The 142722-nt window shown below is 42.2% G+C and overlaps 7 protein-coding genes across 15 annotated transcripts in view; 5 read left to right on the forward strand and 2 right to left on the reverse strand.

Moving 5' to 3' along the window:
- NRROS (negative regulator of reactive oxygen species) overlaps positions 1-1529 on the forward strand; it is a 7992-nt gene extending 6463 nt beyond the window's left edge. For both annotated transcript variants that reach the window (XM_081007293.1, XM_081007294.1), the window contains exon 3: positions 1-1529. This exon is cut by the window's left edge and continues 769 nt beyond it. In XM_081007293.1, the coding sequence (XP_080863419.1) occupies positions 1-1184 (1184 nt within the window). In that variant the 3' untranslated portion in view covers positions 1185-1529.
- A 7620-nt stretch (positions 1530-9149) lies between these two features.
- Positions 9150-11357, reverse strand: CEP19 (centrosomal protein 19). Of its 2 annotated transcripts, none has more exons than XM_081007350.1 (2): positions 11171-11357; positions 9150-10021 (listed from the first exon to the last, which is right to left on the reverse strand). In XM_081007350.1, the coding sequence occupies exons 1-2, from the start codon at positions 11229-11231 to the stop codon at positions 9663-9665; spliced, it is 420 nt and encodes a 139-aa protein (XP_080863476.1). In that variant the 5' UTR covers positions 11232-11357; the 3' UTR covers positions 9150-9662. The 2 variants fall into 2 exon arrangements, with proteins under 2 accessions (XP_080863476.1, XP_080863475.1); XM_081007349.1 differs by having other exon boundaries at positions 10679-11267.
- PIGX (phosphatidylinositol glycan anchor biosynthesis class X) lies at positions 11338-20574 on the forward strand. 5 transcript variants are annotated; one of them, XM_081007334.1, is made up of 7 exons: positions 11338-11468; positions 13888-13987; positions 14871-14928; positions 15679-15820; positions 17006-17219; positions 17457-17557; positions 18381-20574. In XM_081007334.1, exons 2-7 carry the CDS (start codon positions 13900-13902, stop codon positions 18537-18539), a joined length of 762 nt encoding a protein of 253 aa, XP_080863460.1. In that variant the 5' UTR covers positions 11338-11468; positions 13888-13899; the 3' UTR covers positions 18540-20574. The 5 variants fall into 5 exon arrangements, with proteins under 5 accessions (XP_080863460.1, XP_080863461.1, XP_080863459.1 ...); XM_081007335.1 differs by lacking the exon at positions 11338-11468 and adding an exon at positions 11531-11563; XM_081007333.1 differs by lacking the exon at positions 11338-11468 and adding an exon at positions 11559-11616.
- Positions 20575-30427: 9853 nt separating this feature from the next.
- On the forward strand, positions 30428-71500 carry PAK2 (p21 (RAC1) activated kinase 2). Of its 2 annotated transcripts, XM_081007308.1 has the most exons (16): positions 30428-30644; positions 31177-31271; positions 53117-53327; positions 54714-54814; positions 55207-55357; positions 57017-57048; positions 58031-58129; positions 58704-58833; positions 60047-60110; positions 60914-60962; positions 62170-62282; positions 63340-63457; positions 64522-64621; positions 66477-66673; positions 66855-66992; positions 67798-71500. In XM_081007308.1, exons 3-16 carry the CDS (start codon positions 53141-53143, stop codon positions 67882-67884), a joined length of 1566 nt encoding a protein of 521 aa, XP_080863434.1. In that variant the 5' UTR covers positions 30428-30644; positions 31177-31271; positions 53117-53140; the 3' UTR covers positions 67885-71500. The 2 variants fall into 2 exon arrangements, with proteins under 2 accessions (XP_080863434.1, XP_080863433.1); XM_081007307.1 differs by lacking the exon at positions 31177-31271.
- Positions 71501-72110: 610 nt separating this feature from the next.
- Positions 72111-83213, forward strand: LOC308478073 (aquaporin-12-like). Its single transcript, XM_081007358.1, has 3 exons — positions 72111-75287; positions 78255-78371; positions 79737-83213. The coding sequence occupies exons 1-3, from the start codon at positions 74681-74683 to the stop codon at positions 79925-79927; spliced, it is 915 nt and encodes a 304-aa protein (XP_080863484.1). The 5' UTR covers positions 72111-74680; the 3' UTR covers positions 79928-83213.
- LOC308478046 (galactose-3-O-sulfotransferase 2-like) lies at positions 82129-100534 on the reverse strand. Of its 2 annotated transcripts, XM_081007301.1 has the most exons (4): positions 100243-100534; positions 90138-90248; positions 87184-88099; positions 82129-84593 (listed from the first exon to the last, which is right to left on the reverse strand). In XM_081007301.1, exons 1-4 carry the CDS (start codon positions 100269-100271, stop codon positions 83754-83756), a joined length of 1896 nt encoding a protein of 631 aa, XP_080863427.1. In that variant the 5' UTR covers positions 100272-100534; the 3' UTR covers positions 82129-83753. The 2 variants fall into 2 exon arrangements, with proteins under 2 accessions (XP_080863427.1, XP_080863428.1); XM_081007302.1 differs by lacking the exon at positions 90138-90248.
- Positions 100535-139951: 39417 nt separating this feature from the next.
- The window catches only part of TF (transferrin), a 25398-nt gene continuing 22627 nt past the window's right edge, over positions 139952-142722 (forward strand). The window contains exons 1-2 of the mRNA XM_081007282.1: positions 139952-140110; positions 142672-142722. The exon at positions 142672-142722 is cut by the window's right edge and continues 119 nt beyond it. Of these exons, the coding sequence (XP_080863408.1) occupies positions 140068-140110; positions 142672-142722 (94 nt within the window). The 5' untranslated portion in view covers positions 139952-140067. The remainder of the gene's footprint in view (positions 140111-142671) is intronic.

Below are 142722 nucleotides of genomic sequence, written 5' to 3' on the forward strand. Positions count from 1 at the left end.
ACTCAGAGGGCACAGTGCAGCTGTTATTCCTGGATGGCAACATCACCAACATCACCACCCTTGACCTCTGGGCCGAAAACCATCATAGCAACCTCTCTTCCCTGCAGTTCCTAGACATGAGTTGGAACCAGCTCTGGTACCTTCCAGAAAGGTTTTTTGAAGGCATGTCTTCCCTTGCTCATCTGAACCTCAACCACAACTGCTTAGAGAGATTACAGATACAGGAGAGTGACCTGGTAAGCACTCTCGTTGACTTGGATCTCAGCTACAACCAACTTCAGGATCTGCAGATGAACTTGGACCATAGAAGCAGCTTAGCCAACCTCAGAACATTGAGTCTGAGCACCAACAGACTGCGTGGCTTGCCTGCTAAAATCTTTACTCACACAACAAAGATCACTACACTTGACCTCAGTAAAAACCCTATAAAGCTTTGTGCATCACATGCTGCTGGAAGTCCCAGTTGCATAGATATCAGTAATGCTGGCTCCATAAGGAATCTTTTCCTGTCTGGCTGTGACCTAGAAATACTGGACACCCACATCTTTCAGGGGACTTCTATAGCACACTTAGACCTTTCTGACAATCCCAGGTCACTACTTGATGGCTTAGGACCTCTGAAAGATGTTGCACAATCACTGCAGGTGCTCTATCTTAGGAACACTGGACTTTCTGCTGCAAGGACAAATATGGACTTCTCTGCTTTTCAGAAGCTGGTAAACCTAGATCTATCTGAAAATTCTCTGGCTAGCTTCCCTGAATCTTTAGCAGGCCTGGAACTGCAAATTCTGGATCTAAGGAGAAATCGTTTCCATGCCCTACCTCAGCACGCCATGCGGAAGCTTGGAAAGAGCTTACATGAGATCTACCTCAGCCAGAATCCCTATGACTGCTGCCAGATGGGTTGGTGGGATGCCCTGCATGACCGTGACACTGTACGCATTCTAGACTGGAATCAAGTCACTTGCAACTTTTCCTCTAAGTTCATCCGTGTAGCCAATTTGCCTGAATCAGTCATCCAGAATTGCAAGTGGCTAACGACAGATATGACTCTGCTGCATCTGGTCCTTGTTCTTCCTACCTGTTTGGCTCTGCTAGTTGCCTTTGTTATCATCTTTCTGACTTTCAGGCAACGAATTCTTCAAATGGTGAAGAGCAGGTACAGAAGGTCCAGCCCTTATTGACTCTGGGATGGTGTGAAGAAAACAGCCACTCGGACCCTCCAGAATGGGCATAGGTAGGACTGGGAAATCCTATTGGGTGATAATGCATCCATGAATGGGGCTCCAGGAAGCCACAGTGTGCGGCAATGCTTTATATGGAGTTGCCCAATGTGTGTAATAAAATGTCCTCGTATGTAGTTGGCAGGGATGGCATAGCACACAGTTCTGTGCAGAGACAAATGCAAGATAGTAATCCTGTTTAATGTTCACAATAGGAAGAAAAAGGCCTTTATAAACATGAAAGACAAGTGAAAGGCACTGATGCTGGGAACCAACCATAATGTTTGAATAAATGCAGCTCCCAAACAGGTGTAACTTCTTGGCCAAGCACTAACTATTTTTTTTTCCTTTCAGGAGGAACACTTCCCCTTCCCCCACCCCCATTTGTGGGCTTTAACCACATGCCAGTTGAAATACTCATATGACAGACCTAATGTTGGAGGGAACACTGATGGGCATTCCAAGGCCATCTCAGCAGTGTTGGCTACAGCACAGCTTCTCAACATGTGGAGGAGGTGCAATTCGTAAAACGAGATGGTGCAGTATAAGGAAGCCATAACTTCGCTGCAGATGTGAATGGCATGTAGAAGACTATATGAAATGATTACCAACCTGGCACTTCTTACTCCAACTGACCCCCAGGTGTTGTGTTGGAGTAGAGATGCAGATGGCAATGCAAGCATCTTGCTGCCTACATGCTCCAAGACAGCTGTTTGATCATTAGCTGAAATTGCTATGGTTGCACACACAAGGAAGGGCAAGGGGAGAACAGATCAAAATCTGGACCCCTTCGTCCCCTTACCATGCTGTGCTCCAATGCAGTGGTCCATCCCCTTTGACTGATCTCTCAAGCCAGAAGTGAGCTACAAAGTGCAGTGGGGTAAGAGCTTATTTTGTTTTGTGTAGACACACCCATTTGATATGTGAGTGGGGCAAGCACATTTCAGCATAGACACGGTGACCCTGTATGTCTGGCTTGGCCCTCAGTGCATTATGTCAGGGTGGTTATGATAGCATTGTCAATAGCAAAAATGCATCAGTTCACAAAGAGATTGGCAACATCTGAAGATCTTTCAGAATTTCTTTTTTTTTTAAAGGTTTCTAGTTCATTCCCCACTTGCTGTGTAAAATGTGTGGCCTGCTAAAGTTGTTAGGAGACCTTTGACAAACTGTACTAATGTGTGTTCTCGAAGCTACCAGCATGAGTTTGACCAAATTGCAGGAAGCAATGGAAGACAGGAGTGCCTGGTGTGCTCTGGTCCATGGGGTCACGAAGAGTCGGACACGACTAAACGACTAAACAACTAATGTGTGGTCTGAGATTCCCAGGATTCTTTAGGGGAAGCCATGACTGTTTAAATGGTGTAAGTGTGATTTAAATTCAAGGTGTAGACGTGATCCTAATGACAGCAGTAAAAACAATGTAATGGAAGTGGGTGCCACAGGGCAAGAGCAGGGCTGCTGTACCAGAGGAAACTGGCATTCTCTTAGTAAGCAGCTTGTTTTTGGTATGTATGTGGATCAGCGCTAGCTGTTTGAGGCGTCCCTGTGGTAGAGGTTTACAGGCAGGAAAACCACATGCTGCGAAAACCTCGGGCTATGTTCTGAATCTGATGCCTGCACACCCTGCAGATGTGTGGGTGCATCTTGGTCGACTTTTCGTTCTGAAATGTAGGGTCAGGTTTCAGTTACCAATAAGTAATGCACAGTTCAAATGAAAGAAGAGGACAGTTTCGGATGCTTGCGTTTCACTTGGCCTCATGTCAATCACGAGGTAGCGCAACCTAAATATTATGTGCAGAGCTGTCCTCTTCACATACCTCATGAAGAAGAATATTGTTTCCTGTGAAAAGTCTTGCATAATTAGCACACTCTTCAAGGCAGCACTACTAGGCTACTGTGACTGAGACTTATTTGTTTTACGTGCAGGATAAATAAATAATAAATTCTAAGGCAGGAGTGGCTAAATATTTTTGGCCTGAGAGACACATTCAGCCTTGACCAATAGTGGTCATATGCCAGTGATGGATGTAGTCACCCCACACAATTGCATGAATACTCTTGCACATACACATGCGTAACCATATAGGACACAGACACACAAAGTCTGACAAGCAGTCCCCCACCAAACATCTAGAGAGAGAGATTTAATTGTCTTTGTCCAGCACAGCACCATGCCAACTTTATTCTCTTCTCATTTTTCTGCTACTACAAAAATGGATGGGGTCTTGGGAGTGCCAGGAAAAGAATTCTTTGTGGGAGCCAAGTCAGACTCCTGGATATAGAAACATTATGGTTGTAATGTTTAACTGTTGGATTGGTTAGGTTAATTAAAACTTTTAATAAAGGTGCCTTGAAAAGGAGATAGACTGTAATTGCTGGCATCTGTTCCTCCAAATGTTTTCATCGTTGCTGTCTCCAAACTGAGTATGGTGGTACAAGATGCCCTGTTATTTTTGATGTGCTGGGAGATGCCAGAAATGACTGTGCCTCTTTTCCTGTATTAGGCAGATGTCTTAGCTTCCTCTGTAGTATGATCAGTGAAGATTAGCTGGTTCTGCTTTTGTTAGAGGGAAAAAAATTACTCAGTTCAGGATGTGGTTAGCAGAATCGGCATCGGGTGTTGCCCAACAGAAAATTGGTAGGTGGTTAGGGAGAAAAAGGAATTAACTTCGCGTTTTATCTGATCAAAGTACACCGATGGAGAAACCACATCAGTTACAAGGAAAGCTAAAAGAAGTTCTGTGAAGGCAGGAGCTGAATCATCTGAAGGCCTGGGCTCATGTCCCAAGCTTGTGGCTCAGACTGAAACCCTGATCTGGGGTGAGGGGGCTAGTGAGTGGGATGGCCCAGGTTTTTGACAAGGAGCTGGTCTAGATTGGCTAGCCTTTGAGTCCTTTTGAACTTTTTGAGCCTAGAGGTCAGCACACTGAAAGCTTTCATGTGTGAATGAGGCACCACCAGTCAACCACCCTGGGTAAAATTTTCTGCTAACCTCAAACACAGCACTTTTCAGCGAAGTTGCTCCACATGTTTGACTTCAAGGCTGTGTACACACTATACCTTTAAAGTACACTCAAAACACGTTCGTTCTTTCTCAAAGAATTCTGTGCACTGTAGTTTTCCCCTCACAGAGTTACTTAACAGCCTTAACATGCCTTTATATTACTACCTCCAGTTTCCTACAGTCCTCTAGATCGCGGGGGCAGGACTGGATCCAACTGGCAGGTCCCACCCTTGTCTCCCCCACCTGCCAATCACTTGATGCTGCAGCGGTGTCAGGCGAGCTGTTCTTGCATGGCACTGTGCACAGAAGCCTTGATGATCAGCTGATAACCCATACATTTAAAGCACATGACTTTCCCCAAAAGAATTCTTGGAACTGTAGTTTACTTCTCACAGAGCTACAGTTCCCAGCACCCATAATGAACTATAGTTCCCCACATAGTTTGGGAGGGGGAGTTGTGCACTTTAAATGCTTGGTACGTATGCAACCCAGATATGGAGTCTAGGTTTTCAACATGTGCCTACAGTGTGGGCCACATCAGTGCATTGCCCTGCTTTGTGCAACAACAGTATTCAGCCAGCTGAGCTTACCCTCGTGTATTTGGCTAGCCTCCAGCTGCCTTTACCTCAATGCTTCTTTACATGCTCTTTCAGTGGCTTTTCCCTTCTGCCGCACGATGTTGCCGCACTTTCTTTCTGCCACAAGTTTGCTTGCTGGTGTTTTATGTGGTCCATTTCTAGAATCTTTGTGAGAGGAGGAGAGGCATGAAACAGAGACTGGAGTGCCTCAAGGAAAAGCAGTACACAATCAATCAATCAATAAATGTATGTTTAAAATACCATTAAAGAATGTGGCTCAACTGGCAAATCCCCCTCTATTTCATCTGTTTCACAGACAGATTGATTTATCCCAAATGATTTGTGGCTGCTTTTGATCAGCCTAGTTTTCCCTGCCCCAAACGCTTTCATCGATGAGGATTCCACAAAATCCTTAGATAGTTCTGTAATGTGATATAGAGATGCCTATCAGACCCAATTCCTAAAATAATTATTTTCCCACACTTATGCCCGTGTCCCACCCTCTAGCCACTAGTGCAATGCACACCAAATGATGAGAATGCATATGGAAATATAGCCAATAATGTGGGCTGTAGAAGTGAGTAGGTTGAATGCCAGCCCAAGCTTTCCTTCTGTGTTCTCAGTCAGCTCTGATCTCCCTCCTTTCCCTTTCCTTCATCCCAGCCTTTGCCTGCTGGCTTAGGACCAAACTAGATGCCTTGTTAATTGTGTGAATGCATTAATTGGCAGCAATGGAAGCCTCCCTTGAAATGCAAAGATAGTTTTGTCAGGATAACTGCAGATAGAGTTAAACTCCACCCCACCACCCCCAGTTTGCTTCTCCCAGCCATTCTCTCTTGACGTTTGTTACCTGCATCCTATTCCTAGGCCTCTTGGATGGTCTTATAAGCATCCCTTATTTGGACCACTTGCTTCCTTAATCCCTCCTTCCATTCCACTCCGCATCCTCTTATCTCCAGTTTCTGCTTCATTGCTGCCCTCGTGTGAGTTTCTTGCTCCTCTAAACTGATGGAGAATTTGTTTGTAATTTCATGAAAAATTGTCAAATTCCTACTTTTCAACAAATATGCAAAGCAAAACACAACTATCTTATGAAATTCACACTTCTCCAAATTTTGTGATGCAGTTCTCCAACCAAATATGGAAAAAATGCATATATTGTGTGGTGTAGTGGTTAAGAGTGATAAGACTCGTAATCTGGGGAACCGGGTTCGCATCTCCGCTCCTCCACATGCAGCTGCTGGGTGACCTTGGGCTAGTCACACTTCTTTGAAGTCTCTCAGCCCCACTCACCTCACAGAGTGTTTGTTTGTTTGTTTTAATTAATATTTATTAAAGTTTCAGAAAGAATAAAATCACATTAATAAACACAAAAATTTTAACAAAAACAGAGAAAAATACCCCATACAAAATACAAAGTACAGAATAGAAAAAAGTAAAAAAAAGAAAAAAGGAAGAAAAGAAAAAACAGTTAAAAATAGTTCCATCCTTTCATAACCTCTTTTAAATTTACTTGTTTCCCGGACTTCCTCATACCTCCCTCTTTTGTATTCCAATTCAGTTTGTAAACCCAGCAATTTCTTACCCTCCTTTTTAATTCCAGTCCTAAATCTTGATATATTATGCCATTAGATTTTTACCTATGTGAACCTATTTTTCCATTTCTCTTAGTCTTTTTGGTCCTAATCCTTAATCTTGATACATTTATAGCTTTAAAACCTGTTCAGCTAGAAGCCACTTAACTTCAATCCAACATCACTCTAACATTCATTGATTTTGCAGTATTTCTGTAAATAGTCTTTAAATTTCTTCCAATCTTCTTCCACCGACTCTTCTCCCTGGTCACGGATTCTGCCAGTCATTTCCGCCAATTCCATATAGCCCATCATTTTCATCTGCCATTCCTCCAGTGTGGGTAGCTCTTGTGTCTTCCAATACTTTGCGATAAGTATTCTTGCTGCTGTTGTAGCGTACATAAAGAAAGTTCCTCACAGAGTGTTTGTTGTGGGGGAGGAAGGGAAAGGAGAATGTTAGCCGCTTTGAGACTCCTTCGGGTTGTGATAAAGCGGGATATCAAATCCAAACGCTTCTTCTTCTTCTTCTTATTATTATTATTAGGGGGAAATGTACCTAAAAATCTATTTATGAGTCAAAATAACATATATAATTGCATTATATAAGGGGTAATTGCTTCCAAACATGTGTGTATTAGGAGAAACGTGCACTAAAATGCCGGTAAGTGTTCATGAGATTTTATTAAAGGAAGAAATCGCAAACTGCTGTGGAAATGTAGAGAAATGAATTTAAGTTTGGAAAAATGAGAAACCTAAGACTACTGAAACTGGCAGATTCATAGGTCCCTACTCTAAACAACGGGATTGTGCTGCAAATATTTTTGGGCAAATGAGTCTATGGATTGCAGCTTACTGAGAAACTGGTACTCTTTATGCATGCAATTTTTGGCAGCATCCACATATGACCATCATCATATGGTCAGCTGGCACATCTTTTACTTTTAATTTCCCCTTACTGCAGAAAAGTCAATTTTTTAATATAAAAAGTAACCTATTATACATCTACAATCACTGTAGGTATAGAAGCTTGTTAACACATTTTGTGTTCGTGGTGATCATTTTCTGAGCAGGCTATATCCTCACACCCTACTTCCATTTATTCCTCATCTGAGTGCAGCCTAGCAATTCTGTGGCTGGCCGACCAAGTGGGAACATATCTGACCATTGCTGCATGCTGATTGGATGGTGTTCCAAAATTTAAACATCTGGGTTTGGAAAAACTATCTCAATGCAGTACATGCAAGGGATGACCTTGAAGACTGTAACTGCAATACATACATTGGGATAATAATAATAATAATAATAATCTTTCACAATACTGTATCTCTTTGTCTTTCTTCTGATTGGGCTATTAGACATTTTAAATATAACTTAAACTTTGGCATCATAAAATAGGAAGGCAGCTGACATTCCAGATGTACTCTTTTTATAATTAAAAAGGAGGTCCAGCATCTAGTGTTCATTTCTTTTATCATGTTGTAGTTAGAATGTAATTGACTTCACAAAGAAACTTTCTATCACAAGTATATGTCTTACTGAAAAAGGCCTCCTGTCAAGTAAATTAAAAAAAAAAAAAAATCCAATTAATCAGTTTTAATACTTTTCCAAACACTAGAGACTGTACAGTGTCCAAGGAGCAATACAACTTATTCCTAAGCTGCTCTGTGCCTGGAGAGATACTTTTAAATGTTCTGAGGTTCCTGCAAAGTGAAGAAATTTGCCAAAAGTGAGTAGTTAAGTAATAAAACATTGCCCTCTGGAGACCAAATTTTATATATGTTTGAAATTTATAGTTTGCATACATGTGTCTTGGGGTACATTTCTGAATTTGAATGTGTGTGTGTTTGTGTGTATAAATATATATTTTGTGGTGTCTTCATGTATTCTCTGAGCCCAACTCACATACACACACCCTTTCCCAAACTGGGTTAAAATTCTACAGAATGGGACCCACAACAGGGTCAATAAACAAGAGAACTGCATTGGTGAAGCATCAGAAGTGCCTTTTCAGTTTCACATTGTTTTAGCTGGACTCCCAGCTATGGAGGTGAAACTGAGAAGGGAAAACTAGTGCACATTTATTACACTATTCAGTAGCTCACCTGCAGGGCCCTTAGAAAAAAAAATACAGTGGCTAACACATTCTTTAGGCAGACTCAATAACCTTTTCTAAAAAGTAGTCTATTGTTGCCATGATTTCATACACCTGTCATTCTTGTTATCAGACATCATTTAATTCTGTCAACATTACCGACTCTTTCAGTTTTTCAAAATTACTTTATTGGACAGTTGTTTCTTCAGGTCTGACTACATAAAAATGGAAACAGAAAGCATATAATTTTAATATCACAATAAAGCATCCATTATTAGCACCACATAAAAGACTAACTGAAACAGAACAATCCTAAGTTAGTGTCTGTTTGATTCTGTGGCAAAGGAATAATCACTTCCTTCGCTCCAATCAAGGTAGAAAGGGGGAGAGCAGTTTTTCCCCTGCCTCCTCCCCTATTACTTTTATATGCTAGCAGTGCTTTCTGATAGTGTAGTAAGGACTCCCTCTTTGCTAGCACAATGCTGCTTAATGTTTCTAATGGCCTCTCAGCTGGCTTTAGGACTGCTCGTTAATTTGACTTCTAAATCATTCTTTATCACACCCCCAAAACCCCATGTTAACAATAACTTAAGAGCATTAGTTTCAACACAGCCCTGCATACTTAAAAATAAATGGTTTCACTGTGATTCCCCAAAAGCAATTCTTTAAAAACAAAAACAAAAAAACAACGGTATCACTTCAGTGTGAAACAGTAATATTAAACTATCAAATATTGTAGCTCATATTCTGATGCATTAAAAAAAAAATAGAGAGGTAACTGAAAGTTTGGAAGTTCAACGGACAAACTGGCACCTCTGGTAATTAAACAACATTGCAAAACAATAAATAAGACATCAATTACTTGCAGAGTTAATTTTTTTGCAAAGTTAATGCTGCAGTGTGAAGTACTGAAGTAGATCCATTGTTTTATTTACAATGGCAAAGAACTAGCATACAGTCTATATAAAGCTCTTTTGAGTCTGGTTGTATCTTTTTCATCAAGCACCCCCGAACACTTTTTCATTAACATGTTTACATTTTTTAAAAAAATGTAAGTCTTGATCTAATTTCACAGTATAAAATGTAGCAGCTGACTGATTATTCAAGTTTGGTTGCTAAAATATAAAGGGGCATGAGATATATATTCCCAATATGAGAAGACTCATCAATCCACGGCATGATTATGGATCAAAACTCATCATCTGATTCATCATCCCACTCACAGGCTTCAAGCTCTTCTTGTGGGAACTTCACCTCTACGTTGTAGACAAAATCAGGGTCATCTTTCTTTTTCCTGTTCTTTTCAAACAATGCATCCATAATTTCTTTCCTTTTGGCTAGCTCCTTGTCATCTAGTTTGTTCAGGTCCTCTTCTGGGTCAATTGTTTCTTCCTGCTGAATTTGCTCCAGACCCTGAGTCAGATTTTGTCCCCCCAACTGGCATCTCAGCAAATTGTGTAATTTTTGTAGCTGTTTCATTGAGACACCTTCTAAATAAGTCTTGTGCCGAGGATTATTCTTTAGCTGTTCTGCTGCCCTGCTGCAATCTGCACCAATGAAAAGACAAAAAGTCCAGGTAACAAAAATTCATAATTTTGTTTATTTGTAAATATGCATTTTAAAATGTTTTTCCTAAAGCTAATCCGGAAATATATGTCTCTGAGGACTATTTCTCACCTCTTTCACGCCTATTTGTGAGGAACAGAGGGAGATGCGGACTATATATATATCACACCTGCTGCCTTCTGTAGAGTGAAAAGCCAAATTCCACTATAAAACGCACAAAAGCTTAAAAACTAAATGGCTGAAGCAGTACCTTTCTCAAACGCAATCCTGAATGTGGTCACGTGCATTCAATGATAACTAAACAATGTGTAGTTTACAGATTGTTGCCAGTATTCCCACCTGTGCTTAAGGAATTATTCCTTTCCCCCTGCATACTGGATTGTCCACCATCTCCAATGCTGAGCTGCTAGATCAGGCTTCATCAACCTGGTGCCCTCCAGAAGTTTTGGACTACAATTCCCATCAGCCTTACCTAACAGCCACTCATTGGAGCTGATGGGAAGTGTAGTTCAAAACATCTGGAGGGCACCAGTTTGGTGAAGGTTGTGCTAGACAAACTCCTGTGGTGGCAGCAGTATCTGAACTTGCCTATTTGGGGAAGGAACCAGCGATAGGTTAGAAAAATAAGCATGCTATACCTGAGAACTTGGAGAAATTCCGGATAGGCATGATGCGCTTGCGTATATTATTCCTGAGCTGATCTTCATAGATTAAAACAATAGAGGGAGGGTTTAATTTGATGCCACACTTCTTTGCCACGTAAGACATCCTGCTGTAGGCTCAGTCAGAAGACACCACATTCATTCATGCCCAGTGAGCCAACTTTTTATTTTGATAAGCTATTGAGACACGTTAGCGGTGTTTAAAAGGACCAAGAAGTTTAAAACCACTTATGAAACAGGATCCCACTTCAGATATTAAAAGCTGCCAGTGGCTTTACAACGGCATGCTTGAGTGGCACTGTGCACTTAATAGCGAAACTCGTATTTCGCCACCTAGGAGAGCATCCCTCTCAGACCCCATTCAGCGCCTCAGCTTTTAAAAACAGCTTGTTTCCAAAGGCGAGCAGGGCGACTAAGGCAGGCGAAGGAGAAACCGAGTCCCGGCCTGTGCCCGGCCTGCGTACGCACCGCGGCTCCTCCCTTCTTCCGAGGCCCCAAGGCCCTCACTGCTTCCTACTTTCCTCTGCATCGGCTGCAGCCGCAGCGCGGCGCACGCGCGCCAGCATCCAACTCGTCACCATGCCAACGGCTCGGCGCCGCCGCCGCCGCTCTATCAGGCCCCCTTCGGCATTGCCGTCCCTGAACGTGCCTGCGAAGGGACGTCTTCGCAGAGGTTCCGCGGAGCTTCTGTTTGCTTTTCCTCGCTTCCTTTCCTTCTTCCTATGGTCCTGAGAAAGGTGGAGGCGGAGGCCCTGGCTAGGTGGAGGTCAGTCCAACTATGCTCTCCAAGTCAGGCGCCCATGAGGACGCTCTGGAAGAGGGGGAGGACCTTGGTTGTGGGCGGAAGAGGAAGTCCATGAAGTAAGGGGGCGCCGTTGAGCTGCCGGGGATTTAGACCCCGCGGCCCTCTCGAGGTGCGGGAAGAGCTGGCCCTCCCGCCCTCGTATCTTCAGCCCGGGAGGCAGCATATTCCGAGGGGATACTCTTGACTGGGTGCTTGCGGGAAGCGGGCGGGGGAGCTCAGTGGCCCTGCGAACCGCCAGCCTTCGGGTCGTGGGAATGGTCGCCTAGCAGCGTCGCCTAGTGACATTTAGACCAAGCGAAAGGGCTGCTTCCTGGGGCACCGCTAGATCTTCTCCTCTCCGGGGGAGCCTGGGGTGGTTTCTGCTTCAGAAAGTTGCACTCGCCGTCACTAGTTTTCGGATTGCTTCCCCTCTCTCCCTTGGTGTCCCCAAATGCTTCAGATAGGTATTCCTCGGAAGGTTGAATGTTGCTGCCTCGTGCGAGTTTGCAAAATAATTTAATTTGCTTAAAAGAGTCCAAACTGTTGACAGAAGCGTCTTTAATACGACAAGTAGAAGGGTCGTCTTCTTTTTTTATATGGTTCCTACTTTATGTGGAGAAAAAAAAGATTATTTCACAGGGGCTTATTTCCTTGTAAGTCTGTTGACGGCTCGGGCAGGCTTCTTGGCTGTGAAGCTCAAAGCTCCCAAGAGAACATAGTTGGCAAAAACAGAAGCACTCTTGTATGGATGATATAAATATATAGTGGGCATGAGATTGGAAACACATTACTTTTATTATTTATTTAACAGAATTTATATACTGATTAATCATCCAAAACCCCTAAGTGGTTACAATCAAGTGGTATATAAATTTTGTGAAATAAATGATAAATGATAAAAATATTCATAAAAGTATTGATAAAATTGAACGTTAAGAGCAAATATAAGTAAAACCAGCAGTTGTTAACAATGTACATAATTAAATAAAGTATGGGTAAGCTTGCCTAAAAAACAAAATCTAGCAGGTGCCAAAAACAATACAGTGAAGGTGCCTGCCTAATATCAGTGGGGAGGGAGTTCCATAGAATAAGTGCTGCCACACTGGAGTATTGGTTTCTTGCAAGTGGCACTTATAAAAGTGCCAGTTCATACATAATAATACATACAAAGTAACATACATATGATTTGTTTGTCCACATTAAGGCTTTATAAATCCATATACATGGTAGAATACTGTCAGCATGGACAGTATCTCTGTCAAGGCATCTTCAAAGAACATTCACAACGGTGGATGGAAAAGGCTGTAGGGTGGAGTAGTTATGTCCCTGGTTTTCTTCCAAAGAGGGAAAGAAAGGGGAATACACAGATCTCCCCACAGGCTGTACACTTGTGATCTCTGATTCTGTGACAAGATGGCTTAGGTGCCACAGTGCCATCAACTTCATATGCCTGTGACATGAATAGAGTGTTGACATGAATAGAGTGTTGATTCTCCTTGGTTATCTTCCCACAGTGCCGATTTCCACTTCCAAGCAGGAGTCATTTCCCCACCCACCTGCCACATTATCTTTTCTTGTCTGAGGATATGGATGGGAGTGCATTGCTCACCATGAACCCTTACTACACAATAATTTTTTAACTAGAACAATGCAGTCTAAGCTAGATAAGTTAAATACAGACATCTAACTTTCCAGGCTTGGTTGCAGAGGTTGTGTTTTTTTTAATAATTATGATCAGAGTATTCACATGACTGAGTTAAGTGATTCTAAGTTACACTTTTGTTAATTTTGTTACAGACACTGGGTTTCAGAGACATATGAGCAGGGATAACATTGATTTAAACATGCCCTTCAGATAGCTAATTGTAGGGCCCATCTGGACATGGCAGTGTATATCTTATATTCCTTCATTGTTGTAAAGCTTTACATTATCTCAGGCTTTCAGTGTAATTGGGGCACAAATATTCATAGTTTGAGCCAAAGCATGCTGTGATACAATCCTGAGAAGGTCTGGAAAAATGCACATACCCTAAAAGCAATAATGTTTCACTTTGCTTATTATTTTCTTTCTTGGGAATTTCCATTTAAAGACTTATCTTAGAGCAGGGGTAGTCAACCTTTTTATACCTACCACCTACTAATGCATCTTTCTTGATGGTAAAATTTCCTTACCGCCCACCAGTGCTTGATGGAAGGAGGATTCAGCTTGTGCCGTAGAACCCCCTACTGCCCACCTAGAATCCAGAAATGCCCACTAGTGGGCAGTAGGGACCAAGTTGACAACCCCTGTCTTAGAGTGAATTAATTGTTACTGTTACTTCCACACAGTTTTGTCACAAATCAAGTTCTACGCCATGGACAAAAGCTCCTATTCTTTAATGTGATTTGTTTTTCCTTGCAGTTTTATTCTGAGATGTTTCAGCAGGAAAAGAATGTGCTTCTTCAGATGAATATCCACTCATTTTGGATCATTTTTTGTGTGTGCATACCAAAATGCTTGTGTAAGTTGAAATCCATTTTAGTTTCCCGAAGCTAGTTGGTGAACAAACATTGTACATTATTCTTTTTCTTGGATTCCATATGTGTTGCAGAGTGCTTAACTGTCCTTTATTGATACTGTGTTTGCATTTTTAATATATGTATGCAAATCCACTTCATTGCCTTATTGACTATATTCTAACACATTCAATAAGCTTATGTTATGTCTTTTTCCTTTATGTAAAATCATTTTACATTGTTGAGCAGTCCACTGAGTCCACAGGAGTAACTCAGGACCATTGTGAGTGGTTAGATGGCAATATTTAAACTGCCTAATTAGAAACAAGTGTTTTGATATCTACGCCTAGCACATCCCTTCTGCTGCATTTGAATGTCTTCCTCCACCCTGAGGAGAAATCAGCAGTCATTGATTTATGCATTGCTTCTCTATCCAGGGAAACACAATGATGATTTCTGATTGTTGCTAGCTTCTTTCCCTCTCTCTGACATAGAAGGAACACTGTCAGAAACAGTGGCGTATTCTGGTTGTTGGAAGGCTCAGTTTTTCGTGGTGGGAGGCTCACTGCAAACATAGATCTTTTGTTTTTCTTTAGCTGTAAGCTGTGCCTTCTAGAATTGGTGGTAGGGAGGTGGAAGGGCTAGTGTGGTTGCCACTGGGTTATTTAGGCTATTAGTCAGCAACTAATTGCAAAACTGGATTAAAAGTCTGTTGTCTGCCATGGCTTCAAAAGAGAATAATCTTTTTATTGATCAAAATTACTTCAGTTCCTCTGTCCTGTAGAAGGCGTTCCTAAAGAACAGAAGAACAAACTCTGACTGTGTTGAAATGGTGTTTTAGATTGCTTTAAAATATATCAGTTTCTCATGTATTTTCTGTTTTTATAGATGCACAGAACATGTGTCCTGAGGTCAGGCAACAGCTTTTGAAAGATGGCTTTCACAGGTGGGTTTATGACCAACAAATATTGGTTAGTGGTTCTGTTATTAGTGTCTTAATAAGACCTGAATTCTTTTGCATCTGCTTTACCATGGCAGTATGTACGTAGTCAAGTGAACTGATATGTTAAACTAAATGTACTAGTGGCATGTTTATGGATGCTGTGGGATGCTGGTACTGTATTGAACAATTGTTAATAAAAGTTGCAGTCTATCTTAAGTCACATGGATTCATAGACAACTCGGACCAATACCTAGTTGTATTGAATCTTAGTCCAATTAAAGCAATGTAGAGCCAATTGGATTGAGACTTCTCAGCTTCAACTGTCCATTAATACAAAGATGAAGAAGTTATATGCTGTGAGTTTCTTCTGAGTTTCAGTGGGGGTTATTACCATTTATTTATTGCCACATACCAGAAAATGGTCTCAGAGCAGAAATATGGAAAAAGACACACAGCTATAATTAAAACACTAGTTAGTTAGTTAGTTAGTTAGTTGCTTTAACTTGCCCAGGGCAACACAAAGCAACTTACAACCAACAATTAAAACACATAAAATTGAATGTTAGTGATAAATCTCTCAGAAACATTCTCAGTTTCCCCAGACCCAAGTATGTGGGGCCCTGTAGCCATAGGAAAAAAACCTGCAGATTAAAAAATATAGTAACACAGTCTTTTAAAAGTACTTTATATACAAGTGAGATTGGTATGTTTTGATGGCATTCTGTTGTAAAAGCTTCTTGTTTTAAATGTTAGAAATCTGCTGATTCGGGTAAATATCAGTACAGCTGACGAAAGCCTCAGAAGCTGCATGGTGGCAACTAAGGTACACTTACCAAAAGGACTATATGTGGATCCCTATGAATTGACATCTTTACAAAAGCACAATCTCACTGAGGTAAGGTTTTCAGGATGACTTTTGTGGGCAGGGAAAGCTAATAGGGCCCGAAATAGCTAGATGTGCATAAAGTTAGGCTTCTAATGGCATACAAGCACCTGTCCCTTCTTGGAAGCCAACAGTTATGAGCCTAACTGCTCTATCTGTGGCAGAGCAATACTATACATACCTCCTCTTAAGTTAGCCCCACTGAACTCAGTGGGACTTGCTCCCAGATAAGTGTGTATAGGATTGTCAGGGATGATGGGAGTTGTAGTGCAACAACTTCTAGAGGGCACCAGGTTGGCTACTTATGGCATAAAGGCTTGATAATCAAAGACAGACCAAATCATACTGGCCTTACATAGCTTTTTTGATCCTTGTAACTGTTATTGTAAGTGCTAGCTGTAATGTTACATTCCTGTGTTCATGTTTTAAAGGTACAAGTAGGCACTCGATTAAGAAACCATTGGAGATGAGATTTTATCACATAAGGGGCTAGACAAAAGTCTATTTTGGGTATTTGCCAAAAACAATATAGTGTCTTCCCTGTTTCTTTCTGAAGTTGTCTTTATTACTCACGTTGTTTTTAACTTCCATTTTACTTTACTGACACCCCTGACAATTTTTGCTTGCATTGTTAACTTGTTGTTAAGAACATTATTTCGCAATACAAGCATCCCCCCTTCACTTACACACAGTCGACTCACGTGCAACTGCATATATGTGCAGTGCCAGGAAACGAACAGACAGACAGACAGACAGACAGACAGACAAACAAACTCTCACCTGAAATGGTGGGAGAGAGTTGGAAAGTGCTTGTGGCTCACAAGGAGACCTTTCCCAGAGCCCAAAGAGGACGACAGTGAGCCAGAAAAAAGTCCAGAAAAAAGCCTCCAAAGGCCCAAAAATGGCATACGGGAGCTCCCCCTTCTGCCTCTCTACCCCACTCAACAGCTGTTGGGCAGGAAGCTATAGATACTGCATTGGGCTCCCCAGTTACAAACATTTCACAGAATGTAACTCCCAAATAAGTGGGGAGTCACCTGTACTGCATTACTAACAGACAAGTACTGTACATGAATAAGTCACTGCTACCAGTCTTGGGGCTTCTCTGCAAGATAGCTGTGGTGCTACTGCCTATAATGGAATTATAGTCTGAAATAATGCCCTGCTTTTAATTATGTTGTTATACTTTTTCTACAGGCATTGATGATGGCAGATAACATAGATTTGGAAGCTCCCGAGTACTTAGCTGCTGACGTTTCTGTCCTCGTTTATATGAGACCTGACCCTGAATGCTTTTCCTGTTTTAGAGCATTATTACCTCTGCACTGCCGGTATCATCAGCCGGCAGAGAATGATGGGAAAATCTCTACTGTACTGAAGAGTCCAGATGTATTGATGCATTGCCAAAAATGTAAGCGAGACTGACTTTTCTTCTTTGGGGAATGAGAATGGGAACAATTGGAAGAAGAATAAAAGCAGGACAATATAGAATCATTAAAAATTTGCGGATAAAACGTTATATTTTTGTAGAAGCATTAAGGACATGTGTGAAGATAGATACAGAATTGAGAGACATACTTCATAAAAAATATGAGTGATCTCTTTCCTGAATATTAAGTTTATGTTCTGTTTCTCCCCTCTCTTTTAGTCTTCCTTTCACTGGAATGTTTGAAAGAAACTGAAATAGAAGCTCCATGTTCTCAGAAGAATATACACACATGCCATTGGGATAGCATGAAGTTCAAAGATGTGTGTTCATACTTCTTACATCTCTTAGTTTTTCTAGAAATAGATCTGTCTGTAACAATTTTGATTCATCTGTTTTAATTTTTTGTCACTGCTTGGTCCTGGTAAATAGGCTCCACTGGGATTTTAATAGCCTAAATGTTCATAGGATTGTAGCTCCTGTTTCCAGATGAGAAGGCTGTTTGGCTGGAAATGCTAATCTTCAATTTTTTCACCACATTGCTTATGGAAAAATGATTGAGGGCTACAATCCTTTCCCTGCACATGGGATGAAACTCCACTGGACTTCCTGGAACTTGATCCTGAATAGTCATGTGTAGGATTGCGCTGTAAAGTTGGTTGGTGCAAGGCAACTTTTAAGATGCTGAAACAGACTGCTAGGCTAAGAAGCTGCTTGCTTGCAAGTCGCCTGACCAGAAAGCAGCCAGTATAGGCTGTAGGTAGATAAGGGTGGGACTGATAAGAAGATGGGAACTTCCACACTGTTCCTGGTGGCTAATAATCCTCATAGGGAATCATGGGAAGGGGAAAGAGGCAGAGATTTTATTTTGTGGAAATGAGTGGTAGGTTGGATTATCTATTCTTCCCTATGATGTGAGCAGTTCTTCTCTGGTCTGACAAGTAAGACCAAGAAGGTTATGTTCCCTGCTTCTGAAGGAAGCAGGGAGCAGCTGCCCCAGGCTCTGAAAGGTATGGGACGGCTGGATTGCAATACATTTTTAATTAAAGAATATAGGAAGAGAAATGATTACAGTTAAATTGTGAATATACATTTTGAATGAAGGTGGCCCTATTTGACTTCTAATGTGCAAATCTTCTTTTGTAGGTAACCGAAGAACTGAAACTGCAGATACCAGTTGGGCTCAAACACCATCTTATGTTGGTATGCACAGTGACTCTTGCTACCACAATATTGTGTTCCAGTCTTATCCTTTCAGCTTTATTCAAGCATGGATGCTTCTCCTTTGTTCAGAGCTCACAGTAAAACCGAACAAGGTTATTGAATCATCATGGAAAAACTGTCTAAACACACCAGACAAACCAGAGACAGGAACAGAAGAAAAGGCTTAGAATTGGCCCAGCATCACAGACTGGGAGCAGGCCAAGTGCCTCTTACTTGACTGTGCGGTATCACATGCTTGGCTGCATTGCTTTTGATCTGTTCTAGTCTCCTCCCCCCCCCCAACTTTGTACATGTTTCCTGAATAGGCTGATCTAGTACCAGATAAATATGTGCCTTCAAAATTGCCATGTAATCAAATTTTGAAATAGTGAAACCTGCCTAACTTAACAATTCTGATATCACCAATAAAGGGGGGTGGTGGATAATTTTTTGAACCCTAAAAAACCCAAACACAGGTTCTTTTTTCATGTGTAGTCAATCATAGATATCAGACAAATAGAAACAATTATAAGTGGCAATAATACTTTGGAAGGAAGTTTATAAACTGTTCATTTTTAAACCATGAACTGGATAAATATGTCTCAGAAGATAACAGAACAGGTGGAATTATTCCAAGTTCTGAGAAAACACTGGATGTAAATCATTAGCGTTGAAAATACAAGGAAATACAGGGAGGAAATTGCTTCATTAATGGAAAAACTGAGCAGCTCCAAAGATTCTTAACTCTTCTATTGTCAACAAACTTCACGCATCAAGTGGCTACTAGTATGCAAAATAGGTTCAAAGGGAAAGATGTGCCACTTTCCCTATTTGTGGACAGCATAAAATATTTACCAATTCATAAATTAAATAAAAGAAAATACCAGTACCTCTTTTTTAAATGTACAACTGCAGCTTATGGCTGAATTTATGCCATTTGGTTGTTTCTTACCTGTACTGGTCTTGTCTCTGAATTATCAAGAATTTTCTTTGGATCTCCACTAAAACGATATCAAAGACTTGTTTTGTGGCATCTTTCGCTAGCTGATGAGATGCTTTTAACACTGGTCTTTTGTTCTCCCCGTACAAAGTGCTGAATGATGATCGCTGAGGCAATACTTCAGCTACTACCTCAGGTTCTCTGTGAAGATTGCTCTGCATCTGTTTGGGGGAAGGGAGCCACTGCAGAAAACAATTGCAGATGGGTTATTTTTGTTTCTCCACTTTCCATATATGAGCAGCTGTAGCACATAATGGGAGGACAGCTGTGAGCTTCAGTTGTTTATCTTATCCTTGTTTCCTTTTAGTTTAATGTCAATTTGACAGTTTTATACTGCATACTATGGATCCAAAGCTGGTCTTCTTGATCATGTCATCAACAAGTTTCATGTTTAAATGTTTCCCCTTTTGGTAAGATTACATGCATTTGATGCATAAGACTTTGAACTGCAAGTCTGGATTTGTTCATTAGGTATAATGGAATAGAAATAGTTCCATGAAAAAAATTATATTGATAAAATCAAAATGGAAGCATGCCTAACAAAATTGTATAGAAAAAGCATGAGGATAGCTCTCCATGAAGTCATAGATTTATTCAAAAGATCCTTTTCAAAAGTGCTGCACAATTATATTTCCCAGTACAGGTCCTTCAGTACCTTGCTAGTTGAATCTGTGAATTTGCAGCCGGAAAAGCATATGAATGTGCATCAACATTACATCACAAGTACATTTTCCAACACAGAATAGCTTGTGTTCTGGAAAAATGGCAGAATTTGTGTGTTGAGTTTGTCCAGAGAATACATGTAAAGTGTACAAGCAAGTTGCTTGGCTTATTCAATGTGTACATTATTTTAACAGGATGAAACTTACTGGAAATTAGTTTATTTTCTACGCTTACTGGAATGTGCCTGGACATCTAGGAATGATATCTAAGGGTTTGCAGATAGCTTTGTCTTTTGGTAGTGATTCTAGTTTTGTTTAACGGAAAAACAACTGTTGTATGGAACTGGAGGTGAAGTAAGAGGCCCAAGCCTCAGGATATGTAAATAGCATGAAAGGTCAATAGAAGGATTCCAGCTGTCAGCATCAATTTCTATAGGAGCTGGAAGGCAGACATAAAGCTGTTGCTTGCACTCTTTGCTCTGGCTCCCATTCAGTTATTGTGCATCTCTCTCCTCCACCCACTCAAACATAATTGCAGTACTCAAGTGATAACATTAAAAGGGCTGTTTGGAAGAAGGTGATTTAAATTATGTATATATCTCTGGCTAACCACGAAAAACATAAATCTATTGGCAGATAATTACATAAACACCTGGAAAGAAATTCAAAAGGAACTAGATATTTGGAATAGGATAAAACTCTCTTGGTCAGGTAGAATGGCAGCAATTAAGATGTGTATACTGCCGAAACTTCTATTTTTATTTCAAAATGTCCCGGTGATTAAAGGAAATTCTATATTCAAAAACAGGCAAAAAATTCTCTCCAAATTTATATGGCAAGGTAAAAGACCGAGAATTAGATTTAAATTGTTAACGGACAGAAAAGATAGAGGAGGATTTGCGGTCCCAAATTTGAGATTGTATTATGAAGCCTTGTGCCTTTGTTGGCTCAGAGAATGGATTGTCTTAAAAAACACAGATCTGTTGGATTTAGAAGGCTTCGATTTAAGAATCGGTTGGCACGCCTATCTCTGGCAGAATAAGGAAAAGGTGCATAAAGGCTCCTCAAATCATATCATCAGAGGATCCTTGTTAGAGGTGTGGGAAAAGAATAGGAAATTGTTGGGAAAAAATACCCCTTGGTGGTTATCGCCCATTGATATCTTAACCATAAAAAAAATGAATATAGAAGGTGAGAGATGGACCTATGAAGACCTCCTGGAAAGATCTGAAAAAGGATGGAAAATCAGACCCTATGAAGAGCTAAAAGACAAACTAACAGGCTGGCTGCAGTACCATCAAATTAATGCCTTATGGAAAGAAGACAAAAAAACTGGGATGAATAAGAAAAAATCTAGGTTCCAGGTAGAGATTACAGAAAGTAAAACCAAACTTCTATCCAAAATGTATAACCTGTTACTAGAATGGGATACTAAGGATGAGGAGGTCAAGGAAGTTATGATAAAATGGGCAATAGACTTTGGATATAATTTGGATTATGATAATTGGACGAGGCTATGGAATAAAGGTATGAAATTTACTGCCTGCACCACCCTTAGAGAAAATATGGAAAAGATGATGTACCGTTGGTACATCACCCCCGTGAAATTAGAAAAAATGTATAAGACCAGGGATAATAGGTGTTGGAAGTGTAAATCCAAAGAAGGCAGTTTCTATCATATGTGGTGGAAGTGTGAAGAAATAAAAAAAAATTGGGAAGCCATATACAATGAATTGAAAAAGATACTTAAATACACCTTTGTTAAAAAACCCGAAGCCTTCCTCCTAGGTATGATCGGAGACAAGATTAAAAAAGAAGACTACATAATGTTTCAATATGCAACTGTAGCTGCTAGGATTCTACTAGCACAAAATTGGAAAACTCCTAATATCCCGACTGTTAAAGATTGGCAAATTAAACTATTTGAATACTTAGAAATGGCAAAAATGACGCAGAATATCAGACAGCAAAAAGATACAAAGTTTAATGACGATTGGACCAAATTTATGACATATATGGAAACAAATTCTAGAAATCTAAAAATCACAGTAGGTTTAACATAATTCTTGCGATGCATAGATGATATAAAATGAAAACTGCAGAATGGAATTACAATCTTATATAATCCCAAACCGAGATGGAGGGAAGTCAATTCGTGTGTTTCTTTTTTGGTCCATTTAGGTTTTCTGTTGTTTGTTCTTGTTCTTGTTTTCTCTTTTTTTATGTACGGTTGTTTTGTTTTTCTGTTTGCTTATGAAAATTAATAAAAAGAATTAAAAATAAATAAAAATAAATTATGTATCTATTGGTAACTATATTGGGTGGATGGTTAGCTTGCAGGCAGTTTGATGTATCATCAGTGTACGGTCAGTCCAGCTGTGGCTCAGATTTTACAGATACAGTGGTGCCTCTCGAGACGAAATTAATTCATTCCGCGAGTTTTTTCGTCTTGCGGTTTTTTTCGTCTTGCGAAGCACGGTGTCGGAAAAGTTTTGGAAAAGCTTCAAAAATCACCAAAGTCTTTAAAAACCTCAAAAAAGGCTACCACACCGCGTGCTATGAGTTGCTCCTCGAAATCAAGTCGCAACTGTATTAACAGTTTTAAGAAAAAGGAAACAAACTTGCAAGACGTTTCCGTCTTGCGAAGCAAGCCCATAGGGAAAATCGTCTTGCGAAGCAACTCAAAAAACCAAAAACCCTTTCGTTTTGCGAGTTTTCCGTCTTGCGAGGCATTCGTCTTGCAAGGTACCACTGTACCATCTATCACAAGGAGACACTTCTTTTTCAAGAAAGGGCTATGAAATTTCTCTCAAGCACCAGTGTTCTTTTAATTTATAAAAACAAGCATATTTTTATGACCCTTTATTTTTCATATTAAAAATGGAATGGATGTTTCTTTTTTATTAATGAGATTGGGCGGTATGATTCTACTTTGAGGCTGTCTTTTAGTGGTTTTGGGATGGAGACTATTTTGGAGTGGGTCCAGGTTTTGGGGATGGGGCCCCCTTTTATGATGTCGTTGAATAGGCGGGTCATGTAGGGCATCAAGGGTTCTTTGAATTTCTTATAGAATTCTGCTGTGAAGCCGTCTGGGCCTGGGGCTTTGTGTGGTTTCAGGTTTTTGAGGACCGCATCTATTTCCTCTGGGGTGATAGGGCTGTCCATGAATTCCTGTTCCTCATCAGTTAGGATAGGCATGGTCAGTCCTGCTAGAAATGTTCTGATTTCCTTCTCTGGTGGGTTATGGGAGGTGTATAGGTTGGAGTAGAATTCTGCAAATTCTGAGGTTATTTCTTCGGGGGAGAATGTTATGTTGCCGTCTTTTTTGGTGATGCAGTGTATTCTTGTTTTGAGTGCTTTTTTCCTACATCTATTTGCTAGTGATCTGGAGTTTTTCCCTCCATATTCGTAGAAACGTTGTTTAGAGTATAGAATGTTGATCATTGTTTTGTTAATTTCTAGGGAGTCTAGTTCTCTCCTTTTTTGTTCTATAAGTTTGAGGAGTTTTTTAGATCCTGTTTGTTTGTAGCGTGATGAGAGGGCTGCAATGGCTTGTTCTATTTTGCTAATTTTTGAGGAGGTTTGTTTTTTAAGGAATGTTTTCTCTATTATGCAAGCTCCTCTGGTGACCGCTTTCATTGCGTCCCATAGGAGGGGGGTTGTTATATTGTTTACATTGTTTTATTTGAAGTAGTTTTGGAGGGTTTTTGTGAGACTCTCTCTAATTTGTTTGTTTGTAGTTAGGATGGGACTGAAGGACCATGATGGGGTGGTTTGTGTTCCTTCTCCTATTTTAACAATGACTTCTACTGGGGCGTGGTCTGCGATTTTAATGTTACCTATGTTTGTTGATTCTACTGAGGGGATCAGACCCTGTGTGAGTAGAATGCTGTCCAGTCTGGACACTGTATCATGGCGTCCCGATTGGAATGTATGGCTGATGTCTCCCGGGTTTTGCTCACCCCAAATGTCATAGAGACCCCTGTTTTTTAGCATTTTTAGTAACTTGTAAGAGTTCCTGGTTGTTGGGGGTTTCCTTCGGAGGAAGGTTGCCCATGGGGTTGTGGGGTGGATATCTTTCAGGGATATACCTTTCATATTTAGATTGAGGTCCCCTCCTAGGATTGCTTCCCCTTCAGAGAAGGAGAGGAATTTGTTTAGTGTCTTCTGGAAGAATTCTAATTGTTTCGTGTTTGGGGCATATATGGAGCCGATTGCCAGTTTGATTTTGCCATCTAGTGTCCCTTTAGCGAAAATGAATCTGCCTTTTTTGTCCTTGAGGACTGTTGTGGCAGTGAAGTTCAGGTCTCTACTGAGTATTATGGCTACCCCACGAGCTTTCCTTGAGCCTTGTGCGACCCACTGTTGACTGAAGCGGGGGTCGCTCAGGAGTTTGCTGCCTTTGGGTGGGTTGTGTATTTCTTGTAGGAAGGTGATGTGTGGTTTCATGGTGTTTATGTATGAGGTGATGCGTTTTCTTTTGATGGGGTTTCCCAGCCCCCTCACGTTTAATGTAATTGCTTTTAGGTTAGCCATCTTGCTTATCTATTATGTGGGGCGATTCCCTGCCAACCCGTTCGGGTTGTCTCTCTCTTCATGTTGTTTAAAGAACCAGTGGGGTTGCGCTGACCTAGGGTGTGGTGGGTGGGGGGCTAATGGGATTAGAGTAAGATTTGGGTTAAAGAGTAAGGGGGTAAGTTGTAGAGAGTTTCCTATATGTAGTCATATAGGTGTTTGTTTGGGGTATTTTAGGCCATCTGGCATTTAGCCAGTTGGTCCTAGGTCTCAGCTGGTGTGGAAGGCCGTGTTCAAGGACAGGCCATCCCCCCTGTTGTTTGCAATAGGGGGTGATCAGTGAGACAGTGTGAAGTGACTTTGTAACGTCGCTGTCAGGTATAAGGTTCATAAGCAATGTTGCCAATGTTATGAGCAACATTGTTGGTGTGTTGGGGTGGGGATGTGGGTGCTGGTATGCTCTGGTGCCACCATAGTGCTGGTTGGGTATCAGATTTTAGCCTGATTGTGGGTTGTGTTATTAAGGTTGGAGGAGTTGTTTTTCCCTAGTATGGAGTATGGGGGTGTTGAAGGTGTGGGTGATGGGGAATGTGGTTGAGGTCGTCTGGACTGGTGTTGGGGTGGGGATTCCTGCGGGGGTGCGGGGCTGGGGGGATGTTGATGGTGTTAACTAAATCTATGTTTGGGGGGGGGAGAGAGGGGGAAAGGGGGGGGGAAATCACCAGTCCTTCAGTTTGTGGTTTTTTCCTGGTTGCTTCATTCAGCTGGGGTTGTTGTTGTTGTAGGGTTGTCCATCTGCGATGAATTGGTTTGGTTAATCTTGGTCTGGTTTCTTGTGTCGTATGGCCGGCGGGACGGTTCTGAGCATGATGCTTGCCTGTATTGGTTTGCGTTGTTGTGCCGCTTCTGTTGTTTCTTTTTCTTCTGTACCGTTGTCCAGTTGTTTGCTGTTGTTTCCTTGTGGTTGGGGCTGTCACTTGGTGGGTTTGTCGGTTGCCATTCCGGTGGGAGGTCGAGTTCAAGGTTCTTTAGTAGTTGCAGGGCCTCAGGTATGTTGGTAGCCATGTGTTGTGTTGTGTTGTATTGGTTGTTACAATGAGGCGGAAGGGGAAGCCCCATCGGTATTTGATCCCTGCTTGTTGGAGACGCTGGGTGCATGGGCGCAGGCTTTTCCTCCAGTTTAGGGTATCCTGAGATAGGTCTGTAAGGCCAGAATGTGGGTTTCTCCATATCGAAGGTTGGTTGAGTTTTTGAGGTGGTTCCATACCTCTTCCTTCTTTTTGTAGCGTGTGAAGCATACAATGATGTCTCTTGGGGGGGCGCTGGGTTTTGGCATAGGTTTTAGGGCTCTGTGAGCCCTCTCCAAGTCATCTGCCTCAAGTTTCAGGCTTGGGATTGTGTTTTTTAGCCAGCGTATAATTAGGTCTGCTGGGCTTTTCTCCTCTGTTTTTTCAGGAAAGTTGCGGAAGCGGATGTTACAACGTCTATTGCGGTCTTCAAGGTCGGCTTGCTTAATTTTCATCTCTCTGTGTTCTGCTTCCATTTGGTTTACCAGTTCGTCCAGTTTCTTGTTCACACGTGCGTTCTCCTCCCGATATTGCTCTATTATTCTTTCTTGCATTTGGTTCTTGTTCTCTAGAGCTTCCACTTTGGAGGTTAGATTGTTGATTAGTACCTGCATGGGAGCCATTGTGGCCTTCAGTGTTTCTTCTAATCGTGCTTCTAATCTTGCTTCCATTTCCCTCAGATCTCGTTTCGTTATTGGGTGGTCATCATCTTGAAGGGGAGTTACCATCTTAGCATTGTTTGCCATCTCCCTGGTTGGTGTCATCTTGGTCTCCCTGATGGTTTTGGTTTGAGGTTGGCTTGGCGTCCTCTTGGGGTAGGGCGTGTGGTGGTTAGGAGTTGTGGCAGTGGTGATTCCTGGGTATTGTTGGGTTGCTGAGCTGATCAGGCTTTGTTGGCTGGTGGCTTTTACAGAGCGTTTGGATTAGGTGGTCATTTGTGTCACTTCTAGCCTGTGTTTTAAGAACTTCTCTAGGGCTTCTGTAGATGCCTCAGCGGTGCCGCCGAGGCGGGGGGGGGGGGCAGGTAAGCAGAGATGGGTAGACTAATGGACAGACAGTTCATATAAAGGGAGGGGGGTTAGCAGGTAGTGATGCAAGAGATTAGAGGGGTGGGGCCAGGGGAAATATGTGTTTAGGAGGGGGTTGTATATGCCCAAAAGGGGTATTGGGGTCCAGTTAAGGTGGAAGTTGGGGTTGGGAGTGCACTCAGAAACAGAGACAGACAAATAGGCTATATGTAAAGGGTGGAGGGAGAAAAAAGGGAAGAAGAAGAAGAAAGAAGAAGAAGGGGGAGGTGGGGGGGAGAGGGGAGATTGGAGTAAAAGAGAAGAGAGAGAGAGAGAGAGACAAAAAGAGAGTTGAAAGAGAGAGGAGAGATAGTACAGTAATATCAGCGGTATTAGATTGCAGCAGTAGTTTTAGCTATAGTATGAGGGGGGCAAATTATGATAGGGTGATATGAATGTGTGTATGTGTTTCCTTTAGGGGAAGGGGGGGATGGAGAGAGGGAGGAGGGAGAGAAAAGGAGAGGAGGAGGGGGAAGGGTGGGAAAAGGAAGGAGAAGAAAAGAGAGGGGGAGAGGGGAGGGAGGGAGGGGGAGCTGCTGCAATGGTATGGGGGAAAGTCTTATTTTAAAAGAGGGGGTGGGGGGAGGGGGGAAAGGGCTCTCCTCTCAAAAACAAACTGACGAACAGGCTAAAAAGGGGGGGTTGATTTTAAAAAATAAAAGGGATAGAAAACAAAATTGGGGATGGAAAATGAAAGGTGGGATAAAAGGAAAAAATGAGGAGGGGTGAAGAGAGAGAGGGGAGAGAAAAATAAAAAAGGGGGGAAGTTGAGGGGGAGAGTATCAATAGCAATAGCAGTGATATGGAGGAAATTTTTGTTTTAAAAGAGAGTGGTGGTCGTAGCTGGGGGTGAAAGATTCCCCCCTCAAGAACAAGCCAACAAATAGAAAACAAAGGGCTTTAAAAAGAGAAAGAGGGGAAAAAAAATTGGATGGTTGTTGTTGTTTTTAAAATAATAATAATAATAATATTTCCCCCTAATTATTGTTATTATTTTTTGTTTGTAAAAAAGTAATTAAAAATGTACGGGTAGAAGATAAAAATGAGAATTAAAGGTAAAAAAAAGGGGGGGTTGTCTTTAGATAGATAGATAGATAGAGCTTTTTATTTTATTTTTTTTAAAATGAGTAAAGTATAGGTAAAAGAGGATAGGTAAAAGAGATTGGAAAGTCTCATGGATGTTTCTTTTTAAATATTTCCACAAAAGGAGGAACTGAGGGGAAAAAATATAATATGCTGCTGCAGAGTCCCACTGGCAGCACTAGCTGGTGCCTTAAGCTGGAAATGCTGAATGGGCAATCAAGCTCTCTGCTTGTTTTTTCTTTCTAGCTGATCATACAAGATAGAGCTTGTCCCATGGGAAATTTCTTGTGCCCTCAAATATTTTTTTCTATGGCAGCCTGGCCTTGGTGTTTATATAAGCAAAGAGACGCTGCAGTGTCAGTATTATGAGTTCTGTTTTTTTAGTGTTACATGTTGTATAGTCACTAGGGAGGGGTGCATGTGCCCACTGCTTTTTCTGATTCCTAGAGGATGATTCATTGTTAACTTTCTTTGGGTTTGGCTTGCAGAAATCAGTACATCTAGTGATAGCGGCCAGAGAAACATGCCAAATGTGGACTGAGCCAGGCTTTTAGGCCTTTATTTTTCCCATCATGACTTTCTCAGTATCGATACAAGAACTGCTAAGTGTTAAGTAAACATGAACATATGCACTTTAGCATATACCATCCTAAGAGTTTTGAATGAAACTGTAAACCCACTTCAATCTGGTTTTTCATCCAGAACTGAAACTGACTTGGTTGTTTTGTGGGGGCAGATTTTAGCTGGTTGCATCCTGTTATGGAACTCCCTCCCAAAGGAGATTGATTTGGCACTGCCTTGACTGTATTCCAGGTACTAGGGGAATTCTTTCCTGTTGATCTGGGTTGGGTTTAATTTGTTTTCCAGTCTGGTTTGAGTCAATCACTTGGTAATTGCTTTGGCATTGTGGGTGCTGCGATTGTTTTTGAAGTGTATCACTGATTTTATCTGGAATTTAATGGTATGTTGGCATTGTTTTAGGCTTTTGTGTTTAATGGTTAATACTTTTCCGTTCAGCAGATGCGAATGACTTTACAGACAGTAAAATGATACATATATGTATTTTAAATAAAAATGGTGATACTGAATGTTCATTTTTGAAGATAAGTCTTTCATGCTATACTGTGTGTATGGGTAAGGAGGGCATGGGAAATGCTTGAATGTTTGGTGATTTCTGGTTCTGATCAGAAGCAAGAGGGCTAGGAGGATGGAAGAAGGCAGGAACTAGGTTTGTGGATATCTGCAGATCCTGTATCATTTTTGCAGAGGCAACAGCTCAAGACCTTTTTTGTGTGTGCAAGCCTTTGGTGCCTAGTAAGAATGAAAGTACTGTACTGGTATAACTAAATTCTGGTGGTTTTTATGTTTTTAAGTACATTACTGCTTTTTAGATAATGATTTTAACTTTGTTCTTAATGTTATGTCTATTATCCATCCTGGGCTCTGTGAGGAAGGGCCAGATGCAAAAACAGTTAATAATAATACTGACAATTCAATGAGAACAAGGAGGGATGGTGTCATCTGTGTAAACACAAGAGGGAGTCTACTGAGTGTTTGTATGTGTTGAGTTTAATAAAGTTGTCCCTGCATCAAAAGCTGCCCTGGAGTTGTGCCAAGGGAGAGAGCCTGAAAGAAAAACAGAGCTGCTCAGCAAGCGCTGTTCATTACAAGTCTGATGTTGAGGTGCTTCCCCTGCCTGCTTCCCTAGTAACATTTTTAGGGAAGTTTACAAAACAAGCTCAAGTTGCAACTTAGGTAATAAACACGAATGCTACTTAATTTAATCTTCTTCTTCTTCTTCCTCCTCCTCCTCCTTCTTCTTCTTTGGCGATCACTCGTAGCTGAGTAAGATTGTCTTCCATAAACACGGTTTTAACAATGAGTCCGTAAGTGACTTCTTCAATTCTGAATCCACACGCGTCCTTCCACAGTGGGGACATTGGTTTCCAGGCGGGAGCTGATCACAGTGTGGATTTGCCAAGTGTGCCTTCCTCCTAGCACATTTCTCCCTCCAGTCTTGAGTTCAAGTGTCTTCAAAGCCCATGACACTTTTGGTAAAGGCTGTTCTCCAACTCGTCCCATATACTGTACTTCCCTTTCCCCAAGAACCGAACAACCAAACGGAAACACTACACTGACCAGTTCCTACTAAAAATTACACCGAATATACTGCAATTCTAACTGAACAATATCCAGCAATGTCCTAAATTTAAAATGGGCAAGAGCAAGTATAAATAAATAAAAATTAAAAATGGTATTTTTTTAAAAAAATACTTTTTTTTTTTTTAAAGAAAACACATTTTAAAAGCAACAGACACCCCGTCTGAGGGAAGAGACATCCGCTACTCTGTTCTCCCCAAAGCGCAAGCTGTCTCCAGGACACCCAAGTCACCAGCAAGCGCATCTCCCCTCCCAGCTTTCTCTTCCTCTGCGCAAAGACTTTCTTCTAGACAGGCGGCCCGGGGGCGAAGCGGAGCCCCGCTGCGTCCCGGTGCATGCTGGGAGTTGTGGTCTCAGCGCCGTTCTTTCCACGCCCGCTCGGCGGCCCCTGCCCACCTTTCGCGCCGCCGCCTGCGCCAGGAGCCGCCTGGCCAGCTCCGCCCCTTCCTCTCCCGGGCTGTGGCCACGCGCGGCGGTTCCGCTTGCTTCTCCTCTGGCCGCCCGGTGGGCCCTCCCCGCCATTGTCGGAGGCCGCGCCCTGCCCTGCAGATCTCGAGCCAGCGAGCCAACGGGGCGGCGGCGAAGGCGACGAGCTCGGCTGGTGCCTGAGGCGTGCGAAGCGGCCTGGAGGCTGCGGGAGCTCTTGGCCGGAGGTGGGCAGGAGCGGAGACCCAGGCGCGGGGGGTGGGGGGAGAGGCGAGTGTGTGTTCGTGCGTGTGACGGAGCGAGCGAGGGTGGTTGGCTGTTCTCATGAGGAAGAGCGAGCGAGCGAGCGAGCTCCGCAGGCCCAGAGGCTGCGCTTCCCGGAGGCTCCCACCACAGCTCTGAGGAGGAAGTGCCCGAGGGGCGGTGGAGAAGCGGCCGCGGGGAGGAAGAAAGGCAAAGGGGTTTGTTTTTTTTACTGCGCGGCGAGCAGGTGGGCGAGGAGGCCGCGGAGGAGCTCCCCATTACCTGGCGGACAAAGGGCGCTCGCCCCAGAGGTCTCCTCTGCACAGGGAACAGCTTCGGTAACGTTGAAAAGGCGCAAACCGGTTCGGGGCGACGCCTTCCTAGAGCTTTCGCGGTTTCAAACGGGCTCGGGAGGAGGATGTTTCTTAATCAGTAAGGGAACTCGGACACTTCTCTCTCCACCCACCCAGAAGCAGGCAGGCAAATTCCTCATGGCCTTTGGTGCTTCCTTCACAGGGGATCTTGAGCTCTTGGCCAGGCCGCTTGGGTGTCCCTGCTTGTGCAGTTGAGAGCAGCTCTTCCGTCTCCCACCGCACCCACTCCAAGCGCAGGTGAGGCACAGGGCTGCTGCTGTTGTCTCCAACTATTCACCTGCCCGCTCCTTACAGCAGGTGTTGGGGTAAAGGTCGAGCAAGAGGGGGCGGGGGCGGTTCCTGCTTCTTCCTTCCCAACTCCTCTCTCCTCAAACCCAGTACAGAGAACCGGAACCAGTTTTACTGCCCAGGGAGAGCCTATGAAGAAGCAGAGAGCTCAGTAGTACCTCCTGTCTCCTCGCTGATTTTCTCTCTTAACTGTCTGGTGAAAAAGCCTTATGTCTGTTCGCTTTCCTGTCTGCTCTCTGCCCTCTTGTCGCTCTCAGCAACACAGGCGTGTGAGTGGTCAATTTGCTGTTTGCACATTTGTCCAACCTCTGGCTCGGATTCTCTGTGATCTTTCTTTGGGTTGTGTAGTAGTAAGGATTGGCACAGCAAGCCCAATCATTCCTACTACCCCATCCAGAGTGTGTGTGATATAGGACAAGCGAGCAGAACATGTGGCTACAGCCTCACGGGGCCCAATCCTCCTTGTTGCTCTGCTGAAAGAAATATGGCTAACAGGGAAGTAGAGGCTTCTAGAGAAGAACATCACCTTCCCAAACTTCCATGCTGTGCTAGGAGGGAAAAGAAGATTGCTGGATCTTACACCTCTTGCTTAGTTCCCCTTGTTCTGTGGGTATTCTAGCATGGTAGGGAGTATTAAGTGATGGGTTGTATTCCTTGTCATTGTACTGTCCAGAGGAAGAGTGCAGGTAAATGAGCAAGAAGGTGAGGTGGCTGTGCTTTGTATGAACAGCTGACTCTGCCAGTTTCTGTCCCTGCACTGTTCCTCTTGCAGTCACAGAGAGAAGTATCATGAAGAAGAAAGAGGATGCATTAGCAGGTTGATATGTCAGGTGACCCCTCCATATTTCTCAGCATCATTCTCTCCACACTGCCCATAGAGAGTGTGTTTGCATTCTGTTACCTCTGCCCGCTTTGTTGCCCTCTTGGTGGCATGATGAGTATTGGACTGAATGCGGGGACAACACAAAGCAATGTTGCTGAGGTTCTTCCCTATTCAAATATCTGCAATATCCCTATTTCTTAAAATAAGATCACTGCTCATAATTTTGCATTGCGTATGCTGAAATTTGTTGTGTTGCTTACAAAGCCTATCACTAGAGAATGGGAGTGTCATATCAGCTCTTGCTCTCAGATTATCAAATGGAAAGGGTATTCTTCTCTGGATTTTGAACACCCTAGCAGTGTGTGTTGGGCAGAACTGACTCAGCCGTTACTGCAGACTGAGGTGGCTGCAACAGAAGCACCCTAGCTGGCATCCCCTTGAGTATCCTGCTGCTGATGCAGAAGCAGCACTGGTATATGCAGATTTTGGTGAGAACTTGCCCAAAATTAGTGCCAGTGCCGGCACTACTTCTCTGCCAGCTGTAGAGGTGGCAGGGTGGGTGGAGAAGTGGCGGCAGCAGCAGGTATAGCTTGAACAGGGCAAGGCAGCACTTCTTTTGTTACATATCTTTAGATGCCAGGCAAAAAAATCCTTTTCTCCCAAGTCCTTTGGCTAAGTGTTTCTCAAATTTGTGCCTCCAGCTGTTGTTGGACTACAATTCCCATAATTCCTAGCTAGGCGAACCAGTGGTCAGGGATGATGGGAGTTGTAGTCCAACTACAGCTGGAGACACAAGTTTGAGAAACACTGGTAATTAAATGATCTATGGCCTTTTAAACTCTGGGGGTATTGTTTTCGTTTGTTACTTTGGTATGTATTTTTGTGTTTTTATATTGCAAACCACTTTGTGATCCTCAGATGAAGAGTGGCATAGAAATTTGGGCAGCAAAGTCAGACAAGAAATTAGTTCCTAAAATGGTATTTGGCCCCCCAAAATTTCTGAATATATGTGAACCATTTGCTATGGTTTGAAAACATATATCCAGCACCATAAATGTTATTAACAACTTCCTGATTGCCCTGACAAATCAGAGCATATTTTTTTCCAAGCCTCATTTTACTACAGTAGAACCTCGTGTTATGTACCATCTCCTTATGAATGCTTTGGGTAATGAGCGCCACTAACCCGGAAGTAGATGCTCCTTGTTGCGAACTTTGCCCCAGGATGCGAGCAGAAGTTGCATGCCGGCGGTGCGGCAGCAGTGGGAGGCCCCGTTAGCGAATGCGTGCCTCATGTTGAGAACGGTTTCGGCTTCAGAACAGACCTCTGGAACGGATTCAGTTTGTAACCGGAGGTACCACTGTACTAGTAAACTTTCTCCATTGAGAAGACAAAGGGACAACCTAACTTACATTGTCCATGTGCTGGTAACCTCTATGTTGGATTACTGCAATGCATTATACATGCTGCTGCCTTTGAAAGGTATTTGGAAACTGCAGCTGATACTGAATTTAGTGGCCAAATTGTTGACTAGCACATATATGTCTAAACATATAGCACCAATTCTGGCATGACTCACTGACTGCCAGATAATTTCCAGGCTCAATTCAAAGTGCTAGTTTTGACCTGTAAAGCCATATGTGCTCACGACCCCACTACCTCAAGGACCATATTTTCCCACATGAAGGGGCCCAGAACCTGTGGTTATTGTCTGAAGCTCTTCTCCATGTGCTTCTTCCATGTGAGCTCTGGATCAGGGGTCAACAACCTGCGGCCGGTGGGGGACATTTAAATGGCCCACAAGCTGCCCCCGAACCGAGCCGCTTGCACAGTGAATCCCCACGCGCTGCAGCGCGGAGTGGGGACTTGCTTCTGCGGCGCTGGAAATCGTGTCTGTGCAGACGTGATCTGGCCCGATCTCTGCAGGAGTGAACCAGCCCAGGGAAGGTAAACCTTGCTGACCCCTGCTCTAGATGGTTGCAACAGAAGAGCGACCCTTTTCAGTGGTGGCTCCCTGCTTCTGAAATGCTTTTCCCAAAGAGAAACACCTGGTGACATCTTTATCTGTTTTTAGGTGCTAAACAAAGTTTTCCTTTTTAAAAATCTGGGCTTTTCTTCCTTAATTTGAAGTGTCTCAGATATTTGTGGCCTCTTTTAGTGGGGTAGGATCTGTAAGACTTTTCTTATTTGTAGAGATGTGTTTATAGGCTTTTATTGGTTGTGTTTGTTATTATCGGTTTATAATTTGGTTTATACCGTTTCTGTAAGTTGTTTTGGGTCACTTTTGTTAGGAACGTAACTAATAAAAATAATAATAATTTTCCTGTCAACACTTGCCTACCATTGGACTTTTGGCCATTTTACTTAATACATTTTATTGTAATGTTTTCTAAGCACAAAAGGGGTTTGCATAAGGTTTTTGCATTTGAGATATATATATATATATATATATATATATATAAACTCAGATTCAGTTAAATTCAACAGCCTACTAGTACAGCCTGCATACTTTGGCCATATTCATCCTGGCTGCTGAAAGCCATGGAAATAAATGAGCATTGGGATCCCTCCAGAATTCCCTCGAGAGAGACAGTTCATGACCTCTCTCAGGAAATTATTCAAGAGTTTTGAGGTAACTGTAGAGGAAACCTTGTTTCTAGCTGCTGCTGATCTTGCTTTCTGCAATATGCAGATGTGTAGGGCTCCATACAGGGTTAGAGAGTTTCTAAAGTCTAAACATATATCATCAATTCTTGCATGACTCACTGACTGCCAGATAATTTCCAGGCTCAATTCAAAGTGCTAGTTTTGACCTGTAAAGCCATATGTGCTCATGACCCCACTACCTCAAGGACTGTATTTTCCCACATGAACTGGCCCAGAACCTGTGGTTATTGTCTGAAGCTCTTCTCCATGTGCTTCTTCCACGTGAGCTCTAGATCAGGGGTCGGCAACCTGCGACCCATAGATCAAAATTGTGTTTGAAAAAAAATCATTCCAGTAGCACCTTAGAGACCAACTAAGTTTGTTATTGGTATGAGCTTTCATGTGCATGCACACTTCTTCAGATACCATGCACATGAAAGCTCACACCAGTAACAAACTTAGTTGGTCTTTAAGGTGCTACTGGAAGGAATTTTTTAATTTTGTTTCAACTATGGCAGACCAACACGGCTACCTATCTGTAACCAAAATTGTGTTGTGATTCAAAGATGAGCACTGGCACCTTGGATTGGGCCCAGAAATTCACAGGCAGCTGTGCTGTTGCTAAAACAGTTAATTGTACATGTTCATCCGTCGTTACACATTAGGAGGTGAACTGTGCCATTCTGAGCCAGCTATACCCTTTGAGTCTTTGACTCGATTGGCTTCTTGCCAATCTTTGAATCTACAAAAGCATAGATCAGTAGGACTTGACCTCACAGCTTTGGAAAAGAATGGAGCCGGTTCAACAAGTGTGGCTGAAGAAAGTCACTCCTGGCCATTGCCAGTACATGCTTATTGGGACAAAAGCACCCCCAGGCTCTTAAGCTGTTTCAATGGGGTGAATACCACTACCTCTAAAATAGGTATAACAACTCCCTTGTGCATTGCAATTACTCTGTAGCATCATTTTTACCTTGTCTAGATTCAGTTTCAGTTTGATTGTTTCACTTACTCACAACTGCTAGACACTAACTAGCTCAGGACTTAAGAAGCCTCTTCCTAGACACATAACTACCGGTAGTTAAATATGTCTTTGGCATACTGATGGCATCTAACTCAAAAGCTCTGGATGGTTTCTTTCTGCAGCTTCATAGAGATGTTGAGCATTATCTGGGGCTAATACTGAGCCTTGTGGAACACTGCAGGTCAGTTCTCATCTTTCTGATATGGTCCAACTTTTCTGAGATGTCCAGCAGAAGTAGTAGAGAGAGATTATCCCTGATTACTCATGCTTTCTCAGTCCCATTACAGAGGAGTCGGTGGCATGCTGTAAGGTGCATCATCACTGGTGGTGGGAGAGCACTGATTAGTCTGTCTTATTGCCATGCTCTAGAATACACCTCAGTGACTATGCATTGTGATGAGAGACCTATAGCCATAGTTAAGTGTTCTTCCAGCAAAACTTGTCCACCATCACTTATTTTCTCTGGGAACCTCAGAATTTCCTATTACACAGCTTGAAAATCTTTATGGATAATATATATTTTTAAAGAAGATCATTAGATACACCATCATCTAGTTTGTTTCCCGTTATCAGTGTTTTAGTCCTCTTCCTTGGCCTTTTTCTTGCTTGCAGTGTATTGGATATTTATTACATTTATAAATAACAGTTGTCAAGGCATTTGATGTTTTAATAATTCCACATTTTTGTCAATTTTAGTACTATCTGTTTTGTATTAATGTGTTTACTCTATTTTATGTCACCTTTGTTTTATTTGCTTGTTTGCTTTTTAATGGTGATGTGATCTTAAAAGAGGTACTAGTATTTACTTGCTATTTTATGTAAGAAAATAATACCCCTGATAAAATAAGTAAATATCCGACTGCTCTTCCTTTTAAGGAACTCAGAACAAGGCATTCACAGTGTTGGCTGTGTTTCATGCACTTGTCAGGCCTAGATCTAAATTCTGGAGATGGAATTGGTTTATGAATAGAGCAAAATACTGTCGCCTAAGACCCATTTTTGTGTTGAAAGCTTTAATGATTAGGTGTCTGATTTATGTAGGAACAGAAGGTGAATCACATTTTTCTTTTTGCAGGCAAAATGTGCTGTGCTGCTCTTAAGTTTTGAGTGAAGTGAGGGGATAGTAAAATAAGGGACTCTTTTATATCCCTGCTGTAAAATGCTCTTGTGAATATTATTAGACCATGCCGTAGTCATAGGGAAAGAGGCTACTTCCTTTAGTAAGCAGGATGGAGAACTCCAAGAGATCTTCACATTGCTTCACTTAACATAATGTTTCATATGGGTTAAAGTGGGTAAGCTCTCCTGCACAGAAAGCGAGATATCCAATGTGTGCCAGTGCAAGCAAGGTCTCCTTCCTTCTGCCCATGCCCCCCCCCATCTATTCCAGAGAGCCCTCAACTCTCGAGGGCAGATTTGGTGCCATGAAAAGGTAGAGGGGAGGAAGGAAAAACAAAATCCACTTTGTGCAATCACAAGTCTGTTGTGCAAACAGACTGCAACAGTTAGATAATTGCCCAAAATGTGTGAATAGAACAGGTAGATGGTATACTCTCCTGTATAACCTTTACAGGATTACCTACTGTTGCTTGCTTGTAATCATTTCCATACTGAATTTGTTTTTATATCTTCTGTGGTCTATGGCCCCATACCTGCTTATTTTATAATTGCCTTGTTGATGCTGTGAAAAAGATTGGTTGGTTATCATGCATTGATTCTTTATGACACTGGTTTCTAATCTTTGAGACTGGATTGTCCGCTGAAGACCCACCTCTTCCCTCCCACCCCCTGAATTATTGTGATAATGGTTTATTTTGTTGTACTGGTTAAGTATGTTGTTGAACAAGATATGCACCAGTGTCTAATTGCCTTAATTTCTTGCTAGTAAATTAGGGATGGAAGTAACTCGAGTTCTTTGGAAGTTTAATTGCATGTCTGTAATTTGTGATTGGGAGACATGATGAAGTAAATTGGTAAAATAATTTTAAAATAATTAATCTGAACTGCCCCTATATCTCAGTGTTACTATATTTATTATTTAATCAGAAACAATGCTGGATTGTTTCCAGGCAACTTACAATCAAGTTTAAAACAAAGGTGTTATTTTTAACCATTTTCTATCAACATTTAACAACAAATCATTACATAATTATCAACAATCTGGAGTGACATTAACATACAGCCTTGACACAGCTGGAAATACCTGGGAGATTCTTATTTTAAGTGATTGTTTCCTAGTCCATGAAATACCTGGGAGATTCTTATTTTAAGTGATTGTTTCCTAGTAATGGGTATTTGACTTATCAAAAGGTATTTGGTTAACTGACTGGTCAAATAATAAAGTATTTGTTTATTACATTTATGCATTTATATCCTACCTTTCCTCCAAGGAACTCAAGGTGGCATACATTATTCTCTCCAACTTCATTTTATCCTCACAACAATGCCGTGAGGTAGATTAGCCTGAGAGACAGTGACATGCTCAAAGTCAGCCAGAGAGCTTCAGAGTTGAGTTTGGATTTGAACCCTGGTCTCCCAGGCCCTAGTCCAACATTCTAACCATTGCACCACACTGACTCTCATTCTTAGTTTTATTACATTTTAAATGGGTCCTTTCCTTGCCCAATTCCAGATGCTCAGTGTGGTATACATTTCTCTCTCCTTGCCCTTCACCTATTTGATCTTTGCATCAATTCTGAGATAGGTTGGACTGAGTGTATGTGACCGGCTTCATTTCACCTAGTAAGCCTCATAGCTAAGGAAGGAATTCAACCTGGGTACCTTTGGTCTTAGTCTGACTATCTACTGCCTAGGCAGGGACCTCTGCAACTGATCCATGCTTGTGTTCCATTTTAGAGATGCCTGCAGTTATAGCAGGTAGCTAGAGGGAGATGCTCTGCTGCATTACTGGGTTTTCCCCACTACTGCAGAGCTGGGGCTAAAGCTGTCTTCACTCCTTCCCTTGTTAACAAATGACAGCATACTTATTCTTTTTAAAGAATAATAAGCTGCCCTCTACTTTGTGACAGTCTTGGAATATTTGACAGTACTTGACCACAATCAGATAGCAGGTGATCAGTTGACAATATTTGACCAATCAGTTGACTGACATGGCAATCTATTATGTGAAATTAAATAGGGCACAATAGTTTAATCATCAGTAGCTAATTTAGTCACAAGTGCTACTTCAAGAATGACTGCTACTGTATGCTTCAGAGGAAGCCACAGGCAAGAAGAAACCTGAAACCAGGAAAATTATTTCACAACTGCCTGCAATAGACACCCTCCTGAAATAGCTACTATTAAGCAGGAAGCATAGACAATTTCTTCCCTTACATCCACTTGTGCTTTTTAACATTAACTCTTTTGCTTCTGTATTAACATCTCTGTGCTTTATTTTTTATTTAAACATACTGTAAAAATCTATGTTAATACCATTCTGCTATGGAAGTAGCAGGGTGTGTGTGTGTTTTAAAGAAGCATCAGCCTTATACCATCCAGCCACTGCTAAAGTGCACCCCCCACAGCATTACCCCACTTTTCTCTCTTTTACAAAGTTCTGTTGTTTCATCACAGCCAGTCCTACCATTAGACAGCGTGAAGCAGCCTTCTTCGGTGACAGTTGCTGGGGTGGGTGGTTTGTAGCAGTGCAGTGCAGGAGAACAGAGCTGTGAGTGTCACCTGGCGTGCTCTGCACCCACTAAGCTAGCCTGCTGCTCTCATTGTGGTGGAGAATGCTGACCTGTCACCAGTGCTGAAGTAAGATTCAGCTACCAGTCCAGTACAGTGCACCCTCTGGATATGGATTTAATTCGTTCCGGGGGTCTGTGTGCACCCCGAAAAATCCGTAACCAGAGGCGCCACTTCTGCGCATGTGTGTGGTGTGATAGAGCACTTTTTCGCATGCATGAGAGGCGAAACCTGGAAAAATACTTCCGGGTTTGCCGCTTTCGCAACCCGAAGATTACGTATCCAGAGAGGTACGTAACCTGAGGGTCCACTGTATATGGGATGTGGGGGAGGGATAGGATCCATATTGTCCTTCAGCTCAGGCAGCAAAATTTATTGGACCGGCCCTAGGTTTCACTCTGGTAACATCATTCTGAAGCACTCCTGAATGTTGGCATAATGTTTGTGTCATTTTACCTGCTGATTAGTAGCATATACAGTTGTACCTCGGGTTAAGTACTTAATTCGTTCTGGAGGTCCGTTCTTAACCTGAAACTGTTCTTAACCTGAAACACCACTAATGGGGCCTCCCGCTAATGGGGCCTCCCGCTGCCGCTGCGCTGCCGGAACATGATTTCTGTTCTCATCCTGAAGCAAAGTTCTTAACCCGAGGTAATATTTCTGGGTTAGTGGAGTCTGTAACCTGAAGTGCATGTAACCTGAAGTGTATATAACCTGAAGTGTATGTAACCCTAGGTACCACTGTATTGCAGGATGCAGTAGCAGTAGCAGAAATGGCATTCAAAGCTACTTTGATAATATATTTGTATCCTGCTCCATCTCAGGGGCCTTGGACAAGTACTGTAGAAGTAATTTTCCCCTTGCTACTGATGACTGAGAGCTTTGTCTAAGTATTTCCATAAAAATATTATGGCATTTTGGTAGCTGTAGCATGGGGGAGAAGTCACCTCTCTTTTTCATTGCCATCTTGGGTTGCTTCTTACTGTGTAATAATAGTGTTTCCCTTTCTAGTTGTATATCAAAACATCAGTCTTATGTTACTGTATACAGGTTAAGTACTAATTATCTAGTGTCTGGAGCCATTGTAACTAGCTCATATTTATCTTAAGCCTTCTAAATATAGTTCCTTTCAGACACGAGCAACAAAATATCTGCAGTTAAATCTCTAGAGTTAAGCAGTAATTTTATAAAGATGAAAGACTTAGAAGCGCATAAAATAAGCATAGATCATAAGTTAAATAATCTCCAGATGATTCATTTACTACTTGGAAACATTGGTAGAATTCTGTTAAGGCACTTGATTGCAATATGATTTTGGAGGTATGCTTAAAATTCCTTTTAATCTATTACTTAAAATACTGAAGAGGTTTAAGTTACAATTGCTTGAATAATAGTGGATGGTGTATTTTGCAAGATGACGGGTTTCTGTTGGCTTTGCATACTTGCATCAACTTCATGTGTTTAATAACAGCAACAACAAAGAGCTGTATTCAAACAACAAAGGACTGACTCAATGGACTTTGGTCCACAGAACAGAGCTTTTTCTTCTTCGCTAGGCTTGGGGACCCTCCAGAACAGATTTTGGGGGCATACAGGGGAAGGGGAGGAAATGGAAGTCCCATTGTGCCAGTGGATACAACCCAAAATAGGCCAAATAAAGAGTTGCTATGATAAATCTTGTCATAGAAGCTTGGACATTACGTTGAGTCAACAGTAAAGATAATTGTGTTAAAATTGACTCCTGTCGGAATCATGGGAACTATTCTGCAGGCTGGAAATAGTGCTCTGTGTATAATATGCTAACAGCTTTTATATTCCATCTTGAGCCACCTAAGTTGGGACGTTTTGGAATACGAAATGGAAGTGCTGTTCTATCTACTGTAATTTGTTCTGGCTTCTGTTGAACAGTTGTGGTGGTCCTAAAGAGAACATATAGGGGATGCTCCCCCCCCCCCCAGCTGGTCTTGCTTTATCCACTATGTAAAGCAAAAGAAATATACAGGCAACTCCCCATTTGCTCAGGGGTTGCCTTCCGGCTCATAGTGTATGTCAGCAGAGTGCGCATTAGCCTGGCCCATTCCACCCCCTTACAGGGCTGAAAATGGCATGTATGTCAGTGGTTGCACATGCCTTGAACACACACAAAATGGGAGTTGCCTGTGCTCTACATTCAATGGAGGTTGCATGGAGGGATCTTCTTGGGTGAGGATAGGACTGTGTGCCTTGAAAATTGACTTTCTTGTGATTATTTGAATTGCTTGTAATTTTCCTGAAATACATACTAATGAAAATATGCTACTTCATATATTACACACAAGTAAACCATGACTTGCTATTGATTGAAGCTCCCTATTGTGTGTATTGTCTTATTACTGCTTCTTGATGTATCTGCTACATGATATGTGTGTATTTGCAGTCACATTTCTGTCACATTCACATTTTACATTTTTTGATCTTTTACATGTGCGTGTAACATTATCGTTGACAGAATACCTTCAATGCATCTAGAAGAAACCAGACTTAAGTTTCCTGAAGTAACACGTCTCTAAATTGCCTAGAGATAGTTAAGATTTTTTGCTGCAAAACCTCTTAGCACCTTATGAACTAACAAGCTTATTGTATCACAAACCTTTATGATATAATGTTTGCAGGGGTATGTATATACAGTGGTACCTCGGGTTACAGCCGCTTTGGGTAACAGATGTTTTGGGTTACAAACTCCGCTAACCAGGAAGTGGTTGCTCCAGGTTAAGAACTTTGCCCCAGGATAAGAACGGAAATTGCGTGGCAGTGGCGCAATGGCAGCAGGAGGCCCCATTAGCAAAAGCGCGCCTCAGGTTAAGAACCAACCTCTGGAACAAATTAAGTTCTTAACCTGAGGTACCACTGTATGTGTACATATGGGTCATGGAGAAAAAATGTAAATAGCAAGTGATAGTACCTGCCAATAATGCTTATTACTATCAATACATGAGAAACAAGTCATTGTCTACAGAAAAGTGTAAGAGGATGCAAATCTGACAGATCATTAGTTTATGATTGTATCATGGCAGTTATCAGTGGGAGAACATTTTGCTCCCAGGATGCTCTATTGCTGACCTAAACATTGCTGTTCTTTAACAGGGAGTATGAGTCACAATGCCTGATTGGGAATGTGTGTTTATTACATGAATCTGTGGTAACCCCCCCCCCCCATTTCTAGACTGTTGAAATATGTGACATGATATTTGTTTACCTTTTGGTGGAAAATATATATTTGCTGGAAGTCCTCTGTTGGAGTGTTACAGTCTCTGACAAACCTATGTATGTCTATTCAATAGTACGAGTCATTGATATCCATGAATTTGTGGGATGCTTCAGGGTTCTGTCCTCTCCCCCATGCTTTTCAACATCTACATGCAGCCACCGGGAGAGATCATTGGGGGTTTGGGCTGAGTGTTCATCAGTATGCGGGTGATACCCAGCTCTACGTCTTTCAAATCAGAACCAGTGAAGGCAGTGAAGGTCCTGTGTGAGTGCCTGGAGGCGGATGGAGAATGGATGGCGGCTAACAGATTGAGGTTAAATTCTGACAAGACCGACAGAAGTACTGTTTTGGGGGGACAGGAGGCGGGCAGGTGTGGAGGATTCCCTGGTCCTGAATGGGGTAACTGTGCCCCTGAAGGACCAGGTGCACAGCCTGGGAGTCATTTTGGACTCACAGCTGTCCATGGAGGCACAGGTCAATTCTTGTGTCCAGGTCAGCTGTTTATCAGCTCCTTCTGGTACGCTGGCTGAGACCCTACCTGCCCGCAGACTGTCTTGCCAGAGTGGTGCATGCTCTAGTTATCTCTTACTTGGACTACTGCAATGCACTCTTTGTGGGGCTACCTTTGAAGGTGACCCAGAAACTACAACTAATCCAGAATGCGGCAGCTAGACTTGTGACTGGGAGCAGCCGTCGTGACCACATAACACCGGTCTTGAAAAGACATACATTGGCTCCCAGTGCGTTTCTGAGCACAATTCAAAGTGTTGGTGCTAACCTTTAAAGCCCTAAACGGCCTTGGTCCTGTATACCTGAAGGAGCATCTCCACCCCCATCGTTCTGCCCGGACACTAAGGTCCAGTGCCGAGGGCCTTCTGGCAGTTCCCTCGCGAGAAGCCAAGTTCAGGGGAACCAGGCAGAGGGCCTTCTTGGTAGTGGCACCCACCCTGTGGAACGCCCTCCCACCAGATGTCAAAGAGAAAAACAACTACCAGACTTTTAGAAGACATCTGAAGGCAGCCCTGATTAGGGAAACTTTGAATGTTTAATAGACTATTGTATTTTAATATTCTGTTGGAAGCCGCCCAGAGTGACTGGGGAAACCCAGCCAGATGGATGGGGTATAAATAAATTATTATTATTATTATTATTATTATTATTATTATTAAATTGTGAGATGTTGCCTAATCAGTGCTGCCATGCTTTGTGCAAAAATTCAGCTCTATTTTGCTTTTGAAATGGCTTGCAGTAATTCACTTCCTGTTTTTAACATGACTATAAAGTACAAAAGAGGATTTCCTCTTACACCATGAACAAGCTTAGTAAAGGACATCTTGAGTAGTGCATTCATAAAGCAAGGGTTCCAATTTGTCAAAAGTCAAGACAAATGCTGTAAGGCTCCTGTTTTAATAAAAGGAGACTGGTGGACCACACACACCTTCATATCTCAAACCTAGCAGCTGAAAGGGAAACACTTTGTCAGTTTGGCTTGTTTCATGCAGGGCTTTTTAAAGGCTTTTTTTTTAATACAAAAACATAGTACTCTTAAAGAAACCAGAGTGTAGACAACCAGGAAGCAGAAGTTGCTATTTCTCCCAGTGCACCATTAGACAGTGAAAGTGGAACATGGAGAGAGATTACTTAACTGTCCTTGCTGAAAAGTAAGGAGTTAGCTCTCCATACAGCTTCAAGTGAAAGAAGTAAATAATGCACTCTTAATGTAGCAGCTGCACAAACCTCCTTAGGGGAGATCTGCTTGCACTTTAAAAGTTCATTAATTTAAGAAACACAATTCTTTTTAATACTGAACCACGTTAAGTGTTCTTGTGCCCATATTTAAGTAGCCAAAACACATGCATGAGAGAGGGAATAGTAGATTCAGCGTCACCCCAAGGTTTTCACGTTCTCAAAAGCTGTAGGGGGAGCATATAAGGTGGTGGGTGGTGGGACTCAAAACAGTCACATAAAAACTTAATGCCATGAAATCTTGTGAGACTGAGGGGGGCTGAAATGGTAACTGGATAGAAGGGGAAATTGAATGGAGTAGTGGCAAGGAAAGGAGAAGACACACAGATATGAAAAAAGTGGAAAGTGCCATCTCATTGTAGGTCACTCACTTTCTGGTTGAGACTGAGAGACTATTATAAAATATTCCCAGAGGCATAGCCCATAGAGTTCAGTGGAGAAACTGAAAGACATGTGTAGCTGGAATTGGTCACATGTGTGCTCACCTCTATAAAAACCTCTAAAATGGAGGAGAAGGGGGTAAGCTGGCCTATGAGAACTGGGCAAACTCTGCAGTTCTCATAGGCCATTATACTTCAGCATTTAATGCTTTTGGTTCAGGTTTTCTTGTCATTTTCCTTGCTCTGTGCATAATTATTGAAGAGGGAAGAGTTAGGGTTACTTTGCTGTTTTGACTGCAAAGGTGCCCTTCTCCATTGTCTCTCGAGATTGATGGATGCCAACAACTTTATTAAGATTTTTGGTACTTCATGAAAACTGGTTTTCTCCATGTTCTTTCAAAAAGGGGGGGGGGAGTAGGTACCCATTACAAACAGAATTTAGTTGGAACCCTGGAATGTATCTGGGATATGGTTAATATTGTTGAGTTCTCTGAACTTGTTTTTGGAGCAGAGATGCACATAGAATAACTCTCTAACTTGGATTCACATGTGCCTTCACTGTGTTCCTAGTGAGAGCATCCCTGTTCTGTATTTTTATGGAACTTGGGACCATTCTGTTTCCATCTGAAATAAGAGCTTGCCTATGAATAATCACTTAAGCAGTGACTAATAGATACTCGAGCAATGACTAATAGAGAAGCTGAAAACTAGAGTTCCTGAAATAGTCTGCCAGTTTTCTTGCATAAGGTAAACGGCAATACAGAACAGCTACTTGCTGCTGTCCTTTAGGTGGGCAGCTAGGGGAGTTTTGTTCCACCAGACCCTTAGTGTTTGTTGACTTGATCTAATTGCAGTTTTGTTTATTTGAACAATTATGGCTTGAATGTTCTTCTTGAGGTGTATTACAGTAATGTTTTACTGTTATAAAAATATGTGGAAGCTCTTTCTTAGAGCCAAAGGGGATGTTAAATAAACGTTTTTATACATTTATACAATAATATTGAATAGGAGGAGCAATCCTCTTTTTGTTGTTGTGTACTACAACTCCCCCCCCCCCCGAATCATAGATCAGATTCTCCTTTGACTCTGTGTAGTTGGATATTCCCCCTTTATGTGTATGCTTTTAAGGGAATGTGGTGAAAAGAATGCCTGTATACTTGACAAGGCCTACATCTTTACAGTGGTACCCCGCAAGACGAACGCCTCGCAAGACGGAAAACCCGCTAGACGAAAGGGTTTTCCGTTTTGGAGGCGCTTCGCAAAACGAATTTCCCTATGGGCTTGCTTCGCAAGACGAAAGCCCATAGGGAAATCTCCGTGGACCTCTTTTAAATGCTAGCGGTGGGGAGCAAAGCCTTTCCCCCCCCTCCGGCCTTCAGAAGAGGTCCAGGAAGGCTGGCGGGGGCCGAAAGGCTTTGCTCCCCACCGCCAGCATTTTAAAAGCAGTCCGGGATAGCAGGGAAGCGCTTCCCGCTATCCCAGACGGCTTTTGAAGGCAGGAGAGGTCCGCGAAGCCTGGGCGCGCTGATCTCAGCGCGCGCAGGCTTCGGCATGCCGGCAACTCTCCGCAAGCAGCGGCAGCGCTGCCGCTGCTCGCGGAGAGGTCCGCGAAGCCTGGGCGCGCTGATCTCAGCGCGCGCAGGCTTCGGCATGCCGACAACTCTCCGCAAACAGCGGCAGCGCTGCCGCTGCTCGCGGAGAGGTCCGCGAAGCCTGGGCGCGCTGATCTCAGCGCGCGCAGGCTTCGGCATGCCGGCAACTCTCCGCAAGCAGCGGCAGCGCTGCCGCTGCTCGCGGAGAGGTCCGCGAAGCCTGGGCGCGCTGATCTCAGCGCGCGCAGGCTTCGGCATGCCGGCAACTCTCCGCAAACAGCGGCAGCGCTGCCGCTGCTCGCGGAGAGGTCCGCGAAGCCTGGGCGCGCTGATCTCAGCGCGCGCAGGCTTCGGCATGCCGGCAACTCTCCGCAAGCAGCGGCAGTGCTGCCGCTGCTTGCGCAGAGGTCCGCGAAGCCTTGGCCGGACAGCTTTTGAAGGCAGGCGGGGGGGGGACAAAGACTTTCGCCCCCCGCCAGCCTTCAGAAGAGGTCCAGGACCTCTTCTGAAGGCTGGCGGGGGGCAAAAGTCTTTGTCCCCCCTGCCTGCCTTCCCAGGGGCTTTTAAATCGCCCCGGACAGCGGAGAAGTCCTCCGCTGTCCCGGGGCGATTTTAAAATGCCGCCCGCCAGCATTTTAAGATCGCCCCGGACAGCGGAGAAGCCCTCCGCTGTCCCGGGGTTTTTTAAAATGCTGGGGTGGGTGGGAAGAAAAGCCCTTGTCCCCCCCCCCAGCCTTCAGAAGAGGTCGGGGGACAGACTGTCCCCGGACCTGGTCTGAAGTCGGTTTCCCTAGGAACGCATTAATTGATTTTCAATGCATTCCTATGGGAAACCGTGCATCGCAAGACGAAAAACTCGCAAGAAGAAAAAACTTGCGGAACGAATTAATTTCGTCTTGCGAGGCACCACTGTATTGATCACATGTATGTGTATTGGAAGTGCTGGAAGCTAAATGAGAATCTGCCTTAAATGTAAACTTGGCTTCCGTGTAAGTTACCATATCAGGGGTCAGCAACCTTTTTCAGCTGTGGGTTTGTCCACTGTCCCTTAGACCATGTGGTGGGCCAGACTATATTTTGGGGTGGGGGGGAATGAACGAATTCCTATGCCCCACAAATAACCCAGAGATGCAATTTACGGTAAAGAAAAGCACACATTAATCATGTAAAAACACCAGGCAGGCCCCACAAATAACCGAGAGATGCATTTTAAATAAAAGGACACATTCTACTTATGTAAAAACACGCTGATTCCTGGACCGTCTGCAGGCCGGATTGAGAAGGCGATTAGGCCACATCCAGCCCATGGGCCTTAGGTTGCCCACCCCTGCTCTACACAGTTTGTTCATCTAATTTCCCAGGAGTGAACATTGCTTTAATTAATCCTGGATGATTCTTTTTAGCCTCTGGTTATGTCACTACAAATTTGCACATGCTTTGCTGAGTCAATATCTCAAGTTTAACAAGACTGATAACTTTGTTCAAAGCAGGCCAAGTTTCTGCCTTGTCTAGGTTCATTGTAAATGGGTTCTCAAAAAATGAAGTTGGAATGGAAGTATAATTCTGGGTTGACATGGCTGGTTTTAGAGGCTTCCATGGGCTCAAATGCTCCCTTTAGTTCTCTACAAATTACCACTTGCTTTTCTGATGAATGTTAAACTATCATTTGCTATTTCACTGCAGGCACAAAGCCGAGTCAGAAATACAGTTCCATATTGGGTATGAAGTATGTGAGAGACTCTCTGTTAAACATTTAGTGCACTTTGTTTCAATGTCTGTTTGCTCTGGTCACTGGATAATTACTTGTAAATTACAGGACTGCTGCTGTTACTATAAACCCCGGTTTATAGTGTGACTCTTCAGCACAAAACATGTCTGGAAGCTATGGGTAGTTGCACAATTCTGATCAGATTAAATTTGAATCCAGACAAACTGGAGTGATGCTAATTAGATCTCCTTGTATCCTTAAGGGAGAAGGTTTGAGGTCAATGGAGTAACAATTATTCCATCAAAACATATACAGAATCTGGGAGCCTTGTTTGATTTTGCCCTGTGTTTTGGTCAGCATGGTCAAGTTCAGAATCTCTTTTAAATGTCTCTCAATGTTGGATAAAAGCAGAAACTATTTCTCTAGTGCCAGCTGAGCCACAACTGATTTGGAGAAATCCCTGATACATTGTCTCTACTTGGTGATTTGAAGAAGGTCCTCATTGTGTTCCTTCCTCCCTGTTAGTAGTACTGTGTGCATGTGCTACAGCAGGGAAGCACGTCTCTCCCTTTGGCCAGGCAGACACCTGCCCCTGAAAAGCTTCAGGAGGGCTACTGGCCAGGCAATATTGGTGTATCTTGCAGCTAGCTGGTGCTTCTCCTAGTGGGGTAGGAGAGCTAAAAATAATGCCAATATATTTCAAAACTGGCAACCAGTGTACTCCCTTTGGTTTCAGATAGTACATGGATACACCAGTAAAAAAAGCATGGGGCTTAGTTTGGTCAGAAACGAGCATATACTTCCAGAATTAATTCTGAATACATTACTTCTGGTAAATGAGCCACCATACCTGCAAGAGGGCCATGAAAAGTTGTGTCCTGGGCTTTTTGGACTCCTCTATCCATGTACTATCTGAAACCAAAGGGGCGCATTGGTTGCCAGATGTGATCCCCCCCCCAAGCTCTCCTACCCCACTGTCCCAACATAGCCTGAGATGGACCACCCTCAGGTTTCTGCAACAAAGAGGCCTCTGGAGCATCCCTTTGCTTTGTACTGAGAGGAATACCTGCCAGATTCCTTTGTGAAGTGAGAGCTAGACCATCCCTGCTGAGGATGCCTTGAAGCAGCAATAATATGATTGAGGGAGGATCTTGGTAAGAGATCAGGCTCTCCATACTGAATAAATTGGTAGTGCTTGGTGTAAATTAAAGCATATTGTGGTGGGTGGCTGTTTGTTCCTGCACAAAACTGGGCAAATATACCTCTAATGTTGCTTACTCTAAACTTTAGAATGATATTTTCATACTGTGAGTCATTAAAATGTATATAGGTTGTCTGTATTTCCTGTAGGGCTGCAATGTTTAATCAGTTAATTGGTTAGTTGAAAAAAACAACAACTAGAGAAATGCTGTCAAGTAACCAAATGCAGTCGTACCTTGGAAGTCGAGCAACCTAGTTCTCGAACGTTTTGGCTCCTGAATAATCGAAACCCGGAAGTCACTGTTCCGGTTTTTTAACGTTGTTTTGGAAGCTGAACATCTGACGGGACTTCCACAGCTTCTGATTGGTTGCAGGAGAGCTCCTGCAGCCAATCAGTAGCCATTCTTTGGTTTTTGAATGTTTTGGAAGTTGAACGGACTTCCGGAACGGGTTCCATTCGACTTCCAAGGTACGACTGTAGTACTTTTTTAAATTTTTAACAGAAATACTTATAAAACCTGCAGGTGGCAAACATCTTAAAAAGTATTTTCCCTTTCCTTTAAAATAGGAGGTAATTAATTTTTATTTTTTTTTTTAGATTCCTGCTTTGCTATTCATACATTTCTTCCAGAAATGGAAGAAAATATGCTTCTAGCTTTAACCAGAATTCATTACAATTAATCAGTTAATATTTATTTATAATCAGTTACCGCTCTAACTTTCTGGTTTTCATGTAGGTAACAATTCAACAGGGCAGTTGTAAGCTGCATCGTATTAAATCTACTGGAGAGACACTTGAGAGAAAAGGAACCAAAGGAGCTCTTAAGTTGTACATTACTTGCTAAAAAACTGTTATGAGTGTGCATTAAAATAGAAAGAAAGATAATGCTAAGCAAGTATCATCATTCAGTAAATCCTCACCAGTGCCAGTAACAAAGAAATACCTTTCCTGCTATAAGCCAGAGTGCCTTTTAAGTAGCTCAGAAGAACATCATATCAAGTAACCTTTCATCTTGGCTCTTTGCTGGTTGAGATGGGAGGAGTGGAATGGAATTACTAAAAGGTGTGTAGCCTGGAGGGACAAGCTGCTCCTTTGTTAACAGGAAAACTGAGGCTGCAGCCCTGTTATAAACTCCCATTGAGCTCCGTGGGACTGACTTCAGAGTAGGCATGCCTAGATTGCACTTCAGTTGCACTCTTAACAAAAGCTAAGTTGAACACAGAATTTAAATGTATTTTAGTCATGACATTTCTTATTTGGGGACATTTTAAGGCGCTTAAATCTGTCCCAACACCTCTAGACAGCGAATAAACAAAATCTGATATGTTTATGACAGTGAAGCTTCTGGCATATATGGAATTAGGTGGTGTGGTGGGATGGAATGATCAGTGAACTAAATGGTTTATAGTCCAGCTTCTGTGGAAAGAAGTGAGAATAGAATGGAGTTAAAGCTGCATGTGGGTCAGTCCAAAGAGCAGGGTAGCAGAACAGTGTGGTTAACTAGAAGGACTTGGGCAAAACTATAAATAGGGCCTAAAGTCAGGAGGGATGAAGCAGGAGTTGCAAGCAAGGTGGATTGATTAATGGATTTAAACCAGTGCAGTTTTAAATAAATAAATAAAATAAAATAAAGTCTTATGGTTACTGGCATACTACAGCAAGTGTTTTTCATCCAATGAAGTTGAATTGCCTATGTTTACTAGGTAGAATGTAACTACTCACATTTGAGAAATGATCAAATTAGTTCTTCATTTACATAGAAATGCTCCTTTAATCCAATGGCTTGGTTCATGCTTCACATTAAACCATAGTTAAAATAAGCTGTGGTTTAATCTGAGTGAGCAAAATGCTGGTGCACACTGCGGAATAATAGGCAATTAGCTTAATCCCCATTTCTGTTGTGCTGCTGAGAAATGTCATCCGGATTCAGGCTCATGGTTGGTTTTTCTCTAGACAAACCAGAACAGAAGCCAATGTTTGGTCTTTGGTTTAAAGTTTGTAGTTTGGAGGAAACAAATTGCAAACCTAAGTCGCACGATTCAACAAGCCAGACCATAGCTTATTTTCCAGGAGTGTAACAGGAAGAGGGGAGGAGCAGAAATATGCCGGTTGTTGGCATCTATTGTTATTGATGGCAGGGGGGTTTCAGAGTGCTGAATTTCATTCACATTGATTTGAACTTGCCTGGTAACTATTTGGTTGCAGGAATTAAGTCACCTTTCTAATCAAAATAGTCTTGTTTGATGAGTAGTAATTATTTGTGCACCTGTGACTGCCATTAGGCAGTTTAATGAAATAATGAGCCTCACGACAGCAAGGGAGATTCTATATTTGAAACAAACAATTTAGAATAGTGACCCAAATGCTGGAAACAGCTTTCAAATTCCCTGTTTGAAGCAATTAAACATATATACACATTTATTTTGCATCCAGCCTGATGTTCATTTAGCAAGATAATATTTTTTTTTAGAAAAATAAAAGAATAAGAAGATTTCATGAGCTATGTTAATTGGGTGACAGAGCACCTTTCCTTGTTGGAGGGGTCATGTTACATCCACCCAAAACAAAGCACTGGAAAACCATCATCAAGCAAATAGAAAGAGACTTAATTGCAAGCCATTTCCTAGGCTCTTTTCAGTTCTGTTTGCTTCACAGAGTCTACTGCCTTATTACCTTTTTGCTGCAGAATGATCAAAGTTGTGTGTTTCTACTCACTGCTGTTTTGCAGAATTATGGGAGGATTGCAGGTATGAAGTGCTGCAGTGAGAAATACCTCTATTGCCAAAAAATGTGGTACCCAAATTTTGTATCGTGTCAATAATCTCTTTGGGAGGTTACAACATACAGAATAAAATCTAGATGCTGTTCAGTGTGTGTGTGTGTTGTCTGATGCATCTTTAAAGTTGATGCTTTTGTGGTGCTGGAAAGAACTCAAAGGCATTTTCTTCTCTTTCTGTGGTTTTGTGGGCAGTGATGTTAGTATGAAAATGGCATTCTATATTAAGGTGCCACCAGGAAAATAATGTTAAAATTTCAGAAGTGTAGGTGGAAGGGCTGGTGAGTCAAGATGAAAGGGAAGAAAACCAGCTTCAGGCGTATGCTTTGCTTAGTTGGCAGCAAAAGGCATAGAAATTTAAGCGCAAAACAGATTTGACAGTAGTAGATGTGAGGGCATGTGACAGAGGCAGAAGGACTTGGAACAGTCAACATTTTCCAAACAAGCAGCAAGCTAGCAGAATTGGTAAAAGATCAAGGTGATGTCTTGTTTCAGTGTCCCACCCCCAAAACACTGTGACTGGAGAACCCTGATAAAATAAATACAGTGTCGTTGATTAGAAACTAGAACTGTTAGTCACAGAGATCGCTCCCCCACCCCTATCCTGCTCTGCCCAAGTATTTTTCTTACATGCAAACTTGGGTACAAATGTTTCACGTTTTGCAGGTGTACTATCTGCAGTGCTTTTTTCGATTTCTGAATTTCCAAGATGCCCCAGATTCCTTCAGAGGTCCCTGATTTGGTTTAAGATGCCTTAGGAAGATACTACTTGCCTGAATCTGTCTGAAACACCATGCTTCTGTTCAGGATTCATTTGAATCTGTTGCACATTTCTAATAAGATCTCTTTCCCGTATAGAGAATATTAACAACGTGTGCAAGACTTGGAATTCAAGAAGAGTAAACAAGGTGTAACATGCTTTTGCTATCTCTACTGACTCTGTGTTTTATTTAATTGCAGTGCATTGACTAGCCATTAAGTATCATGTCTGACAACGGAGAACTCGAAGATAAGCCACCAGCTCCACCTGTTCGGATGAGCAGCACTATCTTCAGTTCAGGAGGGAAAGATCCATTATCTGCTAATCATAGCTTGAAACCCCTGCCCTCTGTTCCAGAAGAGAAAAAGCCTAGGAACAAAATCATCTCTATTTTCTCTGGCACTGAAAAAGGTAAGATGCTGCATTGTGTGGGTTCAAGACATTCTTCCCTTCGCAACTCCATTGTGCCATATGCATACTTTTAGCTAGGAAACACATGACTTACAGAACAGTGCAACATGGATCTCATTTCGGTGATTGCACTGGCACGCAAAAAAGTAGCAACCAGCTTCACTGTTACTCAGCTGGGCAAATGCTGCTGGACTCCTTGGGTTTGTGTTCTCTTTCTGTCAGTCCCTCTTCCTAGGAGTGGGGAAAACAACCTGGTTGAGTACATGCAGGTTTTCTCTCTGTCCCTCTTCCTGCTAGGAAAAGATTGACCAAAAGCAGGCCATTCCAGCCAGGGTAGATTCAAATAGAGTCCTGTGACAGTCTACCTGGAGGCAGCACATTGGAGCTATGTTTTCTCTTCCTTTCCCTTCTCTGGGAGGCAGAGGGAAACAGGCTGGTATGTCGCCTATGAAATGGAGAATCGCCCTCCTTTTTATGAGGGAATGGGAAGAGAAGCAGCCTGTAGAATTACAGCGCAACTGAACATACCATACACTCTTGTCTAGTTGGCTGGAGGCAATCCTCCCTGGATTCATCTTTATTAAAACAAATTTAATACCTGAAGTCAGACTACAGGCCCATCTAGCGTAGTATTTCCTACTGTCACTGACTGCTGCAATCCTAATTGCACTCATTTAGGAGCAAGCCCTGTTGAATTTAACAGGACTCACCTCTGAGTAGACATAGTTAGGATTGTCCTGTAAATTTCACCAAGCCCACTTTTGACTAAAATTAGTAGAGCTGTGTTACAGGCTTGTGCAGCTTTAATGTTTTGAAAGTTTGGAGGATTTGAGAAAATTAGGCAAATGTTTTGGAGAAAATGGCCAGGGGAAATGAAAATGCTTACATCTTAATCTTCATTATAGTCTTTAACTGCCCACCTAATTGTAAGCTTAGACTTGAGGTGAAAAATATAGGTTGCAAATGTACTTAGCTCACACAAGTACAATGTTATAGAGCCAACATGCAGAAACTAGTTTCAAATGGTCACTTTCCAGTTTGAATTGCAAACACAAAGATGCAGGAAAATCTAGGCAAAATGCCTTCACCCTACCAAGCAAGAAATGCAGACCCAAAAAAGCAGGCAACCCCCTCCTGCAAACAACCAAATGCCCTCAATTAAAATAAAAAATTGAGAGTGGCTGGGGGGCTTAGTGAGTGCCAGTATGGGTGTTTGAATTTCCTTCTACATGATTTAGCTGAAATATGTTACATGTCTGTTTCAAGACATCCTGCTTACTAGAATCATGGGGCATATTTGTGCACCTAATAGTTATGTTTAAAGAATATTTGCTGGCTAGGTTTTACAGCTGTTTTCCTAGGCTGACTATTCTGTTGTTCTTGTAGGGAGTAGGAAAAAGGAAAAAGAAAGGCCTGAAATCTCTCCCCCATCAGACTTTGAACATACCATTCATGTTGGCTTTGATGCAGTTACAGGAGAATTCACTGTAAGTATGCCAAGCTTCTCTCTGTTCAGTGTGTACTAACTTATGGTTGATAAGAAATATAATATTTTCTTTTTAAGCACTGTTGTTACCAATGTATTTCATCACTGAAAAACATTCTCAATACATATTTCTCCTGTTGCACCAATAGGAAAGCTGTAGAAAACTGAAATAATGAAATGGGGTAAATTTAACTTAAAATAGATGTTATATTGCAAAATACTGTTTCTCATTGTAACAACAAACTGGACCTCTTTATGAAATTTTGATTATGCTGACTTGTTTCATTGTATTCTCTGTAGGATCTTGAAATAGTGATTTTGTCCTGTGTCCATATGAATTATTTAAACTTGTGGATGTTATACTTTAGATGTAATTTTGTATTCTTTTCCTAGGGAATGCCAGAGCAGTGGGCTCGGCTGCTACAGACGTCAAATATCACCAAGCTAGAACAGAAGAAGAATCCTCAGGCTGTCCTTGATGTGCTGAAGTTCTATGATTCTAAAGACACAGCAAGACAGAAATATTTGAGTTTTTCTGCTACAGGTAATCTTTAGAATACTGTGAGAAAATTCAGGGGGAGCTTCAGGTTGTTCTTGAGAAGCGTTAAAGAATTTGCTTCTAAAATGAAGAAGCAATCTGCAGTGAAACTCTTCAATGTATAGTGCTTCGGAGAAATGGCAGTGTGGGGCACAGCTTTCAGTAAGCCAAAATTCTAATGATGGATAAGATCCATTACTGCCCCTTTAGTTTAAATAGTTAGAAGAAGTTTATTCGTGAAAGGATAAGTAATATCCTTTCATTTTCTTAAACATTTTTGAGTCTACGATCCCTATCTTTGTATTCTTACATTTTTCATTTTTTGTAGAAAGTTAAACTGAGTTACACACAATTGATTCCCAAAGGATGGAGGTTTAGAAGAAGGGCTGTAAAAAAACTTGCAGGAATCATTGTATATATTGATACGTTGTCATTAATAGGAGGATGGGGAATCGTACTGAGCCCTTGTACAAAATTGAGAGGCAAGGGTCTTGAAATTCTAAAGCTCATTAACTAAGCTTTCAGGCAGACGTAGTTGGATACAACCCTAAGTCATTCTCAAAGTTAACCTATAAAAATCAGTGCAGTTAGTCAAGTTTACGGATTTCACTCTGCTCTGAGTGTGTTGAGTTGGATACAACCCATATGCTACTTGATACTTTCAGGTATTCTCTGTATTTGATGAGGACAGATTTTCAGAATAGTTATAATATTCTCACATTACTAATGAATTTGATACCACACAGTTTTAACATAGGCTCACAAAAGTACTGTGAACTAACATCAAATGTGAACATGTAAATAATAATTTAAAAAAAACAGACAAACAAGGCTTATAATACCAAAATGAGATGAAGACTTGGCTTGCCCTTAATTTGGGGTTTGAATTCACATTAGTTAAGGGTCAACAAGTTTGGGTTTACCTACACGTATAAAACTTTGCTTTTCCAGATTATCCTAAGTTTCGATGTAACAGTTTTGGCATTGACTTTCAGTTTATGTAGAGGTTTCGTTTAATAGAAAATAAAACTGGCTCAAATGTTTAGGCACCGATTATATCCACATTTATCTAGAAAGCTGGGTTTTAAAAAAAGGGAACCTATTCTACTGAGGGACGCGGGTGGCGCTAGGGACGCGGGTGGCACTGTGGGTAAAACCTCAGTGCCTAGGACTTGCCAATCGCATGGTCGGCGGTTCGAATCCCCGCGGCGGGGTGAGCTCCCGTCTTTCGGTCCCAGCTCCTGCCCGCCTAGCAGTTCGAAAGCACCCCTAAGTGCAAGTAGATAAATAGGTACCGCTTTATAGCGGGAAGGTAAACGGCGTTTCCGTGTGCTGCGCTGGTGCTGGCTCGCCAGAGCAGCTTCGTCACGCTGGCCACGTGACCCGGAAGTGTCTTCGGACAGCGCTGGCTCCCGGCCTCTTAAGTGAGATGAGCGCACAACCCTAGAGTCGGACACGACTGGCCCGTACGGGCAGGGGTACCTTTACCTTTACCTTATTCTACTGAGAGCATGAAAGAAGAATAGAGTTCTTAACTCACATTTCAATCTCTCCTATAGAAAGACCCCAATACTTTTCATTTAGCATTGTTACACCTATTGTAAAATGCCTTAAAATCTTTCGGTGTTTCTGTTGGTTAAATTTTTAAATTTCTCTTTTTTTTAGACAAAGATGGATTCCCCTCAGGAGCACCAGCAGTAAGTATGCTTTATTACATTCCTTACATTTCTCAGAAGTATTCACACTGCTCTATTGCAGTTCTTGATGTGAATCAAGCCTAGTGAGATACAGTAGCTTTCAAGCTTTGCTTTTTCAAGTATTGTCTGGTTTGAGGTATGAGTCACCAGAGAGACACTTCACCTGATTTTTTTTTTTTTTTTTAATAAAGCTGGATACATCAGTAGATGGGATTCTTTCTTGGTCCACTCCTGTAATTTATGACATCACTTGTCACGTGGTTTGACAAGTTCAGAGGCTGCTGTTGTATCAAAACCAAAGTTCCATATATCCACTGTCTTGCTTGCCAGTAGCAAGACCCCCTCCCCCCGGGCCAGTGTGCATCAAAACATTGCTTCTCCTTTCCTTCCTCATTTTGACCGTTGAGAGGTTACTTTTTGTCCTTTTGAGTTGGGCTTCTTTGGCCAATGCTTTTGCTGGCTTCATGTGCTGTTGTTACTGCCTCCTGCAAAAGCCCCTAGGGAAGGGGGAGAGATTATATACTTTATTCACTCCACAGAGAACTTGGGGAGTGGGTGGAGGGAGTTCAAAAGCAGTAGCAGTGAGGAGCTGCTTGAAATGCTCTTATTGGGATAGACAAACTGTGGCTATAGGGCTGCATGCAATCCTAGCCTAATTTTAAAAGGTCTCTGCAAGCTGTCAGTTCAGACCCCTGGCAAGAGTGATCTGCCTCTCTCCTAGCAGCCTGTTGGGCAGTGGAGAAAAGAGAGAAGTGGTGGCTCTGGCCCCACCAACTGCAGGTATACCATCCTCAATAGATTAGTTCAGAGGCAATGCAATCCTCAACAGAAAAAATTGTTTCCCACTCCATACTATTCTGTTATTATAGTTTTGTATTCTTCTTTATAGTGAACTTTCTAAATGTTCTACAGTAGGGCTTAATTTCTTTTACTCCTTTCTTTATTTCTTTTTTTTTTTAAAAACAAAACTCAAAACTTCTAGCCCAATGCAAAAGGGTCAGAGCCTGCAGCACCTGAAGAGGAAGATGATGACGAAGTGGCTCCTCCAGTTATCGCCCCACGACCAGATCATACAAAATCAGTGAGTCGTTTTATTTCACCTAATAGTTTCTGTCCATAACTTACCAGTCTTCAGGTACCTGCCTCTTGTTGTTCAGTGCTTCCACTCTCGTTCCATCTCTTATCAATACTCCCCACTTGAGTTTCCTATTAGAGCGGGCAACTGGCTTTTACTTTGAAACAGCATTACTTGTGCAGTGAGAGCTTGGCTTGAATAGTTGTTTCTGAGTTTGAAAAGAATGCTTTAGTAGTTGTATACAAGGGAATGTTACTGTAATTTCCAAAATTGTTTAGGAAAGTTCTTATCTACCATACTCCATTTAGAGCTTAGTTCTATAAAGGATTCATACAACTGTATGCTACTGTAATATAAAGTAGTCAGTTGGGTCAGTTGTTGTAATTAAGTCCCTAATGCTACAAAAACCTATAGCTATTCATATCAGCCTATAGGCTGTAGTAGCTGTGGAGCCACATTGACTAAAAGGATAGCCATAAATCTTTCATGAGAGATGTTAAGTATTTGTGGCAGTTTCAACTTGAAAAGAGATTTGTAAACAGTAATATAATGGCTTTATAATTATGATATTTCCTTGCAGATTTATACGCGATCCGTAATAGATCCCATCCCAGCACCTTCTGGTGACACGGGTGACACAGTTGCTAAATCAGCAGATAAGCAGAAGAAGAAAGTTAAGATGTCAGATGAAGAAATCACAGAAAAGCTGCGTAAGTTGAAATTCTAAGTCAGCACTTTACTAGGGATATGTATATGATTAGCCCAAAGTCATATGTACTGAGTATTCTGTATGGTGAATCAGCCATTGACCCTTCTAGTCACACACTGTATTTAACCTTATTTTGACAGCTTTTCACCCCTTTGTAGGAATTGTGAGCAGATTCTCTTGAAAAGAGGCATTGTGTGAATGGTGTGAGCATTGTTATTGCTAGCTAGCAATCCAGGAGCTGAGGAAATGCTGAAGCAGGAACTTATAGCTGATGCATTGTTAAGGAGCATATCCTGTGTTTGCACTGTTCTCACATTATTTTTCACAGGAAGCAAACACTTTTGTATGAATAGACCTATATAGGTACAGCTCTTCCTATCCTGGATAGGGACAAGATATGACAGTGTTTTAGAAAGTAATGAAAAAGTGGCTGTCTGTACTATGTTGAAAACTGCTTTTATTATCAAGAATACTCTTATTATGTTGTCTTTTGAGAGTGTGAATATTTAATGGAAAGGCTTTTATCAATATTTTGTTACACTACATTTGGTAGCTGCTTAGAGCAGTGTGCTTGAGATGATCATGAAGAGTCTTCATCTGTTTAAAATGATAACTTGCGTGGTTTGATTTGTGAGAATAGTTGTGGGATTTTATAGAAGTTTCAGCATTTCAATATCTTCTAGGCATGTATATGTTGCTCATACTACTTCCATTGTCAGCAGTAAAGTAAGCAAAAACTGACTTCTGAATGCTCATAATTAAACCTGCTAATCATAATGAAGCAACATATGCCATGCGTGATATGTACAATTGAGGTTCTTGTAAAGGTTTAGATCACTGCTGCATCACTGAAGAAGATAAAATGGTGTAGATCTTAACTTTCCTTCTGTGAACGGAACACTTTGCATTCATGGAGCAAGGTTTTCCTGCTTCCTCCTTCCTTCTGTTGCCTCCTGTACCTCCTGAAAGTTTGCTCCTGAGGTTTGGAGTATCCTTGGAATATGATGTGGGATATGGGATGGCTCAGGAGGCATCAGGTTGAAAAGGGAGTTGATGAAAGTCCTTGCCCCCTTTAATTGAACAGAGGAACAACTTAGGAACTGAATCAGTGTTGACTGTTTTATTGATTGAAATGTTATGTATTAGCTTTCCAACGAAAGTCAAGAGTGTATCTTAGTTGATTTATAATACTCCACATGGAATTTTCTTTTTAGGAACTATTGTGAGTATAGGAGATCCCAAGAAAAAATATACAAGATACGAAAAAATAGGACAGGGGTGAGTACTGACTATGAAATGAGTTAGTGGAAGTACCATTTTCTTTGTCTTATTTGGCATTTGGTTTCTGTTTACAAAACCAGAAGTATCAACAATAGATTAGTATACATAATAACAACAACCAGATGCAAACCTCCAACAGAAGTAGAAATTTTGAAACAAATATTTTGAGTGCTTTGCTACTTACCCTTTACTTTATGGGATGAGGAGGAACATTTGAAAAAGAATTCCAGTCATTGCCATTTATTTGTTGTCTATCTTTGGACTGTTACTGGGGCAATGGAGTAGGAAATTAACTTACCTTAAGCATCAGTTATCTGACTAGTAGTCTGTGTCTAGATAATATTGCAAAATTAAAGGAAGGTCTTGCTTTTCCTATTCCTTATTTTACAGTGGAACCTCGAGTTGCGGACATAATCCGTGTCGGAGGCACGTCCGCAACCCGCAGCGTTCATATCCTGAAGCGCCGTGTCTGCACAGGTGCTGGTGCGATTTGGCGCTTCTGCGCACACGCAAAGCGCAATTTAGCGCTTCTGTGCATGTGCAAGCGGCAAAACCCAGAAGTAACCGGCTCCGGTACTTCCGGGTTTCCCGTGATCCGTAACCCGAAAACACATAACCTGAAGCGTCCGTAACATGAGGTATGACTCTATAGGCATTGATCTTATTCTGTTGACTTTTTTTAACCTAGAACTGGAATAAAAATGAAGTACAGTGAAAGTTAGTGCAGCCTCTTTACCTGTTCATGCACATATGCATTAGAGATGTGAATGTTAATAGAATTGTGTATTTTCTTTTCATAGGGCTTCGGGTACAGTTTTCATTGCCATTGATGTAGCAACAGGACAGGAGGTAGGAACAATATACCTTCTACCACCTTTGAATTTTCTTTTTAGAGTGGTCAAATCAAATGTTACTGTGCTTTGGTTTTTTTTTTTTTTTTGGTTTTTTTTTTAAAAGACTCATCTCCCAATAGTGAATTCCTCATAGCTGTGTGCAGAAGTAATTGCTTTGTACTGTAGAATCAGATAATAAATTTTAAAATAACATTTTGCAAAAATCAAATGCATGGAATTGGTTCTAAATTAGCCTTCTGCAACCAAGTGGCTTCCAAATCTTGTGGACTACAACTCACATCATCCCTGAATGCTGTCTAGGACTGATGGGGTTATGGTCCATAATATCTGGAGGGCACCACGTTTGGGAAGGCTGTTCGAAATTCCAAAAGGAAGTTAAGTTGTTAATTAAACTCTCCCATGTTTTTATCATAGAAAGCTGCTTCTGTTTAAAGAGTTAAATTATAATTTATAATTTGTTATGCTGCCTTCATTTGTGACTATGATGTTTGTGAGAGCTGGCCCTTTCCCAAGTTTGTGGGAGAGCTAGTGCTTTCTTTTTTTTTTTTTGCAATAGAGCCTTATCTGTCACTCTTAGTTCATAATTAGTAAGAACTGAAATAATGACTTTTAAAATGTGGAAAACTGAGTTTCTTGAAAATAAATGTGAATCAAAATTGGTGTCAACTACTGTAGACCCCATTTTGGGGGTGAGAAAAAATGGACACACACCACTATACCTCTTTTTTGGCTGTTTGGTGCCCTTGTTTCAGATTCAAACCATAAGAGCTAATTTTAGTACTGGGCTCATTACACATCATAGATACTTCCTTTCTTCCAAATATTACACTTCCAACCACAGCATTACATGTTATCAGGCTTAATTGTGTAGTCTTGTTGCTGTTGTTTTTATTTCATTCTTCTGAATGCAATAAAACTACCTTATGTTCACCCCTGCACATTCTTGGCTCTTGTAGTTTCAGACTTTGTTGTTAGTGAACATTTCTTTTGCGGCCAAAATGTCCTGCCAACTTTTGTCTGTGAGGATTATGTTAGTTACTTGGATCAGTTGATCTGTCAACAGCAACCAAATGGTTATCTCAGGAAAAGGAGTGTAAAGAAACTACCCATTTGCCTTTTTATTGTAACATTAGAAAATGCTAATACTACAATTGTCTTTCTTTGAATATAAACTTCTGTTGAATCCCTTTTCACCCTTTTAGGTTGCTATTAAACAGATAAATCTTCAGAAACAACCCAAGAAGGAGTTAATTATCAATGAGATCCTGGTAATGAAAGAGTTGAAGAACCCAAACATAGTCAACTTTTTGGACAGGTAACGAAGCACATGCTATAGCAGCTAGAAAGTTTGGACGTGAAAACCCAAGTTCAACACCTTACTAGGTTGTGAAGTTCACATCCTTGGACAAATCGCTTTTGCCTTTTTTTCTATCTCGTGAGAGACCAGGGTGCTTCTCTAAGTCTTTGGAAGAAGGGTGGGATAAATAGGCAATGCATAGTAGACTGGCCTCTCTCCTGAGGTACAGAACACATTTAAATATCTGATACTTCTGTAATATAGCCTGAAATAACTCCTTATTCCCTGTATCATTTGTTGTCATAAGTCAGGTTGTCAGTTCAGCTTCTTAAGAAGTCCAGATAATGGAGACATTTTATGTATTAATAACTTCATGTACCAGACCTATATTTTGTAGACACGGGAAGTGTCTGATACAAGACTTATGTTCCTGGAAACATGCACACAGACCTTCCTGCTTCAAATATTGCTTCAATTTTGGATCTTTTCCATATACAGTGGAACCTCGGTTGGCAAACACTTCGGAAGACAAACGTTTCGGCTTTTGAACGCTGGCAACCCGGAAGTGAATGCTTCCATTTTCGAACGTGCCTTGGAAGTCGAATGACTTCATAGAATCATAGAGTTGGAAGAGACCACAAGGGCCATCGAGTCCAACCCCCTGCCAAGCAGGAAACTTGTGAGTTCTGAGACGTCTGAGGCTTGTTTCTCCATTTTTTCAATGGATTTTGCCAACCAGCAAATTGAGCCTCGGTTATTGAATGTTTCGGAGGTCGAACGGTCTTCCGGAAAGGATTACGTTCGACAACTGATGTTCCACTGTATATTTTCTCTGGTTTTTCCAACTATTTTGCATTTTGTTTTTCATCATTTAGTTTTTGGTTTGGATAGCCTGACACCTTCAAGTGAAGGGCTGATTATAAATAATTTCAATAAATATTTTTGTATATTTTCTGTGATGTAAATCACATTGAGATTGTGTTGCACATGGTGATACATAAAGTTGTAATAATAGTAGTAATTATCTTGTCTCAATAATTTGTTATGTTTGAACTTCATCAATTTCTACCTTCAGTTTCCTAATGGAAGACGAATTGTTTGTCATAATGGAATATCTGGCTGGTGGATCCCTCACAGATGTCGTTACAGAGACTTGCATGGATGAGGCACAGATTGCCGCTGTCTGTCGAGAGGTAGGTGATTGATTGAAGAAAGAGAAAATTTGTTTCCCTTAGCTAATTGACTTTTATTATAATTGCATTTACATTACTGAGGCAGGTTTATCAAGGCTGGGAGTTGGAAGCCTGTAGCCCAGCATTTGTGTTTGAGCCTTGTGAAGTAGCAGTGGCCATGCAAGTCTTTTCATCTTCTGAGATACAAACCACAACATTTTAAGAGTACACACTGTCTAGTTTTCACCGAGTTGGCATCCCTGTATCTAGTCTGTACCAGTTCAGACCACGGGAGGGTTTACATAGTGAAATACTCTTCACAGAAGAAAAAGATTTGAACACATAGAGAACAGTGTTGGAGAAGAGTAGTTGCTGATCCAGTTGTAGGGATTTAACTCATACTGGATGCAGTAGCACTCTCCATAAAAACAGAGGTTAGTAGTTTGAAGAGTTTGGTGATGATTCTGGTGGATGCAGCTATTGTTAGGTTACTGTTGTGAGATCAATGAAGTGCAAAAACTACGGAGAAGGTTCAGCAGAGATTTCAGCTGGCAATTAGTTATTTCATTCTTTTTAAAGAAGAGAATGACTAAGCAAAGTCTGGCAAATGGCACAATTGACATAAGTTAACAAAGTGTATTGGATAAAGAGAAGGAAGACAGCATAAATCAAGTTTTGAGATAGAAGGTGCCCCATTGCAAATTATTTTATAGACCACTGGAAAGGCACCGTATTTTTCTGTACTATAAACATGCTTCCTTCTGAAGTAAGCATATGAAAGACCTTTCACTGAAAAACAGTGGATTGACCTTAATTATGTCAATGTTTATTAATGATTTTGTTTGATGTTTTTAGCTGGAAACTCTTTTGATATTAAAAAAGAGTGAAGATTTATATCATGGACATATTGTGTGTATTAAACTTGTTAAGATTGTAAATATGGAACATAATTTTAAAAATTGCTAGACTATACAAATCATTTGTTACCTAGTGAGTAAAGCGTAGTTTGAGGTTACTAAACTGTCTCTAGCCAATGTGAATTTTGAACATGTCTAGACAATATCCCTCCCATTGTTTCCATACAGTGTTTGCAGGCATTGGAATTCCTACATGCCAATCAGGTTATCCATAGAGATATTAAAAGTGACAACGTACTATTGGGAATGGATGGATCAGTTAAACTGAGTAAGTGCATGTCAGTTACTTCCAAACATGAAATGTGTGGCTGAACAGTTGGGTGGTGTTACTTTGCACATAAGTTTCACAGCAAAATTCACTGGTATGAATTTTAGTGTAATAGCTGCAGTGACAAATACAATTCTGGGCTCAACAAGTCTTCGCCACTAGAGTGGCTATGTGGCTGAGAAGACAAGGAGAATATATTATTTGGAAGCCACATAAATATTTTTGCATGTATAGATCAGATTGCAGTATAAAGTAGGTTAAACGTAAGCCAGCTTCATAACCCATGGTTTGAAATAGGCTTGTTTTGAAACTGACACAATGGACTGATTCACACATAATGTTAAACCATGGTTTAGTGCCACATGCATGAGCTTACACACGCCTTCCTCCACCCAATGCCCACAATGTGGCTTTGGAAGCATTTAATTGCATTTTCATGGACTCCTGGCTTCATGTGTCATTTAGATAAGAGTAAAAGCTGTAGATGGTATGGCAGAGTACCTGTTTGCCTTTAAACTAAACAATAGGTTCCATTTACAAATGTAAAGCAGCTTACCATCACAGTCTGCATTGTTTAGCACATGGGTAGGCAAACTAAGGCACTGGGGCCGGATCCGGCCCAATCGCCTTCTAAATCCGGCCCGCGGACGGTCTGGGAATCAGTGTGTTTTTAAATGAGTAGAATATGTCATTTTATTTAAAATGCATCTCTGGGTTATTTCTGGGGCATAGGAATTCGTTAATATCCCCCCCCCCCAATATAGTCTGGCCTCCCACAAGGTCTGAGGGACAGTGGACCGGCTCCCTGCTGAAAAAGTTTGCTGACCCCTGGTTTTGCACACACTCTGCGAGTTTGCATTTTTTTAAACCAGCAGATGGCAGTCTTGATTAGACTAACCTTGGAATTGTTCAGTTGGCCAGAGTCCTCAGTAGCATTCTTCTCTTCCGCTTCAGTTTAAAATTAGATTTGAGTACAAAAGCTAAGGCTCAAGGTTGGGATAATTAAGAAACCAGAAGTACAGAATATTAAATACTGCAACAGCTGCCTTCAGTAATTTTAACTCGTGCGCTGCAATAATAGATTAGTAAAACAAATATGCTGTATCATAGATTTATGAGCTTAGTCAATAACTCCACAGATTCCATTAAAATTGTGTCTTATAAGTTTAAAACCTCACTGAGGGTGGGGGCTTACACTAAAATGAGATCCTTTTTCACAAGTCCCATGTCTTTTGTGATAGTTGATCAATTGAGCTCTGAATTCCTTCACTGCATCGTGTTGCAGCAGCAGCAGAAAGAACACGGCTGGGCTGAATGTGCAATAGTGTGAGGTATAAATAAGATGGTAAATCTATGAAGTGGTAGAATGAGCCAAACCATTTCTCACTGCAGGTGTGTGCGGAGGTTACGTTTGTGAGTGTCCCCCTTTGTGAAGGATCCTGCCAAGTACAAAACTAGCACACATGGAGTGGTCTGGGCTAGAACTTGTCTTCTGGGTTGTTGCTACTGTGTCTTTAATGTATTAGGCTTTAAAAGAAAAGAAAAATGCAGGGGATTATTTCAAATCTGGAATCTGCTACCCACAATTTAAAGTAGTACAGTCCACTCTACCACCTCATTCTGCTACATGTGTTTTAATAAGTGGTAGAATGAACTGCACCTCTGTTGGTGGTGGATTCTGTTGCTAAAAGGATGCCTTCGGGGGGGGGGCGTGTTGAAGGAGCATCGTGTGGGCACTGAGACATCTGTAGCTTTTTCTGGAAGCATAATTGGGTAACAGGGATACACCCAAAGTGTAGGACTTACTACTAATTTAACTTTCCAATAACTGCACTCTTTTCTTCTTTTTTTGTAGCTGATTTTGGTTTCTGTGCGCAGATTACTCCAGAACAGAGCAAACGTAGTACTATGGTTGGAACACCTTATTGGATGGCTCCTGAAGTGGTCACACGAAAGGCCTATGGCCCCAAAGTGGATATCTGGTCCCTGGGTATCATGGCTATTGAAATGGTCGAAGGCGAGCCCCCATATCTCAATGAAAACCCTTTGAGGGTAAGGCATAAGTTTTCAAGGAACTCCCGATTCCCTGGAACATAGCAAAACACAGTAAAAACCCACAAATTTTGAATGATTTTTCAGGTCCTTTTCAGTTCTGATTTAAACTCAGGTGCTCATACAACCACATTTTTTGTTTTTCATAATGCCAATGTTTGTTTGTTGTTCTTTCTTGCAGGCATTATATTTAATAGCAACAAACGGCACTCCAGAATTGCAGAACCCAGAGAAATTGTCCCCAATATTTCGTGACTTTCTAAATAGTTGTTTGGAAATGGATGTAGAGAAAAGAGGGTCAGCCAAAGAACTGTTACAGGTAAAGCCGCTGGTATCTTGCAAATGGCATCAGTTGTAGACAGTGCTTTCTGTTGACAAGTCAAGCTACTGTAAAGGAAGACTGATATACGATCAACAAATTCAGAAAAAAATGGGATAGAACGGGGAACATAAAGGTAAAAAAGAATGGTCGAATTCCACATTATGCTAATACAGTGGTTCTGCCAGCACAAGCATTCTCTCTTTGCCAGATGGAAGAATCTCCCTTCTCCTTGCCCTGTTGCATTGTTCTGGGGGTTCTCCTGACTCTTATAGAGTACATTGGTATAAGGGAGGGAGTCCTGTTGGGCCAGCAGGAGGCTTTTAACTGGCTTCTGTTACTGCACCGGGATAGCTGAATCCAACCTAGTATCTTTGCACATCTTAAAATTTTATTAGTAGATCTATATGATCACTCATCAATGCATGTTCCCTGGACAACTTTTAAAAAGAAAGTAATAGCATTAGTAGTAGTAGTAAAAGAAAGTAGTAGTAGTAGTAATGATAATAATAATTGCAAACGATTGACTAAGGATTCAGCTAAGTTTTACTCAGAGTAGACCTGTTGAAGGCAATGACCCTTGGTATAAGTTAATTTTAATAGCTCTGCTCTGAGTAAGACTTAGCTGAATACCACCCACTAATACTGATCATATTTTAGTATGACCTAAGCACAGTAGGCAACCTGTCTCCCTGGTCATCTCTCCTTTGCATTTTTTGCTAAGTGTATGACTCAAAATGCTGCTGCTGGAGTTTCCTTTTAAGTGTTCTTTCATTAAAAGGTTGTTTCTTTTCTTTTTTGATAGCATCCTTTCCTGAAACTGGCCAAACCTTTGTCAAGCTTGACGCCGTTGATCCTAGCAGCCAAAGAAGCAATGAAGAGTAACCGTTAGCATTGCTGCTGTGGCCTTCATCATTTTTGTTTTTTTGTTTTTAAAGTTTTTCATAATATATAAATTGTTGCTCTTGTTAGGGAGGTTGAAAGTCTGCAAAAGGGAAAAAAAATCTCATCTGGAAGACACAAGAGAAGAAAAAATGGTGGTGGTAGTAGTGAACTCTTCTGGAAGAAGTTGTGAACTGAATCACTGGCCTTTTCACCACTTTTGCAGACAACTCTGATGTATTTTCCTATGCCTGGGAGGTGGTTTTTTTTAATGACTTTGCTGTACCAGATCCCATTCATTGTGCTCTGTTGGGCACTTTCAATACTTGAACAACAGATTCAAGCTTTTGGAGGGAGGCATTACTTTGATCTGCTGACCTCCCCCCCTCCCCCTTCCATTTGTCAGTCATTCAAAATATTGCAACATCTGAGTTACTAAAAGGCGGATATGGTAGAATTGTTAGCTATAACTGTATTGTAGCATTAACCACCCAGCTACCTAAGAACTGTAGTTTTTTTCCAATGACTGTTCTTAAAGACAGAAGAACATGAGTAGAGGGGAAGAAGAAGGTTCAGCAACGTCTGATAAATAATTTTGTTGCATGGACTTTTTAACATAAGGGAAAGATGCCTCTGAATTTAGGAGATTGAATACATGTGGGGAAGAGGAAAAAAGTGTTGCTTTTCTTTTCTTGGTTAATGCTCAAACCATCCCGTGGGCTCGGGGACTTGTCTTCCATTCCTTCCTTGCCTGTGTAGGCTTGTTGGTAACATTTTAAAGGGATGTCTTGAAAGTGTGTGGTTTTATAGCAAAGTGTTGTATCCATGTTCTGACTTGGGCTTTGGGCTTTATGCTGGTGCCTTCTGAATTTTTAAATTGCTCTTCTTTGTCTTAAGTACCTTTTGTATATGTTGTACATTTCCCCTCCAAAGCAACTTTGGAGCTGTCAGGATTAAGTATTAGAGCTCTCTTCCTTTTTATATGTATAAAAATGTATATCTTCACCATTTCTACTAACAAAGACCCAGCAGATTTTCAAAAATAGAAGATCCAAGACTTTTTGTATAATTCAGCCAACTGAATCTTCTGAACACCAAAAGTGCTATTCTGTGGAGACAAACAATTGGAGATGGCAAAGTAGTCTAGATTCAACATTATTTGAATTGGCTTGTGAGTGGCTGCAGAACCTTGCCTTCTCATGGTTCTCTTGAAAGACTTACCAACTGTTATGGCTGAAGACAAACACAAGATAAAGTGCCTCCCTAAATGAAAGAAAGTAATTGGAGCTGTAGAGGAATTGAAGTTCTGGTTGAGGTGGTCAGGTGCACCGTGGGGATTCTTCAGTCACATCAGCCTTCTAGAAGCACTGTGTTTTATGTGCAGCTCTTTATCAAGAATTGCCAAGTGATGTGCTAAACAGTAACATAACAGACTTACTAATTTGGTGCTATAGCTTTGTCGCATTCCTACGTGGTATTCTTGGGAGAACATTTTAAAACCCTAGCTAAGAGGCAGTCTTTAATGCCTTTAATGCCTGATGGTCAATGAAAAGCCTGTTTCTTACCTGTGTACAATATTAATATGTGTTGACATAAGGGCATAATTTCTGCTGGGTTTTATGAACAGGTTTGCAAAATTCTGGGTTCTGAGTCATTGCATCACAAAAGGCTCCATTCCCTCAGATCTTGGAGCTTCTTGCACCCTGCTCTGTACCAACAAATGCCTTATTAATGCTGATGAAAGCAGTGCCATACTCCAACTTGCAGTCCTGTGTCCTATGAGAAGTATTCATTTGAAAACTGTAACAAAGCAGCCCAGTTGCTTTCAGAGCATTTTGAATGTGTTTTGGTTTAGTCCAAGAAATGTGGTGTCCTGGTCTGAGTGGTATTTTAGGTGGTGTTCTTCCTCTGGCCATAACTCGCAATACAGTTACTATAAAGTATAGAATAGCCATGCTCTTAAATTTGATTTATGTGAGTCAAACAAAGACATTTAAAGGATTCTCTTCAGTTACCTTTTCTTACCTTTGAGCTGTCGTCTGTTGCTGGCAATGGAATATGTGGAACCCATGACTCCTGCTGTGAGATAAGTGTATGTTGGTGTTTTTATGGTAGCAATTAAAGGTAACACTTCTGAAATAAACAAAAAGCAGCATTTACTGATTTTTAATGTGATTAAAAATTATCTTAAATGAGTAGTTGACTGCCTCATCATGAGGGTTCTCAAATCCTCCTTTAAAAGTTGCTTACAATTTGGGTTGGCTCAGGACTTGCTGAAGCAGGACCCACTGGCAACTCTTGTGCCAGTCATGATCATGAGTACTATTACAGCATGTCTGCATGGGTGCTCTTAAGTATAGCAGCTTTGTACTACGGCACTGCGTTCATCTAATTTCCCTGTCCACTATTGCAATAAAGGGTTAGGGATAGAAACAGACATGAACTAAATGGGAACTCTCTGTTTAAAGCGAGCCATCAGGAAGTTCCTGATTATTGCGCAGTGATGCATGTGGTTTGTATGGTACAAGGACTGAACATGTATTACCAATGTCTTAAAGCTTGGTTTAGAAGTGGAAAAGTGGCAGTCTTTTCCTCCCCGTCCCCTCTAATGTCTGCTTTGAATGTTCAAGATTGTATCTTCTGGGCACGGAAGTATAGCTTATGAGCACAGGAGTAAGAACACTCAGCATAAAATTGCATAGGTTATTGACTCCTAACTGCTCTTCCTGCTAAAGATGCCTTAACCAAATATCCAGGCACCAATGTGAGTAAATATTGATCGATTCACATAGTTACTCACGGCTTGCTCACACAGTCATCTTAGATTACGGTAGATGTTAAGCTGTTCAAACAGTATCCTGAATACTCCAGCATCGTACCAGATCCCAGTTCAATTCATTGCTGCAAAAGACTGTTTTGTAGAGTTTGAAATGGTCGTAGCTGAGCATGTATTGAAGTGTTCAGGGCAACCACTTCATAGCTTCAATATTCAGTCTGGGCTTACAAAAAATGCCCCTCCCCCCAAGTTCTTGGCTGAATCAGTCTTTGAGTGTTGGGCATGTTTGCAATGACACGTTATGGTTATTGGTGTGAACCTACAAGGAGGAGAGAAGGATAGAGAAGGGTATCTCATTCCATGAAAGCAGGCTTACCTGGAATGACTAGTTCCCAATTCTGCCCCCCCCCCCGGCAAAAAAATCCAGTTGAAATAGACATGACTACTTACCACAAATAAGTTTAGCATTTGCTGGTTTGAATGGAGACATTAACAACTTGAGAATATAACTGATTAACTTAAGCAATCACCATATGTGTTCTCTGGAGTAGTTTGGAGTCAATTAAACTCTTCTGTTAAGAGTTACAGAATTTCTTTGTCTTCGTAGCTGGAATTAAGTACATCTTCTTGAAATTGTTTCCTTCTCTTTGTTCCCTTTCTCTCACTTCATCAGATGGAAATGAAAGTAGTGCAAGCTTTCAGGTTTTTTTTCCTGTCTTCAGATTTTGTTGCCTTTTGTTTAATTTAATCCCATTCTGTTATTTAATTGTTACTGCAATATTAACTACTGTATTTGACTATGTTTAATGACTTTGTTCTTTCAGGGCTAGAAATAAACATTTCTAAAATGCTTGATGGTTCTCATTCTCTCTCTCACCCTCCCCCAATAGAGAGGCTTACTTGAGTTAACAGGGACAGAGAAGAATTTTTGTTTCGTACTATATAGTGTGATGGTTCATTTGATGTAGACTTGCAGCTTAGTTATCATTTGTCTTCAAAGCTTTTGTAACACCCAGCGAGCAGCTGCAACTTTTCCGTTCTGAGCACTGCTTTCAAAGCAATTCTGTAAAAACAGCCATGAACATTTCGCTCCCATGTTTTTTGTGCTGTTTAGGTTGTTATACAAGTTGATGGATCAAATCGGTTCTTCGGCATCTGTATAAAAAGCCCTTAATGGATACTTTATGGAGATTAATTTTAGCCATCTGTTTGGCAACTTAGATATTTTGCAGATGTGCTTAAAATTATAACTTGATAACAATGTTTTGTGCATGTTCCTATTGTTAGGGTTCACAGAGTCAACCACACACCTTTGCCTCTGGATACTGTCAGTTTTGTTAAGAATCAGGAGTGTCCATTATATCTAGTACCCTGGGACCAGCTCAAGATGTCAGAAAAGATAAAGCACCATGTGGTTACCCCAGGCCTGCTTAGACTTTTGTCCCCTTTCTGGATTGATTCATAATTGAGTGTGCAGAGATTGTACAGTTGGATGTGGCTCCTACAGTGTTGATCCTCAGAAATAAATTGAACAAGCCTGCCCAGAGTGCATTTGCCTTCCCAAAGAGGAATCTGTTTATATTTAATAGAATGATTCCACCACAGGTAACTTCAGTCTAAAATATAAACTCACTGGTTTGTATCCAATGCTAATCCTACTTACAGTAGCCCCATTGAAATTGTTGAACATGACTAACTTAGGACCCGCTTTAGATACAACCCTTCATTGCCTGTGTCACTCATGTGATACATGGAGTTACTGCCATTCTTATACCAAAATGCCAAGAGACACCACCCCGAAACAAGTGGTCCTAGCACCAGTAGATAGTAGTCACTGTAATGTTAAGGGAATTCATGTAATGTTATGGGAATCCAGTGTTTTATGCGTTCTGCTTCACCAGAGCCTAGAGCAGTTCCAGTCCAAGTTTTACAAAAAAGTTGCAAGTCACACAGCATCCAGTGATAGCTTAAAAAAAAAAAGTCCTACCATGTACCTAAAGAAAGAAAGCTTGCCTGTTGCCTTTTTCCTTCTATCCTCTTCCCCCTCTTTTTAGCATTATTATGTGATCTTCTTAACGCCATCAGCTTCTAATGAGGTTAACTGCTACAGGAAATGCGACAGACACACTTTTTGAAAAGTAAATTGTCTCCATCTCCATCCATTAAAAAAAATGTATAAATAAAAAATAACAAACCAATCTAATTTACAAACAAGATCCTGAAAAGGTCAATAAAGAATCAAACAGGAAGCTGGGTTCTCTGAGCTTGGCTACTGTATTAAGTGTAGCCTTTAAGGAAACTGTTCTGAGCATGCTCAGAACATTGGCTCCTGGATTTATCAGAAAAGTAACCTGCTAATGTGGCTGGATTGCCACCCAGGAGGGAGAGGAGAACTGCACACCTAGGGCTAAGAGCTAGTAGCTCCATTAACATACAGATATCTGAAGGTATCTGAAGAAGTGTGCATGCACACAAAAGCTTATACCCTGAACAAACTTAGTTGGTCTCTAAGGTGCTACTGGACAATTTATTATTATTATTATTATTATTATTCAGATTTACTATCATGTTTTATTCCTGCTTGGTGATAAATGGATGGAGTCTCCTGGTCATAGCAATGCTATGAGAATCTGGGTGATGCAGAAAACTGATTGACCAGGGAACTGGAGATTCACAGAAGAGTGGCTTTGAGATTTTGATGGAAACTCTCTTAAAAATTGTGTGATAATTTACATGGTAGGGCTAAGCCCTTGTTGCCCTAATAGACCCGCCTCCACTGACTTTAATCGAGGTAGGAGAAATGAAGAGTGGGAAGAACACAAAAATATAAAATACTAGATTTTAGCAATGGCAATTCATTATTTTTTAGTCATGTTTACAAGGTGTTCTCTCAGTTTAAAACATACACTAAGCACTGGAGGGGGCAGCTTTATGGGGCCCAAATTCTGTACATGCTGTGAATACCTATAAATTGCCAATGAGGTGGATAAGAAGGATGAAGTGGGAAAAGTGGCGAAGAATTTCAGAGCTGGAATCGCGTGGAGGAACAATCACTAGAAGTTAGTCTTGCTTCACACCCTCAGGCAAATTCTACAGAGCTGCACCTTGCTTACTACATATTTCATTTTTGTTCCACGTGTTTCATTTTTATCCAAGGAGCCTAGTGTCCTGTTATGTGGTTCCCTCTACGTAGATCCCAAAATAACCATTTGTGGTTGGTTCCTTGAGAGCGTGTGAGATAGAACAAGCTTCATATCGGAGTAGGTATTTGAATCTGGATCTTCCTGCTCAGCCAGGCACTCTAATCATGGCATGAGATTGCCTTCCTGTTTACTCAAGAACCTGAATTTTGTGGGTCCATAATTCATCTCTTTATTCACTCTTCATGCTTAGTTGTGTGTCTTATTGGTTTGGTATGAAGAAAACATTGCGAAGGTGACCAGAGACAAACTAAAAATAAACGCCACAGTCCAAAGAACCTAAATACTATTGAACCTAAATGCCTGGGCTGTGTTTGTGTAACTGGTGATATTAGCCAATAACCCAGGCAGCAAGAATGAAGGTAAATGAGCCCCAGGAGCATGTCGTCCTCAGCTGTAAAAAATTAACTTTGTTTGCAAGAGCAAATATCTCAAATGTGCTCCTGGAGTCACGATGCTGGATTGAAATATTAAATTACTTACTGGTTTTACTGCTTTCCGAACCAGTTTCTTTTGTGTTCTAGCTAATACGTTTTGACTGGGTTGGTGGTAATCATAGAAGAGTCAAAATGAAATCTTGGCTATTGCTGATGTGGCAGTGATAAGGGAGTAGCTCTGTCCGAGGCAGTTGCACTATGGTGTCAAAATGTGTTGGTTTTCCCAGAGATTTCTGTGACCCTGCTGACCTGTCAGCTTTTGCCACGTTTGCTTAAAAATGCCTTTCTGTGGAAGAACAGCAGGTGTGGGCTAATCCTTATCCCTCCCCCTCTTTTAAGCAGTGCCGATCCTTGCGTTACAGGGCACCTCCCATCTCCTGTGTGACTTCCAGCATGGCTGGTTTGAACGTCTCCATAGCCTTTTTCTTCTCCATTGTCGCCCTTTGTGAAGTGACCAGGAGGCTCTCCAAGAGAATTTTTCCACCTAAGCTGTACTCGTGCTTTGCTAGCGAACTGGCCAGCTCATTCCAGCTGTGTGCTTGCTGCCTGGAGCTAAAGATGCTTGTGGAGATTGGTCCATGGGGTGGTGGCTTTGGCCCAGATGTGAGCTTCACACTCCTCTTCCTTCTCTTCTTGGTTCATGGTGCTTCTTTTGATGGAGCTTCTGCCAACCCTGCCGTCTCCCTCCAGGAATTTTTAGCTTTGGATTCTCCTTTTGTGGCCACAGTTGCCAAGCTCTTGGTCCAGTTTATGGGGATGATAGCAGCTGGTGCCTTGACCAAGCTATATTGGTCCAGGGAACTGACAGACTTCCACATGATTCAAAACTTACTGGCCCAAGACTGCAGCTCATCGCTCAACACATCTGTCTCCCATGGAATCTTTGTGGAGGCCACATGCTCATTTTTTTTCAACATAGCGATTCTCAGGTTCCGATCCATTTCTCCCATGTACAGAGCCCCTGTCATTGCACTCACTGTTACTGCCTTGGCCTACACAGGTAAGGATTCAAAGCTAGTCTCCTCCTCTTCCCAATGTTATATGTTTAGAAACTTAACCAAACAATTTAATCTGTGCTGTGCTTTTGTATATAAATGGAATTGGCCATGCGGTAAATAAGGGTCATTTGCTTGTGTGACTTAAAATATATATATATAATTTTATTTATAATTTTCATTTATATACATTTCAACAAAAGTTCAACAATAATTCTATCATTTCAAATCTCAACTTCCTTCCTCCTCTTTCTGCGGTTCCTTAAATTTATTTTCATCATTTCCTACGTATTCCAAATTATCTTAACTTATTCTTTTATTAATCTGTTTTCATATATGCTTTTGAAACTGCAAGTTATTACAGTAATCCTGCCAATGTCTTAATCTGTTTACAATTTGTAAATATTCAATAAACCATTTCCATTCCCTTATAAAAAGTTTTTTGTCTTGATTTCTTATTCTTCCCAAGTTTCTGTAGCCATTCTTCTTTCGTCAGGACTTCCTTCCATTTTGGGGCAAATAACATTTTTGCAGTTGTCATTGCATACGTAAATAAATATCTATACTATTTAGGTAGTTCCACACTTATAATATCCAAGAGAAATGTTTCTGTTTTCTTTTAATTTTTTTTTAAAAAAATAAATGTTACCTTACCATATTTTTCAATTTGTTACGTATCATTTCCCAGTAAGCCCTAATCTTACTACATATGAAAAAATGTGCCTTTGTCTTTACATTTCCAACACTTACTCAATTTTGATTTATACATTTTTGCCAATCTACTAGGTGTTAGATATAACATTTTTATGTAATTTTCTCTTAAACCATAGCTTGCTGTAAATTTTAAATCCATAGTCCATAATCGTTCCCATGCTTGTATTTCTATATTATGACCAATATCTATTGCCTAATGTATCACTGAAGATTTCACTTGCTTGTCTTTTGTCTCCCATTCCAATAATATTACACATTTTAGACATCACTTTAACATTACAGTCTAATGGGTCTCTCTCCAATTGTAATAATTGTTGCCCAAACCCCTGTTTCATATCTTTATTAAATACTTCATTCAAATGATGGTATTGTATCCATGTTGTTAACATTCCTGATAGATCCTTAAACTCTTTTAATTTAAATTCTCCCACCCTCCTTTCTTAATAAATTTCTGTAAGTTGCCCAACCTTCCATCATATTCTTCTTCACCGCTATGGCTTCTAATGGTGAAAGCCAGAGATATTTTAGTCTCCAATAGATTTTTGTATTTATCTCATACCCTATAGAGATTTTTCCTAATTATATGGTTTGTAAATCCTATAGGTGCTTTCACCTTTTCATACCACAAATATGCATGCCAACTAAAAATATTATCATGACTTTGCAAATCTAAAATGTGCAGATTCTTTAATATCAACCATTCCTACAGCCAGCACAGACAAGATCCTTCATAATATAATCTCATATCCAGCAGGGAAAACCTCTCTTTTGCATCTCTCCATATTTTATTCTGTTTTTCCCATTGCCCGATATATTTAGAAATGTCTTTTGCCATATGTTGAAACAATCTGTCTTGCCAATCAGATTGATTGAAACAAAAATAACATTCTTGGTAATACATTCATTTTTATAGTCGACACTACCCAGCAATGCAAGTTTCATTCTACCCCATATTTGCAGGTTTCTTTTAATATCCTCCCATATTTTCAAATAATTTTCTTTATGCCTAAGGGCAGTATAAAGGGTGAGATGCTGGGAATAAGAAGCTAAGGTGGTGCTTGAAATTGACAGTGATAGAGGCTGCTAGAAATCACAGTTATAGGGGATCTGAAAAATGGGACCAGGAGGATTTGCTCTTTGATTCACTGATTCTCAAACGGCTCCTAACCGAAGAATGGGAGGCTGTAGCATCTCTTGCTGCTGAGGATAGATGTGTCACAGTGCCCATTCTACTCAAGGCTTCCTGAAGATACAACATCCCTGGTCTTACTGCTCTCTATTTGTTCATTAAAAGTCTAGGTCCTTCTAGAACTAGAATTTCCTTTCCCTCCACCCTGCGCTGGGCCTCTGTGAATGAATTCTGTGCTTGGACGTAGAGGGCTTTCTATCTCTATTCCTCAACTGTCTTCAGCGCCTGGTGGGAGGAGAGGCTGCTGTCGCCCAGCCCTACATAATGCACTGACTCTGAGGGGCAGGCAGAGGGCAAGGACACCCTGGGTGGGAAGAAAGGGGGAGCGGAGCGCAAGGAGTCTTGGTTTTTATTTTTTTTAACGCTTTGTGTATCCATGTCAAGTCTTGCCCCTTTCTAAAATCTATTTATCGCTGTGCATTTTTCTTTTTGTAAATCTACCAAAGAATAAAATAAAACCGGGATTAAGGAGTTTTCTCAGGACAGTGGAGGGTGTGTGTGTGCCGTCCTGTTGGTGTAGTGTTGGTGGCACTTGCCCTTCTCCTGATAAATGCTCTTGGGCAGGGGTGATACACAAAATGTGGGGTAGAAGAGGGTCAGTTGGACAGGGAGTGAGAAATGTCCCTATTTTCATCTGAAGAATGTTAGAGGGTATGACTGCTGTCAGCTTCTGTACATGGAATTGGTGATTGAGTGTGGCAGGGGGGAACCATCTTAATCCTTAAAGTAGTTTAAGGGTGCTGGGAATTGTAGCTCTGTGGGGGGGAGAACTACAATTCCCAGGATTCTTTGGGGGACGTCATGTGCTTTCAGGTTGGGTTGAATGTGCCTTAAATGTCTGGTATGGATCTTTCCAGAGACAGCCCTGCCCAGGGCATGTTGCTTTCCTGAGTCACTACCTAGCAGAGTTGCAACTCAATACTTCAGATTAAATTCCCAGATTCTTCTGTTCTTGTTTCAAACTAAACGCCTTTCATCATGTCAGTTTAAAAGATCTTATCATGCACATGTTGGTGTCTAAGCCAATTTGATTAGGTGGATTGAACTGTTTGCATTTCTCTTCCTGCAGCTGCACCTTTCACAGGAGCCTTTTTTAACCCTGCCCTGGCATTTGCTGTGACTTTTTCCTGTTCTGGGAACAGCTTACCAGAGTATATGCAAGTGTATTGGTTGGGGCCCACGGCAGGTAAGTCAGATTTCAAGACAGTGGAAGATACAACTATGGTTGCAGCTGTGACAAAATTTTGTAGTACAGATGAATAATGCCTAAAATAATGCCTTTGTGGCTTAGGGCCCTCGTATCTACGGGACTGCGTCTCTTGGTATGCCCCGCAGAGGACCTTAAGGTCCATGAATAACCATAGTTTAGAGGTCCCAGGCCCTAAGGAAGTCAGATTATCCTCCACCAGGGCCAGGGCCTTTTCAGTGATGGCTCCGACCTGGTGGAATGCTCTGTCCCATGAGACTAGGGCCCTTCAGGATTTAACCTCCTTCCATCGGGCCTGTAATACAGAGCTCTTCCGCCTGGCCTTTAATTTGAATTCAGCCTGATCTTTTATTTCCCTTCTCTTCCCTCCCCCTCCCTTTTTATGAAGATCACCCGCGCTGAGACCCCACAACTAATTCTCCCTTGGCCGCCTTGTTGGCCCAAGTAGGACCAATTCAGTTAGCCCTGGGGATTATTATCTAATTGATTTTTGAATTTTATTGTTATTCATGTTTTTATACCGTATTTTATGCTGCTTTTATAATTAAGGAGAAGGGGAGAGAAGGGGACAACAGAGAACGAGATGGTTGAACAGTGTCCCATGGACTGCAAGAATCAAACCTATCTATTCTTAAGGAAATCAGCCTTGAGTGCTCACTGGAAGGACAGATCCTGAAGCTGAGGCTCCAATACTTTGGCCACCTCATGAGAAGAGAAGACTCCCTGGAAAAGACCCTGATGCTGGGAAAGATGGAGGGCACAAGGAGAAGGGGATGACAGAGGACGAGATGGTTGGACAGTGTTCTCGAAGCTACGAACATGAGTTTGACCAAGCTGTGGGAGGCAGTGGAAGACAGAAGTGCCTGGCGTGCTCTGGTCCATGGGGTCACGAAGAGTCGGGCACGACTAAACTACTAAACAACAACAGCAACAAAACATAAACAGCATTGTTCTGTTCTGCCTTGAAAGTCTTTGCAAGTTTATAGTTCTTATCTTAATTGCCAGCAATGTTGTCTTAGAAAGTCTTTGACAAAATCAACATACTATTTTCTAAAACAAAAGCAAACTAATATAATGAAATAAAAAATGAATGGGGACAAAATGGCAGTTCAGAAAGATTTATTTCTCTTCTCTAATTCAAGATAAGATTTGTTTGATGCCCATTAGGTTCTCCTAATCTGGAGCAAGCTTGCCTATAGTGAAGGTGCCCTTGTATGAAGGCCTCAGAATCTTTTCACAAATAGTTGCAATCCCTGCAGGTTTTATAAGGTTATTCTAGCAATAAGCTGATCAGACTTTTTGTGCAGACTGATTAAGTCTTCCTTGTTATTGACTCTCTTCCAGGGATGCTGGTAGCTCTGTTCGTGTATCGGGGGAACATCCCACGACTCTTTCAGACAAACCTGCTGTACAGTCAAAAGAACAAATACAGGATCCCCAAGGGAAAAGCAATTTCAGTGTCTTGTGCTGAACAAAGACAGCCAAAAACACAGAAAGCGACCAGCTGCTCAGGACCATCTGACAGAACAGAGTGAAAGAGATTGGCATTGGTGGGTGGCACTGGGGGTCCTTTCAGTCTTTGATTGTTATTATTTGGCATGAGGAAGAAGACCTTGAGCATCTCTCTGTGTTCCTGAGGTCGCTTGTAGTGCATTCTGGCTGGAAAGAGGGACAAAAAGTCATCTCTCATGTGCTGCCATATCACCAGTGTATTGCGTTGAGCTAGGTCCTTGCAAAGGTCTGTAGAAGTTAAGACCCTTAACATTCCATACATTCAGGTTGTCTTCTTAGTGCCCTGTTGGGGATATTTTTCATTCTGTAGCATTCTTATGAATGGGTGGGATGATGTAGTACCTTGTGGCCCCCACCCAGAGAAAGTTAGCTATCTTCAGTGCTTTTTTCCTATGGGTACGCAGGGGTACGCATACCCCAAAACATTTTATGAATCTTTGTTTTTGTTTTTTAAAAAAATAATATTTATTACTTTTCCAACAATTTAAACACTACAAAAACAATACAATACAATACAAAAACACTACATAACACTAACACATTAAACTAACAAAACAAAACAAAAACAGTTAAACACATCAAGCAATTTCAATATCTTATCTTTCATTCACTTATTTCAATGACCTCCTCACACCTCCCTTTTTGTATTCCACTTCTGTTAAGTGTTTCAGCAATTCCTTTCCATCTTCCTCTGTTTTCTATCCTATAATTATCTTAACACATTCTAACCTTATTTTTCCCTTTAATTCTCTATTAATCTATTTATACTTAATTCCTTATAACATTTGTACTAAAGCCATATAACTTCATTCCAACATTCATTAATTTTACAGTATTTCTGTAAATAGTCTTTAAACTTTTTCCAGTCTTCTTCCACCGACTCTTCTCCCTGGTCTCGGATTCTGCCAGTCATTTCCGCCAGTTCCATATAGTCCATCAACTTCATCTGCCATTCTTCCCGGGTGGGTAAATCTTGTGTCTTTCAATACTTCGCGATGAGTATTCTTGCTGCTGTTGTTGCATACATAAGAAAAGTTCTATCCTTCTTTGGCACCAATTGGCCGACCATGCCCAGGAGAAAGGCCTCTGGTTTCTTCAGGAAGGTATATTTGAATACCTTTTTCATTTCATTATAAATCATCTCCCAGAATGTCTTAATCCTTGGGCATGTCCACCAAAGGTGAAAGAATGTACCTTCAGTCTCATTACATTTCCAACATTTATTGTTGGACAAATGGTAAATTTTTGCAAGCTTGACTGGTGTCATGTACCAACTATAAATCATTTTCATTAAATTTTCTCTTAGGGCATTACATGCCGTGAATTTCATACCTGTGGTCCATAACTGTTCCCAGCATTTTATGAATCTTTGTACTTTTGTCCATTTACTGTATTTATTTTCCCTGATTTGAAATATTTTCTTGAGTCAAAATGAAAGTACCCCTAAGAAAAAAAGCACTGGCTATGTTTATGTTCTGTGATATGTGATAAATAAGGGAGGAGCCTGTGGCCCTCTGTATGTTGTTGGATCCAAGCTCCTATCAGCCCCACCCAGTGTGGCAAAGTGGGAAAGGATGATGGGAGCTGTAGTCCAAGTTCCCCAGCCCCATTATATAATATGGTGGGATCTTTGGCATTCTTGAATGTACAGGCAACTCGCAACTCACATGCATTCAAGTCGCGAGGGACCGTACACATGTGTGACGTTTTTGGCGCTGAAAGCTGGTGGGGGCAGAATAGGATCAGAATTTGGTAGTGTGGGGGCCAAATAGACCGGATCGGACCAGAAGGGACTTACATGCATCCCACTGACTCATATCGCGGCCTGGAACAGAACTCCTGCGTAAGTGAGGATTCCTCCGTATGTGTTAATAAGGGTTTGACACTTAAATCATATATTTGATTTCATATGAATCATATGATTTCTGCTGCTGGAACTGAGTTCTGGTGAGTTCTGGCTGAAAAAAGCCCTGGGTATTTTTTGTACTTGTGTAATGCACTGGAAGCGTGCAACAGCTTTTTTGTGTGTGCGCAATTGCTTATTCATTAGATTTTTCACCTCCCCTTTACCATGAGGTCTCAGGGTGGGTTATAGCAATTTAAAAACACAATCTTTAAATTAGTTTAAACAAACCACAGTCAAGATAACTGAGTGCTCCCACCCCAAAATGTGCTAATAAGCTTCCAGCGGTGACAGCAGATGTATAACAGCTGACTTACTGGCTTAAAAAATAGTATTTTTATTAAATTTCCAAAAAGAATCCACATAAAATACCAGTGCATATTACAAACTTTTTTCTTTCTTTTGTATTGTCAGCTAATATTGACTTACTGACTTTTTATGGTAAAGGGAAATCCATATTCAGTCTGGGCAGGGGGAAGAGTACAGGCATGGCGACATCACATAGACAAGGCTGAAAGTTTGTGTCAATGAACAGCCCCGATTCACAATCAACACTCCATCTGGAATTTGCCCCTTGCACCTGTGTTGCACCTTGAACTTACCCTGTATCCTTTTGCACCCTCACTTTCTCTACCCTTGAGTACATAAGGGATAATAAATACACAGTCATTCAATATATTCCTTGCATAACTCTTAACAATGTGTTCTTATCAGCTGATCTGAATTAAGTCATTTGCAATGGGGAAAGCACATCTCTCTCTGTAAACAATGAGTAAGGTAAACAATTCGTTCAATTGCTTAAATGCCAACTGATTGCCCTCGTTTTAAGTTAGAAGTATGATCCAGCTAAATTAAGCACCAAGGCTGCAATCCTAACTCCACATACTTGGCTAGAAGCCCCACTGAATTCAATAGGGCTCATTTCTGCTTCTGATGAAGCATGGTTAAGATTGTTCTGTAAGACTACAATCCTACTTTGCATATTTTTTGGAGGGAGTAAGCCTGATTATCTATGGAAATCCATTCTTAACTCTGTCTCCTTGAAATCAGTTTGCCTTTGAAAAGTGTCCGTTTCCATGTTGTGTCTGCTTTATCTCTCCCCCCCCCCCCCAAGAGACATGATTGTGATAGTTTAAAAGGACCTTGTGGTCATATTGAAAGTGTCAAATAGAACCAATACTCTAATAGCAGATGGGGAAGTAGTCATCAGAGTAGAGTTGGCCACACATGATGAGAAACCCTTTAATGTACTGGCCCCCACAAAACTTAATTTCAAGTTGGTTGTCAGGATTTGGGGCTGGGGGTGGGGTATTATTTATATCTCTTAGAAATTCCTTCCCTATTGGCAGTGCTTGATGTTTGGTGATAAGCCAATTGCTAATAAAATAGATTTTTGTTCAGTTCAACTTAATGTGAATTAATTATTGCTTGGTTACTTCTAGCATTTTTATTTTGCATTTTTTTACATTTGTATAGTGGTTTCCTACAGTCAGCTTGCTTATTGATTGATTGATTGATTGATTGCCCAGTTTTTTCCTCAAAAGAGCTCAAGGTGGCTGACATGGTTCTCTCCCCCCCACCCATTTAACCCCCCAAACAACCCTTTGAGGTAGGTTACAGCGAGAAACAGTGATTGGCTCAAGACCACCTAAGTGGGGATTTGAACCCTTGTCTCCCAGGCCCTAGTCTAGTACTCTAACCACAACACCACACTGGCTCTTTAGAAGAGGGGAAGTTGTAGGGACTCCGGTATTACAGATGAAGGGTGGGAGGCAGCACAGGACTATGTGGATTTTGATTCCCATGTGGATCAAAATACCGTTTTTAAAGGCCCTGGTAATAGGTGACTTGTGCTAGACATTATCATATTTTGCAGCTGACCATGCTTTAGTCCTGATGTCGACTATGATCAGAACCTTGTTCTTACGTGTCTCACAGATTTGTTCTCAAACTGCCCTGCGGTTGTATAGATTTGGCAAATGAGATGGGTTTCTGGGTGTCAAAGTTTTCTGGGGAAACTGTTTCCTATACAGGAGGCTACTATACTGAAGCTCAGGTGTCACTAGATGTTGGCACATCTGCCTTGTTGCCCTATCCAGCCCAGGCTTTATGTTATAGCCTAGTATTTTGGCTTTGCCATACTGCAGCGGGGCCAGTGCTGGGTCTGCGATCTTCATAGGGGCGACGCTGCCACCTTCTTGAAGGCAAATCTTGGCCAGCTGTTCCCTCTTCTGCTGCAGCGCCCTCACTTCCAGCTGCATGCGCTCCCTGCCCATATGCCCGTCTATCTTCTCCCAAAAGGTCCTGTTGAAATGCACATAGAGTTCCCAGTCCAGCTTGTTCCAGCTTTTTATCTTCTCTATGGTGTCTTTGGAAAGGTGGGACTTTGTGCTGTTGTCTCTGCTGTTGAGAGGGAAGGAGACCACATCATCCAGGTCCCAGCACAAGGCCTCCTTCAGCAGCACCATGGATTCGTCAAAGTACTCTGAGATGAGGAGAAGGTCAAATTGTGCCTCAATGGCTCTCAACATGAGCTGGACATTCTTTGCAGAGAAGTTCCTGTTGTGGTTATAGCCAAAATCAAACGTCATTAGGTTTTTGGCATACTGGCTATCACTGGTTGAGGCACTGTAAAACTTGGAGGTGTCGTTGAGAAACTCCTCTAAGCTCTTGGCTTTGGCAAAGGCAGAGGACCCTTTGTAGTAGGCGAAGGATGATTCCATGAGATGAATGGGATTCCGGAGGATAGAAAAGTAAAAGCTTGTGTCTGGCATGACTCGAGCAACCTAGGATTGCAAGCAGAGGAAACATATTAAAAAATATTAAAAATAATCCACATCATGTTTTTCATTGAACTTTTGTCACAGCTCCTTGGTCCCCATATGCCAGGCTGCTTTAATGGTGGTGTATTGTGCAACTTATTATTGATCCTGACAATAATAGCGCATCAGTGGTGAATTTATTCTGCTTTACCTTGTTCTGTGAAGCTTCCCCAATGCTGCCACATGATTGCTGTTTGGAAGGGCTACGGTGCAAGAAAAGCAGTACAAAAAAGTAAACCAGAATAGTTGTGGTATAAAAATGTGTTGGGTTTCAGCAGGAGGTTGCAGGATAAGCACACTGGAAATGAAGCAGTGCGACCACCCTGACACAATGAACAATGAAGAATGAAAATAAAATAATAAACAGTACTGAAAACAGGATTGCATGTGACTGTTCCAATAGCATCATGAACACAAATCATCAAGAATGTGCAATAAAAAGCATGTCTGGAGGGGCCCAGAGTTCTTCTTGCTAGCAGTTTAAATGGTAACAACTTCTTGCAAGATTGTTTGTGCTTCCAATTAAAAGTTGAAGGTTGCATTTGAGCGAGCTCAATGTGTTTTACAAGTTGAACCTAATTGTTGGCATCCGTCTGTCTCGAGAGACAATGGAGTGTTCCTTCGGGGGTGAAGTTAAAATGCTGTGTTAGCAACACCAAAGTGACCTCCCTGGGGCGCAAGCTTGGGCAGTGTGTAAGGAGGTCCTGGGCTGCCCAGACAACAAGACCCCCACTCTTGGCCTCCCTGATGTGGTCCAAAAGAAAGCAGAGCAATTTGTTTGGCACCAGCTTGGCTGCAGGAGTTTGGGGAAGGAGGAATACATGGTACCATTCAACCTTTTTAGAGACGCCACTCCAGATTTGTATAGGGTTACTCCTTAGCCTTTTATTCTCCTGAAGATATCTTGCAAGACAGCGGAGATTTAGGACCAGAGTTTTCCTTCTCTTAGATAGGCTACCTTGACAGGATGACAAGCCCCTTCAGCATGTGCGGAAACTGCCTTCCTGACCCTTTGAACCAACTATTGGTCTTGTCCGCTCAACCCGCCAGAGCCTGTCTTCACATGCGGTCCCTAACTCACCAAGGGTTTGAGGCCCATCGACTATCTTTGACTGGCTAAGCTTGCCAGTCAAGGCCATTCCCAGGGTGTTGACAGCTTCTAGGAGTCACAGGTGAGAGCTGAGTGCAAGGTGGGTGTCAGGGAACTGCCATCAGAGCTAGAGGCAGAGGGAAGGCTCAAGAGGGATGCAGGAGAGGGTCCCAGTAGGGAGAGAGGCAGCCCATCTGCTGGGGAAGGAAATCAGCGTAACACCAGTGGAGAAGGGGGGCAGATGGGGGGATCGGAGAGGAGGCTCCAAGACTCTTCGCTGGAGACCAGTGGAGAGAGTACGGGTACTCCGCTGCCCACAGCGGAGGGAGAGTAGGAGGAGACTGGGCGCAGGGAGAGTAGGAGGAGACTGGGCGTCAAACAACTTTTATGCTGGAAAAGGTTCAAGAAACGCCCACTGACGGATTCTGCCAGCGACTGAGACAGTCACGATACTGGAGGCTGTTCAGTCAGAAAGGGTTTAACCAGGTAACCTCGCCAGCAGTGGTGGCAACATACGCACGAGCAACCCCTAAATCCATTACAGTGGGGACCAAAGGTGGACAACCTACCCCAGAAGGAACACAACTTTTCCCTTACCAGAGGTACTACCCCTCACCTAACACCCCATAAACTCCATGTTGAACCTATGCAGTCAGAACTATGATGTGTGGGTGTGATTTATGCATTTCAAACTCTCCTTGCAGCTGTGAATATCAGGGCTGTCATGATGAGCTTCTGCACTTCAAAATATGCCACTAGATCAGAGGGGTGTGTGTCATTTTGTTGTTGCTGTTGTGGAACAACTAGGATTCGAAAATCCTTGCCAGCCTACTACAAAGCACCCAGACATTTTCCATTGTATCCTGATCTACCTTCTGCCCACCCCTGCTCTAACGAATTTGCCTCCTATCCTACAGATGCCTGCGTATTTCACCTTGTTGTTCCCTCCTGTAAACAGCATGGGACTCAGTATGATCTTGTTACCTTATCACCAGTCTTTTCTAACAGAGACGGATGGCCTTTACCATTTTACATTGCAATGATGGCATCCTGCTCAGTGTAGATTAAGGCTGGTCAAAGTTTCATAAACTGAAAGATGCATATTCTGCACCTAAGTGGCCCCACTCCTAATACTCCTTCTCACCCACTCATGACTTCCAGCATCCCTCCCTTGCCCCACTGAGCTTCCCTTCCCACTCCTTACAAAATCTATTCTTGTCCACCTCTAGAAAGAAGAAGAAGAAGAAGAAGAAGAAGAAGAAGAAGAAGAAGAAGAGTTTGGATTTGATATCCCGCCTTTCACTCCCTTTAAGGAGTCTTAAAGCGGCTAACATTCTCCTTTCCCTTCCTCCCCCACAACAAACACTCTGTGAGGTGAGTGGGGTTGAGAGACTTCAGAGAAGTGTGACTGGCCCAAGGTTTCCTATCCATAATTTTAGAGAAAAAAAGCTGCTCAGCTCTTACCTCTGGTTGAAAGAACCTCATATGATGACACATGATGTGGAACTGGGGGTCTTTTTTGGGAGAAAACCCCTGCACAGCTGCTGCCGTGAAATAATGAGGATAGAACAATTGAGTGGCACCATTGCTTGGCAAGGCAAAGGAAAGGTTGCGAGTATCGCCAAAGCGAAACAAGATGTTCATGACGGTGCTGCTGGCACTCTTGTGCACTTTGAGGAAAACAACGTGGGTCTTGGGCATGCATGTTGAACCTTGAGAGGGGCTGGAAGTGCTCCCTCCCTCCTTTGCTGTTCCAACTTTGGGAAGAATATTGTTTTCTGGTGAAGGTAGTTTCATGGTTGGTGGTTTTGCTGATGCCATCCCAACTGTTCTTCTGTCTCCTGCAGCACTGAAGGCCTCTGGTTGAGTCATTGTTGTGTGCTTCGGAAAGGGGCGTCTTTCTGGGTCTTTGACATGTGCTGTTTGATCCCCTGCAGAAATCCTTGTTGTGGGTTCTGCTACCTTGATCAGGGAACTTCCATCCTTTGTTGCAGCAGCAGATGTCTGATCATCAGCAAAGTTCACCACTACTTGGTCTCCTCTGGGATTTTTTGGGGTGCTGTGTTTCCACCAGTCCCTCGGCCTGTTTGCTGTATGCTGAGCCTGCACCCTCTCATCACCCTCCACAAATGGGTTTTGCCAGAACTCTTCTTCGCTGCCGAAGCTGGCAGCCAGCAGTTTGGTTTTGTTGAAGGCTGTGCTCAGTTTTGTGGCTAGCCTCTTTTTCTCTGCAGGGTTGGGCCTGGGCTCCCTCTTTTGTGCGGTGCTTTTCTGCAGAAGTTGAGCATAAGTTGGGCTCCTTTGAACCTGGATGGAATTCTCACTGGCTCTGTTTTCTTCAAGGGGAAGCTGATTCTGTTTGAAATCACATCTACAATTGCTATGGAAAAAACACCAGATCCTTCAGACGGGGTTGAAAATGACATCTCCTGCCCTCTGTGTCCACTTTCCAAAAACCACTTTCTTTTGCTTGCTTTCCCTGGATCCCTTCCACTCCACCCAATTCACATGCATTTCCTTTCTACATGGACTCTAATGTCACTACTGCAGGTAAGTGTTTCATTCTTTAAATCTAAAAATAAAATAGCATGGTTGTTACTGTATGTACACACAGTAACATTATAATTCTCCCCATATAGACAGAACCCTTTGGTCCCATCATCTGCCATCCTTCTCTTGCATCACCCACCCCTATTATAAACAAATCTAGACAGCTTCTCCAGCTTTCCTTGACATACAAATGTTTATGTCCACTGGCTGTGAGCCAAGATACACAGGATGCTGCCCTCCCAATGCAAATAGCAGCTTGGGCGGGGGGCGTTAAGTCAGCACTATGGCAGCTGGATGGTGAGGTGGGAGAAGAAGGATTAAACTACCTTTTCCCATGGTCCTATCTATACCTGATGTCTCCCCCACCTCCACCACTCATGGCTGCTATTTGCATTTTGTAAATGATCTGTGAAACTTGGTTGTTTTCTTTTAAAGGAAGCACCCTGTGTGCTTTGGGCTTGTGAGTTGCTGGGTGTGAAGAGTCTCAGTGTACAGGCAAAACAAGATTGTGAGCAGGAACAAGGAGCTAAAGGATGGCCAGCATTGCCACTGCACGGGAGCTCTGGGACACTGGACTATGCTCCTGATGGCTCACTTCCTTTCCCATTTGCTACCCACATCTGGGCGTGATTTTGAATAATTGCTGGCATTTCCCACTGAAATTCTATTATTATTATTATTATTATTATTATTATTATTATTTGAATTTATATGCCGTCCTATACCCAGAGGTCTCAGGACGGTTCACAAAAAAGATCACAATATATAAAATAAAAACAATAAGCCAATAATACTGCCCCCCAAAGAGCCAAATTTAAAAGGGTATAGGATGTTGATCAGGTCAACCAAAGGGCTGGTTAAAAAGGAACGTTTTTGCCTGGTGCCTCAAGGTGTATAATGAAGGCTCTAGGCAAACTTCCCTGGGGAGAGCATTCCACAGATGGGGAGCCACTGCAGAGAAGGCCTGTTCTCGTGTTGCCACCCTCCTGCCTCTCGAGGAGGAGGCACACAAATAAGGGGCTCAGAAGATGATCTCAGGGTCTGGGAAGGTTCATATGGAAAGAGGTGGTCCTTGAGGTATTGCGGTCCTGAGCCATTTAAGGCTTTATAGGTCAAAACTTTGAACTGGGCCCAGAAACTAATTGGTAGCCAGTGCAGTTGGACCAGGATCAGTGTAATATGCTCAAACCGTCTTGCTCTAGTGAGCAACCTGGCTGCTGAATTCTGCACCAGCAGTTTCCGAGCCTGTTTGTCTTCAGAGGTAGCCCTATGTATAACCCATTGCAGTAATTCTGTGCCACCTCTTACGTTCAGTAGGGACTTTCCCCACCATACAACTGCAAAATCCATGGGCCCTATAAATTAAGGCAATGTAATTTATTTAAAATAATTCTTTTTTTCAGATGTCACCAATGCAATTTTTCCTGAACATTTAAATTTCTTCCTGGATATCAATTTTTGACAAGAGCTAAGGCATCCTCCCTCTCTCATACACTGACACTACTCTAATTTTGTATAATGACAGGTATTTTAATGTCTACATTTATTCTGATAAAAGTTCTTGTGGCAAGTGAAAGACTAACCAATTTATTATTGCATAAGCTTTTAAATTTGCAACAGGGTTGGGGGAGAGTAAACCATTTACTCCCCTGCTGTGTTCCTGACAAAAATGACACATTTAGACTGAAGTTGCTCTCTTCACTGGAAGGGAGTTATCCAACCAGCACTGATGGTGCCACCAATGAAACTGAACTGGTGGCCGATTGAAGCAAGCAAGCAAGCATTAGTATCTGGGCAGCTCCATGTCTGTATTCCTGGAAAAAATATATACAGTATTTGCTATCCTGTGCAGCACCCAGTGAGCCTACCTGATACATTGGAACCTCTCTACGACTTGGAATATGAGACAGAGGAGGAGGAGGAGCAAAAGGGCAACCCAGAGTCTTCGCAGCTGGCTGTTACATGAAATATTCCATTTCCTGCAGGGAAGGAAAAACATCAGCCTAATAATCTGGGCTTTTGATTTTTTTAAAAAATTGCATTTCATGCAATGGGCACAAGTTTAAGTTAAGATGACAGGACTTAGAGCAAATGTCAAGCAGGCTTAGGTTGGGTTTCTTTTCATGCACTTTCTGTAAGCAGAAGGTCACACTCAGAGAAGGGAACCCCTGTTTACACACAGTCAAAGACGATGGATTTTTGTCCTATGATAACAGCCCCAATTTGCATTAGCAAGAAAGTTCCAGGCCTTTCTAGTCCCCACCCGTATGTGTTTTGGGTTTTTCTACAGGCACCAAGTTCCATGCACCTGAAAATTCTGTATTGGATGAAGTGGACTTTAGTCTACAAATGCTTATGTCATGATACATATGCTAGTCTTTAAGGTTGCCTTCACCCACTTAGCACCTTTCAGATGTTTCAAACTACAACTCCCATCAGCCCCTGCAACCTTCAATAAGTTGCATAATTTTTCAATTGTATCCAATGTGAGTCCTATGCAGTGGACCCACTGAAGTTAATTTCAATGTGTCTACTCTGAGTAGCAGTTAGTTGAATAAAAAACTTTATTTTTAAGATGATAGATAGATAGATAGATAGATAGATAGATAGATAGATACAGATAGATATATACACAGGGTACAGTACACCATGGTCCTGAACATTGTGTTGTGCTGTAGTGAAGATAAGACGTTTGTTGGAGGATGAAGATTTGTAGTTATACAAAACTGTGTCTCGTGCCTGGGGTGAACTGTTCAGCTGAACACACTTTTTGTGCTTGAATTGCATTTAAGTCGTTTCTTAAATGAAGCTCATCCTGTACAACAAGGATTGTGTGCATTGGCTCTGAATCATCTGTAACTGAAATATTAGCACCCTAATCTCACATTTCAATAAGCAGTTTTGTTTGCCTGTTTAAATAAAAGTTAAGTGTGCATATTTCGATTTGCTTTTTGAAACAGAGTTGGGAAAGCATCTGAGAGAATGATGATAGCCTCAAGTTAGGTTTTCTGCCTGGGAAAGAATTGCACCCAGGGCTGGCCCGAGACATGCTGCCTGGGGTAGCAAAACCATAAAACGAAAACAAAGAAGACAGCATGAGAGGTTGTGCTTCTGTGTCTTCCCAGGGCTCCTTTGCAGATTGCATGACTGTGGGATAAGGACATCAGCTCAGTGGCAGAGCACATGATTAAACTAGGAATGGGCAAATATGTAAATTTGTCTCTCATTTTTCCAGGCTTAAATTCAATTCTCCACCTTTATACATCCGTTGGCTTATTTTAAGTTGTCATGAAAATGCATAATCATTCAGTGTAAATCTATCCTAATATACACATTTTTGTGTGCATTTTTGTCTCATATTTATATTTTGCAAAGCTTTTTTTTGCAATATCATGCATTTTTGTATGTTATTTTAACACCTATATGCATAGCTATTATACACATATTGCTTGGCTGCAAAAATCGGAGAAGTGTAAATTTTGAATCACAGCTGTGGTTTGGTCTGGAAACTGCAAATAATATAGTTTCACCTTGAAACATGAACTGAATCAAATTTCTCCCTCAGCTCTAATTCCTACTGTATTTTCTATGCTCTGTGCTTTCGTTGGAGGAAGGGCAAGATATAAGCATGGTAAGTAAATAAATAAAAATAAAAATATTGCCTCTCTTTCTCCAGTCAAACATAGCATTCAAGATACGCTATGTCAACTTTAGTTTCCCAGTGTACCAGGACTATATGATTTCATAGTGAACCATCTTTCTCTGCTGCTGTAGCAGTCTTCAGATTTCCAGATGTCCCTTTTATTGAGCACCCATCGTGATTTGGGGTCATTATGTTGCTGGGGCAGTTATATGCAATCATGCCATTTGCATCTGCACAAGTTGTAGGGGCAGTCACACTGCCTGGTGTACAATAGTTTTCTGTAAAAAAATAAATCTTGTAACTTTTCATATCACCAGTGTTCTGGGGTCTCCCCACTCCTGCTTTTCTTGCGCCATAGTGCCCCTCCTGACAGCAATGATGCCACAGCATTGAAGAAGCATCACAAAACAACTTGAAAAGTGTGATGATGTGCACACTGTCCACTGTAAATCCACTACTAATGCAGTACTCATATCTTCATAAAAAGTGTTGTGGGTGCCAGCACAAAATGGCTCCCATGGACAGCAAGAGAGAGAGAGAGAGAGAGAGAGAGAGAGAGGGAGGGAGGTGATGGTATTCCTTACCAATGAGTACTGACTCTCTCACACAAAATTACTGGACATGTATACAGTGGTACCTCGGGTTACAGACGCTTCAGGTTACAGACGCTTCAGGTTACAGACTCCGCTAACCCAGAAATAGTACCTCGGTTTAAGAACTTTGCTTCAGGATGAGAACAGAAATCGTGCGGTGGTGGCACGGCAGCAGTGGTAGATCCCATTAGCTTAAGTGGTACCTCAGGTTAAGAACAGTTTCAGGTTAAGAACAGACCTCCAGAACGAATTAAGTTCTTAACCTGAGGTACCACTGTATAGGATTGCGCTGTAAATCGCTAACCATTTTGTTAGAGAAGAGGAGAAATAGCTTGCTGAGCAACCACTATCTAGCTCAGGCATAGGCAGACTTGGCCCTCCAGATGTTTTGGGATTGTCTTCCGGGGGCGGCGCGAACGGCAATGGCGGTCCTCTTCTGAACGGGAGAGGAGGCTCCGCAGGCAACGGGTCGTCCGCTACGGCGAAGCGGAGACCCACTCTGGAAAACCCCAGGCGGCAAGAGCCTGGGGTCTTGAGGCTCGGTGGGCGCCTAGAGCGACCCTCCAAGTGCAGAAGGAACCCCGTAAGGGGCTCCGGAGCACGGAGGGGGGTTGCGGCGCTGTGAGCTGTTTCACAGCCTGAGGAGCGAAGCCGCGCTGCTACTGTCGGTGAGCGCTGATCCCTTTTCCTGCTAAATTACGGATCCGGACGAAAAAGCAACTAACTTGTGAGTAAAAGACTGAATCACTTGAATTTGAGACTTTAAAAGGGAAATTTAAATTGACTTGAACTTGGCTGAGAGCGGAGAGACGTGGAAGCAGGAAGTCCGTCTTCCGCAGCCATTGAACTTGAAAAAAAAGCAATCAGCTGGAGGAGTGGAGGCTGAAAGAAAGAGACTCTAAGTTTTACAGATCCAAGCATCTATTGAACTTGCATCTTAAAGTAAAGACTTTAAGTTAAAGACTTGGGATTTTTACTTGCACTTGACTTTCCTCCTCTTATTGGATTACAAATTAGAAGGTGAAACCCAGAGTCAGGAGCTGCCTGAGTACTAAGGGAGCTGTCAGCACTGCAGATTTGGATACTGTATATTGGAACTTGAAACAATCTGAGGGTATTGAGACCTTTTAAATTTGAAACATTCTTTTTGGAGATAAATAAGCACTGTCTGTAACAAAGTGACCATTTATAAACTCTGCTAAACATTTGTATTTGAAGGTTCTTGGACATTAAATTAGACTCTGAAAGACAGATTAAGCTCCCTCTAGAGGATTGGATTATAACAGTGATTTTACATGCACTTTTTACTTTCGATTCCCTTGCTGTTTGCTTGCTCTGGGCCTTTCCATTCCCATGGGAACAACTCAGTGTGACCTTGACTGACAGATAACGTTGGAATGAGTGGCACAAGAAAAAGAGGGAGAGCTAAACAAACAACTCTAACAACTCTAACCTCAGCCTCACAGACACGCAGATCATCTGTGCCTACTTTGCCCTCAGAAGTGGAGGGAGAGGGCGAAGCAGAGCAGTTACAACTGGAAGATATGGCCTCAGGAGCATCTGTTTCTGTACTAGACAAAATTTTTGAAAAATTGGAAGCTTTGGACAAGAAAGCAGATGCGCAATCAGCAAAGATTGATAAAAACACAGAATGTCTAAATAAATTAACCACACAAGTGGTACAGAATGCACAAGCAATTGGACAGTTAACGGAGGCCTCAGCAGAAAATCGGAAATTGACTGAGGACATCAGACAAAGATTTGAAAATTTAGAGCAAGAGGTAAGACCACTCACTAAACAAGTCGGGGAACACCAGATTTATCTCTCGATGATAGAACTGCGAAACCGTGAGAACAACTTAAGGATTAGATCACTACAAGAGGCAGAAGAAGGACATCTAACTGAGTTTTTGACCAAAGAATTCTCCAAGTTCTGGAACCTGGAAGAAAAGGACTTTAAAATTGTGTCAGCTTTCAGACTTGGAAGATTTATAAAGAAGGAGAGGCCCAGAGACTGTTTGATAACATTGAGATCAAAGGAGGAAAGGGATAAGATTTTGGGACTACACTTTGTAAAATCACTGGAGGTGTTGGATAGAAGAATTGAAATTTATAAAGATATCCCAAGACTACTGCTTGATCTTAGAGCCGCCTATTCTGAACTGGTTAAACTACTAAGGAGCAACGCAATTCCATTCAGGTGGGAATTTCCCCAAGGAATATCTTTTACCTTTAGAGGGAGAAAGGTCAAAGTGAGAACACTGGAAGAGAGAGATAAATTCTTGTCTACACACGGAGAAGACCTTCAAAAAGGAACTGAACTACCTTCTGGGCCTGAGGCAACGCCAGTACCAACATCAGCATCTGTGGAACCTGAAGACCCTGAGAAGATACCACACCTTGAAAAATAACCAGATAGTTCAGGATGTCTCTGCAACTGTTGAGCTGGAATATTAATGGTTGTAACATTCCGGAAAAAAGGAAGAAAATATTTCATATATTAAAAAAAGAACAATTGGACATTATTTGTTTACAAGAAACACATGTGACGAGGCTCCACAGAAAAGTGTTAATAAATAAAAGATTGGGCCAGGAATTTGTATCGTCCGATAAAGTTAAGAAGAGAGGTGTGGTGATATATGCAAAAGAGAGCCTGTCACCTAAATTCCTATTTAAAGATGAACATGGAAGAATTTTGGCTATTGAGATACAACATCAAGGTGAGAAACTGCTGATATTAGGAATCTATGCACCTAATGAAGGGAAATCGGAATTTTACAAGAAGTTGCAGGAGACAATGCTGGACTACCTAGATTATAACAACATCATAATGATGGGAGATATGAATGGGGTCGTATCAACTAACATGGACAAGTCACAAAGTCAAAATGTTACAAAAGACGGCAGACTACCTAAAACCTTTTTTGAAATGACTGACAATATGGATTTGATTGACATTTGGAGGACAAAGAACCCGCTAGGAAGAGAGGGAACATTCTTTTCTGAAGCCCAACTGACCTGGACAAGAATCGACCAAATATGGATCTCCAGAGGCCTGGCACCTAAGGTCAGAAAAGTGGAAATCTGCCCAAAGACCTGCTCCGACCATAATGCAGTAAAGATGGATATGACATTATTACCAACTGGATCCTTTAGATGGAAGATGAATGACAATTTGTTTAGAGATCAGGAAATTACCAAGAAGGCCCAAAAAGTTCTGAAGGACTATTTTGAGATAAATATGAATAACATGGTGGAAAAAAGAATAATCTGGGACGCAAGTAAAGCTGTAATGAGGGGATTCTTGATACAACAGAATGCAGTAAAGAAAAGAACACAAAATGAGAAAAAAGATAAGATCTTGGAAAAAATAAAAGAATTAGAGAAGAAATTAAGAGTGAATCCGAAGTCACAGCCAACTCTGAGAGAAATTAAACTTTATCAAACACAATATTCTAAATTGATAAACCAGGAAATTGAATGGAAGGTTAAATTAATGAAACAAAAAACGTTTGAGTCGGCGAATAAATGTGGAAAACTGCTAGCTTGGCAGTTGAAGAGAAGACAAAGATTAAACACTGTTACAAACTTAGAGGTTGATGGAAAAAACATTCAGAATCCAGTGGACATTAGAAAGTGTTTCCAGAGATACTTCAAAAAATTATATACCCAAGGGCCGCAAGATGATGTTGAGATTAAACAATTTTTGGTAAAAAACGGACTATCTAAATTGTCACAAGAAAACAGGACAATTCTGAACTCTAAAATAACACGACAAGAGATAGAACAAGCTATCCAGAACATGCAACTTGGCAAATCTCCAGGACCAGATGGGCTGACCTCCAAGTACTATAAGACATTAAAAGACTATTTGATACAACCTTTGATGGAGGTCAGCAATGAAATTATGGAGGGGAAGAGGGCACCGGAGTCGTGGAAAGAAGCGTTTATCACATTAATACCAAAGTCGGAAGCTGAAAAGACACAACTTAAGAACTACCGTCCCATCTCCCTTTTAAATGTGGATTACAAAATATTTGCAGACATTCTGGCAATTAGATTTAAAAAAGTTTTAAATGAAGTAATTCATAAGGACCAGGCCGGCTTTCTCCCAGGAAGACATCTGTTTGCCAACACAAGGAACATTATTGATATCTTGGAACTTTTGCAAACAGACATAAATACAAAAGCAGTCCTAATTTTTATAGACGCGGAGAAGGCCTTTGACAATATCTCCTGGAAATTTATGATGGGAAATTTAAAAGAGATGGGAGTGGGACGGGGTTTTGAGAATGGGATTGGGGCGATATATTCAGAACAGAAAGCTAAACTGATAGTTAATAATGTGGTTACAGAAGAGTTTAAAATTGAAAAAGGGACACGACAAGGTTGCCCTATTTCCCCTTTGTTATTTATTTCGGTTCTGGAAGTGCTATTAAACATGATTAGAGAGGATCGGTTGGTGGAAGGAATTCAGGTCGGTCAGAAACAATATAAATTAAAAGCTTTTGCAGATGACCTGGTTTTGACCCTGCAGAAGCCAGAGCCCAGTACGAAAAGAGTATTACAACTGATTAATGATTTTGGTCGGGTGGCTGGATTTAAATTAAATAAACAGAAAACTAAGGTTTTGGGGAAAAATTTGACGGATACAGAGTCAGAACGGTTTCAGAATGAGATGGAACTTAACGTGGTTAAAAAAGTAAAATACCTAGGGGTAAACATAACAGCAAAAAATCTAAGTCTATTTAAGGACAATTATGAAAAATGCTGGACAGAAATTAAGAGAGACCTAGATAGTTGGTCAAAATTGAAACTTTCTTTGTTAGGCCGAATTGCTGCTATCAAGATGAATGTATTGCCAAGGATGTTGTTTTTATTTCAAACACTTCAGGTCTTGGACAAAACGGGGTGCTTTCAGAAGTGGCAGAGAGACATTTCTAAGTTTGTCTGGCAGGGCAAAAAGCCCAGAATTAAGTTTAAGATATTAACCGATGCAAAACAAAGAGGGGGCTTTGCCCTGCCAGACTTAAAGTTGTATTATGAAGCCGCAGCGTTCTGCTGGCTAAAAGACTGGCTACTTCTTGAGGACACTGATGTGTTGGATCTGGAAGGGTTTAACAATGCTTTTGGATGGCATGCATATTTATGGTATGACAAGGTTAAAGCAAATAAGGCCTTTAAGAACCATATTGTCAGAAAATCATTGTTTAATGTCTGGACAAAATATAAAGACTTGCTGGAAAATAAAACACCAAGGTGGCTTTCACCTTTGGAAGCCAAGGCCCGAAAAAGACCCAATATGGAGGCTAAATGGCCAAAATATTGGGAAATACTAGAAAAGGATGGAGACAATTGGAAATTGCAGAGTTTGGAGAAAATGAAAGACAAAGTGCGAGATTGGTTACATTACGCTCAGATTAAAGAAGTTTTTAAAAATGATAAGAAACTAGGGTTCCAGGTGGAGAAATCGAAATTAGAAACAGAATTGTTAGAACCAAAGATTAAGGTACTTTCAAGGATGTATAACTTGCTGTTGAAATGGAATACACAAGATGAAACGGTTAAATCGGCTATGATAAGGTGGGCACAGGACATTGGGCATAATATCATGTTTGAGGACTGGGAGAGGTTGTGGAGTAATGGATTGAAATTTACTGCATGTAACGCTCTGAAAGAAAACGTAATGAAAATGATTTATAGATGGTATATGACCCCAGTCAAACTTGCCAAAATTTACCACCTGTCTGATAATAAGTGTTGGAAATGTAAAGAGTGTGAGGGAACGTTCTTCCACCTCTGGTGGACTTGCCCTAAAGTGAAGGCGTTCTGGGAAATGATTTATAATGAATTGAAAAAGGTATTTAAATATACCTTCACTAAGAAACCAGAGGCTTTCTTTTTGGGTATTGTCGGCCAAGGGGTGGCAAAGAAGGACCAGGCATTCTTTATGTATGCAACAACAGCAGCAAGGATACTTCTCGCAAAACATTGGAAAACTCAAGATCTACCCACACTGGAAGAATGGCAGATACAACTGATAGACTACATGGAACTGGCTGAAATGACCGGCAGAATCCGTGACCTGGGAGAAGAGAGGATTGAGGAGGACTGGAAGAAATTTAAGAACTATTTACAAAAGTATTGTAATTTGAGTGAATGCTAAACAAGATGCTAGATCAAAATAACTGAGCACCACTAAATTTAGAAGTTTTTTAAGAAAATAAGTAAGACTGTGAAATTTAGCTCCTTTTGAGAATTATAAGATTATGAAACATAGAAGGGATATAAGAATTTAAATAAGATGATAAATTGCTGACAAAATGTTACAACGATGAAAATGGGAGCGGGAGATGTGAGGAAGTCCAAAGAAAATGTGAAAATATGTTAAGATCAATGTTACATTGTTTATTATGTTTATCTTTATTGTAAAATTTAATAAATTGCTTTAAAAAAAAAAAACAGATGTTTTGGGATTGCAACTCCCATCATCCCTGACCACTGGTCCTGTTAAGCTAGGGATGATGGGAGTTGTAGTCCCAAAACATCTGGAGGGCTGAGTTTGCCTATGCCTGATCAAGCTCCTAGCTGTGGCTCCTCCCTCTCACATAAGCCATCTGATGATCTTCTTAAAGAGCAGATGAAGCTTCTTCAACAACAGTTCGATGCTTATTGTTTCAATAATTTTATGTAAACCTGTGAGTTCTGTCTGAAAATCCGTGTACAAATAGCTTAAACAGAAGAGAATAAAAATAATAACTGACAGACAGGCTGAGGGAAGGATAAGTTGCAGAAATCAGGAGGAAACAGCAATAAGATCTCCTACTGTGTCCTGTAAAACTCTTTTTAATGAAAGAACCAATTCTTTTGTAGAAAACACCAGAGCTTTACAAACTGTGTGTCACAACATGTTAGTGTGTCGACTGCCGTGTGTATGTGTGTTAAATGAATGCTCTCTGCGCTCCTCCCAGGGTTGGAAAGGGGTTAGCTTAACCTCCGGTTTGCTAGTAAAACTGAATCACTGTGTCACCAACATGAAAAGTTTGGAAAGCTCTGCCCTACACCCCATTCTGGTTATATGTTCTACTTGGTTGGTTGTGTGTTCTACTTTTCCTACCACTAGAATCTCAATGACATGTTTTTAATTTTCAAATAATATGTGTGCATACACAATATATTTTCATAGTTAACACACACTGAATCATGTGAATGCATTTTGCTTAAAATGTGAAAGAAATGCTTTGTGGCATCCAGTTAGATCCAGCTCTTTCCTTCTTTGTGAGAATTCCGGTAACTAGCTGGAACTAGGTAGTAACCATAATCTATTTTCTCTGCCCACCTTGCATATTAATAATTAATTATTTTAAAAAACGTTTAAAGGAAAACCTAGAGCGTCTATGATGAAGATGAGGTTTTCATCAATGAAACAGAGGGCATAAACCAAAAGGAAGATCCGCTGTGCTTGTAAAAAAATGTATCCAGAGAAATAGCTCTATCATCAACAGCCTATTGGGCCTTATTTGTTCACAGTCTTCCTAGATTTTCTCCCTTGTAGTGAGAAATGTTTCCAGTTCAAACCCCCCCCCAATCTTTCTTATAGCTTGGGGCCGAGTTTCTCTCTACCACCAGCATGCGACACAACAGCACTTTGTGTCAGAGCCATATGGCTCAAGTTTACTCCTTCCCCATAGTTAGATTGTTTTTTTCAGCAATAAAATTTAAGGTAAAGTCACTTACCTGATCCAGGTTCTTGTAAGTTTGCACATGGTTTGGTTTATGGAGCACAGAAACAGTACCTTCTTCACTGAAATCAACCCAGGCTGCTCTGAGATGGGCAAAAGTATAAAGCAAATATACCAGTACTTTTCTTTTCTTCTTAGAGATGTGTATATGGATAGTCCCGCCTACTTTGTCTGCAGGTAATATATGCAGAATTGTTTTTTTGGGTTTTTTATTACGAGAAGGGCTTGCCTTCTGCTGGCATTAACCAGGAGCTGCCTGGAATTTGCCACATTATTAATGAAGCACTACTAATGGGGAACAATGCCTTTGCTAGTTCCCCTGGGGCACTATTATAGTTAGGAACCAGCAAACATCACATGATGAAATGAATGCGTACTCTCCCAAGTTTCTTACAAGTTCTCCAACCAGCTCTGCATGTGATAACACAGCGTCATTCTTCATGCATATTTTTAATTGAAATAGAATGTTCACATCATCCTAAGAAGTCCAAGGATGTGATTTCAATATGCACAATATGCTTATGACCCCCAGTTTGAACTATCTATGCCAAGTGAAGCTACGCAGATCCTGATGTTTAGAAGCAATTGTGGATTAAGTGGGGGTCAATAAGTTGAAATTGAACCCTGACAAGATGGCAGTCCTGTGGTTGGGTAGTTCTCAGGTCTGGGCATCAGGCAGATTGCCAGTTCTGAATGAGATTGCCATGGCATTGCCATTGTCTGGGGTTCCTCTAGACCAGGCATGCCCAAACTCAGCCCTCCATATGTTTGGGACTACAATTCCCATCATCCCTGACCACTGGTCCTGTTAACGAGGGATGATGGGTGTTGTAGTCCCAAAACATCTGGAGGGCTGAGTTTGGGGATGCCTGCTCTAGATAGTTGTCTAGTTGAGTGTGATGTATGTATGGTTAAATTATATTTTACTTGTGAGCTGCCATGAAATTGTCTCTTGCAACAAAGAGCAGGCTAAAAATGTTTCAGATAAATAAATAAAAAAGCACAGACCCTTATTATCCCACCTGTAGACTGTGTTCCCTAAAGCATCCAACCCCAACCTGGTTACCTCTACATGTTTTGAAGCATAGCTCCTAAAAGCCACAGCCAACCCAGCTGGGCTGACTAGGGTTGATGGGAGTTGTAGTTCAAATCATATACCAAAGTCACATGGTAGAAGGAGGAATGCCCAACATGGTCTATCGGTGTCAGCCCAATATTGGGTCATGTCCCATTTCTCTCTTTTTTTAGCCCTTGTTGTGTCTCATAGTGGCTTTGACTGTGACACTCAAGTGGAGGAAGCCAATGTGTGCATGAATCACACACCTGCTTTTCTCACTTTGCTTATAATACTTGAAGCAGAAGCCCATGTCTGAGCATAAACAGATCCCAAGTGATGTAGAAATTCCAGATGTGAGAACAGTTGATGCATTTTACAATGGCAGAAGGGCATGAGACATTCTATGAAAAGCATAGAAAATTGAGCACACAATTTCCTTGTGCATCTACCACTTTAATATCTGAATTATGTTACTTTAACTATTTTGTGACTGCAGCACAAAAATATCAAGATCAGTAGAGGAACAAGCACAATGAAGTCCAAATTACAGGCTGGAATACCTCCTTGCAACAAGTACAGTGTACATATTTGCAGGGAGGTAAACCGTTTCCCATTTTTAAGGGAAGACCAAATATAGACAACTCTGCCTTTTATGACTGTGGTTATTTCAGAGGCAGCTGCCAAGCACAGCAGAGTCAAATGTTGGCTTACCCAAGGCAGCTCCTCAAATCCTATAGCTTTGGGTGCCAACCCAAAGCTTATTTATCATGATTCTCAGAGAAACAAAGGTGTGTATGAGAAAATTATACAGTCTGCATCATAAAGCTGGCTTGAGAAAAGCAAATACTCTGGAGCTCTAGGAAATAAACTATTCTGAAGAAACCAAGGGAGATTCCATACTAGCCATTAGCAGGTAATTGCCAGACTTTGTTCATTCACTCTATATGGGACATCCACATGACAGTGGACACTGCTGGGCTGTTGCTGTTTGCAGGTGGGATTCAATCACATAATGGCGGATTCAAGTTGCACAATTCAAGTTGATTTGGAGCTCTTGTACAACAAGTCTCTGCATCTGATATTTTTTGCAGTAAGGAAAGTGACTGGGAAATGCCCTGGAAAGTGTGGGATAAAATTTGCTTGATGCAACACCATCTAATCCCCCTGCAATCAAACCAGATTGAATGTTCAATAAATAGGTGACATAGTCTAACCTGCAAACAAATCAGGATGAATGGCCAAGAAACAGGTCATCTGGAAAGTGACCACCATAGTCTAAAATCTCCTCATGTATTTCCCTTGTGGTTCTTCTGTCTTTTCTCTGACTAGAAAATCTGACTTTTTCAGAAGAATGAGTAGCACCATCTTCACAGGTGTAGATGCCTTTACCACTAGTCAGTGGCAGACCTACATTTTTTTGGAGCCCTGCAGCTTGAAATGTTATGGAGTCCCCTTCACAACCAGCAATGAGGTCTGAGTAGCCATTGCTATTTTCATCAATTGGGTTGTCTACAACTTTTACAACATCTGTGCTGCTGACTCTCAAACTTTGGGATTGTTGAAATATATCCAACAAAAAAATTAATCAGTTTGAGTCGTGAGACTCAAATTGAGTCTACTAGACCAAAATATTTTAAGAAATGTGGACGAAAGTCACTTCTGGGGCCTCTCCGGAGTTAGCGGCCCTGAAGCTTAAGCTTCATTGGTTTCATAGTAGATCTGCCCCTGCCACTTGTCTTTCCTCCTTTTTAAAGGGTGGGGTTTCAATGTGGACAGTGACCTAGCTAGAGACTGAAGTGATTGCAAGCCCTACCTGGAGATGCTGGGACTGAACCAGAGACCTTCTGTATGCAAAGCAGATGCTCTACCACTGAGCTATGGTCCTCCCGGAATACTTGCTCAGATATTTACTGAGACCTTTTGCGGTCACCATAGGAGGTATTGGTGTGTGCATGAGTTAGTGACCTAACATGTCTGGCTGCGGGAGACTCTATAGCTGAGCATGCTGACTTGCCTTCTCTGTCTCCATGAACAGCCACCTGGAGATTCTTGCAATTCTTCAACCATTGTGTTTGTCAGCAGGTGCCATTAGTTTTCTCTCCTATGTTTCACTGAACCGCAACATAACAACCCTGCTGACATTTAATTTGAAGTTACAGTGAGCTAGATGTTTGGCACACTGAGCTGGAAGCCATCCTAAATCTTTTGACCTGCTGGGCATTCTTAACCTCCTGCAGACTTTATTAAAAGCGGCACACTTTGAGGAATGGAAGCGACTTGGGCCAATGATGTTGTGATGAGCACGCCTTTAAGGAAAAGCTATCTCTGCACATCCCAGGAAAAAGCCATGGGCAGGCATGGCAAAACATGCTTTTCTGTTAACTCTAAAGTAAACCATACCAAGTTTGAGACCTGTATTTGCAAAGGATTACAGCTGACCTTGAAAGGCATCGTAATACTGTTAGGAGGTAAAGTATTTTGATGACTCAGGGAGTCGGCCTGTTTTGAGATAGACAGTGCCACAGGGGATATAGAAATATTCCCATGCAGCCATTTTAACACATTCGTGCATGTGTGTAAGGGAACAGGACCAATTACTTGTGATAAATTCAAAATTCTACACACATGCACTCAAAATTATGCTAATATTTGCCATTTTTCTGACAATAGCTTGTAATCAGAGGCAGATGATATGAGGTCTCAACTGGGCACTTTCCCCCCCAATTGCCAGCGCAGGGGGCCTAATCCAGATTGGGATCCTAGCATGAAGGGTAGGGAAGTGTTAACCCTTTGCCCCCTACTGTGGCCCTGCTGCCAGAGATGTTGGAGACAATCTTGGACCAGAGGGACAGATGGTTTGGCTCATTAGAAAGCAGATTTATGGGTTCCACTCAATAAAACATTAATCATACAAAAAAGGGAGGGAATATACAGGTTTGTGGTTTAGGAAGCTTTGACCTTCTCTCTGGTGTCATTTACTGCCACATATTTATTTCTTCAGATATATATATATCTCTCTTCAGATATCTTATCAGACCATTAGGAACGGCTAAATAAACAATGCCATCAAGGTGAACCTTTGTCCTTGCTCTATATACTTTTCCAAAGAAGCACAACAGGTTCCAAAGATTAAGTCTGGGGTTCTTTTAAGATAACAAGATAATCTTAGGCTTATTCCAAAGACAAAAGTGTGATTCTACCTCACTGAAACTGAGCACAGAGTGGGAGATGTTGGGCACTTGCCTTCCATGGTCTCTACCTTTTTTCACGTGCTTGAAATACAATATTTTGTAGCTGGGGGGAGGTGTTATATTCTGTGCATGTTTATTGGAAATAAGTCCCACTGTGTTCAATGGGGCCTTCTCCCGAGGAAGAGGGTATAGAATTGCAGCTTTCATTGCTCTTGCAATTGTGATGTGGCATGTGGCTGTGTTGCATCATGGTCACACACCTATTGTCTAACAGTGGTGGAGTTGGATAACTGACAACCCCCTGCCCCATTTCATTTTTTAAAAAAGTATTTTTATTTTCAATGTGTGTGCTTCAAATTCTGAACACTATTCCACACTGTTTCTCGAAAGCTGGAGAGCTCTCTTAACAATAAATTCGGCAAATGCCAGTAAATGTACTACCTTTGCTGCAGCAACAAACTGCCGTTTTGTGAACATTTATGTATTTTTCAACTGCCCATCTACCTTGATTTTTAAGAAAAGTGACAAATCATAATATTTCTGCTCCTTGCAGATATGCATTGGAAATCAGTGCAGTTGAAGCAATCGTACACTAACAGTTGAACAATCTGAAGAAGACCCAATAGAAACCTACCAAGGCCTTTTCCAGATGGCCTGTTTATTGAGCATTCACCCTGATTTTGTTCACACAAAAGTTTCATGGAAGGTTATACAGCCAGCATCTACTGGGGGTATTAAAATTGTTTAGGGCAGTTTGATGTGAAAAAAACTATTCCCTCCCCCCTGTGCCCCATGAATATTTACTTTTATGCAAAAATACATAATTAAAACTGATGTGAAAGAGATATGTGTATCATCTATTATATTACAGTATTAATCACATTGTTTTAATACATGTATCACAATGCATGCATACAATCTCAACATAAAATAAATTCACCAAGAGCAACTTGGAATGAAATTTTGACCTTCGATGTGGGAAGGTAGAACTTTGCAGGGGAGGCAGACAAAGGCAACACTGGGGCCTTGTCCAACCCCCACAGAGCAAGCGTTTGCGTATTCAGACCCAGAGACCTCCCCCCTAAATAAATGGACACTTGACTCAAATTTTAGTTTGGTTTTTGGCAGAATTTAGGCCACAACTTTATTGATTACAGAAAGTGACTGGTTGCATAGGCTCTGGTTCGACTAGCTCCCTGCACTTGCAGGTAGCACTAACCCAGGGTTCCAGCATAGGTCAGCCAAGGGTCTGTTAGGTTAGATCTTGGTGATGTAACCAACTACCTATCTCTGGAGACCCAAATGGTAATATTTTAGTACACCAGTCACAGAAAATTGCTGATGTGCTAACCAAACTGAACCTGATGGATGTTAAAAATGTTTTTATATATTTTAAAGTGTTTTAAAGGTGTTTTTACTTTTTACTTTATTGTACCACTGTGAACAGTGGTTTTTATCTATGTATTTTTATTTTGTTCCGTTTTATTGTGGTTTGGGGTGGGGATTGGTTTTGTTTAGATATAATTGTTTTCGGTTTGGTTTGTTTTCTATTTTGTAAATGGAGGCTTGTATGAGGCTTGGGATTGCTACCGTGGAGGGGCGAGGGAGGTATGGTGGTGGGGGCAGATGTTATAGGCAAAGGGGATCGAGATACGGATATGCTCGTACCCCTTCCAATCTGCGCCCCATCCCGAGGGACGAGGGTAGGGTGAGCAAGGATTACTCACCTCCGTCACTGGTGTTGTGCAATGCCAGGTCTATAGGCAACAAAACCGCCACTCTGCGAGATTTCTTTACCTCGCAGGGGGTCGACCTGGCTTGTGTGACGGAGACCTGGGTACGCGAAGGGGCAACAGTTACCTTACGAGAGATGGCGCCCCCGGGTTTCTCCGTCCTCCACCAGTCACGGACTGTGAGCCGGGGGGGAGGGGTGGCATTATTAATCCGGGAAGATTGTCCTTTCAGGGCTCTACCATCGCCATCGATCCCCGGCATTGAATGTGTTGGCCTAGTGTGGGGCTCTGAGGTGAGCTTGGCTGTCTGGCTGGTGTACCGGCCACCTAGCGCACCAGCAGCCACCCTGTCAGGCCTGCTGGAGGCGGTGGCCAGCTGGGCCTTGGAGTTCCCTAACCTATTGGTATTGGGGGACTTCAACATCCATGCTGATGCCACTCCCTCCTCACAGGCTCTGGACCTGGTGTCTTCCATGGCAACACTAGGGCTCTCCCAGTTTGTTTCAGGCCCCACACATCAAGCAGGCCACACGCTGGATTTGATCTTTGGCGTAGGTATAGATGTGATCATGTCTCCTTCAATTAAGGTGCCATGGTCTGATCACTACGCTCTGAAAGCCAGGATTGACTTTCCACCCCCACCCTGCTTAGGTGGTGAGCCGATTTGGGCTCGCCCGCAGAGGCTGATGGACCCTGATAGATTCCGTCAAGCCTTGCGGGACCTTGCTCCCCCTGGCGACTCATTGACTGAGCTTGTTGAGGGCTGGAATACCCAGCTCCTGGCAGCCATAGATGAGATCGCACCTAAGCGCCCTCTGCGACTCCGCAGAAACCGGGCTCCCTGGTTTACCGAGGAGCTTCGGAAAATGAAGCGGGACCTCAGACGGCTAGAGCGAGTATGGCGGGGTGCCCGTGATGGAGCCTCAAGAACATCTTATAGGGTTTTTATGAAAACCTATGAGATGGCGGTGAAGGCCGCTAAGAAGTCTTACTTCTCGGCCTCCATTGCATCCGCTAGCTCTCGCCCGGCGCAATTATTTAGTATAATTAGGTCTTTAACGTCCCTTGAAGTACAGCCAAATTTAAATAACAATCTGACACACAGCTGTGAGGCATTTGCGAGCTTTTTTGCGGAGAAGGTCCTGTTGCTCCGCCATGACCTCCCTGCCAATTTGGATACAATAAAGGAACTGGAGGCCCCTCGACTGTCCTCGGGTCCAGTATTGGACCACTTTGATCGGATATCCCCAGCCGATGTGGACAGACTCCTCCGAGCTGGAAAGCCCACCACCTGTCCTCTTGACCCGTGCCCGTCTTGGCTGATTAGAGTGTGTCCAGACGAGGTGCGGGCCCCCCTGGGGGATATCATCAATTTGTCCCTTGGCACCGGGATATTTCCAGGGGAATTGAAGGAGGCAGTGGTGCGCCCGCTCTTAAAGAAAACACCATTAGATCCCTTAGATCTATCCAATTACCGCCCGGTTTCGAATCTTCCATTCCTGGGTAAGGTGATTGAGAGAGTGGTTGCTGAACAGCTTGGTAGGTTTCTGGATGAAACATCGGCTCTGGATCCATTCCAGTCTGGCTTCCGCGCTGGTCATGGGACCGAGACGGCTCTGGTCGCCCTAACAGATGATCTCCGCAGGCAGCTGGATCGATGCGGGTCGGGGCTGCTGATTCTTCTAGACCTGTCAGCAGCCTTCGACATGGTTGATCACGAACTCCTGGACCACCGCCTTGCCGACGTGGGGATCCAGGGCACAGTCCTTCAATGGCTGCGCTCGTTTCTCTCCGGTCGGGGACAGAGGGTGGCGCTTGGGGGGGAATTGTCATCCCGCCACTCCTTGGTGTGTGGAGTGCCTCAGGGTGCGATACTCTCCCCGATGCTTTTTAACATCTTTATGCGCCCCCTCGCCCAGCTTGTCCGGAGTTTTGGGCTGGGTTGCCATCAGTATGCCGATGACACCCAACTCTATCTGTTGATGGATGGCCATCCTGACTCGGCCCCAGACACACTGACCAGATGTTTGGAAGCTGTGGCTGGATGGTTACGTGGAAGCCGGTTGAAGTTAAATCCTTCGAAGACAGAGGTCCTCTGGCTGGGACGGGACGATATGGGATTGGGGGGGCAACTCCCATCTCTTGCGGGGGTGCAATTAGTGCCAGCACCGTCCGTTAAGAGTTTGGGTGTAATCTTCGATACCTCCCTCTCTATGGAGGCGCAGATTACAGCTATAACAAAGGCGGCATTTTTTTATCTCCGCCAAGCTAAGCAGTTGGCCCCTTATCTCTCTCGCCCTGACCCAGCCACTGTGATCCACGCGACGGTCACCTCCAGACTGGATTATTGTAACTCGCTCTACGTGGGGCTGCCCTTGAGACTGACCCAGAAACTCCAGCGGGTGCAGAATGCCGCGGCGAGACTCCTTATGGGGTCTTCGCTGCGAGATCACATTCATCCGGTACTATACCAGCTGCACTGGCTCCCGGTGGAGTACAGGATCAGGTTTAAGGTGCTGGTTTTAACCTTTAAAGCCCTATACGGCCTAGGACCCTCGTACCTATGGGACCGCCTCTCCTGGTATGCCCCACAGAGGAACCTACGGTCTGCAAATAAAAACATCCTGAAGGTCCCAGGCCTCAGAGAGGTTAGGCTGGCCTCAACTAGAGCCAGGGCTTTCTCGGCTGCGGCTCCAATCTGGTGGAACGCTCTGTCACAAGAGACTAGGGCCCTGCGAGACCTGACATCTTTCCGCAAGGCCTGCAAGACAGAGTTGTTCCACCAGGCCTTTGGTCAGGGCCCAGCCTGACTCCCTCCTCTGGCAACCTGCACAGAACTTTGCTTAACGGTTGCCATTAAATTGATTTTAATTAATTTTATAATGAAATGTTTTAGAATGTTGGATTATTTGATTGTTTGATTATTTGTTTGTTGTTAGCCGCCCTGAGCCTGGCTTTGGCTGGGGAGGGCGGGATATAAATAAAATTTATTATTATTATTATTATTAACCCTGTAGACACACCAATGACAACAGGTTATCAGGTAGATGATACTGAAGAAGCATTTTCTGACACTACACTGTACAGAAGTGTGCTAGGCAAACTAAACTTCATTACCAGATGTTCAAGATCTGACATTGCAGTTATCACTAATTTGCTAAGCAGACATGTCAACAATCCTACTGTTAAGGATTGGAAAGCTCTGGAATGCATAGCACACTATTTGAAAGACACTATGTACTAGTGCATAGCACACTATTTGAAAGACACTATGTATTAGGCTGAGATTTAACAATCAGAAGTCTGGCAGTCTTAAGATATTTGCTGATGTGAGTTTTGGAAGTAACACCACAGACAGGAAAAGCACGTCTGGAGTTTGCTACGTGTACAACCAGGGTCTATTTGATTGGTCATGCAGGAAGCAAACAACAGTAAGCTTAAGTTCTTGTGAAGCTGAACTGAATGCACTGTCTTTTTCACTTGTGGATTGTGAATGGTTGTTACAATTGTGTAAAGACGTGAGAATTCCTGTAAAGTGTCCAATCCAAGTTTATGAGGATAACAAAGCATGTTTGGCTTTGCTGACTTCTGAAGGGTGTAAGCAAAGCATGAAGCACTTGCAATTGAAACTGCAACATGCTAAAGAATGTGTTCAGAAAGGACCTGTAACAGTGTCCTACATGTCAGGTGATGAAATTCCTGCTGATTTATTGTCCAAGGTTGTTCCAAGGGATCAACACTGTACCTATGTACAGAAACTGGGTTTGTACTGAGATTGTACTGACACACTGCCCAGTGGTGTTCGCAGAAAGGGGGAGGATGTTAGGTTTCTGTTGTGCCACTGTGCAGTTTTTGGAGTCACAAGACTCTATTGACATTCCAGACTGTTGGAAGTCTCACAGGAGACAGGAGACAGATGTTGATGTTACTGGTTTCCTGTTTCTTTGTTCCTGTTGTTTTCTCTCTCACACAGAGAGCAGACGCATATTCTATTCTTTTCTGCATAGTTAGAAATAAACGTAGCAATGTAGCACATATTTCTGGCTCCTTCTGCTGTCTGGGTACTCTGTGTAATGGGGAGTGTGCCTGAAGCCTCATTCAAAGGCTTAGGTCGTTAATTACTGTCGGAGGAGATTCCGAAGACACAACCGGAGGAAGAGCCATTTCAGCTCTGTCGTACGGCGGAGGCTCCGACAGGGTGAACACCTGGATGGGCAAAAAGTTGGGAACAGACTATGTCCTCCACCCAGATGTCCCCCTGGACTCAGGCACGGGCACAACCCCCTCTTAGGGGTTGACCAAACCATTTGAGTCCCTGGATTCCTTTAACAGAATACCCTTCACATAGGGATAGCGAGAGTGTTCCCCCATCCCTATCACCTGAACCAGAGCTGATCCGCAACCTTACAATTTGTGACGATTTGCTACACGGCAGGCAAAACCCAAATGGCAACAGCCAATCAGCCAAGTGGGGAAAATTCCTGCCATGCCCCTGTCCCAATGACAGATAACACATGATGGCATAGCAAGGTCAAGCGCACAAGCCCTAAAAGTAGGGAGAGGTGGGCGGGTGTTCTGAATGCATGCGCCAAAAGAGGAAGCTCTGGGTCACGTGTATGGGTTAATATAGGTCCCTCGATCCGTTTGGACTGCACCCCATTGGTCAGATTAAACCCAACATTGAGGGACCTACCAATCAGGTGTTGTGGCTGACAAATCTTACCCACCCACAACACAGGGGATCGGTCTCCAGGTCTCACCGCAACATGTGCCCTCTTTTAGGGAGGACACGATATAGCAACAGTTCTGTGGGAAGTAACATCTGAAACTGGTTCTTGCTCTGGTGAGGCTAGTTGTTTTGTTCTTTGAGCATGTGGTTCTTGGTCTATCTGTTGTGTTTCATAAATGTTATTAAGCCGCTTCGGGGACCCTAGCTGAAATAGCAGAATATACGTTGATCTACTAAATATATAAAACACAGCCTTGCTGCTTGTGGTGCATTCATTCTGATTTGTTTACATGGATATGACATCACTTGATTTGGCTATGACCTCACACTTGCCAGTGCTTTTTCCCATCGCTTTTCTTATCCCCAAAATGGGTTTCTTTCTTTCTTTCTTTCTTTCTTTCTTTCTTTCTTTCTTTCTTTCTTTCTTCCTTCCTTCCTTCCTTTTCTGTCAGAGTGCCAAATGCACTTCAATTGCATAGCCTAACTTTGTCTATATATGATTGAATCATACCTGCAAAATAGTGACAGTGCAGAAGTAGCTGGGGACACATAAATAAAGTTGTTTAACAGTGCCATCTACTGAACCAAACTGCAGAACAGCCCTGCTAACCTTTCTCTTTTGAATATCTATAGGAATAGTTTGATCCTGTTTACAGAGTCGCAGCCGTATTAGGTTTGTTGCAACAAAAACAACCAAGATCCTTAATGACACCTTTGAGTCTAGCCCACTGATTATGGCATAAGCTTTCATGGGCTCAAGTCCATTTTATCAGAAGCACGTAGCGTAATTTTCAGTAGGAGAGGCACAATGTTTTTCTGATGCACAAGAGCTGTAAACATTGAGGTAAGAGGGTAGGGATGGAGAAGAAATTTGATTCAGTTCACATTTTGTGAAACCAAAGAAGAACCAAAATACAGGCATCCTTCAAAATCCAAAGTTCTCTGAATTTTGCAATGCAGTTGTCCAGCCAAGTAACCCAAGTAATGTGTACAGAAATGCATATATTTAGGTAAAGTGTGCATAAAACAAATATATCAGTGAAAACAACATACAAAATTAATTGTATTCTGGAAAATTGCACTGCAAAAATGTGTATATTAGGCAAAATTGCATACAAACTTGGGTACATTAGTTGAAACGTGCATGAATGCGCTGATGAATTTTCACGAGGTCGTGTTGTTTTTGTAATTGCATAGTGATGTGGAAATGTGGAGACCTGAACTTAAGATTGGAAAATAAGAAACTAAGATATACCAAAATTGACACCCATTCCTAGAAGAGAATAATAAAATGCAGAAAGTATAGATAGTGGGTGCTTTCAGAAAGTAATTATTTGGGGGTTAGATTCATATACTGGCAAATTCAGGTTGTACTATCAAAGTTGTTTAGGTGCTCTTGTGCAACACAAACATGTTGCACATGAACACACCAAATCAGACTTTTTTCTGTAAGGAAAGTGATGGGAAACTGCACTGGGAAGTGTGGAATAACACTTGCTGATGCAACATTACATATGCAAACAAATCCAGATGAATGCTCAATAAACAGAAGCTCCTGGAAGTGACCAGTGATAGTTACATCTTTAGCAGAGGTGATGTTCAATATGGTTGATGGTTGTAACACAGGCATCCTGGCAAGGATGAACTAATTAGCTGATACTGTGTGATTTCCCCTTTTGAGTTTCCTTTTTTAAAAAACAGATTGTTTAAAAAAATGAAAGTGAGGGACTTCCGGGGTGGCGCCATCGGTAATGGCGGACTCCCTCTGAACTGGAGGGACTAGCTCCGCATGAAACAGGTCTTTTCTGCTACGGCGAAGCGGGGACCCTTCTGGAAATCACAGGCGGATGAAACCTGTGACCGTGGGACTCGGCGGGCACCCTTAGCGCCCCCCCAACCCGCAAAGGAACCCACTAACGGGCTCCGAAGCGAAGAGGGGGAAGTGGCGCAGTGCTGTGAGTCAATTGCTTTTTCTGCGGAGCGAAGCCGCATAGCCGTTGCCGGAGAGCGCTGCCTTTTTCCTGGGACAATTTGGCATCTAAAATAACCACCCGTGAGTACTGGAACATTGAACATTTGGACTTTAAATAAGAACTGGCGAAATAGAAAGGAATTTGGACTTAAAAATTTACCTTAATTTGGTACTGAAACGGTAAGGTCTAAACAGGAAGTCAGCCTTCCGTTTCCTTGTAGCCAGAATAAAGCAAAGACAACATAAACTAGAGCTTTGAAAATCACTTTCAAAGGATTGGTTTTCATCATTTAAAATCGCTGAACCCCCCTTCGGTAGCAGGAGAAGAAGGGGGATCTTTCTTGGGCTGTTTAAACCTGCGGAAGTGAGTTTAAAGCAAAGTAATTTTCCACCGTCCTGATCCTGGAGCGGGGTGTCAGAATTGACGTTTGAAGCTCATTGACCAGAAACAAATGTCTTTGACAGATAGTTAAAAGAAGAGAAACATAGTGATTCCATTGTTTCCTTTCGCATTTTAAAAAGAACAAATATGGACAAAATACCTTAAAAAAGAAACTTTGTTGCTATTGTTTTTAAAAGAAAGAACAATCAGAAGATTTCCCACTAGAGGGGGACTGTGAAATTGTAACTAATCCCTGGGAGCTTGCAGCTGCCACAGATTACAACCGTGGCAAAGGATTTGTGACCTTGCAGGACAATGTCTTCAGAAGCACTGTTGGGTGCTCTCTGCAAAATAAATGCCCTATTGGATCAGTTAAGCCAGAAGACGGATTTGATGACTAATGTGGCCAGAACCTTTGAACAGTAGTGGGAAATTATATGGAGCCCACCCAGGAGCTAAAACAGGAGTGTGCCATGACAGAACAGCTGAGAGAAGAGGATGCTGCTGAATCTTGGGCGCCAGAGACGGAGGGAGCTGCGGCCCAGCAGGAACATAAATTTTTGGATTTGACAAATGAACTTGGAAAAAACCAGACTTGGAAAGATAAAGTTTGGTTTGGTTTGGAAATGGGGGGGTTGGACAGACCCCCCTATACAGGGAGATTTGGACTTTTCGTGTCTGGCAATGGGCCGTCAGATGTTTGGAGCTGTGGGGGCTCTCGATTTTGGAGGGAATCTGAAACATGTTTTTAAATACCACATGGAGTATAGTCTGGACTATGGAAAAGGGCCTGATTTGTTGAAAAGGGTCAAAAACATTACCAAGCTGGAGTTCCCACGAATGAAAGGAAAATATGAAGAAGAGCTGCGGAAGGGACATGGAAGAGACTTGAGGGCTTCGGATATAAGATTACCAGGTTAATGTGCTAGACTAATAAGATAAAAAGGACTGACAAAACCCGGGACCAGGAGGAAGGGACGCTGGATGAAGATTGGATTGTTTATTTCTTTTTTTTATCATTAGGATTGTTCTATAAAATTGATGAATGCTAGAAAAATGTTGAAATGAAATTACTTGGCTCTTGTAAAAATGTCTAAAGAATTTGGTAAGAATGTTATGGCTAGGAGAAGTTGGTAAAAATAAGATTTAAGTTTTAAACTTTAAGGTGTTTTTTTTTAAGATGAAAATAGATTAAGGTAATGTAATGACAGAATACTATGAATTATGGAAAGGATTTGCTGTGATTATTATTAATCAGGATACAAGAAAAGGGAGGAGGAGGAGGTCAAAGAAAGAAGGTATTGAAAGTGGAGAATTTGAGAATGATGGTTTTATTTTTTATTTTTATTTTTCTGTCTTGTCTTTTTTGTGTGTGTGTAATTTAAAAAATTTCCCCCCCCCAATAAATATCATTTTAAAAAAATAAAATAAAAAAATGAAAGTGAGACAGACACATAAAAAAAAAAAGACTTACAAAGTGGGACACTACACTTGGTATAGAATGATAAGTACCTCTTTCCTGGAAAGTAATCTGGATTCCTAGTAGGAGTGGAAAATAGGAAAGGAGCACTCATCAACAGACACCATTCTCTTTGGCCCATTTTGTGAGTCAGCCTACGACTTCTCTAGCTTAACTATCAGTGATCCTCAGTCTTTTCACTTAAAAACCATTCAATATTGTGAAATATCAGGGCAGTGTACAATGTTAAAACATAAAACATATTTTTTTTAAAACGTAAATGGCATGATGGGGTGTGTATATGTGGGAGATGACAGGTAAATAATATTTTTTGTCAGCATGGCACATTATTCTTTTAGGATGCTTCAGCTTAAGTGGAACTAAATGTTCCACAGCTAACATGAGATCCTCAACTTCATATTTGCTTCCAAAATACAAAACAGGGACAAGTAAATAAATGGAAAGGGAGAGGAAGAATGCTTAACCCTGCCCATCTGCTTTTCCCTGCATGACTGTCAATCACATCTCATGACCCTCTGTTGACTTTCCACTGGCAGGCAGAGCCATTGTTATTTAGACAGGTCTTTGGTTCTTAATCTAATGTGCAAGTGTGTTGAAACTGGTTTTCGTTGTTGTTGTTACTGCTTTTATCGATGTTCTTCTGTGTTTTACTTCTGTCTTGTTCTTCTGTGTTTTAGTTTTGTTTCATTGTATTTGTCTTAACCACCTGAAGCACTGTTTGGTGGAAAGGTGGGATAGAAACCTCAGAGAGAAGCAAATATGGTTGGGCATGTACAATGTTACACAGCATTCCTGCCGCGACAGGCGGAGGACTATAGCATTCAAACCAGATAGTGTACATTTCTACTTGAATTTGTTTGCCTTTTTGATACATTTGCCAGGTCCCACCTGGGACAAAAAATGCCATGAAGCTCCAGGGATTGGCAGTGGACCCCAACTAGAGCATGGGACTTGGCAGCAATGATGCCAACCCCGGCCCCAGAACCACCTATGTTGAGAACACTAGAGAGACTGAACTGGCTCTCATCTGATATTTGCAAAGACGCTGTGGCTGTCTTGAAAGCATATTATTTCCCTCCAAGAATTCTAGGCACTGTCGTTTCTTAAGGGTTGCTGTGAATTATAACTCTGAGAGGTGTAAACTACAGTGCTCAGAATTCCTTAAGATCAGGAATGTGCTTTGAGTCTGTTTTAAAGGTATCGTGTTGTGCATAGCCTGTGTCAGTCTAGCCTGTACTTCCTGATAAGTGAATCATGGGGTTGAGAGCTACTTCCCCATGCAACCCTAAAAGGTTATGTTATGCAGTGTAAAATAGGCTTCAAATTCTAGTGTTGGTGTGCCATATTACTAAATTTCCCAAATGTCCCCCCCCAAAGCTGTCCTGCTTCCTTCTATCATTAGCTCTCCAGAGTGTTGTTATTCACTTCTCTTGCTATAGTGTGGTCCTAACGAAAAAGAAGTACTTCAGAAAGAAGTGTGTGCCATGCAAAAGTAACAGGAGGGACCAGAGAACAGCCAGTGCTGGCCATGTCATGGAGGCCTGTAGGACAAGGATTTTATTATTCAGTGTGGTAACCCCAGTTATTCCAGCTAGTAACTAACACTGAAACATTCTTGCCCAACCATCACCAGCCAGTTTGGCCCACTGGTTCCCGTGAACAGTTAGAGCCCAAATGTATTGTTAGAAGTGCTGGGTGCCACCCCCATTCGTTGTCGAGCCGTGGCAAGGTTCCAGGGGGTTCCAGGCACTCACCCAGGATCTGTGTTCCTTAGAATTGAAACACAGCAGAGACTGTCACAGATTTAAGAAACATAGTTTATTCATCTACCGTATTTTTTGCTCTATAAGACTCACTTTTTCCCTCCTAAAAAGTAAGGGGAAATGTGTGTGCGTCTTATGGAGTGAATGCAGGCTGCGCAGCTATCCCAGAAGCCAGAACAGCAAGAGGGATTGCTGCTTTCACAGTGTAGCGATCCTTCTTGCTGTTCTGGCTTCTGAGATTCAGAATATTTTTTTTCTTGTTTTCCTCCTCCAAAAACTAGGTGCGTCTTGTGGTCTGGTGCGTCTTATAGAGTGAAAAATACGGTATTTACACCTTCAGTCTGCATGAGGGAGTCCAAATCTTACAGCAGGTAAAAGGTAAATCTTACAGCATGGCCATCTCAAGCAAGGCTTGTTTCCCATTGCACTGCAGCACTGGAGTCAAAGGCATCTCTCCCAAGCCAGCCTTCAGCCAACCTGCCCAAGGTGGATCCCAGTCCTTCCCCCCCCCCTTCCTCTTCCCAGCACACCTTGCTCCAAAGACCCTCTTTTCCTGACACCTGACACCCAGTTACCCGGGCAACCTTCCAAACCCCCAGTCTCTGTTCACACATCAGGGCAGGGGGGTGGGTGGGAGGACAGTTTCCCTTGTATTTCCAATGGCCCTCAATGACCCTGTATTGTTTCTTAATGGCCCTAGCTAGCCCAGGAATTCCTCTGCAGCTTGTATTTGCGTGGACAGGCGGAGTCCCCAGATCCCGAGAGGTCCCCCCCCCGTCATGTGGAATAACGACTCAAGACAATGTGCTATGGGATTAAATTGGCCATAACTTTATTAAATTTCAAATGTGGGTAGACCTTGGCTCAGGCATTGGGCGTTCTCCCTCCCCAGTCCCCAGCCGGGGACCTAGAGAGCATCAGGGTTATCCAGTGTGTGGGGGGGGGGATGGGCTGGCTCTGGAGAACATATGTTCAAGCAGAGATAGCCACCCCCGTTGCGCCGCCGCCGCCGGGAAGAGCAATGACGACCTTTCGGCGTACGGTCAAAGCCTTCCTTCAGAAACCCCTTTAACGGGGAACCCTGGTATCGCCGCCGCAAAGAGGAAGATGGACTAAAGGATTCCGCCCAAGGCCTGATACCGCCAAAGTTGTGACGTTTTGCTATGGGAAAGGCGAAACCTGCCAATGCAGGGAAATTCCTTTCCGGCCCTTTAACAGCGACCTTAACGTAGCAGCGCCCGCATACCTGTGAAGAAAAGTTAACCTGCAAAACCTGTGAAGAAAAGTTAACCTGCAAAATAAGCCATTAACTGAGGGTGGGTGGGGTGGGAGAAGCTCTGGAGCCAAGTGAGGATTCCTAGGTAAGATCCTCCCTCTATTGTGTGGGCAGGTAATCCCTCCCCTACCTGGCCTGGTCTCCTTGGCAACGCTTCCCCCAGGTGGGATTGGACAACTGACTGAGGTAGGCGGAGACCTCCAGGTATCCCACCTGAGGGAAGGCAAAGCCAAGCCTATGCTGTTGGAGCCGCTCCAGATCTAGGGGCTGCGCGCGTCCACGCAAAGGGCGCCCCCCGTTTTAAGCGGGGAGCGGTCATAAATCATACCATTTATTAATTTATAGGGTTGGGGCGGGATCCCCCCAAATCTGTAACAGTATGCTGTTCTCATTGGTGCCAATAACAGACACAGAAACGTAGAATGCTCAGGTAGTTTCCTTAATAGCTGCTTCATTCTCATTAGTGGTGTTTTCCCTCTGCTATAGAAATGCCACAATTCCTGAGCAGCTTTTTTTCGTGAGTTCTTTTGACTCTGAATGGATGAAGCAAATGACTGGCCCTTTCTCAACAGTACTGAATGGGTTTTTCCACCTAGTGGTGGCTCTAGTCCACATCCAGCTCAAATCACAAACTGTGCTGGCAATATCAAAAGTCGTAAGGTCACTGGTGCCTGGATAGATTATCTCTCAGTTTTCTCTTGAGCATACAATTGTGCTGAATGGCTGGATTGCCAATCACCTGTCTTTACTGACCCTCCAGGGATTGCTTTCTCATGTTGATGATTCACTAAGGGATAAAAGCTAACAAAGGACTTCTCTGTGTAAGGAAGAGAAGAAGCAGAGAGATCTGGTTGCAAATTTGGAAAGAAAACAAAGAATGTGTCTGTGAACAATAACTACAGAAACTTAAAAGATTTCATATCAATATGATGCAATATTACCACCATTTTCATAAAACAATAACAATGGTCAGTTGCAAGCAAAATAAGCTACCTTTTTTTTTTTTTTGGCTGCCTGTTGCTGCATACAGAGACATGCTTTTGGTGTTTGATCAAGGACTACACAAATAGCTGGGCCAAGGCTGGACCTTTAACTTCCTCTAAACAGCAGGTCAGCACTTCAGATGCAAACAGGATTAGGGTTCAAGGTGCATGCAATAGGAAAAAAGTCACAGAGCCTATCCAAGGAAGAGTCTAGTGAATTAGGGAATAGGGGCTGGAACTGAGAGAGAGAGAAAGGCTATTCTGTGGTTCGCCTCAGATGCCAATACAGTGGTACCTCGGGTTAAGTACTTAATTCGTTCCGGAGGTCCGTTCTTAACCTGAAACTGTTCTTAACCTGAAGCACCACTTTAGCTAATGGGGCCTCCTGCCGCCGCCGTGCCACCATAGCCCGATTTCTGTTCTTATCCTGAAGCAAATTTCTTAACCTGAAGCACTATTCCTGGGTTAGCAGAGTGTGTAACCTGAAGCATATGTAACCTGAAGCATATGTGACCCGAGGTACCACTGTATGTTTTGGGCCAACCCTGTGCCAACTACACATCTGAGGGGAGGGCATTCCAAAGACCTGCTGTAGAACTATGGTTATATAACTGCAGGCCAGGAACACCAGTCTAGTCAACACTTGTGACACAACAATTTGTGTCAACACTTGCAAGGCTACTCCTCTCTTGCTGTAAAGCCCTGCCACTCTGTGAAAAAATTATTTAGTGTTTGATTGATTTTTGGACATTGCGAATTCCCATCATTGCTGCACTAGTTCACCCACCTATATTGAATTCATTATTAAGACAGGGAAACAGCAACACAGCTGCCCTCCTGCAACAGCATTATCCCCGCCATCTGTAAAGTGGGAACGGGACAGAATGCTGTGATCACCGGAAAGGGATTTATAACTGTATTGTACAAAGACCTAATGCTGCTAGGGCGTGGTTTGTCTAACTGACCAGAAGTGCCTTCAGATTCCAATTCTGAATTAGAAACGCAAACAGATAAACTTAAAAAAATATATTTATGCTACCTCTACACGTGCAGCAGTACTCTTCGTTATGTAATTTGTTGCAGGAAACTCCCCCCCCCCATCATTCAGTTTGTACAAACACGACACACACGAAGACACACACGACATACGTGACGTTTCTGTTATAAATTCATAGTAAATCAACCGTACATCGGATTTACACCGGTCCACTTTTATTTTGCTCCATGAAGGAAGGACTGTCAAAGGGGGATGGTTTGATACAGGATGGCCATAATCCCTTAAGCGTACCAACACGTACTCAGGAGCCCTACCCAGTTGGCATGACAACCTTCATGGTCCCAGACAGAAAACCATCAAAGTCACAAAGGACTTGCATATGGGAGTGGATTCAACACGGACTGGAACAAAGGACAATGATCATATCTTCCCTCTGGGGGCAGGAAACTGCCAACTCCCCTTTGTCCTCTGGAAATGACTCATGGGGAGGGGGAAAGGAGGAACCAGCCAGGTGACAAGATACTCATGTTACCGCCACAACTCCTCCCTCAACCCCTCCTTTTTGTTGTGTGTCAATGATGTAGTCATGATGTAGTTGTGATGTAATTCTAGGGGTGTAGCTTGGGAGATTTGTAACTAATAAAAGTTGGGGTCTTCTTTTGTTCTGGGCTTCCATTTTGTTTCACCTGGTGACAGGTGGAAGCCCTGTCGTGACAGTCTTCAATAAAGACCAAGCTTACTGGCTGCTGTTTTGCTCTGGTATTCCTGGCTGGTGTCCTTGTTTTTTTGTCCAAGGGAGCCCTCGGATTTCTCCGTTAACCAATTGAAGAATGGGGCATCTGTGGTCCTCCAGATGTTGTTGGACTACATCTCCAGAATCTCTGGCTATTGGCAATGCTGGCTGAAGTTAATGGGAGTTGAACAACACCTGGGGGGCCATAACTTCCCTGCCCCTGATACCATGTAAGAAGGGCTGCAACCCTGTCTATAATGACCTGGGGAAAACTGCCACTGAACTCAGCAAAACTCAGGGGTGCCAACTTGAATAAAATATTGTGGGGGCCCAGGTAAGCCCCGCCTCGCACACATACCATTTGAATGGGAATGCCTCTCAACTTTGTGGGGACCTGGCCCCCACTAATATTTTATTTTGTTGGGGCCGAAGCCCTCACAGCCCCTAGGAGTTGGCTCCGACGGTGGAACTTAATTCTGACTGAGACGTGTTGGATTGCAGTCTTACAGTAAGACTGCAATCCAATGCATGATTACCGAGGAGAAACATTGGGATGCAAGTCTGCATAGACATGCGTAGGGCTGCATTGTAAGTTACGGCCATCGGTCACAGCTGCTTAAACAATCCCTTCACTGAACCCTTTTGAAACACTCTGTCCAAGGTTGTGTGAAGATCTGCTGTTTGCTTAGCAAAGAGCCAGGTGTTTACATGTAAGGTAGTAGATTAGCTTTGTACTTTTGCTCCCCAGATGTGACATTGCAATTGGGCTTCAGCAATCTGGAGCCTGAATCAGCTAATTCACATAATTCTTTGCCTCCTCTGTTCATTAGAGTAATCGGTGTTATTTAATTCCCAACTTCTACTTCTCTAGAGATGATCAGTTTCACCAGCATCTAATTCCTGTCAAGAACAAAATATTTTAGACATTAAAAAAATCTGTCCATGCTCTCACAACTTTTTGAGTAACATCTGAGACATGCATACAATGTCCTGCCCTTGCAAGTCTCCCTAGAAAGATTCATTGGGTTTGCATATGTGACTTTTTACTGGACCGGACAGATATATAATGGAAATTGCAGGTCCACAGTGAGTACAAGCTTTTGAGTTTTCCAGAGGTGGCAAACAGAACGATGTGGGGAGGGTGAGGTTTTGGCTGATGTTTAAATTGTAGTGTCGGGCACAGTCTTAAGATGAAATGTGTGGGGAGCAAGCAGAACAGGGGGAGCAGCTAGTATTCAAACAAGACCCTTTTGGGTGCTGGTTGGCCTAAGAAAGATTTTGTCCCAACATGGATTTTGTAATTATACATTTGCAGTCTCTGGTGTGTTGGGTGTCGAAAATGTCAAAATGTCAAAATGAGTGGTCTGTTTGCAACATGGCAACAGATTCAATCAAAAGTGTTGCAGCATTTGGGTAGCTGCAACTGCTGGAAGTTGCTAGAACAAGGTAAAGTTTTCCTGACCACTTCTTCCTCAGGGTTTGTGTGTTTTGAGTAAGACTGATGCTCACATTCCTCAGCAAGGATAAATACAGGGAGCCATGTGACATTTGTGTTTGACTGGCATGTAGGAAGGTGATGTTATTTAACAAGGAAATCTCATTTTGACCCCTTCTACACCCCTTTGAGTTATTCACCCTGTCACTGGAATTAGAGTTAAGTGCAGGTTTTTCTGTCTTTGTATTTCCTAACAAACTTAAATACCACAAAAACCTGACAGCATTGTGGTGTTTGTTTTTTTAAAAAACCAACCAAGGGGAAATTGCAACAAAAATAAAATTGTAATCCTCTTCAGATGTTCTGTACTAGAGTTAATTAAACATGAAGTGGTGGCACAATGATGTGTCAATTTTGGTTCTCTCAGGTTCCCCCTTTGTAAAATTCAGCTCTCCACATTTGCAGCAATTGTGTGTGTTCATGAAATTTATCAGCATTTTAGTGTGACTTCTTCTAGGAAAAACATTTTTATATTCAGTTTTGACTAATGTACATATTTTTGCCCACAATTATCCTTAATAATAATGCCTTTTGTGTGTTATTTTCACTAATGTCTTCATTTTCACGCACACTTTCCCTGAATTGCATTGCAAAATTCAGATCATTGCAATTTCGAAGGGTGGCTGTGTTTCAGCTTTCATGTTGTTTTGGAAAGCGCAGACTTGATAGATTTGGGTTTAAATGTGTACTGAATTAAATTAGTCCTCCACCCCAAGTCACTTGCTTACCCCCCTTTGCCATTCCCCTTTGTGTGTTTTAGAATGCACAGGGAAGTTCCATGAGCACTGGAAGCTCCCTGCTTCATTGGTTTCCTTTCCAACTTGTGGGGGGAGGCGACTTGAATGGTGTCAGGAACAGCAGAGCTATTGCATTTGCTCCCCCTGCCCACCTTGTGTGCTTATTTAACCCTAATATGGAGTATCTGAAGAGGGCTTCTGCATCCCTGAGGGGAAGGTGTACGTTATCCTTTTCCTGTTCACTGTTTCTCTGCTCCAAATCGCACCCCTAAACTGTTTTTCCACCTGAGAAAGTAAACATATATGTGGGGTGGGGAGTGGCTGCCCCCTTGCTTCTCTGTTCTAAATTGCCCACTAAGTCACCTTTTTTATGTGGGGGTAAATAAGTTTGAAACCCCAAGGTAAGGAAAGTACCTAGGGATAGGGGAGGGAGGTAATTTGGGGCCGAAAACTGACAGGCATAGAAAGTGTTAAATACCCCCTCTCCTCTGCTACTTTTCTTGTTGGAAGCGATCTCCAAACAGCTTTCCTGTGTCTCCTTTTTTATTTTTTTAAGACTTTGGAGTTTTGTTATGTACAGTGTTTACTCAGACCTGTCATAATATCTGGAAGCTTTAAAAGTCTTTCTTTCTTTCTTTCTTTCTTTCTTTCTTTCTTTCTTTCTTTCTTTCTTTCTTTCTTTGACTTTTTAGGCCATATGACAAAGTTTGAGATCCCTTGGCACAGTGAAAATCCAAAGCTAGAGAATGTTGGCAAGCTATCAAAGGCTTTACGAGAAGTCAGGCAATGTGGTGCCACAAGGCGTCGTTATTTATTTATTTTTATAAAGCTACCCTAGGAAGACGAGAACTGAAGAAATGGAGAACAATCTGCTGAATCATTGCAGCAGGAAGCTGGGGGGGGGGGGCAGGGGAGTTGAAACATTATTAGTTTATGCTGAGAGATCTCGGTTTTGCTGTCCTCAAAATACCTGTTTAGGCATTCTCCATATAGATTATGATCTAGATGAAGTCCAAGTACTACTAACACATAGATCAACCTTCCCCAACCTGTTTGGGACTACAACTCCCATCAGCCTCAGCCAGTATAGCCAATGGTCAGAAATGTTGCAGCCCAACAGCTTGCGGAAGGCTAACATATAGCGATTACAGTGGTACTTCGGGTTACAGACGCTTCAGGTTACAGACTCCACTAATCCAGAAATAGTACCTCGGGTTAAGAACTTTGCTTCAGGATGAGAACAGAAATCGCGGGAGACCCCATTAGCTAAAGTGGTACCTCAGGTTAAGAACAGTTTCAGGTTAAGAACGGACCTCCGGAATGAATAAAGTTCTTAACCTGAGGTACCACTGTACCAGCTACAGATCCATTTTTATGGACAATTGTCAAGACCCAGCACATAAAATTTGCCTCCTAATTGGGTCTGGCCCAAGAAATTGTGCTCCCTGAGGCAGAGAAGCAGATGGTGCCCGCTCCCCAAGTCAAGGTGCAAAGATGAAGTAATTTTGCATTTGAGGCAGAAAATCCCCCAAGCAACTCTCCCCCTCTTTCACAGTAAAAATAGTGGGGGGGGGGGGACTGACAATTTAGTGTCCTTTCATGACCTCCAAAATCAGCTGTCTGGTAGCCACATCATCCTACCTAACAGTAGGGCCAGCCCTGCCATAATGGAAGCCTGCATGCCAAGCCATAATGCCACACCACAGGTGCTTTGAAAATAAGCTGGGTGTTTTAGCTTTACACACATGAAAAGGGAACAGGTGAGGTGGCTGTACTGAAAGGTAATAAAATAATAGAGCTAAACATTGATTTAAAAGTAAGGTACTATAAGAAGAGAGAGCAGCAGGGGCTTTGTGCACTGACATCACCAGGTTAGCAGACCAAAGAGATGCACAGCTTACCTGGTCAAAGTCTTCCTCATTATGGCAAGATTTACTGTATTTCTATTTAACTTATACTAATTATAATTTAGCCGCTGCCTTGAGTGACATTTTTGGGAGAAGAAAAGGCTATGGAGTAACCCCTGTACAAATCCAGAGTGGAGTCCGTAAGGTTCTTGGATGGCACCTTGTACGCCTCCTGCAGCCAAGCTGGTGAACTGTTGCTCTGCTTTCCTTTGTTCCACATCAGCAAGGCCCAGAAGGGATTTTTGTCATCTGGGCAGCCCAGGCCCTCCATGCATACTGCTCAGGCTTGTGCCTCCAAGAGGTCACTTTGGGGCTGCTAATACAGCAGTTTGATTTCACCCCCAAAGGTGCACTCTATAGTCTCTCAAGGCAGACAGATGCCAGCAACAACAATTGGCCACCCTAGGGTCAAACCTCATATATGTGGGACTGTTCTCTTCACATGCTTTAGCAATCCTTGGGTTGCGGAGGGCAGCAGCAGAAAGGAATCTATCATCTATCCATATCTATCTATCTATCATCTATCTATCATCTATCTATCTATCTATCATCTATCTATCATCTATCTCTCTATCTATCATCTATCTATCTATCTATCTATCTATCTATCTATCTATCTATCTATCATCTATCTATCATCTATCTATCATCTATCTATCTATCTATCTATCTATCTATCTATCTATCTATCTAATCTATCTATCTATATCTATCTATCATCTATCTATCATCTATCTATCTATCATCTATCTATCTATCATCTATCTATCTATCTATCATCTATCTATCTATCAATCATCTATCTATCTATCATCTATCTATCATCTATCTATCTGTCTCTATTGGTATAATATAGGAATACCAGTAGGAGAACAGAACAGGAGAACAGAAGAGGATGCAGATTTTTTTAACATCTGCAAATATTAGAAATGCATTTAAAAATGATTGCTGTAATTTAAATAGAATTACATCTCTTCATGTGAGGAAGTTTGTGGTGTGATGACCTATGTGCCTGCTCTCTTTGCTGCCCAGCTGTTAACTTCAAGACTCCTGCTCTGCCTTCTTATATTTATTTTTCTTTAAACCACACTTGGATAGGACCTGTCTGCAGGAAGGCTTAGAGGCCTACCTGGGATTTCAAAGCAATGTCAATCGTTTGTGGGACATTTACCTCTGACACAGTTTAAAAGTCAACTGAACTCCACAAATCTCCAAAGCAGCAAGTCAGAATAAACCCGACCTCCTTAGTTCTCACTGTGTTGTATAACTTATGATAGAAATGTGAAGGTTTAAGTTGTCATAAGTGTGGTGAATCTAGAACAAGGTGAGAAAAAGAGCAGGCAGATGAGAATAATATTCTGAGAACTCAGATTGTAATGTATGCAATGCTTTGTGCAGTTTAATTAAATCTGTTCAGACCAGTATTGCAGGCAGTGCTATTTTTCTAGAACTCACCAGGAACACCTTCTTCATTCTCTTAGAATGGCAATGGCGCCCAACTGAGATTCCGACTCAACATCAGGAAGAACTTTCTGACAGTAATAGCTGTTCAACAGTGGAATGGACTCCCTTGGGAGGTGGTGGACTCTTCTTCCTTGGCGGTCTTTAAGTAGAGGTTGGGTGGCCACCTGTCATGTATGATCTAGTTGGGATTCCTGCATTGCATGGGACTAGATGACCCTCGGGTCCCTTCCAACTCTACAAGTCTATGATTCTATGACTCTAACCACTACAACCGGCTGTCTTTACACTACAACTTTGGAAACACCTCCCATAGGAATTTATAAACATCGCCCACAGTGGTGAGCTGTGGGGTGCTATCTTCTGTCCTCAATTCTCCTAACATCCACTGTGAACACTGCCCATCCTGAGAGCTTATTTGCACAGAAGATCCATAGACTGGGCAACAAATATTGAGTAAGCTTATGGCAGAATGCAGACTCTTGGTTCCAAATTCAGCAGAAATGAACAAGGCACAGCAGTGCATTCTGGATCACATGCCAAGAGCCTCATTTTCTTTGCAATTAACAGATCAATGGTGTAGAGAGCCTTTCATCCTGCCAAGCATCCAGTGTTCTTTGTACAATACCATCCAATCATAGCAACTTATTTCAAAACAGAAAACAAGCCCCTTTGGCATGTATAATATTTGGTGAGGTGTCTGAAGCAAGAATCCCTTCTTGTTATTTCCTTATTCTTACAAAACAGCTTGTTTTCAACAGCAGGTCAAACCTTGCTGAGAATATAAAGGATTGCAACCCTTGGTGCTCCTCTTGCTTAAAGAAAAGATTATTATTTATTCAATCACTGGTGGTAATACAATGGCATGTATGTATGTGAGGTATGTGAGCTTGCTGCACCTGGAGGTGTTTTCGAGAGCATTTTTTCTGCGGTCTTGCTAACCAGAACTGCTGTGGCTACTTTGGAAACAACGGTTCTCAGTTTTGCACCAGTTCCTGTGGAGCAACATTTCATGGAAGGATCTTATGTCATGTCTGTAGTCATCAACTCCCAGAAGCCCCATGCAGGAAGAAGGGTAACAATGCAACCCATAACTAGATTTCTTCCAGAAACAGCATGGTGCCAAGCAATCTGGAACATTAATTATTTCTGACAAGGCTGGCCCTACCATTAGGCAACATGAGGCACCTGCCTCAGGCCCCCTGATTTTGGAAAGTGGGCAGCAGTAATGAGGTGTTGAAGAACTGAGCTGTGTGTGCAGCTCTCAGCTTTCCTATTGCCCTCAGGTGGAGGATACTACCTATGTTGAAGTAAACTTCAAATGCCAGCCCAATTGGTTTGTGTATCATCTTGCCCTTCATCTCGGGCAACAAAATATCTTGGGCAGGCCTGATTTCTGACAACATTATGTAGTGCACTATCGTGAATGGTAGCATTGCAAAGCTTGAGCAGAACATTCAGAACATTGTGTAACCTACTAACAACCTGCAGGAGTGTTCAAGTTCAGTCTGTACTCTGACAGTGTGACTTTCACCCATGGTTTCACTAGGCCAGCCCTGAAAAATTAAAAGGGAAATAAAAATCAGTCAATAAAAGTTTAACATTTTATCTAAGTTCAGTAGTTTTATATATAAATCACCAAAGCATGTAAATAATGGTGACAATTTAAGACTAAGCCCATTCTCTGTATCAGAGATGACAAATGTCTTCAGCACCCTTAGGATGCCCAGAATAATAAAGAAACAGTCCTAACTGAAACAGCTCATAATCCTTGGGACTTGACGTTGCCCTTTAAAGATAGCAGAGTCTTTTTTACTGATGCTCAAGCCCTGCAAATAGTCAAAAGCAGTCCAATAAGTTAACAAAGAGTACTTATTCTAATTAATGCATGAAGGGGTTAATGCTATAGAGTAAGCTGTCCTGCCAGGCTTAGCTATGTCACTTCCCCTCGCCTTGGGAGGAAATAGGTAAACCTATTGTATCTAGTCTACCTGAAAAACTCAGTTTGTGAAAAGATTTGAGCTGGTTGCTCCAGCTACTCTTGAATTCCTATATCAATAATCTAGGAAATTTTACTACTTTGCAACTAAGCTAAGTTATAATGCCATTACAACTTTTCTGACTGATGTATGGGAAAACACATGAACCAGAACTTTGAAGAGTTTGTAAGTAAACCAATTTTTAACTTACCAAACATGTGATCTTTTCCCTATGCACCAAAAAAACCTTACAATTTTACTTTGTGTTATGAGGTTCTTGATTTTTCTCATTCTTTCTGGAATATGTTTCATGAATACTGTGTTTGCTTTGATGGGTGATGGATGTTATCCTTTATATCAGGTGTGTGGCATATTTGTCCCACTGTATGTTGCTGAACTACAAGCCCCATCAGCCCCAGCAAGCACGGCCAATGGCCAGGGAGGATGGGAGATGTAGTTCAGCAACAGGTGGAGAGCCAAAGTTTCCCCATGCCTGCTTTATATAGTGCTCTTGCAATGATAGCTCCAGTCCTTATATTCATGTATTATTATTATTCTTCTGTTAGGCGTGGAAATATTTATGTTTTGTTATAATTAAGGAACATATGTATAATCATATTTAAAACAAACAAACAAACAGATTCTCATTGACTTTTCTGGAGGAAGTTAAGATCTGTTGGCAGAGTTTCCTACTGGCATATTTCCCTGCACAAGGCAGAACATTCTCTCTTGTTTCTGTTTATCCAGGCTTGTTATTCAAAACATCAAGTGAAATAGCAGTGAAGGCACATACAACAAAAGCCTTCATGCATTAATCTGACATGTAATTATTGTTTTTGGGTTGGTTTTTTTTTTTGTTAATACCATCCTGGGGACATTAATGTTCTATAAACACCTGCAGCTTTTATTTTCAATATTGCAAAATAACCAGTACTGGATGGTAAAAAGAAGTTGCACAGAGAGTTCCCGGTGCTATGCTAAATGCAGGTGTGGTGGAATTTAAAAACAGTACACAAAATTGTTTCCTGTAAGCCAGGTTACACGCCACCACTCTGAGCCATGCAAGATTTCAGGGGTTCCAGGCGCTTACCCAGAGTTTGTGTTTCCTTTGGAAATGAGGCACAATGAAGAGTGTGGTATCTTTATGATATATGGTTTATTTACACATATGTGCAACCCGAGCCTACAATTGAGAGGTTCACATCATTAACACTCCAAAAGGTTTCTGCTTCTCAGTCTTGGATGCCAGCAGAAATCAGCCATGTCTCCCTGTCCCCCTGCTTTAGCCTTCTGCATTTTACAGACAGAAAAACCTTTGCCCCAGAACACGCCGCAGTAACTGAAATACTAAAAAAACCCTCTCCTTACAACCCTAGGCTTTGTCCTGCTAGCTAACCCTGAGCTGAAGAAGGGGCCCCTCTCTCAGGTGAGATTCCTAATGGCCTATTACTTTCCGTTTGTTCTCCTTATCAGCTCATCCCAGGCAATCTCCTGAACACGGGAAGCCAGCCTGTATTGCTTTTAACATGCTGGATCCAGTGTCTGGCACTTAGGAATTAGAAGGGGGGGTCCAGGAATTAGAAATGGGGTCCAGGCATCCCACAAACTCATAACAGTATTCACAATTAGCTGATGGATTTTGAAATCACCATAATAAAAATAGGATTAAATAAGAAATGTAACAAAGCAAACAACTGTAGAACTAAATTACTGTGCTGGTGTGGGTTTAGCTTCTGCTAAGTCAAGTAACTTCAACCTTTTCATGTATCTTCAACTTTTTAACCCAAATATGCACGTGGGCCCCATTTCCTAAGCTTTTACGATATATTTGCATGGTGGTTGTGCTCCTATTGCTAGCCATGTTGGATCAGGCCATGGTCCATTAGGGAGTTCTGACCCACCTGTTGAAGACCAGAGTGCTGAGTGTATACCTATATTGCATGGATTCTGTCTTCAAGCAGGGACACTCTTCAAATATGGATTTGGGCAAGTGTCCAATCTAAGCTCAGTTGTGTGAATAGAACTTTTAATCAACTCAGCAATGATTCCAGGCAAAGGGACTGCCCTCAGAGTTCCCCTTCAACATTCCTTACCCTTGAACTTCCTCATTATAAGCATCCCCTGTGGTCTGACTATTCATCTATAAACGGTCTGGCTTCCTCGTTCCAAATTCTCACTAGCTTCATGAGGTTTAGCTCTCAAGGACCCTGGCATCGTGATGAAAGAAACTTTTGTAGATCTGAAGTGTGCTCAGTTGGTAAAATAGCTTATCCCTTTATAGATGCAAAACCACCTCCAACTCACAATAAAAAATGCAACAGATCTCTGAAGTGGAACTAACAAGCTCTCATTCTTCGCCAGGGCAAGTCTCCTTTCAAGCTTTCCCCCCTCAGTAACCCCTTTTCTTCCACACAATACCTACTATGAGTAAATGACTTGGGGTTAACAACTTTTTCCTCCTTGGTGGAGTGCTCTGTGCCTTTTAATAGCTATTGCATATGCAGAAATTCTAATCAGGTGTAACCTCCCCACCCCCAGCATCCCTGTGTTGAGAAAAAATAATATGTGCTGGATTTCTGCCTGTTAGGAAGTTACAGACATATGGTTTCTGTCAGGAGAAATGGTGTGAATCCCAGAGACATCACCTTGCCAACAAAGGTCCATATAGTTAAAGCTATGGTTTTCCCAGTAGTGATGTACGGAAGTGAGAGCTGGACCATAAAGAAGGCTGATCGCCGAAGAATTGATGCTTTTGAATTATGGTGCTGGAGGAGACTCTTGAGAGTCCCATGGACTGTCAGAAAATCAAACCTATCCATTCTGAAGGAAATCAGCCCTGAGTGCTCACTGGAAGGACAGATTGTGAAGCTGAGGCTCCAATATTTTGGCCACCTCATGAGAAGAGAAGACTCCCTGGAAAAGACCCTGATGTTGGGAAAGATTGAGGGCACAAAGAGAAGGGGACGACAGAGGACAAGATGGTTGGACAGTGTTCTCGAAGCCACCAGCATGAGTTTGACCAAACTGCGGGAGGCAGTGGAAGACAGGAGTGCCTGGCGTGCTCTGGTCCATGGGGTCACGAAGAGTCGGACACGACTAAACGACTAAACAACAAAATTCTGGGACTGCCAATGTAGTGCCTGTGGGTATAATGGTGACCCTGAGAATATCTGGATCTGTGGGGTGTTGGTGTTTGGGGGGGAGCAGGGGGCATTTTGCTCACAGCATCAAAGTGTCCTGGGCCACTCCTGGGTTTTGCCATTTACTCATGTCTCATCATGTCTCTCAGGCTCTACCCAGCAGATTAAATATGGCCAGGTTCTTTCCACGCATAGCCAGCCAGATAACATCCTCTGCCCCCACAAAGCACCATCAGGTCCTTCTCTTGTTCTAGGCTCTCCCCATGAGTTGGCAGGAACTGCTCTTTAGCTCTTAGGCTCCAAACTCTATCGCTCAGAATATGAGCTTCTGCAGTCCTAGTGATCCTAACCCTAGGTAACTGCAAGACACATTGGCTCCCACCCACACCCAATGTGGTATGGGGACAACCCTTCAAAGTCAGCCCCACTCCTATTACATCCAGTTGGGCATCTGTTCATTCCATAGCCTCCAACATTTCTCTGATGACACTAGGGATGTCCCATTCCATAATGATAATTTTACTCTTTATACCCCACACATCTTACTGGGTTGCCCCAGCCATGCTGGGCAGCTTCCAACATATATAAAAACATAATAAAACATTATTATTATTATTTTTAAAAACTTCCCTATACGGGATGGCCTTCAGATGGCTCGGGGGTCGGATAACTGCATACCCTCCAACATTTCTCCAATGCAAATAGGGACATCCTAAGGCAGGCTTCCTCAACCTCGGCCCTCCAGATGTTTTTAGCCTACAGCTCCCATGATTCCTAGCTAGCAGGACCAGTGGTCAGGGATGATGGGAATTGTAGTCTCAAAACACCTGGAGGGCCGAGGTTGAGGAAGCCTGTCCTAAGGAAAAGTGGGACATTCCAGGATCAAATCAGAAACTGGGATGGCTTCTCTAAATCAGGGACGTCCCTGGAAAATAGGGATACTTGGAGAGTCTGTCATTCTAAGAACAGAACATTATCTCTGGGTCTGCTTTTTGACTGTGTCATTCAAGAAAGGTTTGTCTACAGATCAAACTGAATTCGGAACATAGGAAGCTGCCTTATAGCAGTACTGTCAACAATGACTGGTAGCAGCTCTTCAGGTTTTTAGACAGGGATTTCTCCAAGCCCTACCTGAAAATGTCAGCGATTAAACCTGGGACCTTCTACGTGCAAGCCAGGTGTTCTACCACTGAGCTATTGCCCTTCTTTTTGTGGTTTGTGAGTTTTATTAGCCACCATTTTCTTATTTTGAAATCCTGGATATTTTCTGCAGCTAGTTTACCTTTTAAAGACAATGCCCTTGAGATATGCATTCAGATATGTGAGCCACATCTAGCCATCTTTTCTTTTGCTCTTTTTCTGGGAACATTTTTTACAGGATACTTAAAATGCCTCCAAGCCTCTGTAAAGCCAATTCTGCATATGTATAGATATGGTCTAGTCAGAGGTACAGGGCAGCAAAAAGCCATTTTAAAAACTGAATATACATCAATGTAGGTTTTCAGCTTAGATTACAGACAAGGAAATTCAAAGGAAAGAAAGAGAAAGTTTTGTTTTGTTTTTTAAAGGACAGTAGGTCAATGCATCAATCTCAAACCACAAAGACAAAGGGGGAAAGGGAGGTTTTAATGTCTGCCAGGAGGGCAAAGATTGAATTTTGATAACTAATTCACTACTGCTTTTGGCTATGCATCTTCTGCTGGGGGAGTAGGGAATCATTCAAAATTGTACTAGAATCCTAAAATAAGCCAACTTCATGAATGGAATATTTCCTGTTCCCTCCTCTTACATCAGCCCTCTCTGACCCATCCCATATTGCTCCTTCAATAGAGAGGCTTTTTGGGGAGTGTAGGTGGCTGCTTAAGGGAGGGGGGGAGGGGGACATTTCCTTTCTGGAAATTCGCCCCCCCTTCTTAAACCAATGTTATTCTAAAAACAAACAACCTAGTTATAACCTGTAATTATAGGTGAAATGGGATCAAGATCCGAATGGGCAGTTATCAGGATAAATGTATTTGGACTTACATAACCTCTCTGCTCGCCCGCACTTCCTACAGGACCTTTTTGCTGCCACCAGTTGAAATTGTCTATTTTGCCCTTGCTGCCTTCCACCAAAAAGCCTAAAATTTCACTGTGTCTCCTTGAAAAAAATAAACTTTCAGGGCAGTGTAGAATTTGGTGCTCGGACATTGGTAGTGAATCAAAGGAGACAGCAAGGTTTTATGAATTAATATTAAAAGTTTACTAAAAAAGATAAAATATAGCTCTTAGGAAAAAGGTTCAATATAGGGACAGTTACAAACATGTACAGCTTTCCTCCCACTTGGAGTAAAATAAAAATAATAAACTATCCATCCTAGATCTGCCTACTATGCCAGATTATTTGGGGAAAGTATGTGCTGAGAGTGCAGCAAAACTTTCAAAGATGGGTTGAGAAAGAGAGAGCAAAAGGTGTTCACAGTTAAATTGCAGTGCTAGAAAATTCCACTGCCAACTGAGATCACAGCAGTGCACTCCTGACATTCAAAAATCTTACTGTAGTCTTAATAATGTGACAATGCTCATTATGATTATCACCACCCTGGGCAGGTGGGGAACAGGACTCCTGTATCTTTTTACAGGATGAACACAGATTTCTCAGCAGCAGTAGGGAAAACTTCATCAGTTGGATTTCTGCAAAACATGTGACTATTACTAGCACAGGAGGTCTGCCAGATGAAGAGGTTGGCAGCTTACAGCTCTCAGCAGGTTAAGCAACTTGGGTCTACAGCTGCCGGGAAGAGAAAGGAGTAGATATCTCAAGCAGACTGAGTGCCCTTTTTGCTTTCGTGGTTTGTAAATTGGCAAATATTTACATGCAAATATTGATTCAGTGGGCACCAGAGCTCCCCCCCTGCTCTGGTTGCTTCAGCTCATCCTAATCACACAAGGGAACAAATGGAATTTTATTAACTTTACAGTGGGTGCCTAATATCACAAATGGGTCATTTAAATATTGCAACAGTGTTTGTCATGTGACTAGTGATTTGGCTTGGTGCTGCTTGTGTCAAAACCAGGAGCGGCTAGCGGGAAGGACTGGCCCTGCAGACCGGACCTTCCAGCACCAGCAACACTGCCATGTACCAGGACCGGGTGGGATGGAGCAGGGTGGCAGTGAGGTCAGGATGGTGCAGCCACACCAGCAGAGCCAAGTTGGTATTTGTGTTGGTGCATCCACACTGCTATGCCCCCATCCCAATAAGTACCAGAGAAGTCGATGCTGAGAGGCTAGGTCTGTGGCGTTGGCCCTCCCTGCTGCCTGCTCCTGATGAAAACTAATTTGACACCTGATATAAGTTCAAACTGAATGCTCTAGAACTGGGTGTAGGGTAGGAGACCTGGGGGGAAAAATCACATCTGGCAACCAATGCACCCCTTTGGTTTCAGATAGTACATGGGTAGATAAGTCTAAAGATCCCAAGAGACAATTTTTCATGGCCCTTTAGCAGTTATGGTGGTTTCCATGTGCTCTGGTTTCCGTCACAGTGTTCCATTGCACCAGAAGCGGTTCAGTCATGCTAGCCACATGACCTGGAAAGCTGTCTGTGGACAAACGCCAGCTCCCTTGGCTTGAAAGTGAGATGAGCGCCGCAACCCCATAGTCGCCTTTGACTGGACTTAACCGTCCAGGGGTCCTTTGCCTTTTTTTATTTACCAGAAGTAATGTTTTGTAGTGTTAACTCCGGAAGTGTATACTAAATTCTGACCGCACAAAGCCTCCTGGTGTATATTGGGCTCCAGGAGTCTCTTTTATGTTTTTAAGATATGAAGGCAACAGGTGTTTCACACTGTGGCTAACCAGGTGCCCATGGATAGTCTACTAGCAGGACTTTAGGGCAATAGCTTGCTTATAGACTTTCTGAACCCTTGTTGGAAAGATGCTGCTGGACTAGACTTTGGTCAGAGCCAACAGGGTTCTTCTTATGTTCTGTCTTTTACAATTGTTGGCTTCACTGATCATTGTGGATCTCTTCAGTGTTGTTCATATCAGCCATGAAAACTCTTAAGTTGCTAGTGCTTAGTCTTTTTTTTTTTGTTTTGTTTTGTTATTATCCATGCTTGCACATGGACTTACATAAGCTGTGGTCTATATTGGTAAACTATTAAACTTCAAGGTGAAGAAATATGCTGTTGGCCTTCTAACTTCTCCTTCTCTTATTCTGACATGGGGGTGTTCCTCTTTGGTTGTTGGTAAGAAAAGAAGTGAATTTCCAGCTCTTCACAATTTCTGTTGCAGAATAAACACATGGTGTGTATGCAGTCATAGTTCATCATATTAATGCAGACTGTGATTCATATCTTTAAAATCTGTAAGATTTCAAGTTATATCTGGTTTTTATATATCACTGCACAGTGGTACCTCGGGTTAAGTACTTAATTCGTTCCGGAGGTCCATACTTAACCTGAAACTGTTCTTAACCTGAAGCACCACTTTAGCTAATGGGGCCTCCCGCTGCTGCCGCGCCGCTGGAGCACGATTTCTGTTCTCATCCTGAAGCAAAGTTCTTAACCTGAAACACTATTTCTGGGTTAGCGGAGTCTGTAACCTGAAGCGTATGTAACCTGAAGCGTATGTAACCCGAGGTACCACTGTATAAAAAACCAGATTTATGCGTATGCACCCTTTTAGCATGGTGAAATCATAGAATCATAGAGTTGAAAGGGACCATGACGGTCATAGGTCAACCCCCTGCAATGCAGGAAGCTTTTGCCCAACATGGGGCTCAAAGCCATAACCCTAATATTAAGAGTCTCCAGCTCTACTGACATTTGCTATGTCAGTTTGGCGCATGCTGAAGCAGTTGTAGTAGTGCTTAGTCCACATCCAGTCATTGTGAGGCTTCTTTATTCTTTAGGACAGGGGCTGTGGTGAAACCTGTCCATCCAGATGCTGCTGTACTACAAATCCCATCATCCCTGACTATTGGCTCTGCCAGCTGGGGCTGAAGAAAGTGGGAATCCAACAATATCTGGAGGACCACAGCCATTCCTGCTTTAGGAACTGCTTCCTCTCTCTCTCTCTCTCTCTCTCTCTCTCTCTGTGTGTGTGATAGATAGAGAGAGAGGGAGGGAGGGAGAGAGAGAGAAACTTTCCCGGTAAATCAAGTGACAATGCTGAGTTTCTGGGCAAAAGTGACTTTTCTTTTACACGATACCATAATCATTGCTGTTGTGAGCACAGGGCGTGCAGTTGCCCATTGACTAGTCCTCATGCCTTCATTAGTGATCTATTTCTATACTTCTTCTATTTTGTGTTTGGGGTACAGCAATCCAATGAGAGTTGAGGGGTACCAAAATGAAATAATAATAATAATAATAATAATAATAATAATAATAATAATAATACCATCTTACATATGCTGCTGATGGTGGAATGGATGCATGGTATGAAGGGAAAGGGGAAGGTTGATTGGCAGTTGTGGGTATAAATCTTAATACTAACAATCATAATAATAATAGCTGCTGGTGGCTAGACCTCATTAACTTTCTGTTAACAATCTGTGTCCCTGAGGCACTTGCTAGTCAAGGCAGAAAGCAGACACAAACACAGATGAATTTTAAGCCATTCAGCTAGCTTCTCCTGCAGCATCTTGTAGCAGCAAGTCAGTTTTAAGCAGCTAATGAGTGGTCCACAATGCAACAAAGCTTAAGACTCTCTGGGGAAGGGCCATAGCACAGTGGGAGAACATCAGCTTTGCATGCAGAAGGTTCCAGGTTCAGTTCCCAGCACTTCCAGGTTGGGACGGTAGAAGCTCCTGACTGACAGCCTGGAGATGTGCTGTGAGTCAGTGTACACAGTAATGAGGCAGATGGACCAATGAGCTTCCTATGTTCCTAATTACTGACAACTAATTTTAGGGGATCAGTTGAGCATGCCTAGAATTACCACCCAAGGATCTGGTCCTTGGGACCATCACACCAAAGGAAGTGCCCTTGAAATCTGTATTTCAAATAAATATATTCAGGATTGAGGTGCAAAATTCACATAATCACCTGCTCTTTGTCCTTTTTACTGTGAGTTTTTACTCTGTCACTTGTCTGGGTGGATCAGGGTCCTTCCCTTTTTTTTGACCAAACCAAGCCTTCCATTGTTGCTGAAGAGGAATGTCTTCCCACAACTGCCTTATTCATCCAGTGTGTGATAAATCTCTTGAATGCAAGGGTTATGCCATGGAATGCAACTCTTCAACATATTTCCCCCTTTTATTTGATCCACTCCTCCATCTTCAACTTTTTTTTAATAAAAAAAATAATAAGTTCATGAATCATGGGAATCACTCAGCTGACAAAAATAAAAGGAATTGCTAAAGCTATGCACACACCAAAACACCCTTATCTCCACTGAGAAAATAGTCCCCCTCCTGCTGGTAAAACTGGTACAGCTAACAGGTTGCATGACGCATCTCACATTTGTACCTGATGGTACGATCATATAAATAGTTTCTGAGCAGCTGTCATATTACACATAGCAGCTTCCTGTACCCATGGTTCAGTATGGGTTCATTCTGGGAAGTCCCGGAGGGAGCCACATACCTTCCCTGTCACGTGTTCCCCATCGACATCCTCCTTGGCCAATAGTCTGGTGGCAGCATTCTGAACCAGTTGAACTTCCTGAGCTGTCTCCAAAAACGGCCCAGGGTAGATCATGGCACAATGGCTCAAGTGATGGGCAACTATGGTATGTGTAACTGTGGTCATACCCAATGTTTTCAAAAATGGGCACAGTTGGCATGCCAGCATGAACTGTGCCAAGGCTCTCTTGACCTGAGCACCACCAAAACCTGGGCATTCACATTAATGAAGTGAATATACATGGTTTTATACGATTTTATATGTGGTTTTATATTATTTTACTTTGCCTTGAGCATTAAAATTTTGTAATTGGTGTGGGTGTATTTTTTATATATATACTGGTCATTGACCGTAATAAAATGACGACTACTACTACATTCAAGACTCAATCCAGGAGTACACCCAAATTGTGAAACTGAATTTTCAAAGGGAGTGTACCCTTATTCAAGACAGGTTGAACTCTTATTCCCTAATATGCCCATCTACTGACTAGGAACACCACTGGCTTGTCTGCATTAAGTATTTTATTTATTTATTACATCTATATCTTCTAAGGAGCTCAAGGTGGTGTACATGGTTCTCCTCCTCTGTGTTTCCTCCTCAAAACAACCTGTGAGGTAGGTTAGGCTAAGAGATGGTGACGAGCCCAAGTGAGTTTCAGTTTGCTTGCCCCTTGCTAGCATCAGACCTGATTCAGTACTTGAGCATATTCCTTGGATTGAGATGGAAAGGAGAAAACAGAGTTGGGTGTCATTAGTATATTGAAGTCACTGAACCTCAAAACCCCAAGTGACCTCAAACAATGATTTCATGTGGGTGTTAAATAGCACGGGGGACATGCTGGAACTCAGAAGGGACAAAACTGACTTGGAATCATCAACATAGCACTCTTGGGTGCAACAGTGCCTTTGAGGAGGACTTCCCTGACACTCACAGTCTCTGAGCCACACTCATTGCCCCTTTTGTCATGAGAGGGTGAGAGTAGTAACTCACCCACCAAAAGGGACATAGAGCTGAAGGAGGAAGCTGCACAAGTGATGCTCTTTCACACTTCCCCCTTCATCTCTTGGAACTGGACAGCCTGAACTGAAAGAGGGTGAATAGGTAGCAAGGGAAAAAGGGGGATCAGAACCACAGAACCTATAAAGCCTTAAATGGCTCAGGACCCCAATACCTCAAGGACTGCCTCTTTTCGTATGAACTGACTCGGACCCTGCAATTGTCCAGAGGGTGGCAAAAAGAGAACAGGCCTTTTCTGTGGTGACTCCCATTTGTGGAATGCTCTCCCCAGGCAGGATCACCTCTTGGTTTTAATTTATCTCTGTGTCTTTTGGGTTGCCTTGGGCAAGATAAAACAATTAACAAATGTAATTAATAATAATCCTAAAGTAGCAAATAACCTAACCTGAACTAGGTGATGAGAAGTATCCAGGCTTCAGTAGTTTGTTCACAGTTCATCTCCTCCATTTTGTTATGTACCTCACCTTATTTAGTATTGTGAGAGAAACTGTAAAACAGAACATGAATGAATGGAAATAAAAACAAGCTTGACTAAATAGGGAGTTTCTTTCTCAGATGCTTTCCAAAATTAAATCCTAGAACTACTTTTCATTCTCTATTGGTTATTAAGCAGTTCCTTATTAGGTTATTAAGCAAGTCCTTCATTTCAAACTGCTTTTTAAATCAGTAGCGAGTATATGATTTAGGTAACAATTTTATTCTTAAAGAAATCAATGGCATAAAACACATTAATGTCAATGGAGTAGGGTTGTTACACAAATAGCCTAAATTCAGAGCCGCCTCAAACAGGCTGTTCTGTGGCCTTTGCGACAATGGTGGTGAAGGAACAGGCAAGGTGTTCCTGCCAGTTTCACTGTACTTCGGGTCCAGGAAGAATTAAAATGACATGGGGATTTCCTATGTGAAGCCTCTCAAGCCCTCTTGCTGTCCATATGAATCCCGTGCCAAAGTGACATTCTTCCTGCAAATGGAGGGAGGAGGGAGGAGCAGGAGCTATTGGGAAACAAGGACAGACAAACACAGTTGGGTCACTGCTTCTGCTAACACTGCAGAGTCCACTCTCTCTATAAAAAGGCAAGGCTGCTGAGTCAAAAGCCTCACAGACGCCGTGGGAGCAGTCTGTGACAGACACCTCTGCAACACCTCTCTCAAAGCCTCCAGGAAGAAGACAACATGAAGCTTGCTCTCCAAGCTGCGCTGTTCACTGGGCTTCTGGGTAAGTGAATGCAGGCTTGCAGAAAGGGACAAGTCAAAGGCACTTCAAGGCTGCAAGGTGGAATTAGAGTCTGTGCTCAGACAATGGCAATCCTTTAAAAATCATGCTGCTTTAATTTCTGCCATTCCTTGCCTTTTAAGAAATAGGGTTGTAAGCCTTTCAAATATTTTCCTTATGGAAAACAACAGAGTCCTAGTTTGGGATGGCAGAAAGTCTCACTGGTTTGCAGCAGTTCCTGCCTTTTGTTGAGGTCTCAGTCCAGGAGCCCTGCTGAGCTGAATGCTTCTGCTATCTTCTGTCATGCCCTCACCATATATTGAAAGCGCATGGCTTCCCCCAAAGAGTCCTGGGAACTGGAGTTTGTTAAGGGTGCTGGGGATTATAGCTGTGTGAAAGGCAGGGCTTTTTTCAGCTGGAACTCATCAGAACTCAGTTCTGGCACCTCTCAGGTGGGCACCACTATCATTATAAGAAAACAAGGTAAGTTCATGGTGAGTTCTGGCATCTCTTTTTCTATGAAAAGTAACACTGATTAAAGGTAAACTACATTCCCCATGATCTTGGGTGAGAGGGAAGCCATGTAATTTCAATGTATAGTGTGGGTCTGAACTTTAAGTGATGAAGCTTCCATTTATGCACACAGTGAACTGTCAACCAGAATATCTTTCTTAGAGATTGAAACAGTGCTTAACTATAACTATATAGTTATGTAAGCTTAGGTACAGTGAACAGCAAGATAGGGTTTAAGGACTAATATTTGAGGTATGCAACTCTACCTTCTGGAAAGGGCACCAGTACCATTATTAATCCCATAATGGTCATGTGCTTTGACCAGGATAGGGAGGCAGAATTGCATATTCCTCTGTGAAATGGTTCAGAAACCCACATTTGCAAAGTGTATGTAGGATAAAGGGCATTTGTTGGGGGGATTTGGGGAGGACGGTATGGTGGTTAAATCCTCTTGTGCTTCCCCCTTCCCCCACTGTATTTCTTCCCAACTGTTTTCCAGCTGCAGAAAGATAGATGTAGAAACAGCTTGAGGGAGATGTGGTCAGGGAAAGAGTTTAACACCCTCCTCCTGGCAGCTGATTCCCTCCTGCAAATCTCCCCAAACTGGGAGCCCCATGTTTGCATGTAATCTATGTTTTCGTAACCGCACCATTGCATCTAAAGCACATCCAACACACATCTTCACCACAAAGAATCCTGGGAGCTGTGGTTTCACAAAGCTGCAATACCCAGCACCCTTAAGAGACCACTGCTCCCAGAATTCTTTCCCAGGATTCTCGGGGATTGAACGTGTGGTGCCTTGTGTGCAGAGCAAGTGCCCTACCACTGAGCTATTGCCCTTCTTCTAATTAGGGCTAGACTCAAATCAACTGGAATTAAGCTACAATGAATAGGGCTATGTTAATTGCATGAGTGCAATTAAAGCGTCTGGTGTTGGGAGGAAGCAACAGTTAGGATTGGTACTGTGGGGGGTAGGGATGGATGGATGTGTTCTTTACCCATTCACCTCCCATTATGTGCTCCCAATGAACCTCTCTCCCCAGCACATTACTTTCAGCACATAAGGGAATCTTCCCCTGGTGTTTAATATGTGTCCAGGTTTTGGTGGTAGCAGGATTTTATTCCTGAAGCACGAACATGTCTTGGGATGACTGTGTGCGAAACCGCCTTACTAGAAAAGTTAACCAATAAACTTAAATTAGCAAAGGGTCAAGCAAAGGAGGATGCCTTCACCCCGTGTGGTTCCCTTTTATCACATACGCAGCTTATAGCTGCTTGAACATGTGTGGCTGAGAGTGTGAAAGCAATCTCTCCAGACTCTTTCGATAAAGAATGTGATAGCTCTGTCTTGACTTGTGACAGCACAGCTGGCATTCATCACAGGCTGAATAAAAATCTCAGCTACCACGGACTGAAATAATTCATTGCCCTTAAGTACTGCAACATCAGACTACGCGAAGAGTGTTGCGTTCCTCTAAACAGCTGAGTCTTTGTCTTGGGGCCAGTATGCGACTGCTCAGTGTGATGCAGTGCAAGACCTGGATTGAGGCTCTTGTGTGTAGGTTAAGCAACAGAGTTCTGATGGACAGAATCTGTAGAGATGCACTGAAAAGCATGCAGCTTTGAGAAAATCTCATTTACATGGACATTAAGGAAACAACAATTCAAGGATGTGTACCTTATGTAGGCATCTTGGAGCAGTTCCAGATCTTCAGGATTCTGCCTTGATAGTCAAGGTTAGCTTAATACAGCCTTCCACAACGTGGTCCCTAACAGATGATATGGGCTACAGCTCCCATCATCCCCGACCAGTGGCCATGTTGGCTGGGCCTGATGAATGTTGCAGTGTAAAACATCTGGTTGGGGAAGATTGGACTAACACAAAACTGGTGAGCAAATCTTCCTACCCTGATCCTAGTATTAGACAATTGCACAGATGGGGGGGGGGGGAATCCCATACATCTGGGGAGGTGGACTTCAGACAAAGCAGCATTATCATCGTTCATGGCCCATGATATCACAACACTCCCCCTCCTTCATTTTCTTCACAGCATCGTGTTTTGCAACGTCCGGGGTAAGATGGTGTACAACATCAACGGCTG

The sequence above is a fragment of the Podarcis pityusensis genome (genome assembly GCF_964106645.2).
Source record: "Podarcis pityusensis genome assembly, chromosome: 5".
NCBI classification, from domain to species: Eukaryota; Metazoa; Chordata; class Lepidosauria; order Squamata; family Lacertidae; genus Podarcis; species Podarcis pityusensis.

Excerpts from the sequence above, each read along its gene's own strand:
- CEP19 (XM_081007349.1), bottom strand. The coding sequence starts at position 10,808 with ATGTCTTACGTGGCAAAGAAGTGTGGCATCAAATTAAACCCTCCCTCT. Across the intron at positions 10,022-10,678 it reads GAATTTCTCCAAGTTCTCAG|ATTGCAGCAGGGCAGCAGAA; the intron begins GTATAGCATGCT and ends TCATTGGTGCAG.
- PIGX (XM_081007334.1), top strand. The coding sequence starts at position 13,900 with ATGTTTCAGCAGGAAAAGAATGTGCTTCTTCAGATGAATATCCACTCA. Across the intron at positions 13,988-14,870 it reads GTGCATACCAAAATGCTTGT|ATGCACAGAACATGTGTCCT; the intron begins GTAAGTTGAAAT and ends CTGTTTTTATAG. Across the intron at positions 17,220-17,456 it reads ATTGATGCATTGCCAAAAAT|TCTTCCTTTCACTGGAATGT; the intron begins GTAAGCGAGACT and ends CCTCTCTTTTAG.
- PAK2 (XM_081007308.1), top strand. The coding sequence starts at position 53,141 with ATGTCTGACAACGGAGAACTCGAAGATAAGCCACCAGCTCCACCTGTT. Across the intron at positions 54,815-55,206 it reads CAGTTACAGGAGAATTCACT|GGAATGCCAGAGCAGTGGGC; the intron begins GTAAGTATGCCA and ends TTCTTTTCCTAG. Across the intron at positions 63,458-64,521 it reads TTGCCGCTGTCTGTCGAGAG|TGTTTGCAGGCATTGGAATT; the intron begins GTAGGTGATTGA and ends GTTTCCATACAG.
- LOC308478073 (XM_081007358.1), top strand. The coding sequence starts at position 74,681 with ATGGCTGGTTTGAACGTCTCCATAGCCTTTTTCTTCTCCATTGTCGCC. Across the intron at positions 75,288-78,254 it reads TACTGCCTTGGCCTACACAG|CTGCACCTTTCACAGGAGCC; the intron begins GTAAGGATTCAA and ends CTCTTCCTGCAG. Across the intron at positions 78,372-79,736 it reads TTGGTTGGGGCCCACGGCAG|GGATGCTGGTAGCTCTGTTC; the intron begins GTAAGTCAGATT and ends ACTCTCTTCCAG.
- LOC308478046 (XM_081007301.1), bottom strand. The coding sequence starts at position 100,271 with ATGTGCAAACTTACAAGAACCTGGATCAG. Across the intron at positions 90,249-100,242 it reads CTTACAAGAACCTGGATCAG|GAAATGGAATATTTCATGTA; the intron begins GTAAGTGACTTT and ends CCTTCCCTGCAG. Across the intron at positions 88,100-90,137 it reads GAGAGGTTCCAATGTATCAG|CAATTGTAGATGTGATTTCA; the intron begins GTAGGCTCACTG and ends TTTTTTCCATAG.